Source organism: Malania oleifera, chromosome 7 (genome assembly GCF_029873635.1).
Source record: "Malania oleifera isolate guangnan ecotype guangnan chromosome 7, ASM2987363v1, whole genome shotgun sequence".
NCBI classification, from domain to species: Eukaryota; Viridiplantae; Streptophyta; class Magnoliopsida; order Santalales; family Ximeniaceae; genus Malania; species Malania oleifera.
The window spans coordinates 52,117,765-52,261,943 of NC_080423.1; the positions used below are offsets into that span (position 1 = coordinate 52,117,765).

The 144,179-nt window shown below is 37.4% G+C and overlaps 2 protein-coding genes across 2 annotated transcripts; both read left to right on the forward strand.

The window, feature by feature from the left end:
* Positions 1–46,176: 46,176 nt before the first annotated feature.
* LOC131159803 (protein LSD1) lies at positions 46,177–89,473 on the forward strand. The gene is made up of 7 exons (XM_058114975.1): positions 46,177–46,414; positions 50,317–50,430; positions 74,004–74,114; positions 75,132–75,244; positions 88,768–88,848; positions 88,937–88,990; positions 89,090–89,473. Exons 2-7 carry the CDS (start codon positions 50,319–50,321, stop codon positions 89,129–89,131), a joined length of 513 nt encoding a protein of 170 aa, XP_057970958.1. The 5' UTR covers positions 46,177–46,414; positions 50,317–50,318; the 3' UTR covers positions 89,132–89,473.
* A 10,503-nt stretch (positions 89,474–99,976) lies between these two features.
* Positions 99,977–104,455, forward strand: LOC131160035 (CASP-like protein 1B1). The gene is made up of 3 exons (XM_058115323.1): positions 99,977–100,363; positions 101,017–101,140; positions 103,962–104,455. The coding sequence occupies exons 1-3, from the start codon at positions 100,128–100,130 to the stop codon at positions 104,208–104,210; spliced, it is 609 nt and encodes a 202-aa protein (XP_057971306.1). The 5' UTR covers positions 99,977–100,127; the 3' UTR covers positions 104,211–104,455.
* The last annotated feature ends 39,724 nt before the right edge of the window (positions 104,456–144,179 follow it).

Sequence of the window (144,179 nt, forward strand, 5' to 3'; positions counted from 1 at the left end):
ATAACGAGATCCGACAACGAAAAAGGAACCCGTTATCATTCTACATTCAGAATTGAATGATAGACCTCGACCCATTGTTTACGACAAACAAGAACCTTGGTATATATGACCTCACCCCGTTGCTTATTGAGAAACAAGAACCTCGGTATAAGGAAGATGCCACAAACAGTGGTGGAAAAACCGTTTGATAAGTGGTTGGTGAATGCCATAGGAAATCCCGATAAGTTCGTATAGTTCTTTAAAGAATCGCAGAGAAAATACTCTCACAATTTACTGAATAATGATCTAACTCTTTTCATTGCTTAGACACCTATTTGAAAGGCTGGCCATTACAAGGAAATTCCTAAAATAGTTAACCTAATTAGGGCTAAAATATAATAAAGAAATAACTCTTACTTGCCTAAAAGAAAGAAGACAATCAGCCTTTTAATTGGCTGATCACATGCCTAAAATAGAAAGGAAAGTGGGGAGCTTTAAATGGCTATGTTATTGGCGATACATGCCCATAAAAGTCAAAACAAATAAAAGGAAAATAAATGGCATGCAGGCCTTACAATTAGATCCAAAAAGGAGTATTCTTTAATATGCCAATTTAAGCTTAGCCTTGGCCAGATTCTTCTAGAACTTGAATCATGTTGATGAATCTTTGTTGCTCACATGGGTCATGCTCAATGGGCTTCCATGAATTTTCTTGAGTCCATGCCTCTTGAATCAGTTCATTGAGTATAGCTTTAAACTTCCTTGTTCGTGCTCTCGTAATCGGCCCAATTGGGAGTTGAACTAGTTCCTTTGAAGTTGTGCTATGATTTGCATAATTCTTCTCCTCTTGAAAAAGATTTGCCCTCAAATCATCACCTACATCAAAAGGACTCAGATCAGTAACATTAAAAGTAACACTTACATTGTACTCACCAAGTAAATCTATCTTGTAAACGTTGTCATTGATGTGCTCTAGGACTTGGAAAGGTCCATCTCCTATTGGAAGCAATTTGGAACATTTTGTGCTGGAAATCTCTCTTTTCTCATATGCAGCCAAACGTATTCTCCAGGTTCAAAGAGTAGCTTATGATGCCCCTTATTGGCTTGTTTTGCATACTGCTCTGTTCTTTGCTCAATGTTGAGTTGTGCTTTCTCATGAATTTGCTACAAAGTCAGCTTTCTCCTAGCCATCTAAATTAACATGCTCAGTCAAAGGTAAAGGAGATAAATCCAATGGAGTTAAAGGATTAAAATCCATACACATTTCAAAGGGTGAAAAATTAGTAGCAAAATGAACAAATCTGTTAGAAGCAAACTCAACATGTGGTAAACATTCTTCCCATGTTTTGATGTTCTTTTTAATGATTGCCCTCAATAAAGTAAACAAGGTCCTATTCACTACTTCAGTTTGACCATCAATTTGTGGATGACAAGTAGTAGAAAACAATAGCTTAGTACCTAGCTTACACCACAAAGTCTTCCGAAAATAGCTTAAAAACTTAGCATCTCTATCTGAAACAATTGTTCTAGGCATGCCATGTAATCTCACAATCTCTCTAAAGAACAAATCAGCAACATGCGAGACATCATCCGTTTTGTGACATGAAATAAAGTGTGTCATCTTAGAAAATCTATCCACAACCACAAAAATTAAATCTCTCCCACATTTAGTCCAAGGCAATCCTAACACAAATTCCATTGAAATATCAACCCAAGGCTCACTAGGAATTGGTAAAGGGGTATACAAACCGTTAGACCTCACTCTGGATTTGGCTTGCCTACATGTGACACATCTACCATAAATTCACTCAACATCTCTTTTCATGTGAGGCCAATAGAAGTGTTCCATCAAAACAGCTAAAGTCTTTGCAACTCCAAAATATCCCATTAATCCCCCACCATGAGATTCTTGCACTAACAACTCCCTCGAGGAACAATTACGTACGCATAACTTATTCTCTTGAAACAGGAATCCATTAAGCCTAAAGAACTTACCACAAGCAGTTTTCTCACAAACCCGGTATACCTCACAAAATTCATGGTCATCAGCGTACAAGTTTTTAATGTGCTCAAAACTAAGCAATTTTGCATCAAGTGTGGACAGTAATGCATACCTGCGAGAAAGTGCATTGGTGACCACATTCTCCTTACCTTGCTTATACTGGATGACATATGGAAACGTCTCAATGAACTCCACCAAACATCCATGCCTTTTGTTTTTCTTGTGTTGGCCCTTGAAGTGTTTCAAGGACCCATGATCGGTGTGAATCGAAAATTCCTTAGGCCATAGGTAGTGTTGCCACGTCTCTAAAGCTTGAACCAATGCATACAACGCCTTATCATAAGTTGGGTAGTTTAAGGCTACCCCGCTTAGTTTCTCGCTAAAGTAAGCAATTGGTCGTCTTTCCTGCATAAGAACTGCACCTATACCAATACCTGAAGCATCGCATTCAATCTCAAACTTTTTCAAAAAGTTAGGTAAAGACAATAAGGGGGCATTGGTCAGCTTCTCTTTGATTAATTGGAACGACTTCTCTTGTTCTTCCCTATCTAAATCCAACATTCTTCTTTATCACTTCAGTAAGTGGTGCGGCTATGCTACTAAAGTCCTTCACGACCCGCTAGTAAAAACAAGCAAGTCCACGAAAACTATGAACATTACCTACACTTGTGGGACTCGGACACTCTTGGATTCCACGTACCTTCTCTTCATCAACATGTATACCTTGTGCACTAGCAACAAATCCCATAAATATAAGCTTATCAGTGTAAAAAGTATACTTCTTCAGATTAGCAAACAACTTTTCTTTCTTAAGCACATCTAAAACGGATTTCAAATGTACTACATGATCGTCCACGTTTTTGCTATAAATGAGTATATCATCAAAGTAGACAACAAAAAATCTGCCTATAAATGCACGCAAAACATGATTCATAAGTCTCATAAAGGTGCTCGGAGTATTAGTCAATCCAAAAGGCATGACTAACCATTCATACAAACCATACTTTGTTTTTAAAGGCAGTTTTCCATTCATCTCCTTCTTTTATTCCAATCTGATGATAACCACTCTTTAAATCAATCTAGAAAATACACAAGAACCATGCAGCCCCTCTAGCATATCATCTAAGCAAGGAATAGGATGACGATACTTTACCGTTATGTTGTTGATGGCTCGGCAATCAACGCACATTCTGCACGTCCCATCTTTCTTAGTTACAAATAAAACTAGAACGGTGCATGGAATCATGCTCTCTTCACATGCCCTTTTCTCCAACAACTCACTTACCTGCGGTTGAAGCTCCTTTGTCTCCTCGAGATTGCTCCTATAGGCTGGCCGGTTTGGAATTGTTGCACCGGGAACAAAATCAATTTCATGTTCAATCCCTCGGATTGGAGGTAACCCATGTGGTGTTTCCTTGGGAAAGACATCCTTATACTCCTACAAAAGAGAAACAATAGAACTAAGCAAACCAAGTTCAAGTTCGTTAGTGTTTGCATATGCCTCTTTGTACAAAAGTACAATCATCGGTTGATTTGAAAACATTGCTTGCTTAATTTCACTCACTTTTGCATAGAAATTCTTTTGTTTTTTCTTTGATTTTCTCTCAATGGCCAAATTTTTATTTTCTTTTTCTCTCTTATTTTTCTCAGCCTCTCTCTGATTTTCACTCTTTTTCTTTTGTTCACTCTCTTTCTTTTGATCACTCTCTTTTTGTAATATCACTTGATCCTCATATACTTGCTGCAGTGTCAATGGTACAAGACTAATTGATCGTTGATTAAGTACAATGGATTATTTTTTCATAAAACCATCATGCTTCACAAGCCTATCAAACTACCATGGATGCCCTAGCAATAAGTGTCCCACTTGCATCGGTACTACATCACACAACACTTCATCTTGGTATTTATCGATTCGAAATGTAACTAACACCTTCTTGTTCACCCTTATCTCACTACTATCATTTAACCATTGCAACTTGTACGGTCTAGCGTGCTTCAACACGGGTAGTCCTAATTTTTCCACCATAATTGTGTTTGCAACATTAGTACAACTACCACCGTCAATAGTCACACTACATACCTTGTCTTTGAGGTAGCACCTAGTGTGAAAGATGTTCTCCCGTTGCACTTCATCAATTCCTTTTGTTTGCAAGCTCAATGCTCTCCTTGCCACTCATGTCAATGCATTAGGGGCTAAATATTCCTCCTCGAAAACGTCCTCCAATGGTGCTATGTCATCGGTGTTAGAATCTTCATTGTCGATCACATTTTCACCATTGTCTTGCAACACCATGACCTTCTTGTTTGGACATTGACTTGCTATGTGTCCCCTGGCTTGACATTTAAAATATTTAATGTCATGATTCCTAGAGGTAGAAGTGTCAGTTTTACCTTGAGGAACGTGGCAGGTGTTCGCGGACTTGGGCTCGGATTTGGACATTTGTGACTTATCTGCCTGCTTGGTATAACTTGATTTCCAAGAAGTAGAACTGAAGTTATGGGCTACACGTGACCCACCCCCCCTTCTTGAGTTGTTGCTCCACTTTGATGGCCATGTGCACCATATCTTTCAACTCCACATAATGTTGCATCTCTATGTTATCTTGGATTTCCCGGTTTAATCCAAATAAAAACCAAGCCATTGTAGCCTCTCGATCCTGCTCTACATTAGCCCGGATCATAGCAATCTCCATCTCCTTGTAGTAATCCTCTATGCTCCGGCTTCCCTGTCTAAGACCTTGTAGCTTTTTGTACAACTCTAGGTAGTAGTAACTTGAAACGAACCGCTTTCTTATCACTGTTCTCATCTCCTCCCATGTCTCTATTGGTCATTCTCTATTTCGTCTCCTGTTTATAACAAGCATATCCCACCAAGTAATAACATAGTCAGAAAATTCAATCACAACTAATTTTACCTTCTTTGTTTCGAAATAGTTGTGGCAGTCAAATACAAAATCTGTCTTATTCTCCCACTTAATGTATGCTTCAGGGTCGGATCTACCTTGAAATGATGGAATCTTCATCTTAATATGACCTAAGTTATTATATTCCTGGTTCCTAGCTTCTTTAAACTGCCCTCCATGTCTCTTATTACTAACAACAGAATCCCAATCATCTTCTTCATCAAATCCAGCCCCGTAAGGCTCTTCATCTTCAACCCTCACTTCCCTTAGTTGAACTCGTTCCCTTCTAGGCACATTAGGGGTGTTTTGTGGCTGCTTCTCACTTGTACTCTCCATCTGATCTATCCGTTCGTGAACCTACTCGAGTTCCAACTTCATCACACACCTCATCTCACTCATCATGGCCTCCATAAACACTTTCGGATTAGCCAATTCCGTAGTATCTTCAACAATGCTCTTAGCATTGTTATGAGACATGTTTGTTGTAGAGAAAAGTTAGAAAGAAAAAGGACCTCACAATTCTCTCCTTTCATTTTTAAACTAAAGAATGTGAATCACTCTACACTCGTGTTTCACTCAAAAAAAAAAAAAAAACATGGCTTTCAACCCTCTAATGTTCTTACCACTCTTGCATTTTTTCACTCGATAATTCTCTTCCAATTCTTTTGAAACTAAACAATACTTCAAAATTTCTAGCAACAATTCACCAAGAACTCATCAAGGAATTTCAGGTTTTAAAAGTAAGAATATAAGGAACACGCTAATTAGATTCTCAAAAGCATAAATTAGCAAAACTTTCACGAAAAAAAATATTTGATTTTGGGGTAAGGTGATTTGGGCTTATTGGAACCCAAAATGAATGAAAACAAACAATTTTTTTTTTTTTGTTCTTCTTTTTTCCTTCTCTTTTTTTTTTTTTTTTTTTTTATGATCAGCAACTAGGCTTTTGATAATAATGATAGAATAAGATTTTGAAATAAACAAAATACGAGCGGAATGAGGTAAAGGAAATTTGGTGAAACTAGGGCATGTGAACCAAATTTGGAAACTACAAGAACATAAAATAAAGAAACAAAAGAAAGGTTTTTTAAAGAGACAAGCACACCTAAACTAGAACTTGTGCTCTCATACAAAATGATGCGAATCCCACCAAAATAACGAGATCCGACAACGAAAAAGGAACCCAAGATCGTTCTACATTTAGAATTGAATGATAGACCTCAACTCGTTGTTTACGACAAACAAGAACCTTGATATATATGACCTCAACCCGTTGTTTATTGCGAAATAAGAACCTCGGTATAAGGAAGACGCCACAAACGGTTGTGGAAAAATCATTTGATAAGTCATTGGTGAACGCCACGGGAAATCCCGATAAGTTCGTATAGTACTTCAAAGAAACGCAGAGAAAATACTTTCACAATTTACTGAATAATGATCTAACTCTTTTCATTGCTTAGATGCTTATTTAAAAGGTTGGTCATTACAAGGAAAATTCCTAAAATAGTTAACCTAATTAGGGCTAAAATATGGTAAAGAAATAACTCTTACTTGCCTAAAAGAAAGAAGACAATCAGCCTTTTAATTGGCTAATCACATGCCTAAAATAGAAAAGGAAAGTGGGGAGTTTTAAATGGTTGTGTTATCAGCCATACACACCCATAAAATTCAAAACAAGTAAAAGGAAAATAAATGGCATGCAAGCCTTACAATCAGACCTAAAAAGGAGTATTCTTAAACATGCCAATTTAAGCTTAGCCTTGGCCAGATTCTTCTAGAACTTGAATCATGTTGATGAATCTTTGTTGCTTACGTGGTTCATGCTCAATGGGCCTCCATGAATTTTCTTGATTCCATGCCTTTTGAATCAATCCGTTGAGTATAGCTTTAAACTTTCTTGCTCGTGCTCTCGTAACCGACTTGATTGGGAGTTGAACTAGTTCCTTTGAAGTTGTGTTATGATTTGCATTAGAAGGTTCGATAAAGTTGCTACTAACCTGTCATTTTATTAGGTGCAGTTAGTTCACCTAATTACTACTCGTTGATTGGTCTCTAGACTAATCATAGGCCAAGGAATCAATAGTCTTGATATGCATTTACCAGAGTTGGGATTGGGAGTTCAGTTATGCGAGGGGAAGGTACTAGCACCCCCTAAACTGAATTGTCCCTAAACTGAATCTAATGATCTCTAATTAACTCTTTTAAAAAAAAAGTATTAAGACCTTAAAAGAAAATGTGAAATAAGGTGCAATTTGGGAATGTCTATTAAGACCTCCAAAGAAGAGGATCTTATTAGATACCTTCATTTAATCATTGGGATATATACACACAAAATATAATATTTACAGATATTCAAATGTGAAATTATTAAACAAATTCATCAAAATCAGGCAAAAAGTCTTTAATATTCCCAAAATTTTTAAAAAATATATTTCAAGAATTTTTTTTTTGAAATTTTTAGCATTTTTCTTGCAATTTTCTAGAATTTTCAAAGAAATTTTCTTTCATTTCATTTAGTTTTGGTATTTTATTTTTCTATTTTTTTTGTTATCCAAGAAAAAAATTACTCAAAGAATTTTTAATTATTTTTTTATTTTTAAAATAATTTTCCTACTTTTTTTAGGTTATTTACTATTTTTCCCAATTTTTAAATTTAAAAACAAGCTAACAATTCGGGATGGTTTAGATCGGTCAACTAGTCTAAACTGGGTCAACTCAGGTTGACTCGGGTTAAACAGGGTTGAACCAGTTGAGGAAGAGGACTATAACATTGCTACCAACAGTGGCAACATATAGCACAAGATATTTTTAATTTATTTTTATTTATTTTTATTTTTTTGAATTTATTGTAGTAGGGTGACATCAACATGACGCCACTTGCCACATACGTGACATAATGCGATGGGTTCTGGGAGTATGACACAGATCGATGACATGGCACCGATCCCCCCATCTAGACAAAACACACATTAGATAGCTAGGATCACGCCACGTCGCTCCCTAAATGCACGGTTTTGGTTATGCCACGTGTCTTCATCTGCATAGTGACATGTGTCCCACTATTTATTTTTAAAAAAAAAATTATATAAAAAACTTTTTCCTTTTCTTTTCTTTTCCTGAACCTTTTCTAACCTCTCTCTCTCTCTCTCTCTCTCTCTCTCTCTCTCTCTCTCTCTCTCTCTCTCTCTCTCTCTGTAGAGACCTGAACACGTAAAAATAAGAAAAAGGATAAAAAGGGGATTTTGTAGGCTTTGTCGATGAAGCCAAAGTTCTGGTCGACGAATGACCTTCAGTGCTTCATCGCCGAAATTAAGCGCCTCCTCAATGAAGAGATCTTGACCGATAGGAAAAATATCAGGCTTGGGTTCGTCGACGAGGGAGGAGGTTCGGCGATGAAAAACCTCCTATGGTTCGTTGACAAAGGACCAATTTGTCGACGTGTATGACTAGCTCAAAAGGCCTATAAATATCATTTTTCATTACTTAAGGGTTAAGAAACCCAAATTTCTCTCTCTCTCTCTCTCTCTCTCTAGAATCGGCAAGTTCACTCACTCTTTCTCTACCGTTCTTCACCGTTTGTCGCCCGTTTTGATGATCGAAAGTTACTACGAGGATCAGAGAGCTAGGATCTATAATTCTAGCAAATTAGATTTTTAGTTTGGTGATAAAGGTTGAGATTTGATTTTCAAGCGTTTCGAAATCAGGTAAGGGGATTATGTTTAATTCAGTATTTTATTGTTTTTAACCGGTGGATATGTTTATAGTGTGAGTATGTTTACATTTTCAGTTGTTCTTTCGAAAACTAATCATTCAAAAAGCTTGTTTTTTAACTTAGGATATACAAGATGATATTTTGAGTAGAAATGAACGGTGGAAAGTTCGATTTGGTCCTACAAACAAGTTATTCAGTATTTTTAGTGATTGCCAACAGGCTATGTTTTGGATATGGAAAATTGTTTGGCATATGAATATGAGTTTTAGAATGATGGAAACACCAGGATGGTTATGTTTGTGTAATACTGAACTGTTTGCGAAAATACCAGAATTGTTTTGAGAAATACAAGAACTTATGAGTGGGCTGAGGTCAAGTTTGTATTAAATGACCGAGGCCAAGTTTTATAAATAATAGAGTTATTTTAAGGCTGGAGTTTGTATTAAATGGTCGAATTGTAATAGAGGGGCCGAGGCCCAAGATTTGTACTTTATGAGAAGGCCGATGTAGTGACCCGAGAGAAATTAAGGTATTTTAAATAATAACAGGGAGGGAGAAAATAGAAATTTGAAAGGAAAAGAAAGAGGCAGCAGGCCTCGTTGACGAAGTTACAATTGGGCTCGTTGACAAGGGTACGTTTCGTCGATGAGAAAATACCGAGCAGGAGTTTGGGGAATTCTGAATTTCATCGACGAGGAGAGAGTTCGTCGACGAGTCTTCTTCATAACCTCATCGACGAGGTGATGTGTCTCATCGACGAAAGACAGTGTATAAGTAGTGATAAAATTCATTTTTAGCTGAAAACTTGCGCAAATCACTTCTCTCTCTCTCCTATACGCCCCTCCTACCTTCTCTCTATGATTTCGGGTTGAATTCTTACCAGATCGACGATCCGAAGCCACCACGATGCTCTTGGGAAAGTTCACTGCAAGTTTTCCGGAGCAGATTGTGGGTGGGGCTAGTTCAAAATCCATCCCAAATTCAGGGTAAGGCTTTCTACTCGGTATTTGGCTATTTGACAGTCGTAAAAAGCGTAGTACGCGTAGAAATACTGAACTTTAATTCTAGAAAATGTCATTTTCACGGTGTTGAACGGGGAACCCTACGGGTGCAGGAGTATTTCTCTTAGGGGCCTTTCAGGAATTAGGTAAGGAGATAAACTAAGTTAGTTATTTTGTGAAAATGTATGTATGTTATTACAGCATCTAATTTCAAGAAAATAAATATATATATTTTTATATAGTTTATATTTGGAAAATACTGTTGTAAATGATGGTATATTAAATATACAAAAAACCTAGTTCGTGTGGCATAAGTAGAAATTATAATGAAATACTGTTTTCTGAGAATGTGATAAAGATATGGATTTTTATAATGAAAAACCAGGGTATGGGCCAAGATTTTTATATGTTTTCCTGCGTACGAGTTAAGCTATGTGTATGATTTGCCAATGTTATGGGCTAAGCTATGGTTATGATTTTCCAGCGCATGAGCTGAGCTATGGATATGTTTGCTGGCATACGGGCCAAGCTATGTGTATAATTTGTCAGCGTTTGGGTCGAACTATGGATATGATTTGCTAGCGTACAGGCTGAGCTATGGATATATTTGCCAACGTACGGGCCAAGCTATGGATATGATTTACTAGCGTACGAGCTGAGCTATGGCAAAAATATGAAATACAGGCGTACGGGCCAATGATTTTCACTATATACTTATATATGCAAAATGATATGATCTAGTAATTAATGGTATGAAATATTCATATATCATAGTTTCATTATATGCTATATGTTATCAGAACCTAGTTGGCTTGGTTTAGGCTAGCACTTGCACGGTACTGATACTATGTGTTCATGATTTATCATGATATTTGTGTTAACGCTGCTGTACGGAGTGGCGTGAGGTTGGATGGTCGACGTGGTTTTAAGAAGTGTGAGCGCCCCTAGTGTACGGACCAGGTCTAGCAGACCCATCGGACTTATAGATTGTACTCTTGAGTTGGCTGTGGTCGGCCAACCATTGTCAGGTCCCGCCTTTAGGCCACACAACCCAGTCATGTGGGGGTAATACATGACAATAGTCAAGTAGCCTACCAGGATTGCTTTTGTATTATTATTATATGAGATGAGTTATGCTATGAGAATACAGTATGTTCTGTCATGTTATGATTATACATGTTTTTCCCAAAAATGTACATACAGTTTTACTAGTTATATTCATGAATATATATATATATATATATATATCACACAAATGCTCATGTTGCCACACACTAGTGTTAGTTTATTTCCCTTACTGAGAGGTGTCTCACCCTAAATTTCATAAACATTTCAAAAGCCTCTAATAGGAGAGCGAGTAAAAGCTCCACTGATATAGTACTATTGATCTGCCCTCTCTGAAGAATAAGTTTTGGTGGGGACGGTTGGATTTTTGTGGGAAATGTCCCTAGGTCTTTCTTTTTGGGATGTATATACTCATATACAGTGGATGTAGTAACTCTAGTATTGTGATGGTTGGTTTTGTATTTATGATATGATGATTTTATGTTTCCTGCTGCTTAGGTTTCCGCATTGTGTTACTGATATGTCCCTGGTACCCATGGGTCTAGGTAGACTATGATCTGCTGAGTTTTGTGATATTGGTTTTATTAAAAAAATATGAAAATTAAATAGGTCATTACAATTTGGTATCAGAGCCTAGGTTGTTAGGTTCTGTAGACTTTAGAATGTCGCGGAAACGATACCAGAGTATAGGAAAATGATTTAAGGTTTTGTTCTATAATCTAGAGGCAGGACTTCCGTAGTGGTTTCTATGTTTTTCCTAGGGTGACGATTTCAAAAAAATTGTAGTAAACTATTGACGGATTATGTTCCTAAAATGTAGGCCTGGGGTTAGAAATAAGTTGAGAGTGTAAAGATAAGAGGTTAAGTTAAGTGGGTAAATTTTAAAGATTGGATTACTAAGTTGCAATTGTTATTTTTTAGGATGGATCTAGGAGGAGGTAGTGCCCATGCGAGTGATAGTGATGGAGCAGGGCCATCAGGTGCAGGCGGGACTAACTCTGACACAGTATTACGTAGCGTGGCTCAGCATTATAGCTGAGACCGCTAGGAGCTCAAGGGAGTAGGGTGGTCCATCGGTTGGCCATGGGTGCACTATCGATAAGTTTACAAAGATGAATCCTTCGGCCTTTTTGGGAGGAGTTGATCCTACTGCCACTGAGAACTGGATACATGAGATTGAGAAAGTATTGGCCATGTTGTAGTGCACAGAAGAGCATAGGGTCATCTTCGCCACCTATAGACTAACAGGAGAGGCCAAGAGATGGTGGACTACTGTGAGGCTTTTGGAGCAGCAGAGGACTATACTGATAGCCATGACTTGGGATCGGTTTAGGGAATTGTTCTTTCATAGATATTTTCCAACTACTGTTAGGGAGGCTAAAGTGGAGGAGTTCTTAAGTCTGAAGTAGGGACAGTTAACAGTCCAGTAGTATGCGACGCATTTTATTGAGCTCTCTCACTTCACTCTGTATATTGTCCCTGATGAATTGAAGAAGGCGAGGCAGTTTGAGAGAGGCATGAGGCGGAGTATATTCAAGTAGGTGGTAGTGCTATGGATCTAGGATTTTGCTGAGTTTGTCGATAGAGCAGCCTTAGCAGAGATTGGTGAGTGTTTAGATGTAGAGGAGTGGGGATAGAGGAAGAGATCTATATCTTCGGGCCACCAGTAGGGTCTTAAACAGGGTCAGTGGAGGAGAGGAAACCATGGCAGAGGGCGGAGGCAGGAGACTGGTGGTTGCGAGGTTTACGAAGTGCAGGGTCCTCCAATCTGTCAGACTTGTGGTAGGAGACACTGGGGAGTGTATCGAGTGGGTGGTGTGGTCTGCTATCGCTATGGTAGACCGGGACATATGGTGCAATACTGCCCTACACCACCAGATGCAACTCTAGCTCCCAGACCATACTATGGAGGCTATCAGGCGCCACGTGGGGGCCAGTAGAGGAATACTGCTCCACCCAAAGTGTTTGCTCTAACATCGGGTGATGTTGAGACGGCGGACAACGTGGTGACGGGTATGGTTAGTATGCTTTCTTTTAAAGTTATTGCATTGTTTGATTCAGGTGCCACACACACATTCGTGTCTTCGAGGTGTGTTAAATTATGTGGGGCTGAAACACAATTACTGGATGCTGAATTATTAGTGTCTACACCGACTGGGTCAATAGTAAGGTGTAGTAGGGTACTCCAAGCTTGCCACCCGATCGTGAGGTAGATTTCCCTATTAATCTACTTCCAAGTACAGCGCCAATTTCTAAAGCACCTTACCGGATGGCGCTAGTGGAATTAGAAAAATTAAAGGATCAACTGCAAGATCTGCTTAATAAGGGCTTTATACAGCCTTGTGTATCTCTGTGGGGACCTCTAGTTCTATTTGTAAAGAAGAAATACGGGTCGATGAGGATGTGAATAAATTATAGAGAGATTAATAAAGTGACGATCAAGAACAAATATCCTCTACCCTATATAGATGATTTATTTAACCAGCTCCAAGGTACACGGGTGTATTCGAAGATTGATCTCAAATTCGATTATCATCAGGTAAAAGTGAAAGCAGAAGACATCTTAAAGATGGCCTTCAAGACCAGGTACGGGCATTATGAGTTCCTTGTTATTCCGTTTGGTTTTACGAATGCTCCTGCAATATTTATGGACTTGATAAACTGAGTCTTCCACCAATACCTAGACCAGTTTGTTGTTGTTTTTATTGATGATGTACTAGTTTATTTGAGGAGCTATGAGGAGCATGAGACACACTTGAGGCAGGTTCTGCAGACGCTTTGGGAAAAGAGGTTGTACGCTTAGTTCAGTAAATGTGACTTCTGGCTTGAGAAAGTTGTGTTTTTGGGGCATATTATATCTGGAGATGGTATTTCTATGGATACTATTAAGATCGAGGTGGTAGTGAATTGGGATAGACCAAGGAACGTCTAGGAGATTAGGAGTTTCTTAGGGCTAGCTGGGAATTACCGTCATTTTGTTGAGGGATTCTCAGCATTGTCAAGGCCTTTGACATGATTGACTAGGAAGAATGTCATATTTGAGTAGGACGACAGTTGTGAGTAAAGTTTCCAGGAATTGAAGCAGAGATTAGTCGCAGCACCAGTGTTGGTCATCCCGTGAGGGGGTGAGGGTTACGTCATTTACAGTGATGCGTCCTTGAAGGGACTTGGCTGTGTATTGATGCAGCATAGCGGGGTGGTGACGTATGCGTCCAGGTAGTTAAAAGAATATGAAAATAAATACCCTACCCATGATCTTGAGTTGGTTGCAGTTGTACACGAATTGAAGATTTGGAGGCATTACCTGTATGACGAGTGGTGTGAGATCTTTTCCGACCACAAGAGTTTGAAGTACTTTTTTCACTTAGAGGAAACTGAATATGAGGCAAAGAAGGTGGTTAGAGCTAATTAAGGATTTCGATTGTACCATCAACTATCACCTAGGAAAAGCAAACGTGGTAGCTAATGTGTTGAGTAGGAAATCATAGGAATCAGCGTTAGTGACTATGGAGATCCAGTATCTGATCATGATGGATCTGGATAGACTCGGCATTGAATTAGTTGAGAGTGTTTCTTAGGCTCACATTGCCAGTTTAGTAGTAACCTATCCTGCAGGAAAGAATTAAAACTGCTCAGAAAGAAGATCCAGAATTAGTAGAGGTGATGGACAGAGTGCAGAGTGGGCAGGGGGGGAATTCAATGTTGCATATGATGGAGCTTTGCGGTTCCATTCCAGATTATGTGTTCCTACCAATGTGGATATTAGGAGGACCATTCTAGAGGAGGCTCATAGATCTTTGTTTACAATTCATCCCGGTAGTACGAAGATGTACAGGGATATGCGAGAGTTGTACTGGTAGAGCGGTATGAAGAAAAAGATTGCTAAGTATGTAACATAGTGTTTGACGTGCCAGCAGGTAAAAGATGAGCACTAGAGGCCGGTAGGTCAGTTGCAGCCGTTATTTATCTCAGAGTGGAAGTGAGATCATATATCCATGGACTTCAAGTCAGGATTGCCGACGGCGTTACATGGCCAGAATGCTATCTGGGTGATTGTTGACTGTTTGACTAAGACTGCCCACTTTTACCTATCAAGATCAGCTACTACCTTAACCATTTGGCGAAGATTTACGTTCAGAAGATAGTTCATTCTCATGGGGTGCCAGTATTGATTGTGTCAGATCAAGACCAGCATTTTATGTCGCATTTCTAGAGGAGCTTGCAGGAAGATTTAAGGTCTCAGTTATCGTTTAGTACAGCATTCCATCCTCAGTTAGATGGGCAGACTAAGAGGACGATACAGATATTAAAGGACATGCTTCAAGCATGTGTATTGGATTTTGGGGGTAGTTGGACTCGGTTCATACCGCTGGTGGAATTCGCATATAATAACAGTTATCAGACTAGCATTGGCATGGCACCATTTGAAGCATTGTACGGCAAGAGATGTCGTTCTCCTTTATTTTGGGAAGAAGTAGGTGAGCGACAAGTTGTGGGACCAGAGCTTGTTTAGCAAATGGGTGATGAGGTTCGGCTTATCAAAGACAGAATCAGTGCAACTCAGAGCCTATAGAAAATTTACGCAAATAACCGCCACAGGGAATTGGAGTTTGATGTTGGTAATCATGTATTTCTGAAAGTAGCTTCGTTAAAAGGAGTTATGCGATTTGGGAAGAAGGGTAAACTTAGCCCTAGGTTTATCGATCCATTTGAGATTCTAGATAAAGTGGGGTCGGTGGCCTACAGGCTAACTTTGCCACCTATGTTATCCAGAATTCATGACATATTCCACGTTTCTATGTTGAGGAAGTACGTCCCATACCCTTCTCACATTATCAGTTATGTTGAATTAGAACTCAGTGATTCACTAGTGTATGAGGAGGTACCAGTACAGATTCTGGATAGGAAAGTGCAGGAGTTGCGTAATAAAAAAATTCCTTTGGTAAAAGTTTTATGGAGGAATCATGTGGTGGAAAAGACTTCTTGGGAGTCTGAGGAGTAGATGGAACAGAAGTATTCGCATTTATTCTAAGAGATTTGACAAGTAAAATGTAAGTAAATAAGTAATATTTCTTTTGCAGGTACATGTAAATTTTAGTTAGTAAGTAGCCTTTTAGTTTTGGGAGAATTTTATTTTGTTTATGTAATCTCCCAGGACTCAGAATGTAACAACGGTATTCCTCGGCCATAAGTGAGAGTAAGTAATAAAATAAGTAGACCATTTTGTTTTAAGGGATGATGAACCACATGAATAGAAAATTTCAAGGATGAAATTTTTATAAGGAGGGGAGAATGTAGTGACCCGGGAGAAATTATGGTATTTTAAATAAAAACAGGGAGGGAGAAAATAGAAATTTGAAAGGGAAATAAAGAGGCAACAGGCCTCGTCGACGAGTGCTTTGCGTTCGTCGATGAAGTTACAATTGGGCTCGTCGACGAGGGTACATTTCGTCGATGAGAAAATACCAAGCAGGGGTTTGAGGAATTTTGAATTTCACCAACAAGGAGAGAGTTTGTCGATGAGTCTTCTTCATAACCTCGTCGACGAGGTGACATGGCTCGTCGACGAAGGCCAGTGTATAAGTAGAGATAAAATTCATTTTTAGCTAAAAACCTGTGCAAATCACTTCTCTCTCTCTCTCCTCTACGCCCCTCCTACCTTCTCTCTATGATCTTGGGCTAGATTCTTGCTAGATCGACAATCCAAAGCCACGACAATGCTCCTGGGAAAGTTCTCTACAAGTCTGCCGAAGTGGATCGTTAGGGGGGCTAGTTCAAAATCCATCCCAGATTCAGGATAAGGCTTTTTACTCAATATTTGGCTATTTGACAGTTGTAGAAAGTGTAGTACGCGTAGAAATACTGAACTTTAATTCTGAGAAATGTTGTTTTCAGGGTGTTGAATGGGAAACCCTGCGAGTGCAGGAGTATTTCTCTTAGGGACTTTTCAGGAATTAGGTAAGGGGATAAACTAAGTTAGTTATTTTATGAAAATGTATGTATGTTATTATAGCATCTAATTTCAGGAAAATAAATATATATTTATATATAATTTATATTTGGGAAATACCACTTAAATGATGGTATGTTAAATATAAGAAAAACCTAATTCGTGTGGCATGAGTAGAAATTATAATAAAATACTGTTTTCTGGGAATGTGATAAAGATATGGATTTTTATAATGAAAAACCAACATACGGGCTGAGATTTTTATATGTTTGCCGGCGTATAGGCCGAGCTATGTGTATGATTTGCTGACATATGGGCCGAACTGTGGATATGATTTGCCAGCGTACGGGCTGAGCTATAGATATGTATTCCAGCGTACGGGCAGAGCTATGTGTATGATTTGCTGGCGTACGGGCCGAGCTATGGATATAATTTGCCAACGTACAGGCTGAGCTATGGATATGTTTGCCGGCATACAGGCCCATGATTTTAATGATATACTTATATATGTAAAATGATATGATCTGGTAATTAATGATGTGAAATATACATGTATCACAGTTTCATTATATGCTATATGTTATCAAAACCTGGTTGACTTGGTTTAGGCTAGTACTTACACGGTACCGATGCTATGTGTTCATGATTTATCATGATATTTGTGTTAATGCTACTTTACGAAGTGGCGTGAGGTTGGATGGTTGATGTGATTTTAAGAAATGTGAGGGCCTCTGGTGTACAGACCAGGTCTGGCAAACCCATCAAACTTATAAACTGTACTCTTGACTTGTCAGTGGTCGGCCAACCATTGTCAGGTCCCGCCTTCGAGCTACACAACCTAGTCATGTGGGGGTAATACATGACAATAGTCAACTAACCTACCAGGATTGTTTTTGTATTATTATTATATGAGATGAGTTATGCTATGAGACTACAGTATGTTCTATCATGTTATGCTTATACATGTTTTTCCCATAAATGTATATACATTTTTACTAGTTATGTTCATGAATACATACATACATACATATATATATATATATATATATATATATATATATCACACAAATGCTCATGTTGCCACATATTAGTGTTAGTTTATTTCCCTTACTGAGAGGTGTCTCACCCCTAATTTCATAAGCATTTCAAGAGCCCCTGATAGGAGAGTGAGTAAAGCTCCGCTGATATAGTAGTGTTGATCTGCCCTCTTTGAATGATAAGTTTTGGCGAGGACGGTTGGATTTTTGTGGGAAATGTCCCTAGGTCTTTATTTTGGGATGTATATACTTAAATATAGTAGATGTAGTAACTCTGGCATTGTGATGGTTGGTTTTGTATTTATGATATGATGATTTTATGTTTCCTGCTGCTTAGGCTTCCGCATTGTGTTACTCATATGTCCCTGGTACCCACGGGTCCAGGTGGACTATGATCTGCTAAGTTTTGTGATATTGGTTTTATTTAAAAAAATGTGGAAATTAAGCAGGTTGTTACAGTCGAGGCCCAAGATTTGTACTTTATGAAAGGGCATAGGTCCAAGTGGTGTTAATCAGTGAGTGGGCAGGTTTTATGAAATGAGTTTAAAGTACAGTTTTATTTACTTAAATTGCAAGATATGCTTTAGGAAACCTGTGAACCTAGTGTTGCAAGCACGGTACCGTTGCTAGAGAGAGTTTCACTTGTTGACCGAGTGCGCCCACATCTACGAGTGTGTGGTGTTGGGTGGTCCTAGCTGATTGACCAAGATTCAATCATACCGTAAGCGAGCTTACGGAAGCCTGGTGATGTATATAGCAGGGAGTTGACTTGGCTTGGGTTGATCCCTCTGGTTTTTGTCCAGCCTTCGGGCCGCACAACCCTGACCATGGGGGTTTATACATGGCGAGTAGTTCGAGGGTGTATCTTTTATGCATATATGTATATTTATGTAATGATGTAAATGTTTTCTAGTATTGATTTATGTTATGAGAAATGGGAAATGAGTATGCATACTATGTTCAGTAAGAGAGAGAGTTATGATTCTAATATACACTGAAAAGCATGCTGCCACACACTGTCATTAACTTAATCTTCCTTACTGAGAGGTGTCTCACCCCGTTGTACAACATATCTTTTCAGGGAATCCTAGAGATCGAATTTAGTGGGATCTAGAGGGTGGAGACTAGTTTAGTTACTTTTGTGAGTGTCTTCAAGAACTCATATATGAGTAGTTATTGTAGTATGCCTTCAGGCTTGTATTTATGGTCGTGTGGACCGAGTTTGTTGACTTATTAGATTGAGATGTAATCTGTGTATGGAAAAACCTGGATGTATGTTAATATTTAGACTCTAGTAATAGATGATGGAGAATGTTTTAATTATTCCGCTGCATATTTTATATCAGGAGATGGTATCAGGTACACAAATGTCACTAAAGTAGCACCCGAGCCCACGTGTCGGGTCAGGGCGTTACAAGTGGTATCAGAGCCTAGGTTTGCTAGGTTTTGCAGACTTTCATGGTCAGTATTAATTATTAGAGTATTGGTTAAGATAAGTTAAGAATGAGAAGGGTAACATAGGTCGGGTTTTAGTCTAGAGGCTTGGAAACGGAATTATGTTGACTGTCTTCTATGCTTTTCGTGGAATGACGATTTCAGGAAAATCATGGTAAATCCATTGATGGTTTTGGTTCTAGGTTGAAGGACTGGACTCGAAAGTATGTGCGACATGTTATCATATGTCTAGGGTCGGATATTTTGGATGTCTTGCAGTAGAAATGTACATGTGGGTCCTTTAAACTGCAAGCTTATGTGTTCTATCTGTTAGTCATTCTATATTTGTTTTAACCATGATAAATATCAAATTTCTAAATTGGGTCATATCCTATCTTCAGGATGGATTCTAAAGGAAAGGGAGTCATGACTGAAGGGGACAATCACGTGGATACCTCTAGCAATGATGATGTTGAGGCTTTGTCCATACTGTGTAGTAAGGCACGGTAGGCCAAGAGGGAGTCTCAGAGAGATTCCAAGGAACGGAGTTAGCCGATGGCTGATAGAGGTTGCACGTTCCAGCAGTTCTCACGGATGAATCCATTGGCATTCTTAGGAGGACCGAACCCGATTGTTGTAAAGGACTAGGTCCAAGAGATGGAAGCATTGTTGGAAGTGCTGGAGTGCACGAAGGAACAGAAGGTACACTTTGCTGCCTTCAAACTGGTGGGGGAGGCAAAGAGATGGTGGCGATCGGCAAAGCTGGTAGAGGAGTAGCATCCAGGGTACGTATCAGTTACTTGGAGTCGGTTTAGGGAGGTCTTCTTCAGTAGATACTTCCCCGTTTCCACTAGAGAGGTAAAGGCGGAGGAGTTCCTATGTCTGATACAAGAATCCATGGTCGTGCAACAGTATGCAGCTAGATTTGTGGAGCTATCCCGATTTGCTCCACATATAGTCCCAAATGATCCAAGGAAGTCTCAAATGTTCGATAGAGGACTGAGACACGCCATACGCACATAGGTGGTGGCGTTGATGGTCCAGGGCTTTACGAAGCTGGTGGAGAGAACCATGGCGGCTGAAACCAGTATACAGGAAGGAGAGAGAGAGAGAGAGAGAGAGAGAGAGAGAGAGAGAGAGAGAGAGAGAAAGAGAGAGAGAGGCAAGTCAAAAGAAAAGGTCTTTGACTTAGAGTTATCAGTCTAGCACCAGTCAGAACTCCAGGAAGCATCCTGGTAGTTCGTCAGGCTAGCGACAGGCGTCAGGACCACGAGCCACTCAGGGAAATTCTTAATGCCCTGTCTATCCTAAATGCAATAGGATGCACACATGAGATTGCAAGGTTGGATTTTTGGGTTGCTACTAGTGTGGTAGTACGAGACACCGGATACGTGATTGTTGCAAGGTACTGAACCACGCGCCTTCACGGCAACAGTATAGAGGAAGTAGTCAGGCGACTAGAGAAGGTCACTAAGGGGGCACCGCGCAGGCGCGGGTGTACTTGGGCTACACACTCATTTGTATCCCAGAGATTTTCTAGAGTATGTGGAGTTGAGACCCAGTTGTTAGGGATTGAGTTAGGAGTGGCTACATCGATGGGGTCAGTTATTGTGTGCAGTAAGGTGGTTAAAGACCATCCGATAGAGATTTAGGAGAGGAAGTTGCCTGTCAGTCTCATTGTTCTAGAGATGCAGGGATTTGATATTATCTTAGGGATGGACTGGTTAGCATCTAGCTATGCGAGCACAGAGTGCCAAAAGAAGAAGGTAGTGTTTAGACCTCTGGGGGAGGAAGAGTTTAAATTTGTAGGGTCATGTGTGCACTCTGCACCACAGATCCTCTCAGCGGTGCAAGCAAGGAAGTTACTTCTGGATGGCTGCCAGGGGTATTTGGCATGTGTGAAAGCAGTACCAAAGGAAAGACTGAAGCTGGCGGATATTCTAGGGATACGAGAGTTTCCCGATGTCTTTCCTGAGGAGTTACCAAGGTTGCCTTCATATTAGGAAGGGGAGTTCGCTATTGAGTTAGCACTAGGGATGACACCAATCTCTAAGGCACCATATAGAATGGCTCCAATAGAGCTAAAGCAGTTAAAGGAGCAATTACAAGAACTCTTAGATAACGATTTCATTAGACCAAGTGTATCACCCTGAGGAGCACCGGTGTTGTTTGAAAAGAAGAAGGATGGGTCAATGAGGATGTGCATCAACTATAGAGAGATAAACAAAGTAACTATAAAGAACAAATACTCGTTACCATGTATTGATGACCTATTTGACCAACTGAAGGGAACTTAGGTTTTCTCTAAGATCGATCAGCAATCCGGGTATCACCAACTGAAGGTGAGATCAGATGACGTATCGAAGATGGCCTTTTGAACCTGGTATGGCCATTATAAATTTTCGGCCTATAACATTCATGAACCTGATGAGTCGGGTATTGTACGAGTACTTGGATCGGTTTGTGGTAGTATTTATAGATGACATCCTGATCTATTCAAGGATTCCTGCAGAGTATGAGACTCATTTGAGGCTAGTACTTTAGGTACTTAGAGAGAAGAAGTTGTTTGCTAAATTCAGGAAATGCAAATTCTAGCTTGAGTAGGTTGCATTTTTGGGATATGTAGTGTCCAAAGAAGGAGTATCAGTAGACTCGGGCAAAGTAGAGGTAGTAGTAAACTGGGTGAGACCGGAGAACGTTCACGAGGTCAGAAGTTTCTTAGGTCTCTCAGGGTACTACTGTCATTTTATTGAGGGCTTTTCTAGGCTATCAAGTCCGTTGACACAGCTTACAAAAAAGAATAGTAAGTTTGTCTGGACTTGTGATTATGAGCAGAGCTTTTAGGAGTTGAAGCAACATCTGGTCATGACTCCAGTGTTGACCATTCCATCAGGGAATGGTAGTTATGTGATTTACAGTGACGCATCCTAAAAAAAACTCAGGTGTGTTTTGATGCAGTAGGGTAAAGTTATCGCTTATGCTTCTCGCCAACTCAAGGAGTAAAAGAAGAACTATCCTACGTATGATTTAGAAGTGGCAGCAGTGGTGTTTGCACTAAAGATTTGGCGACACTACCTTTATGGTGAAAAGTGTGAGATCTTTACCAACCATAAGAGCCTTAAATACTTCTTCACCCAGAAGGAGCTGAATATGAGGTAATGTGGATGGCTTGAGCTGATTAAGGACTATGACTGCACCATTAGTTACCATCCGAGAAAAGCTAATGTGGTGGCTGATGCTTTGAGTCAGAAGTCAGTGAGAATGTCGGTTTTTGCAGTTATCCTATAGCATCAGATCGTGATGGATCTGAAGAGATTGGGAGTAGAGTTGGTGGACGAAGATCCACAGGTGTTCATCTGCAGTTTAGTTGTTTAGCCAACCTTGTGAGAGAGAATCAAGACAACTCTAAAGGAAAACACAAAGCTGGTAGAGGTTAGGGAAGGAGTGCATAATGGATTGAAACTGGAATTCAATGTCTCTGCTGATAGGATGTTGAGATTCCATACCCGGATTTGTGTACCAAATGACGCTGATATTAAACTGGTCATTCTAGAGGAGGCTTATCACTCTCTCTATACTGTTCATCTAGGAAGTACAAATATGTATAGAGACTTGGGAGAATCATTCTGGTGGAGTAACCTGAAGACGGAAAATTTTAGATTTATGGAGCAATGCCTGACATGTCAACATGATAAGGCAGAACACCAGAGGCCAACAGGACCACTACAAACACTTGACATTCCCAAGTGGAAGTGGGAGCACATCTTGATAGATGTTGTATCGGGGTTACCTGCAGCGCTGTATAGGTAGAATGCCATCTGGGTTATAGTGGATCGACTAACAAAGACTGCACACTTCATTCCTATTAAAGTCAGCTATTCCATGGATAAGCTAGCAGAGTTATTTGTGCAGGAGTTAGTGCAGCTTCATGGCGTCCCTGTTTCTATAGTTTTATACCGAGACCCACTATTTACCTCTCGGTTCTAGAAGGGTTTGTAGGATGCCTTGGGATCGTAGCTCACTCTCAGCACCTTGTTCCACCCGTAGATGGATAGACAATCAGAGAGGACCATTCAGACCTTAGAAGATATGCTACGAGCTTATGTGCTAGACTTTGGGGATAGTTGGATTCGGAATCTATCACTCATGGAGTTTGCATATAATAACAGCTACCAGGCCAGTATAGAGATGGCACCATATGAGGCATTGTATGGTTGCCTGTGACAGCCCGAATAAAAATGGTATTTAAAATAATAAAGAAAAAGGGGGATATCAAAGGCCTCATCGACAAACACAAAGGATTCGTCGACGAAGGCATAAGAGGGCCTTGTTGACGAAGCCAAATTTCATTGACGAGAAAATACCGAGAGAGTTTTTTTGAGTAGACTAAATTTCGTCGATGAGGAGTGGATTTCGTCAACGAAATTATTGAAGGACTCGTCGATGAATGACATGGCTCATCGACGAATCCAGTCCCATAAATATCAAAAATCGAAGTTTTAACTTCTCAACTAGGCTAACTCTCTTCTCTCTCTCTCTCTCCCTCTCCCCTTTGGCTCTCTCTCTCTCTCTTTTTCTTCAATTTTGGGCTAAATTTATGCCAGATCGATAGTTTGAAGCCACCACAACGCACTTGGGGAAGTTCTCTCCAAATCTGCCAGAGCGGATCATTGTTGAAAGCAAGTTGGAAATCATCCCTGAGTTGAGGTAAGACTTTTTAAGCTAAATTTGGTCTTATGGTAGTTATAGGAAATGATGTACACGTGAAAATACTAAAGTTTAAAACTGGGAGTTTTTATTTTCAGGGTATTGATCAGGAAATCTTACGGGTGTTAGACTAGGATATTTTGGGGGGCTTTCTCAGTAGCTAGGTAAGGGAATAAACTAAAACAGTTATTTTTCATGCAAATTATTATTATTTATGAGTAAATTTATTTTTAGAAAAGCATATGTTATATCTGTATATTACGAAGGAATTACACATTTGGGAAAATACTGCTAATATGTTGAAATGAATATGTATGTATGAGATGTCAAAAACTATGATTTTAGAATACAATGTATGGTTTATACAACAAAGGTGGGGCATGAATATTATTTTATGTGGAAAAATATCATGATATGATAATGATATGAATAAACTATGTTTTGAGAAATTATGAAAGAATACAATACATTATGATGTTGAAAATACATGATAAATTGATTATTTTCATAATGATATACATATATGTATGATTTCGGCGCGAGGTCGTATTTATGTATGATTTCGGCGCAAGGCCGTATTTATGAAATGATTAGCACGAGGCCGTATTTATGAAACGATCAGCACGAGGCCGTATTTATGAAATGTTCGGCGCGAGGCCGTATTTATGAAATTATGAAAGATACTATATTATATGTTATCAGAACCTGGATGTTAGTTTAGTTTAGTTCAGGAGCACGGTACTGTAGCTTATAGATCAGATATCTATTATCAGATTGGTGCTAACCACCCCACGAGGGGGTGGGAGATGGATAGTTGATGTGGCTTTCAGTAGAGTGTGGACGTCCACCTGGCAATCCTAACCAGAGTGTGGCAGGCCCATCGTACTTACAGACATTTTTGACTCGGCAGTGGTCGGCCAGCCATTGTCAGGTCCCGCCTTTGGGCTGCACAACCCGTCATGGGGGTAATACATGACATCAACTAGCTATTCATCCTGGGTATGTTTTCAGTATTACCAGTTATAACAAATGTTTTATGTACGATATGATTTATTAGCAAATATGAAAGTATATGACGATCGAGTACGATATGATGAACATTTACAGAAATATGAAATGTATTGTATATGTATAATTGCCTTAAATGTTCATGTTGCCACACAACTGTATTTAGTTTATTTTCCCTTACTGAGAAGTGTCTCACCCCCAAACATTAAATGATTTTCAGGAAACCTAGAAGGACCGGCGCCTCAAGGCCACCGTTGAGTGGGTTTAGCTTCCCTACTAGAAGGGTAAGCGTTGACCTAGGATCAGGAGATTTTTGTTGTATGATCCTAGTGTTGTTTTGACTTTTTGGAGATTGTATATATGTACAGTATTTTGATGATGTAGTAAACTCTGGTATTATGTAATTAATGGTTTGATGGATGAAATTTATTTTTACTACTGCTTTTCCGCTGTGATTGACAGCTGTCCCCATTACGCACGGGTTCGGGTCAACCATTTTATTTATTATGCTTCGTTTTATATTAAGATTTTGAGGTCGTTACATTTTTTTATCATAGCCTAGGATACTAGCAACTGTAGACTCTAAAGTGCAGCAGTAATAATACCAGAGTATAGGATAAGGAGATTTGAGGTCTAGTTTTGTAGTTTACATGTAGGACTTCGGTGGTGGTTTGCGTGATTTTCCTAGGGTGACGATTTCAGGAAAATCATGGTAAACTATCATCGGGTTGGGTATCTAGGTTGCAGGATTGAGCCTTGAATTGAGATCAAGAGAGATGAATTAATTAGGAGAAAATTATTATATGAGTTGGATGATATGTATAGAGAAGGGGGTTTGAGTTAAGTTACTTATTTTTTCAGGATGGACCTTGGTGGCAATAGTGCCCATGCTAGTGGGAGTGAGGGTGTTGGACCCTCAGGCGCTGCGGGTAGTGATTCAAATGCCGTCTTACGCAACATGGCATAGCAGGTTATGGCAGAAATTGTCAGGAGTTCGAAGGAACACGGCTGTCCATCAACAAGCCACGGTAGTTCGATCGAAAGATTTATAAAGATGAGTCCTCCGACTTTCTTAGGAGGGACAGATCCTACAGTCGCTGAAAAATGGGTCCAGGAGATAGAGAAAATATTTGTAGTGCTGCAGTGTTCGGAGGAGCAGAAGGTGTTGTTTGCCACATATAAATTGACTGGAGAGGCCGAGAGATGGTGGTCGACGGTGAGATTATTAGAGCAGCAGAGGACTGTACCTATGGAGATGACGTGAGAGTGGTTTAAAGAAATATTCTTTGACAGGTATTTTCCAGCCTCGTCTAGGGAGGCTAGGATTGAGGAGTTCCTAAATTTGAAGCAGGGACAGCTGTCAGTACAACAGTACGCAGCAAGGTTCATCGAGCTATCTCGTTTCGCCCCGTACATCATTCCAGATGAGGCGAAGAAGGTACGGCAGTTTAAAAGAGGCTTGAGGAGAGAAATATACAAGCAGGTATCGATATTGAAGTTGCAGGATTTTCCTGAGCTAGTGGATAGAGCTAGTATAGCAGAGATTGGGGAGCGGTTGGAGGTTGAGGAGTAGAGACAGAAGAAGATATTTATACCTTCTGGTTCCCAGTAGGGGATTGGACGTGGTTCGTGGAATAGAAGTGGCTATTATAGAGACCAGAGATAGGAGACTGGGAATTGTGATTTCCAGGGTGTGTAGTCATCTCCAGCTTGCCCATCTTGCGGGAAGAGACACCTGGGGGAGTGTTGTGCTGGGCGAGGTGTCTGCTACAAGTGCAGGGAGTCAGGACATATGATGAGGGAGTGTCCGAAACAGATAAGTGCTGCTTCTGATCCTAGACTTGCACGAGGAGGTTACCAGGTGACACGAGGAGGCCAGCAGAGGAATATAGTCCCAACTAGGGTTTTCGCTTTGATGTCGAGTGATGCTAAGGCGGCCAGTGACGTGGTGACAGGTACTGTTAATATGTTTTCATTTAAAGTTATTGTACTTTTTGATTCTAGTGCCACACATTCGTTTGTGTCCTTGGGTGTGTTAAATTGTGTGGGGTTAAAACACAATCATTAGATGTTGAGTTATTAGTGGCTACATCGACCGGGTCAGCAATGAAATGTAGTAGGGTACTCCGTGGTTGTCCAGTTGATGTTCAAGGGAGAATTTTATCTACTGATTTGGTAGTGTTGGATGTGCACGAGTTTGATATCATCTTCGACATGGATTGGCTAGCAACTAATTCTACTACTATAGACTGTCGTGCAAGAGAAGTGATATTCAGACCTCTAAGGAAACCAAAATTCAGATTTACAGGGTCACGAGTGCAATCTTTACCTCAGATGGTCTCAGATGTTCAAGCGAGGGAACTGCTCCAAAGTGGCTGTCTAGGATTCGTGGCTTTTGTGAAGGAAATGTTAGAAAATGAATCGAAGCTTATTAATACACCTGTGGTGAAAGAATTTTCGGACGTATTCCCAGATGAATTACCAAGTTTGTCGTCTGATCGTGAAGTAGATTTTCCTATTGATCTACTTCCAGGTATAACATCGATCTCTAAAGCACTGTACTGAATGGCGCCAGCAGAGTTGGCAGAACTGAAAGATCAATTGTAGGATTTACTTGATAAGAGCTTCATACGACCTAGTGTATCTATGTGGGGAGCTCCAGTGCTATTTGTGAAAAAGAAGGACGGGTCTATGACGATGTGTATAGATTACAGAGAAATTAATAAAGTGACTATCAAGAACAAGTATCCTCTACCCCGTATCGATGATTTGTTTTACCAGCTCCAGGATACACGGGTGTATTCCAAGATCGATCTCAGGTCAGGCGACCATCAGGTAAAGGTGAGAGCAGAGGATGTATTGAAGACGGCTTTCAGGATCAGATATGGGCATTATGAGTTTCTTGTTATGCCATTTGGTCTGACGAATGCTCCTGCGATATTTATGAATTTGATGAATAGGATTTTTCATCCATATTTATATCAGTTTGTAGTTGTTTTTATTGATGATGTACTGATCTATTCGAGGAGCTATGAGGAGCACGAGATACATTTTAGGCAAGTCTTGCAAATGCTTATGGAGAAGAAGTTGTATGCAAAATTCAGTAAATGTGAATTCTAGCTCGAGAAAGTAGTGTTTTTAGGGCATGTTATCTCAAGAGATGGAATTTCTATAGATCCTAGTAAAATTGAGGCGGTTGTGAGTTGGGCTAGACCGAGGAACGTCCAAGAGATCAGAAGTTTCTTGGGGTTAGCTGGCTATTATCGTCGTTTTGTCGAGGGGTTCTCAACTTTATCAGGGCCTCTGACACGACTGACTAGGAAGAATGCTAGATTTGAATGGGACAACAACTGTAAGCAGAGTTTTCAAAAACTGAAGCAGAGGTTAGTCACGGCGCCTATATTGATCATCCCATCTGGGGGTGGGGGTTATACTATCTATAGTGATGCGTCCTTGAAATAACTTGGCTGCGTATTGATGCAGCATGGCAAGATGGTGGCATATGTGTCTAGACAGTTGAAAGAATACGAAAAGAACTACTCTACCCATGATCTTGAATTGGCTGCAGTTGTACATGCATTGAAAATCTAGACGCATTATCTGTACGGTGAGCAGTGCGAGATTTTCTCCGACCACAAGAGTTTAAAGTATTTCTTCACCTAGAAGGAGTTGAACATAAGACAGAGAAGGTGGTTAGAGTTGATTAAAGATTTTGATTGTACCATTAGTTACCACCCCAGGAAAGCAAATGTGGTAGCTGATGCATTGAGCAGAAAGACAGCGAGCCCAATATTAGCAGTTATGGAGATCCAGCATCTGATTATTATGGATCTAGAGAGACTCGACATTGAATTAATAGAGAGTAATACTCCAGTATATATCGCCAGCCTAGTGGTATAGCTTACTCTGCAGGAAAGAATTAAAGCTGCTCAGAAGGAAAATCTAGAGTTAGTAGAGGTGATGGACAGAGTGCAAAGTGGTCAGGGAGAGGAATTTTGTATTTCAGATGACGGAGCTTTACGATTTCATACCAGATTATGTGTTCCTTCTCATGCTGACATCAAGAAGACTATTTTAGATGAGGCTCACAGATCTTTGTATACGGTTCATCCCGGTAGTACGAAAATGTATATGGATTTGCAAAAGTTTTACTGGTGGAGTGGTATGAAGAGGGAGATTGCCGACTATGTAGCCCAGTACTTGACGTGCCAGCAGGTAAAAGCTGAGCATCAGAGGCCAGTGGGTCAGTTGCAACCGCTATTTATCCTAGAGTGGAAGTAGGATCATATATCCATAGACTTCATTTCAGGACTGCCATCGACATCACATGGCCAGAATGCGATTTGGGTGATAGTAGACCGGTTGACTAAGTCCGCCCATTTTCTCCTTATCAAAATTAGCTATCCCCTCAGCCGATTGGCAGAGATTTATGTCCAGGAGATAGTTTGATCTCATGGAGTGCCAATATCTATAGTGTCAGATTGAGACCCGCGATTCACGTCACGATTTTGGAGAAGCTTGTAGGAAGCTCTAGGGTCTCAGCTATCATTTAGCACGGCATTCCATCCTCATTCAAATGGGCAGACTAAGAGGACGATACAGATACTAGAAGATATGCTCCGAGCATGTGTTTTAGATTTTGGGGGTAGTTGGACTTAGTTCATGTCATTGGTAGAGTTTGTGTATAATAACAGTTACCAGTCCAGTATTGGCATGGCACCGTTAAAGGCTTTATACGGTAGGAGATGTCGATCTCCTTTGTATTGGGATGAGATGGGTGAGCGGCAAGTTGTTGGTTCAGAGATGGTGCAGAAAGCATATGACAAGGTTTAGCTTATTAGGGAAAGAATCAGTGTAGCTCAGAGCCAACAGAAAAGTTATGTTGATAATTGCCGCAGGAATTTGGAATTTGATACTGGTGATCATGTTTTTTCTGAAGATAGCTCCATTAAAAGGAGTTATGAGGTTTGGTAAGAAGGGTAAACTTAGCCCTAGGTTTATCGGTCCGTTTGAGATTTTAGAGAAAGTGGGACCGGTGGCTTACATGCTAGCTTTGCCACCTACACTATCCAGGATACACGATGTGTTCCACGTATCTATGTTGAGGAAATATGTCCAAGATCCTTCTCATATTATCAGCAATGGTGAGTTAGAGTTTAGTGACTCGCTAGTCTATGAGGAGGTACTAGTGCAGATTCTAGACCAAAAGGAACGGGAATTACGTAATAATAAAATTCCTCTGGTAAAAGTTCTATGGATGAATCATGCGATAGTAGAGGCTTCTTAGGACCTCGAGGAGCATATCAGACAGAAATACCCACAATTATTCTAAGAAGTCCATATGTAAATAAGGAATGTGAGTAAATATATAATGTTTCTTTTGCAGGTACATGTAATGTTTTAGGTAGTATAAGGTATTTTAGTTTTGGGGGAATTTTCTTTTCGTATATGTAATTTCCCAGGACTTGAGATGTAACCACGGTATTCCTCCGCCATAAGTGAGGGTAAGTAATAAAATAAGTAGACCATTTTCCCTAATAAGGAATGATGAATTATATGAATAGTAAATTTTGAGGACGAAATTTTATAAGGAGGGGAGAATGTGACAACCTGAATAAAAATGGTATTTAAAATAATAAAGAAAAATGGGTTATTAGAGGCCTCGTCGACGAACACAGGGGATTTGTCGACAAAGACATAAGAGGGCCTCGTCGATGAAGCTAAATTTTGTCGACGAGAAAATACCAAGAGAGTTTTTTTTAGCAGATTGAATTTCGTTGACGAGGAGTGGATTTCATCAACAAAATTATTGAAGGACTCATCGACGAATGATGTGGCTCGTCGATGAATCCAGTCCTATGAATATCAAAAATTCGAGTTTTAACTTCTCAACTAAGCTAACTCTCTTCTCTCTCTCTCCCTTTCGGATCTCTCTCTCTCTCTTTCTTCGATTTCGGGCTAAATTTACGCTAGATCGACAATTTGAAGCCACCACGACACACCTAGGGAAGTTCTCTCCAAATCTACCGGAGCGGATCGTTGGTGAAAACAAGTTGGAAATCATCCCTGAGTTGAGGTAAGGCTTTTTAAACCAAATTTGGTCTTATGGTAGTTATAGGAAATGATGTACACGTGAAAATACTGAAGTTTAAAACTGGGAGTTTTTATTTTCAGGGTATTGATTAGGAAATCCTATGAGTGTTAGACTAGGATATTTTGGGGGGCTTTCTCAGTAGCCAGGTAAGGGAATAAACTAAAGCAGTTATTTTTCATGCAAATTATTATTATTTATGAGTAGATTTATTTTTAGAAAAGCATATGTTATATCTGTATATTACGAAAGAATTACATATTTGGGAAAATACTGCTAATATGTTGAAATGAATATGTATGTATGAGATGTCAAAAACTATGATTTTAGAATACAATGTATGGTTTTATACAACAAATGTGTGGCATAAATATTATTTTACGTGGAAAAATATCATGATATGATAATGATATGAATGAAATATGTTTTGAGAAATTATGAAAAAATACAATAAATTATGATGTTGAAAATACATGATAAATTGATTATTTTCATAATGATATACATATATGTATGATTTCGGCGCGAGGCCGTATTTATGTATGATTTTGGCACGAGGCTGTACTTATGTATGATTTCGACACGAGGCAGTATTTATGAAACGATCGGCACGAGGCCGTATTTATGAAACAATTGGCATAAGGGTGTATTTATGAAATGTTCAGTGCGAGGCCATATTTATGAAATTATGAAAGATACTATATTATATGTTATCAGAACCCAGATGTTAGTTTAGTTTAGTTCAGGAGCACGATACCGTAGCTTATAAATCAGATATCTATGATCAAATTGGTGCTAACCACCCCACGAGGGGGTGGGAGATGGATAGTCGATGTGGCTTTCAGTAGAGTGTGGACGTCCACCTGGTAGTCCAGACTAGGATGTCGCGGGCCCATCGTACTTACAGACATTTTTGACTCGGCAGTGGTCGGCCAATCATTGTTGGGTCTCGCCTTCGAGCTGCACAACCCTTCATGGGGGGTAATAGATGATATCAACTAGCTATTCATTCTGGGTATGTTTTCAATATTAACAGTTATAACAGATATTTTATGTACGATATGATTTATGAGCAAATATGAAAGTATATGACTATCGAGTACGATATGATGAACGTTTACAGAAATATGAAATGTACTATATATGTATAATTACCTTAAATGTTCATGTTGTCACACAGCTGTATTTAGTTTATTTTCCCTTATTGAGAAGTGTCTCACCCTCAAACATTAAATGATTTTTAGGAAACCCAAAGGGACCGGCGGGTTAAGGCCGTCGTTAAGTAGGTTTAACTTCCCTACTATAAGAGTAAGCGTTGAACTAGGATCAGGAGATTTTTGTTGTATGATCCTAGTGTTATTTTGAATTTTTGAAGATTGTATATATGTACAGTATTTTGATGATGTATTAAACTTTGGTATTATGTAATTAATGGTTTGATGGATGAAATATATTTTTACTGCTGCTTAGGTTTCCGTTGTGATTGACAAGTGTCTCCATTGCCCACGAGTTCGGGTAGACCATTTTATTTATTGTGCTTCATTTTATATTAAGATTTTGAGGTTGTTACATTGCCGGTATCGATCTCCGTTACACTGGGATGTGGTAGGAGAGCGGTAGGTGTTGGGACCGGAACTGATCCAGCGGGACTCCATAAAGGTCGAGCTTATTAGAGAAAGGGTTAGAGCAGCTCAGAGTCGGAAGAAGAGTTATGCAGATACTAACCAACGAGAGTTAGAGTTTGATATTGGGGATAAGATATTCCTAAAGATTGCCCCGATGAGAGGGGTGATAAGGTTTGGGAAGAAAGGGAAGTTGAGCCTTTAGTACATCAGACCATTTGAGATCCTGGAGAGGATAGGTCTAGTTGCTTACTGGGTAGCGTTGCCCCAACACTATCCAAAGTTCATGACGTGTTTCACATATCCGTGCTGAGGAAATACATGCCAAACCCTTCGCACGTGCTCAGTTATGAACCTTTAGAGATCGAAGACACATTATCATATGAGGAGGTACTAGTTCATATTCTGGACCAAAAGGTACAGCAGTTGCATACTAAGGAGATACCCTTAGTGAAAGTACCGTGGCGAAACCACGCAGTAGAGGAGGCTTCTTAGGAGTTAGAAGCTAAGATACACCAGAAGTACCCACAGCTCTTTGGAGAGGGTTAGTTCCAGACAGGTAAGGTAGGTTGTGTGATTATTAGTTACTTTTATGTATTTGAGAGAGAGGTTAGTATAAGAGTGTGATGTAATGAGACTTTATGTTGTATCCACAGTATTCCTCCACCATAAGCGAGGGTATGTAATAAACTTGGGTTGGAGCTGCTATTTAGGTGGCTGCCAACTTTTTTATAGAGCTGAGTTGTAAGTTAAAGTACGTTCGGTATCAGTTAGCAAATTTCGAGGATGAAATTCTTATAAAGAGGGGAGATTGTAGAGACCCGAACCTATAAAAATAAGAAAAAGGATAAAAAGGGGATTTTGTAGGCTTTGTCGATGAAGCCAAAGTTCTCATCGACGAATGCGCTTCAGTGCTTCGTGTCCTATATTCAGTGCTTCGTTGACGAAGAGATCCTGACCGATAGGAAAAATATCAGGCCTGGGTTCGTCGATGAGGGAGGAGGTTCGGCGACAAACAACCTCCTATAGCTCGTCGATGAGGAACCAATTCATCGATGAGTATGACTGGATCAAAAGGCTTCTAATATCATTTCTCATTGCTTAAGGGTTAAGAAATCCAAATTTCTCTCTCTCTCTCTAGAACCGGCGAGTTCACTCTCTCTCTCTACCATTCTCCGCCGTTTGTCACCTATTTCAACGATCAAAAGTTACTGCGAGGATCAAGGAGCTAGGATCTACAGTTCTAGTGGATTATATTTTCGATTTGGTGATAAAGGTCGAGATTTGGTTTTCGAGCATTTCAGTTTCTACTTCGAAATCAGGTAAGGGAATTATGTTTAATGCAGTGTTTTATCATTTTTGATAGGTGGATATGTTTATGGTGTGAGTATGTTTATGTTTTCAATTGTTCTTCTGAAATTTAACTGTTCAAAAAGCTTGTTTTTAAACTTAGGATATACGAGATGATATTTTGAGTAGAAATGAACGGTGGAAAGTTCGGTTTGGTCCTACAAACCAGTTATTCAGTATTTTCCGTGATTGCCTACGGGATATGTTTTAGATATGGAAAATTGTGTGGCATGTGAATATGAGTTTTAGAATGATGGAAACACTAGGATGGATATGTTTTTGTAATACAGAACTGTTTGCGAAAATATTGGAAATGTTTTGAGAAATGCAAGAACTTATGAGAGGGCCGAAGTCGAGTTTGTATTAAATAACCGAGGTCGGGTTTTATAAATAATAGAGTTATTTTGAGGTTGGAGTTTGTATTAAACGACCAAATTGTAATAGAGGGGCCGAGGCCCGAGATTTGTACTTTATAAGAGGGCAGAGGCCTTAACTCACTCGAAAAATGATCAGCTCGGAAGCTATCCCAAGTATAGGAGTTACATCGTGTAATATTCAACCCAAAGGCTAGATCGTCTCCTCAGGGAATGTGTTTTAATCTCAAATGTTACGTTCGTCCAATCGAAAACAAAAATGTATTGAACTTAGTTCAGATTCGGGATTTTCAAGATTATTCAATTTCACTTTTAACGAATTAAATAACACGTAAATTGAAATCTTAAAACTAGCATGCATTTATTTAAAGAATACTAATGGAAACTCTAGACTGCTTGAGGAAACATTGAAACATGCATTAATTAAATATGGCAACCTAAAATATGGAATTAAAAAATACGTAATGGAAACTCAATCAAACACACACGTGCGCAATAAAAACTGGACCTTTAATTAAATCACGAACTTGAACCAAACGCAGCACAAAACTAAATACTAAAAACTAAATAACATGTAACTAAATACTAAGAACTAAATACTAAATACTAAATACATAATTAAATAAACTTCAAGTTCTTTCATAAAGCATAAATAAAAAAATAACATTTAACTAACATAAAAGAAGAAGAAAGAGATAAGAGGAGAGAGAGAGAGAGAGAGAGAGAGAGAGAGAGAGAGAGAGAGAAGAGTTGCAGAAGGCTGGAACAGGGGGCTGGTTTTCTGTCGCAGAGGCTGTGCAGAGGTGGCCGGAGGTGCTCTGTTGCAGGGTTTGGAGTTCTGCTGTGGTGGCCGAAGGCTGTTGCTATGGCTGAGAGTGGTGGTTCGGGTCTGGTGTGGAGTTGCTGAAGTGAGTTGCTGCTCTGCTAGATTTGCTCTCGGATGGTTGGATGGTAGGTTGGTGCTCATGGAGTTTTGCTCAGCTGGGGTTGCAACCGGAAGGAAGCTTGAGGGCTGGCTGAAGGTGTAGCTACTAGTTATGGAATTTGAAAGATTAAAAGAGAGGGAGAGGAACGAGAGACAGAGAGAAAGTTAGAGAAAAAGAGAACCTGATGGAGAAAAGATAACACTAGAGGAAGGAGACAATAACAGTAGGAAAGGGAAAGGGAAGGAGAAGAAGGGAAGAAGAAGAAGAAGAGAAGGAGCAAAGGAAGAAGGGAAAGGAAAAGAGAGAGCAAAGGGTATGGCTGGGGGCTCGTAACTGGCGTAGAGTGAATTTGAGGGAGAGAAGAGAAGAGAAGAACAAAAGAATAAAGGATAGAGAAGAGAGGAGTTTATGGAAGGAGAAGAGAAGGAGGGTGAAAGAGAGTAAAGGAGGAGGGAAGAAAAGTGGTGCGGGGCACAAGCAGTAGGGGAAGAGAAGAAAGGATTAAATAGGAGGAAGTGCAGAGGCTTGCCCTAGAGCCGGATCCAGATAAGTGACCCGATTCGGCTGCATGGGCGGGTCACATCATGATTTTAATATATATTTGTTCTTTTTTTTTTTAATTTTTATTTTTATTCTCTGCGAACATAGTCCATTTTGGCCTTTCTGGAGCCCGTTTCACTCAAAACATAGAATTTGTAGATAATTCTTTCCTCTTTCTCCAAAAATTTGAATCGTCTTGATCGGAGCTTAGGAGGAAAAGTTATGCATGATTTACAAACAGGTACTGGTTTTGGTTCCCGGGAGTTTTCCTGCAATAAAAAAATTGCCAAAAATTCGTAAATTATGCAATAAAACTCAAAAATAATAAATACAGCACTTTATTAAAATACTGGACATAATTAGACATTTAATTAAAAATAGAAGTCGTAAAGCCTGGATTAAAGTGCCTAATTATGCAATGTTGACGCGTAATCACACCCCTCAACTAACGTTTTACTAGTCTCTAGCAAATGACGTAAATGATTTTCAGGGGCGGTACCTACAACTACAAACTCCAGTGAACATGAAATTAGTGCACATGCGACACTACCATACGGTTTCACATACAAGAATATAACTGAATTTCACACAAGCTTGTTCATATTCAATGCACATACTCCGAAGCATGTCACTCATGCAAGTTTCATCATTTATATGTCGTTTAAGAACAGTATTCTCACATGAAGTTAACCGATGACATAATTCAGAGTTAAGCAGTCATATCAGTTCAAGTATAAACAAATAGACTCTCGAGGTGTGTGTGATGTGTGTGACTCAGTACACCTAGGATACCAGTGGACACCTATAGAATGGTCGCTTTGACTCGGCCTAACTGGTATACCCTCAAGAACACTCAAAGAAAATGGGTTCACTTATCATATGTGATTAAGAGTGTCGCAATCAAACATCCCACATATTAAAAGGAACAAACGCTAAGTATATGGAGTGGATTAGTCTAGAAAGGATCTAGCCTATCTATGAGGTGTCGGGTCCTTCACCCTAACATCTTCTCACCTACTTGTCATATCCAACTGAGACCACCCTAGATCAACTTATTCACAAACTTGTCATGAATACATTTGAGGCATTAACCGGTTGAAGAATCTTCATATGTGAAAAATATGTGTTGTGTCCTTGACTTTTTGTGATATGTATTTGGGCCAGCATTGACATTTCATTTCATGCGCATGTGTATTGCTTGTTATTTCATCTGCTCATTCTTCATTTTTTGTCTTTTCCTGATCAATTAGGACAATCTTAACACTTCTTTTATAATCATCATAGCATCAATGGGAATTGAGCTCAAATAGGGGTCCATGAACTAAGTCTATCTCTAAGGGTGGCTCAGCCTTCACATCTTAAGTAGGCTACAAGACCTAGGTTTCTATCTCCCCACTAGGTGTCACCTCTAGGCTAGCAAATCAAAGACAGAGACTAGTGTACAAGGAATCATCCAAAAAAAAGAGAATTAAGTTCCATGAACTCTGATTTGATATTAACACTCAAAAGGACGATACATAGCTCAAGGATATCTCATAAGGTGTCATAGTCGCCACGGGTGTTCTTTTAGTGCTCTCAGGAAACCCTAAGTGCAATGAATCACGTAAATGTGTTTATTTAGTCTCGTGAGATACATGTAGATACAAGAAATTATACAGCCAAATTAACACAAGTGTACTACCAATCAATTCTTCATGGAGTTACAAAATCATATAAAGAGAAACTACGCATGATTGACTCAAGTGTGTCATTCTTAAGTTATATACGAGTACGTGAAGGGTATGAGTCAGTGTTAAGCATGACATAATGCAATGCAATTCCTCAGTTCTCTTTCTTTCTTTCACTCTTTCTTTTTTTTTTTGTTTTTTTTGTTTTTTTTATTTTTTTTATAATATAAAACCCATATAAAACCCGGTACGTGTACGTGCACAGTGTTACATGTGAATGCTCACCCCCCCCCCCAACTAAAGTGGAACATTGTCCTAAATGTAAAAGCATAGGGAAAATAGAAAGGAATGTGCATGGGAAAAGTAAAGTGTATCTGAGTGACAGGGTAATGGAAAAGAAAGACTGAACTACGAGAAAATAGACCTAAAAACTAACTAAAAATAAAATAAGGTAAAATAAAAGGAAAAGAAGGGAAAGAAAAACATCACAATTGTCTGGCAGAGGCTCTGAGGGAATTTCATCTAGTAACCACAGGTCTATAAATTGCACCGGCGGTTCTCCAAATTTGAGCTGCCACAGTGGATCAGTCTTCATACCTACACGGAAATCAACCTCAAATGAATTAATACTCATTAAAATACCAAACAATATGTGTGCAGATCGACCCTCTTGTGTTGACAAGAAAGGGTCTTTATTCAACATCGTGTCTAAGAAATTTGCTTCTTTACGAACTAGTGTTCGAGAGAGAGTTATTGGAACAAGTACTTGTAGTTCTTTAGAAGCATTAACATTACAAGTTTTACCTGGTTCCTTGAAAATGAGATTCTCACCAGACTGGTCACCATCTTTATCGGGCGTACATATCATCTCACCACTACAAGGGTTTGCCTCCACATTGGGCTCTTTGACATTTGATTTAGGTCGGAGTGATGGTTCCACGGTTTCTGGGCTCTGAGAGTGAGGTACCATAGGTTGGTACTCCTCATTGGTATTAGTCTCCTTATTAACTAACTGCTCCGCTTCTGGGCTCATTTCCTCTAATTGCTCTTTGAATTCATCTATTTCAGTCGTAACTTCTAGTGCTGGGACAACTGGTTGCTCGAAGATGAGCATCTCAGATTGGGGAACTTCTTTCTCGCTTCTCGGAGTAATGACGGTCTCTGCTGTCTCAAAGAGAACATCGTGCATTTGTTGTTGTGGCTGCTAGTACTCTTGAGGACTAGGCTGAGGTTCCATGAGCAATTCTTCTTTTTCTAAGATGTCCAACTGTGTGCTTATCGCTTTAATGGTGTCCTGCAATTTATTTTGATGATCGACTTGAGTTTGCATGAACTGTTGGAGCATGTTCACCATCTATGTCATGCTATCCTCAAGAAATTCTGACGGTGTACAGCTCTGAGGAATCTGTTGTGGCTGATACTAAAGTGGAGGATTATCTGGATAGTATGTTGGCTCATATGCTTCTCTACCACTAATTGTGCTGATAGGGTGTGCAATCATAGGTGCCTGATTGTCTCATGTATTCCATTGTGGGACATTTTCAGCTAAGTAATCAAAAAATGATAATACCTGATCTGGATCCTCGCTGACGGGCTCTCCATTAGACATGGTATGGACAAAGTGCCTGCAATCAGGGATAAGAGCAGTATAAAAACAATAAGCTAACCTCCATGAGTCAAACCCGTGATGTGGATAAGTACTTAGCAGATCCTTGAATCGCTCCCAACAAGCCCTAAATGTCTCATCATCCTATTGCACAAAATTAAGAATCTGTTCCTACAAAAATTGAGTTTTCTATGAGGGACAAAATGCATGCAGAAATTCACACTCCATATTAGACCAATTAGTGATAGAGTGAGGTCTCAAGGACTGAAACCACATATGTTCCCTATCTTGCAAAGAAGCAGTAAATAAGTGCAGCCTAAGAGATTCATTAGTTCTAGCATGAGAGAAAAACATGTTGCAGGTTAACTCAAACTCTACTAGGTGCTGATAGGGGCACTCAGATTCTGTCCCGTAGAACTCGGGTAGCAATGACATCCTCTCGCGTTGCATCATGAAGTTAAGCTCGTCATTAGGCAAAACAGTGGAAAGAGGATGCAGTGGCATATTCAAGTTGCAAAAAGTCCATTATTGTACGTGGTGCAGGTGCAGCCATATTTGTGTTTTATTTTTTTCAAAACTCAATTTCTTTTTTTTTTCTTTTTTATAAAACTAATTAAAATGATGGGAAAAACACTAATTTGAGACTAAGACCAACATTCCCCGGCAACAGCGCCAAAAACTTGACTCACTCAAAAAATGAGCAGGTCGGAAGCTATCCCAAGTATAGGAGTTACGTCATGTAATATTCAATCCAAAGGCTAGATCGTCTCCTTAGGGAATGTGTTTTAATCTCAAATATTACGTTCGTCCAATCGAAAACAAAAATGTACTGAACTTTGTTCAGATTCGGGATTTTCAAGATTGTTCAATTTCACTTTTAACGAATTAAATAACACATAAATTGAAATCCTAAAACTAGCATGCATTGATTTAGAGAATACTAATGGAAACTCTAGACTGCTTAAGGAAACACTGAAACATGCATTAATTAAAGATGACAACCTAGAATATGGAATTAAAAAATACGGAATGGAAACTCAATCAAACACACACACGCGCAATAAAAACCGAACTTTTAATCAAATCACGAACTTGAACGAAACGCAGCACAAAACTAAATACTAAAAACTAAATAACATGTAACTAAATACTAAGAACTAAATACTAAATACATAATTAAATAAACTTCAAGTTCTTCCATAAAGCATAAATAAAAAAATAACATTTAACTAACATAAAAGAAGAAGAAAGAGATAAGAGGAGAGAGAGAGAGAGAGAGAGAGAGAGAGAGAGAGAGAGAGAGAGAGAGAGAGAAGAGTTGCAAAAGGCTGGAATAGGGGGCTGGTTTTTTGCCGCAGAGGCTGTGCAGAGGTGGCCGGAGGTGCTCTATTGCAGGGTCTGGAGTTCTATTGTGGTGGCCGAAGGCTGTTGTTATGGCCGAGAGTGGTGGCTCGGGTCTGGTGTGGAGTTGCTGAAGTGAGTTGCTCCTCTGCTAGAGTTGCTCTCAGATGGTTGGATGGTAGGTTGGTGCTCATGGAGTTTTGCTCGACTGGGGTTGCAACCGGAAGGAGGCTTGAGGGCTGGTCGAAGGTGTAGCTACTGGTTATGGAATTTGAAAGATTGAAAGAGAGGGAGGGGAACGAGAGACAGAGAGAAAGTTAGAGAAAAAGAGAACCTGATGGAGAAAAGATAACACTAGAGGAAGGAGACAATAGCTGTAGGAAAGGAAAAGGGAAAGAGAAGAAAAGGAGAAGAAGAAGAGAAGGAGCAAAGGAAGAAGGGAAGGGAAATGAGAGAGCAAAGGGTACATCTGGGGGCTCGTGACTGGCGTAGAGTGAATCTGAGGGAGAGAAGAGAAGAACAGAAGAGCAGGGGATAGAGAAGAGAGGAGTTTAGGGAAGGAGAAGAGAAGGAGAGTGAAAGAGAGTAAATGAGGAGGGAAGAAGAGTGGTGCGGGGCACACACAATAGGGGAAGAGAAGAAGGGATTAAATAAGAAGAAGTGCAGAGGCTTGCCCTAGACCCGGATCCAGATAAGTGACCCGACCCGACTGCATGGGCGGGTCACATCATGATTTTAATATATATATATATATATATTTAATTTTTGTTCTCTGCGAATGCAGTCCATTTTGTCCTTCCTGAAGCCCGTTTTACTTGAAACTCAAAACATAGAAGTTGTAGATAATCCTTTCCTTTTTCTCTAGAAATTTGAATCATCTTGATTGGAGCTCAGACGGAAAAGTTATACATGATTTATGAACAGGTGCCGATTTTGGTTCCCAAGAGTTTTCCTGCAACAAAAAAATTACCAAAAATTCATAAATTATGCAATAAAACTCAAAAATAATAAATATGGCATGTTATTAAAATATTGGACATAATTAGACATTTAATTAAAAATAGAAGCCGTAAAACCTAGATTAAAGTGCCTAATTATGCAATTTTGATGCGTAATCAGGCCTAAGTGGTTCTAAACGGCGAGTGGCCGGGTTTTATGAAATGAGTTTTAAAGTACAATTTTATTTTCTTAAATTGCACGATATGCTTTAGGAAACTTGTGAACCCAGTGTTGCGAGCGCGGTACCATTGCTTGAGAGAGTTTCACTAGTTGATCACGTGTGCCCACATCTACGAGCGTGTGGTGTTGGGTGGTACTAGCCGATTGACCGAGATGCAATCGGACCGTAAACGAGCTTACGAAAGCCCGCTGATGTATATAGCAGGGAGTTGACTTGGCTTGGGTTGATCCCCTAGGTTTTTGTCCAGCCTTCGGGCCTCACAACCCTAGCCACGGGGGTTTGTACATGACGAGTAGTTCCAAGGTGTATCTTTTATGCATATCTGTATATTTATGTCATGATGTAAATGTTTTCTAGTATTGATTTATGTTATAAGAAATAAGAAATGAGTATGCATACTATGTTCAGTAAAAGAGAGAGGTATGATTCTAATATACACTAAAAAGCTTGCTGCCACACACTGTCATTAACTTAATCTTCCTTACTGAGAGGTGTCTCACCTCGTTTTCAAGGAATCCTAGAGATCGAATTTAGTGGGATCTAGAGGGTGGAGACTAGTTTACTTACTTTTGTGAGTGTCTTCAAGAACTCAAATATGAGTAGTTATTGTAGTATGCCTTTGGGCTTGTATTTATGGTTGTGTGGACCGAGTTTGTTGACTTATTAGATTGAGATGTAATATGTGTATGGAAAGACCTGGATGTATGTTAATATTTAAACTCTGGTAACAGATGGTGGAGAATGTTTTAATTATTGCGCTACATATTTATATGTGGAGATGGTATCGAGTACACAGACGTCACTAAAGTAACACGCGGGCCCATGTGTCGGGTCAAGGCATTATACACACACACAATCTCTCTCTCTCTCTCCTCCCTCAGCTTTCTACCTCTCACAAATCTCTCTCTCACTCTCTTTCTCGTTCTCCCTCTCGGCTCTCTATTTCTCTATTTCACTCTCTCCCTCATGCAGATCTCTCTCTTTTCAATATATTCTCTTTCTCATGCCCACCCTCTCAGGCGATTGGTAAACCCCTTTTCCCTCTGACTATTTCATTTTTCATTTTTACTCATTCTATTTTCTTATTTCTCATCTCCTATTTCACTTTTCTTAATCTCATTTTGCAAATCTAGACTTCGAAAAAGGAAATGGCAAAGAGCAGCTCTTTGTCCACCGATCTCTAATCCCAAGTAAATTTTCTCTTATATATATATATATATATTTTTTTTTTTCTTTGATTTTTTAAATTTTCTTTGAAATTTTTCTTGCCAATTTTCTCAGGATCCAAACAAGTTTAGGGGTTCAGGTTAGATTTTGGGTAGGTTGAGTTAGTAAATAGGTCTTGGGCTTTTGTCAACTGGGTTGTATGGTTTGGGCCGGTTGGGCTAAGCTAGGCTTAGGCTAGGTTGGGTTTGAATGGGCTGACCTTAGTTTAGGCTTTAGGCTTTGATGATTAGTTTGCAGAGAGTTGGGCTTGGACTTAATGAAATGAGGCTCGACCAATTGGGTCGAACCTAATGGACTCAATTTGGAAGCGAGCTTGATTTGTTTGGGCGAAGCTCAATTTGGGGCTTTGATTAAAGTTCAATTGAGGATTTGGGCTCTAAATTTGTTGGAGCCCAATTAGGGCTTTAGGTCTTTTAAGTCTAAATGGGTTTGGGTCAATGAGTCAACAAATCCAGGTCAAGGTTGACCTGGGTCCTAGGTCTTTGGGTCATTTGACTTGGACTCGAGTCGGATCAAGGGGTATTCAGATCTAAATTTCAATTTAGATTTTCAAGTTTTTTTGTAAAACTTTTCGAATCTAGGTCAACACTAGGGTCTGTTCATTCAAAATTCATAAAATTTAATTTGAATTTTATCTTTTGAAAATTACTGATTCTTTTAAATTTTGAATTCACTGAATCTCTCTAAACTCATTCTCAATTTATTCATGAAAAGTTTAATCATAAAATCAAAATTTAAAGAAAAGGACACCAACCTGTTTTATTTCTCTGTTTCTGAATCCTCCAATCTGCTAGCTAGTTTTGCCTAAACTCTCCTTGGTCTCCATTGCCAAGCTCATTTTCAATTTTTGCAAGTCGAGGCCTTCGATCTGAATTCCTTCTTTGATCATTCAATCTCAATTATTCTTCCTTTCCTCACCTTTCAGTATTCAACTTTCTCTCAAAAGCATTTCTTAATAACCAACTCCTCTCCAAATTTCCTTCAATTTTTTTTAGTGAGCACTTCCTTCTCCCAGTTGTCCCCCAATAACTCTCGGATTCTCCCTATTTATAATCTAAGAAGAGAACCTTCATTTAAATTTGATTAGCCAATTTATTTTTAATTTACTCAGTCAAACTTCAAAAGTAATTTGTTAATTGAATTGATTAATCAATTCGTAATTGCTCAATCAAATTTAAAAGACAACTAATTTTTCTTCAGATTTCCAAATTGAAATTCTTTTCTGTATGTGTGTAGATGCAAGCATGGAGAAGCTGACCCATTGAACTTCTGCAATTTTTTCAATTTGTTTTTTTTTTTTTTCAAAATTTCTATTTTTCTCCTCTCTTTTTTTTCTTCCAATTTTCTATGTATTTATTTTTTACTTTTCCACGTATTTTAATTTTTTTCATGTATTTTCCCATTATTAATGAATTTGTACACACCTATGTATAAATTCAAAATTGAATCAGGAAAAGACCTAAATATGAATTGAAATTAAACCTAAAAATCCAAATTATGTTATATAAGCTCCAGACAAAATATGTTGTCTATAGGGATGATTTCAATTTTCTCTATTATGTGCATCAGTTTATGATGATCAAGCTCAAGGAAGCATCATGGTTGCATTAAAACAAGAGACAACACTTGTTCTCAAGTGAAATAATTGGACCCAAGAAATTAAACATATAATTTTTTTTTATATATTGAATTAATTTAAGAGGTTATGAAAAATGACTTGATCATTATTTTAGACTAATTTGTAGCTAGACTATATTCTAAACCAATTTGTAGCTAGCTAATATAGCATCCAAGAGGTTGCATGAAGGATCGTTTATGGACTATTGGGATGATTTTAATTTTCTCTATTATGTGCATCCGTTTGTGACAAGCTCATAGGAAGCATCATGAGTGTATTAAAACAAGAGACAACACTCGTTCTCAAGTGATATAATTCGATCCAAGAAATTACATATTTAATTTATTCTTACATATTGTATTTTTTATTTTTTTATGCTTTGTATTGTAGTCTTTATAGTATAGTTGTTTTCAATTGTCCTGCCCTTGTAGCATATGCATGTTACTAGCTCCTTATTATTCTTGTGTTTGTTGTTGTTGTTATTATTTTTTATATTTAGAAATTTTTTATTTTTTACTATAATAATAAAATATTTTATTGTTATTGTTATTATTATTATTGTTATCATTGTCATTTTTGTTGTTATTATTATTATCCCTACTATTATAAACGGGATTCCCCTTTAGGTATTTTTTTAAAATATCAAATTTATTTTAATAACTACCCATAATTATCCTCAAATATTCCTATAACTACACATAATTATCTCAAAATGTCCTTATATATATATATATATTAAAAAAAATATTATGATAAATAAAAATAAAAAATTTAAAATTATTTAGTCTTGGCTATAAATTTTAAAAATAAAAGTTGTGAAGCACTGCGTAGTGATGCCCATGATTAGTTTCTTATTACTTTCATAATAATAATTAGTATATTTATTGTTTATTATTATTATTATTGTTGTTGTTGTTGTTGTTATTTATAATAATTTGTAATGTTATTCTTGCCATTTTTATTATTATTATTATTGTTATTATTATTATTATTAGTTGTGGAAGAGTCCATAGATAATTAACTTGTGTTTTTTAGAAAATATTATTTAATTAGGATTATGCTTGTTCTTCTTCTTTTTTTTTTCTCTCTTTTTTTTTTTAAAAGAAGTCAAGAATGGAATTGTGGTTCTTATTTGTTAGGGAAAAAAATTTCAATTGTATGGAAAAATTAACATTTTGGCTAGAATGTGATTTCATGCTTATTTTTATAAGCTAAATATGAAACTGTTAATCGAAGTTGAATTTTTTTTCTTTTAGTTTTAATTCTACAAACAAAACTGGGATGAATTTAGAGATTAAAATTGAGTGAAAGGGAATGGTTACAAAATATTAAATTTGAAAAGTATGAGATAATAAATTTTGAATTAATAAAATTATTAAATAGATAAGATGGTCCACTAAAAATGTGAAGTAATATAGCATGTTAACATTACTAAATATTTCAGTAATAATTTTTACCATTTTTTAATGTAGATTTTAAATTCTTTTAGATGAAATTTATCATAAAATTTTATTAGACTTACGAATATCTATAATTCTAGGAGGGTAGATAAATATTATATTTGTAAAAATAAAATTAAAATATATTTTTATAATTCTTCTCTAATACCATAAAGGGGACTCCTTCGTGTATTTTTTTTTCAAAAATTTTAATATAACTATCAATAATTATTACAAAATACTTCATTAACTACCTACAGTTGTTCTAAAGTACGTTTACAATTATGTCAAATTTATTTTTACAATTATTTATAATTATCTTAAAATATCGTTTTAATTATTTATAAATATCTTAAAATGTCTATATATTATTTAATTTTTTTGTTTTTTTATTTATAATTTTTTAAAAAATTTTAAAAATAGAGACACAGTGGTCATGGTTAACACGTAATTTCGACGACAAGGGGGTTTCATGGAAAAATTTAAAATTCATACGTTGACGGGGTCATGAAGACACAGGTAGCAATTGGCGAACAATAGAACAAGCACACGGGACCTGTCAAAACGGAGGAAGAAGAAGGAGAAGAAGCAGAAGGAGAAGGAAAAAGAATTAACATCATTCAAAAGTGCAGGTAAGGATAGCATCAACAATATAGTTATTAGTTCGTCTCTTTCCCACTTCGTTCTAGGGTTTTGTCTTCGATTCGAAATTGTTCCATCGATATTCTATATCTGGTCAATTTCGACGATCCTCGATTTGTTTCGTAATTTTTCTAAATTTCAATATTCGATCATGTTTTAATTCCCGAAATCCGGATATTCTATGGCCCCTCTTTCGTAAGGATATGCTCTGAAACAGACGTTGGAGGTCATCGGCATGGGCGTTTGCGATCTCTGCCGTTTGTGTTCAGTGAATCTGGTATTATAATGAAGGATGCAATGGTTGGCAATTATCCTATCTAACTTGCTGTTTGCGCTTGTGAATGAGGCCAATTTGAATTCTTGTCATTGTAACTGTGAAAATTTGATGTAGTGTAATGTGTGAGAATTAATCTTTTTGAATTTTAGTCCTTGGTTTTTTGTGGTTGGCTTCTCTGGGTATTGGTTATACTATTTATAATAGCCAATGTTTTGAAAGGCTCAATCAAGGGTTGCCTTGAGGCTCACCTCAAGGCAAGGCATGCAAGGCCGGCTCTTGACAGTATGGGGCTCTAGGCGAATAATTTACTCAAGAACCCTTAATATTTTGTTTAATTTTTATTTTTATTTAAAATTAATTTTTCTAACTTTTTAAAATGCAAAATCACTAATTAAAGTTTTATATTCAAGATTTTCAAGTATTAGCTAGTTGTTGGTTATTTAATTTTTGGCCAAATAACTTACAACAAAAACAAAATACTCTATCTAAATCTTTAGAATATATAAGCCATTTTCTATCATGTTTCTCTCCATTTGATAATTTTCGAATATAATATATATTTGAAAGATGTCTTGAATTTTCATCTTTTGGAAAAATTAAATCATTATCTCTAATAGGACATTTTTCAATTAGTAAATTTCATAATTTGGTATCTATATTTTTCCAATATTTTGGATCATAAATATTATCATCATTATTTATTTATTTTCTTCTATATTGTTAAAATGTCTTTCAAAAGAAATATCATTAGTGAGCATTTCCTGTATATTAATGTTATCTTTATCACTATAATTATTATTATTATTATTATTATTAGATTCTAATTTCATCTCTGGAATTGATTGCTCATTTTTTGGAGGATTTTCATCTTACTCATTTATATTTTGCTTAAAACTAAAAACAAATTTATCAAGAGCTCCCTTTTGAGATGACACTAAATCTTCTATTTTTTTTTTCTTTCCTCGTTTTTCATATCCGGAGTCATATTTTCTCGTTGACATAATTAAATTTCAAAATTAACACAAACTATAAATTGATAAATTATGTAAACAAATAAAAATAAATTTAATAAATATATAGAAATAGTAGATTGAAACAATATAACCTGATTATTATTATTATTGCAAATCGATCGGCGAACAAGACTTTAGAGATATCGGATTCTTACCAAATATAACGCTATAATCTCAAAGCTTCCAAAATCTAAGAAAAAATAGAAAAAAGAGTGAAAATAATAGAAAAATAATATACAAACGTTGAAATAAAAATTAGAGTTGATGAAAATTACATAGAATCGGAGGCCCGAAAATGATGAACACAATAGTTGGAGCAAAAATCAAAGAGAAACCAAGAGATGAGAGTGTGAGAGATGAAAAAAAATTTTTAGAGAGACTAAGAGAGAGAGATGGAAGTAATAGATAATTTGAAATACAATAAAGTTGTTAGTTGGGAAATATAAGACTTGAAAAAAAAGAATTAAATTGTATTTATTTTATATTTTAAAATATAATTTTATTATTTATTAATTAGTTGGGAAGTCAATTATGGGAATAGAACATAATAAATAATATTAATATTATTTAATTAAAAAATATTTTGGAACTCAAAAATAATATTATTATATTAAAAAAAATTGAGGGGCCCCAAAAATTTGGGGGCCCTAGGCGCCTGCCTCAATTGCCTAAAGGCAGGGCCGCCCCTGAAGGCATGCCTCAAACGCCTTGAGGCTCAATGCAAAATGCCAAATCCCAAAAAGTCTAATGCATTACACACTAAGGTTTATGCATTAGTACAAAAGGCCTGTCTTTTGCGCCTTTTTAGTTGAAGCTTGTGCATTTTGGGTATGTGATCTGGAGTTGGACATAGCTAGAAAATTTTAATTCTATGTATATATCAATGTTTTAAAAGGTGAAGGCGTAAGGCGAGGCGTAAGCCTCAAGTCGTTGAAGCGTAAGCATTTTGGGACTGTAATTTTTAAAATAGTTAAAAAATAAAATAAATTTATATATAGTATAAAAATGAGAAAAAATTTAGAATAATGGAGAAAAAAAATAAGAACATAATTCTTAAGTATCATATAGGCCAATATTAGCTAACAAACTCAAACAATGCATGTTAAAAATAAATATGAGCCATAACATTACAAAAAGAAGAGAAAAAGCCAAATTAAAGCATCACAATGTCTCATCATCCAACATTCTAAAATCTAAGAATCTAAATCTGAAACTGAAGATCTTAGTTAAAGCTAAATCCAAGCCGTAGCAGGAACTTAAAACTGAAAATTGAAATCTGAAACAAAGACTTCAGACTGAGATGAAATCTTGAAGTAGAGAGGTTGTAAAGGGTCGTTGCAGAGAGACGAGAGTTTTGAAGGAGTCGTTGAAGGCATATCAAAGCTTGGAAGGGATCCTTGACTCGTTGGAGAGGTGGGAATCTTGGAGGAATCGTCGTAAGCAATCGTGGAGTCATCAGAGTGGGACGAGAAGCTTGGAGGTATTGTTGGAAGCAGTCGTTGAGTCATCGGAGAGGGACAAGGAGTTGGAGGAATTGTTGGAGCTACGGAAGCTTCATTGAGTCATCGGAGAGGGAGCTGGAGGAATCGTCTACGGAAGCTTCGTCGAGAGAGGGAGGAAGAAGCTTCATTGAGGGGGTTTAGACGATACGTTCTGCGCTGGTTTGTTTTTTTTTTTTTTTTTTTAATGTTTTAAATCAGGCCATACAAAAATGTGTACGCCTTCCAATTTGAGGCGTAAAATGCGAGTTTTTTTTTCCCGAGGTGTACGCATTTTAGGCATTACACCTTAGGGCGTTTTAAGCTCAAAACACCTCAAGGCGTGCCTTACGAACGCCTTTTAAAACACTGATATATATAAAGAAATGTCATAATACGAGTTGATTTCTAAAACTCTTGAACCTCAACATTTCCAAAATAATTGAGAGTTCTATCTTAGATCATGAAAATAATTTGAACTTTGTAATGTTATAACTATCTTTTGTCATGATGTAATAAATTGAAGTTAGTAATTTTTGAATGTCCGACAAATGGTTTGCAAATTATATATGATTTTTTTTTTAAAAACTTTTGTAGTTGAGATTTCTTATTTTTTTCTTTATTTGTAGAATATATGTAATTTGTTTACATATTTTTATCTAAAAAAAAAAAAATCTCGAAAGGCTTACGCCCCAATGCCTTAAGGCTTATGCCTTGCCTTGTAAGGGTTAGAATGCCTTATGCTTTCACCTTTTAAAACACTGATAATAGCTAAGCTTGAGGAAGTGTTTTTTTAATTGGCTGTCCATGAGAATTCTTTGCTGTATAATTATTCATGGAAACTTCCCTAGAATCAAGTTGCTATGATACGTATAAATTCATGGTTTGGACAGACAAAGGTATTGTCTAGTCATTTCTTTTTCCTGTTCAGAAAATGTGATATTGATGCTATCATAATTTCAGTCCATGTTTTACAAATACTTATTGTGGAGATTGGATAATGTGGTTTTGAAGCTATCATAATCTCAGCACAAGTTTTTATGTGGAAATCTATAAATATCTCGCATGATTTTTCAATTAGTTTCTTGGATAAGCCTTAATAAATTGGCTTCATGACCTTGCAGATATGCAGAGCCAGCTTGTGTGTAGTGGTTGCAGGAATGTTCTTCTATATCCCAGAGGAGCAACAAATGTGTGTTGTGCATTATGTAATTCAGTTACTCCAGTTCCACCTCCTGGTATTTTTCATTGTTCTTTCCTTGTCATTATGTGAAATTTAAAAAAAAACATCGAATATCTTAGGTAGACATTTATTGCTTTTGCATATATTTTTACGGGGAACCTCTGGGAAGCATGTGACTGAATGGAGTCGAATGTGTGAAATATCCAATGAGTAGCTAGTTAATTAGTTCAGCTAAGCAAGACTATTAATGGTCAAACGTTGTTCCATTTACATGTTAAGATTTGGGCTTGACTTGGACTCCTACTTGTGAGCAAGACAAAGAAGAATTTCTGTGGTGGTCTTAGTGGTCCATATTGGAATAAATTTTTAAGTTTCTGTTTGTGCTTATAGATTAATTATCTTGATAATCTCTAGTGATGTACATAAATGTACATAAGGCCCCATTTATTTGCGCTTAATTGTCTATAAATAAATGTGGGCTCTTAATGATCTAGAATTGAGTGAACTAGCCTTGTAAAGGATGTTGAATTACCTCTAACAAAACTAGATGATGGAGGATGAGAAGTAGGTATTTGGATGGGTCATTTAGACCCAGTTTAGAGGCCTATGTCGAAGAATAGGGTCAATGGTGTATTGGGTACTAAACCCAAATGTGCTTAGTTAATTAGTTGTGTATTTTGTTTGTTTAGTTTGTTCGTAGTAGGATTAGGTATTTTGGGGGCTTGTTTGTAATATTTGTGTAATTTAGGAGTTTGTTTGTTATTTTATCTAGTTAATATTCACGTAATTCCCCCTTGTTTCTCGTCTCTCCTCTCTTCCTTCTTCATTCTTCTTCCTCTTCTTCCCTTCTCCTCTCCTACGTTCTCTCATAGCTATAGATCCTTGATGCTGTCTTGCATCACTAGAGATCCATGTTTATTCAGAGGCTCTATTGGACATTTTTGTGCTAAAAAAAATGTTATTCCACAATACTCCACACATTTCTCTGCATATCCCAAATTCTATCTTGCATATTGAGTGGTTCGTTCATGGTTTTAAATAATGGCTGCAACTGTTATGTAACGCTCTTACGTAACGGTTTTTGAGTTAGTGACACTGTTACACACCACAAAATCGGTGGGAAGAAAAATCACAGTTGTAGTGCCCGTTTCGGACCGTGACTGTTATGTAAAGACTGCTACGACTGTTACTTAACCGCTACAGGCAACGGTACAGGACCGTTGCACATAAAAATTTATTTTATTTTGTACTTTTTCTTCTTACTTTTTCCCTATCTTTCATAAATCATTGTCAATATACCATGTGGTGAGAGAGGGAAAAGATTATAATGAAAATGTCAATGATACAAAATATACTATTTCTTTAAATGCTCATAAGAGATGCATTAATTAACAATTTGAAAATACTAACTAGTTGGAAAAATATTTTATTTTGATAATATTAGTAATGTGATATTTGTGTTCTATATTTTTCAACTTCAACCTTCTTTCTTTTCTAGCTATTTTATATTTGTATTATTTGTATGTTCTATGTGCCTGCTAGATTAATGGAGTGTATAATGTATTTTGTTTTATTAATTAATTTAGCACACATAAGAATTTATCACAAATAAGAACAATGAGAAGTATAAATACGTGCACACGTAATTTTTCTATCAATGGTGGTTTAAAACAAATGTAAACTTGTTGCCCTTACCAAATAACTTAGTTCCTCGAACTAAAGGATCCAAAATACACCAAAACACCTTCTAAGAAGGGCTAAAAGCTTAAAAACATGCAAGTACGCTAATATGCACAAGGTTGCGCGTGCTTCAAAAAAATTCACGGCCGTTACACCCGCTTCCTGTTATGTAACATCCATTACTCTCGCTTCCTGTTACACCAGTCACCGATATATTACGCTACCCGCTACCGCGATTTAAAACCATGAGTTAGTTACCAAACTACTAAAATAATTCAACATTCACATTGAGAGACTATTCCAGTTATATTAAGAAACTGCTTTTCGTGCTTAGTTTTATCAAACGACGCCAAAGTATAGTGTGCTTTGGCATGAAGATATATTTTGAAATTATACTTAGGTTGCAAGAGGTCTATCTCCTTTTCTAGTGCACAAATGTGCCTTCTTTTCAACAAATTCAATTTAAGAGGTATGTACCTCGTTAAAAAAAAGTATCAATTAAAATGAACAATGACAAAGAACTGCTTTGTGTAACAAGTTGAAGGTGCCTTTTTTTAGGGAGGACATAAGTTTCCATTAGAAAGCAAGGGTGAAATGGGTTAAGGAAGGGGATGTCAATTCTAGTGTTTTTTTTCCCCATATAGTGGCAAGTGGAAGAAGGAAATGCCTTATTAAAAGTTGGAGTCTGATTGCCTAGTCAGGCTAGCTTAAGTGGTAAGGCTGAACTTGTGACTGTGGTGACCTTAAGGTCACGGGTTTGATTCCCTTTTGAGACATTATGTTGGTGAATTACCAAGGGTGCGTCAATAGGTGGGCGGCAACATTTCACCCCCTCGGGTTTGGTGCCGCACCATTGTGTCCAATGTGGCACGATGGTGGCTAGAGTCCCCAAGTTATCAAAAAAAAAAAAAAAAAAAAAACGTTGGAGTCTAATTCAAGGTTTATTGGGGGGGGGGGGGGGGGGAATACTCTGATAGGGTTTTGATTGGAGTCCAATTGAGGCGAGTGCGGCCCAATTGCTTGAGAGACATTTCATGGCTGAAGGAATAAAGAAAATAGTGTTTAAGATGAGCAAGGACAAATCTCTTAGGCTGGATGGGTTCATGATGGCTTTTTTCTAGGAAAATTGGGATGTTGGAGGATGTATCAAGATTCTTTGAGAAGTTCCATAGAAATAGGGTGGTAGGCAATCATGTGAACTCCACCTTCCTAACTTTAGTCCTATAAAATGGAGAGATCATTGAGTGAGGGACTTTGGACTTACTAGTCTTTACAAGGTTCTCTCCAAGGTTGTAGCTAAAAGACTTTGAGAGGTCTTAGGGCTACAATAACTGTGGCGCAATCAACATTATTATTTTTAGATAATAGAACAATTATATTAAAATAACATTATTACAATGAAATGAAAATAAGAAATCCCCAATTAAAAGCACAAAAAGAAGAAAGGTATAACTAACAATTACATCAAAGCTGCTTTCTAATCCCTTTGAATGTTAAATATAAAAGACCCCCAAAAACCCCAAAAGAATGAGCCCAGAAAGAAGCAAGAAAAATAACTTTCTCCCAAAGCAATCTTGAAGATGTCTTTTGATTTTAAAACTCTAGCATTCCTTTCCAGCCAAAGAGACTACAAAATTGTAAAAATAGAGTAGTCCAAAAATGTCCATTCTCTCTCCTTCCCAAAGCCCCAAAACTTCACTTTCAAAAAATCTTGAATTGTAGCTAGAGCCACCCAAACCTCACTAGAGTATGAGAACAAATTATTCCATGTGTATCTTGCTACCTTACAATGAATGAACAAATGACTAATAATCTCATTAGAGTCATTGCACATCATACAAATATATGGGCTAGGGGCTTTGTAGGGCCTCCTTAATTGTAGCATATTATTTGTATTGATCTTGTTAAGAGTTGAGGCCTAAATGAAAGCCTAGACTTTAAAAGTAATCTTTGATTTCCGAACAGCTTTATGTAAGAGGAAAGAGTGGAGATTTGTGGTTTTTATGAGATTGGAAAAGAAAGACTTTGAAGAGAAAGACCCTGAAGCGCCCCCAATCGACGTTGTTTAGAGTTGTGCTTGTGGCTAACAAGGTAGTGGACGATGTGAGGAGGAGGGAGCTTTTATTCAAGATGGATTTCGAGAAAGCTTATGATATGTTTAATTGGGGCTTCTTGGATAAGGTAATGATGTAGGACCAGAAGCAGATATTTGGATGGATTGTTTCTACCCAATTTGGAGGCCTACGTCGAAGAATAGGGTCAATGGTTTTTGGGATCCTAAACCCAAATGTGCTTAGTTAGTTAGCTGTTTAATTATATGTGTTTAGTTTTCTTGTATTAGGATTATGTATGTTGGGGGGGCTTGTTTATAGTATTTGCGTATTTTAGGGGTATGTTTATAAATTAATGTAGTTTTAGGGGTATATGTGTAATTTCATGTGTTAGAGGCTTTCTCATAGATAGTGTGTGAAAGCATTGTTGTATGCAATTTTTGTTGAATTTGAATTAAATTGAATGCGTGATTCCCTCTTGTATCTCCTCTCTAATCTCATCCCCTTCAATTTCTTCTCGTCTATCCCATGGTTGCAGATCCTTGATGCTGCCCCTGCATTTGGTATCAGAGCTCAACCATGATCTCCATTCTTCTGTTTCAATTCCCCCATTTTCCCCTTTCACTCTTCTTCTTCCCCCTCTTCTTCTCTTCTTCTTTTTCTCATCTGTTTTGTAACTTCACCCCTCCCTCTCTTCTTCTTATCTCCTCTGTTCAGGAACTTCTCTCTCCCAATCTTCTCTGCTTTTGTTTTGATTCCCATCTCTGTTCAGCTGTGCTGCTTCTTTTTTCTTTTTCTTCTTCCCTTCTTTTCTTTCTGTTTCTCTCTCTCTCTCTCCCTCTCTCTCTGTGATTCTAAATCCCAATCCTAGATTTCACCCCCTTCAACTATCTTCTCTTCCCTGAAATTTCAGTGAAAAAAAAAAACCTGAAACAGTTCTGAAAATTTTCAAAATTCTAGTCGTGCCCCTCATTCTTCATACAAATCTTTCCTGTAAAATTTTGGAACACCTCCAGTGCCATTATAAAAGGAATCGCCCGAAACCCATTCCACTAAAGTTTTGTTGCTTTTCGACTGTTGGATGGCCCCACCTGGCAGCCAAACATCTCTAGCTGTCGGCCTCTCAAAATCCCTAGCTTCCTGCCCTTTTCTCATCAAACTGCCAACACCAGTGCAATCCCCATCCCTTGATCCCCTTTCGCCACAAGTTTCATCACTAGAGGATCCTTGCTGGCGGTGCATGTGCCCCATGCGCCGGTGACTACGAGTGAGAATCTGCCAGACTTTTCTCTTGCTTCCACATTCATGAGAAAATGCTGCAGCCATGATATTTTGAGTTTTCTCTGCAATGTTCTGACCTGCAGGGAGATATTTTGATTTGTGGACATGATATTTTGCGAGCAAGCGTGATAAATTTGATGTGAAAGGGTAGAAATTTCCTTGCCAACATCAAGAATCAGACCTAATTGCTGCCTTTTGCTGCCATTTGTTAGTTGTTTATGAGTGTTTGTTTTACTTGATGCCTGTTCTTAAGAAATTGAGAGTGATGCTTGTGGTGCATGAATAATTGAGGATTGTTAGCAAATTGTTTAAGAACCCTTGTGATATACAATTGCATGACAGTGACCAATGTTGAATGGTGTGTAAAGGTGGAATTGTTATATGGTTGGGTACAAAACATGGAAATGCCTTGGAGACTATTACCAATGCTTTGAATAGGCTAACTACCGAAGTTGTGGCCTTAGGTAAAAGGTCCATGGATTTTCCTGTAGAACAGGATGGTGGAATAGCTGCTGTCCCTCATGCTTTTGAGTTGTGTGATGGCCAAAATAATCATTTGAATAAGGGAATTAAACTAGAAGTCTCAAATCTTAATAGTGATGATTCTCCCAATGAATTTGATGATTGGATGTATTCTTTGGAATACTATTTCCAATGGTATGAGATGAATGAGGCTACAAAGTTGTGCTTGGCTGAATCAAAATTGAAGGGAACTGCTCGAATTTGGTTGATTGAACAACATAAGATCTTTAGGAGGAGGAAATTTGGTGAGATTACAATGTTACAACGTGGGATGAGTTGAATTGAGCCATGCAAGAGCAATTTGTGCCTCTCAATTATCAACAGCGTGTTCATCTCCAACTCTTTTATTTGAAGCAAGAAAAAAAGACCGTGATGTAGTACATTAGTAGAAAGAGGATGTGATGATAGCTTTGTACTGAAAGGGTTGAAGCCAGCCATGACCTCCAAGCTTGCTGCATGTCGTCTAATCACAGCTGGGGATGTTGTACAGATTGCCACTCAGATGGAGTAGGATTAGCAAGGCAATCCTCCTAGAGCTACATTAGCCCTTTGATTTGAGAAGAGTACTGGAGTTGTAAGAGAGAAGACAATTGAGCAATTGGGTAAAGGAATTTAGACCAATACCCCTTGGAAGACTCTTGACCATTCTGGAACAACTTCTAAGAGTTAATCATCACTTAAATGCTTTATATGTCAAGATTTTGGCCATTGAGCTGCAGACTGTCCTAACCAAGTCATGGCTTACGGAAAACGAAGATGAAGATGAAGATGAAGATGAAGATGAAGATGATGATGCCACTCAAGTAGTCAAAGCTGAAACAGAAATCCTAAGTGACTTAGATGATGATGGCAATGTGAAAATCTGTTTTGTGCTTTGACATATGCTCTCTTCTCACAAGGTTGAAGAAAAAAAAGATGGGAGGCGGACCAACATCTTTCAAACTTGTGTGATTTGCCAAAAGCAGCTTTGTACTTTGGCTATTGATCCTGGTAGTTGCACAAATGTAGTTTCTGAAGAAGCTGTAAAGACATTAAATTTGGAAGTTGGGCCTCATCCCAAGCGATACAAAATTGCTTGGGTGATTAATACCAACTTGAAGGTCCATGATTGTTGTTTACTTACCTTCAAGATTGGTTCATTGTGGAGGTAATGCAATGTGATATCCTTTCTCTCAAAATTTTTTTGATAGCAAAAGAAGAATATCATTAATAGATTAATAATGTAAAGCTAGGAGGGTAAGACAAATATCCTTAACAAAGTCTGGAAAAATCCAGAAAAAAAAAAGAAACAATTAAAAAAAAAACTAAAAAGACCAAAACAACCAGTGCAAACTAACAAAATCCAACACATAACGCCAATTGCGCTGAATATTAGAAAAGTTCACCCCTTTAAAAATTTTTCCTGCCCCACACACCAAAGAGAAGCCAAATAATGCATCTTTCCCAAACCAGCAACTGTTACAACTTCTTCCTTGAAAAGATATGCGCATTACGCTCCATCCACAGCCCCCAAAATACAGCAAAGAAAGCACATTTCCAGAGTGCTGCCCTTTCCTTTTCATGTCAAAACCAACAAAAGAAACTTTCAAAAAGTCGTCCACTGCTTCTGAACTCGTGAACATTCGCCTCGATAGCCAAATAACTTATTACATTCCAAGCATAATCACAATGTATAGACATATCTGATGTAGATTTTGAACAATTAAAACAAAAAACACAGATATTTGGAGAGAGTGCCTTCAAAGGTATCTTGAATTGTAGCAAGTTATTGGCATTAACTCTATCAAGCATAACCAACCAAATAAAAGCCTTATTTTAGAGAGGACTGTGGCCTTCCAAATGGATTTATAAAGAGGAAAACAGGAATTAGATCTAATTAGAAAGTCACAAAAAGATTGTCAAGAATAAACCCCCGAATTATCCGAAGACCAAGACTGCTATCCTCCTCCAAAGAAAAACTGTAGTTATTCAGCAAGGCTAACAAAGAGGATAGCTCTATCTACCCCCTGTTATTCAGCGACCTACATAAACAAAAATCCCATGAGGATAAATGACCACTTGGATCAACAAAAAAGGAGGAAATGGAACCATTTTGCTCTATGCTCAAGCGAAAGAGGTGAGGAAAAGAGGTGGAAAAATTGACAAAACTAAATTCCCCAACCAAGGATCTTTCCAAAAGCGGATGTTACAATCCCTTTCCACCAAGAATTTCATATGGGGAATGAAATGGGGATAAATCTAAGATATAGGTTTCCACGACTCTTTGAAGAACATCTAAATCTCAAGTTAGTATCCCACCCATTCTCGTCTAAACCATACCTTTTACAACTTTATGCTACGAGGAAGAAATTCTCTAGTGCAAATTGCCAAAGCCATTTAGCGAGTCCTTCCTCTCAAAATTTGTCATCCTTTTGGGCCGTCCATAGTTGTTTGATAGGAGGGTTAAGCATGATGGATATGAGAATTCTTATTCCTTTTCCATTGACAGCAGGAAATATATGTTGATGCCATCTTGAGCTCTCCCACTCGCCAACTTGAAGCGTATCGCTGATTCCTTTCTTATGAAACAAGATGATTCTATTTATGGCGGTGGACTCCTTGGTACTTCCCCAACTTGATGGAGTTGGGTTCTTTTCGAAAGGAGGGAATTGATTTAGGACGAGAAGTGGGTATTTGGATGGATCATTTTGACCCAATTTGGAGGCCTATGTCGAAGAATAGGGTCAATGGTTTGTTGAGTCCTAAACCCAAATGTGCTTAGTTAATTATGTGTATTCATTTTTCTTGTATTAGGATTATGTATGTTGAGGGCTTGTTTGAAATATTTGTGTATTTTTGGTGTGTATGTTTGTAAATTAATGTAGTTTTAGGGGTATATGTGTAATTTCATGTGTTAGAGGCTTTCTTATAACAGTGTATGAAAGCCATGTTGTAGGCAGTTGCTGATGAATTTTAACTGAATTGAATGTGTGATTTCCCCTTGTATCTCCTCTCTCCTCTCATCCCCTTTCCTCTCTTCAGTTTCTTCTTCTCTCCTATGGCTGCAGACCCGTGGTGCTGCCCCTGCATCAAGTAATGTGAAGGAAAAGGTTCGTGGAGGCATGGTGAAAATGGATCAAATTTTGCTTGAGCTTGACCAATTTGTTAGTCATTGCCAATGGTTAAGCTAAAGAGTGATTTAGAGCTTTTGGGGGGCCTAAGCAAGGGGATCGTGTGTATCTTTTTTTTGTATACTAGAGGACACCTTGAATAGGACAGTGATGCGGGCTTAGGATTTATGGGTGATTTATAGCCCTTTGTATGGTGAGGGAGAAAGTGGAGCATTCTCACCTCTAGTTTGCAGATGATACCATGTCTTTTATTTCCTAGGATAGTGTTAATAAATTTTGTAGGGCAATTAAGCTGCTCTAAAAATTTGAGGAAATCTCTAGATTAAAGATCAACTTGCCCAAGATTGTGGTGTTAGAAAGCTTTCAAACCTTGGAGGGTTGTGCCTCCTTTGAGTGGCTACTTTCGTATCTTTCTATCCCTCTTGCGGGCAATACAAACTCCTTGGCCTTTTGGGACTCGGCGATTGAGAGGGCAGATAGAAGGTTGGAGGTTTGGAAGATGGTGTATTTACCTCTCGAGGGTTGCTTATTAGTGCTTCACTCTTCAACATCCCTATCCATTTTGTTTCTCTCTTTAGAGTGCCTTTAAAGGTGACCAAGGCACTTTAGAAGCTAATACGTGATTTTCTTTGGTATGGTCTATGGGAGAGCAAGAGGGATGATCTAGATAGTCGAGAGGTTGTTAGAAAACACTAATTGGGGGATAGGGGCTTTGTAACAAACTTTACGAAAACATCTCCTTGATTGGTAAATGGTCGTGGAGGTTTTATTTGGAAGTGAACTCCCTGCGGCACAAGGTGATTAGAAGTAAATATTGGCTCCATCGAAATGGGTGTAAGACTAGAGAAAGTGGTATTTTCTCTCTTGCTTGCCCCTAGAAGTTTGTGTCATAGGATATATATTCTTTCCTTTCACCTATATCAAAGGGAGTGATGGGAACAAAGTTTGTTTTATGGGGAGGATATTTGGTTGGGCAAGGTTTTTTTGGAGGTGCATTGATTGTTCAAATTTTCTTTTCTTCACAATGCACTTATCACTTCATCCTTTTACTTCCCCCCCGGGGGGTGGGGGGGGGGGGGGTTTACCCTTCCGTAGGATTTCCATATTTTCAAGTATCTCAACAAAAGAGAGGTTGAAGAGCTTACCACATTGCTTTCCATATTGGACTATTTCATTCATTCTAGTAGGGAGGATGGGAGACTTGGGAGGTTGATTCCTTCAGTTCTCTAAATCTTTTTTCTCCCATCTCCTAAACACACCCTTTCCTCCCTTAATCCTTTCCCTCGGAGGCAATCATTTGGAAGGTTGAGGTTCCCTACCTTCATCTAGAATGTGTCTTTGGATAGACTTAATATGCATGAAATATTACAATGAGAAGGCTCATCATGCTTGATATGTGAGCCCTGATATGTGCTTGATGTGTGGTGAATCCAATGAAACAAATGTCCGCCTGTTTCTTCATTGTAAGGTGCCATCGTACCTTTGGAATGCTATCTTCGTATCTTGGAGAAGGGGTGGTGCCTCAAATGTGAGAGATCTCTTGAAGTAAATTGCTGGGGTTTTGGTTCTAGCAAAAATGGACATAGTCAATACAACAGGACACTTCATTTGTATTATTTGGCTTGAGAGAAACGTGAAAACTTTTAGGGGGTGCTCATCTAACCCGCATTCATTATCAGATAGAGTGGCATTCTTGGCATCGTTTTGGGTCTCACTCTCTTGGCTTCTTTTGTGGATTAATGCTATCTAATCTCCAAAAGGATTGGAGGGCAGATTTTTCGTAATATTTTTAGTATGAACATTGTTCATTGTTCTATGTGGATATTTTGTCCACTGACTTCTTGTACTTATATGGTTATTAATAAAATTTTTCTCTTATCCAGAAAATAATAATATGCAATTCATACATATGTCTGTTGTGTTATGTCAAATAGTCATGTGCCAGTGTTACTTTTACTTTTTTCTCTTGGACATTCCACATTATGTGAACCTACATTTTTAAAATTTTAAAATCCATGAGTTGACACCAACTTCAATCCCAAAATTTTCACATTAATTTAAAAATCCATGTGTGGAGGAGAGTGTGAGGGAGAAAGAGCTTTAACTTGAGATTAAAATAGGTTATAAAGAAGTGGTGATATTTTTGGATTTGTGAAATATAACTAGGGTCTTTTTCCTCACTTAATAATTTATTTGGTGATTTCTCCAAGCTGAGAATCTGAGTACCCACCTTTTAAAATGGGAATAGGAATGTCAGTGTTGAAGAGCTTTGTGGATATATGCATCATTCTTGGGAATGGGATTCCTAACTATAAAAAGTGAAACCTGGGGGTACCTGGAAACAATGAGGTTCTTGGTTGGATCTGCAAACCAAACGCCAAATTACTGATGCTGCAGAACTTTACTTCCATCTCAAGGCTTCGGGAGTTCTCTTGTATTTAGTTTGTTTTGAGGAAAAGAAATGTTTTTGTGGCTTGATTATATTGCTTATGTTTGACAGCCACACTTGTGATCCACTGAATGAATGATTGCAAAATCTAGACCTTTCCTTTCTTCATCCTAAATTATTACAATATGAATGAGGAAATTTAACTTAAAAAATTCTAGTTGTCACTTGTCCATGGTAGCAAGACCTCTTTCAATTTATGAGCTGCATAATTTGATGCTAACTGTGATTACCCATGCATCATGCTGCTCTATACCATTAAAATGTTGCTTCTCAGCTTCGATTGTGTTCTTATCTTAGATCCTTTATCAATTTCAGGGCTGTGATTGTTAAGAGTGTTTTTTTTTTACATGATAAATATAATCTAGGAATTCAGATTAATGATCGTATACTTAGCATTTTTGCATTTTGATGAACATAGCACAAGAATCTAAGTTAACTAATACATATTTCCCTTGGCACGCATTTAAGTGTCGAGATTTGAATGGCCAGTCGGATTGCAAATTTGACATCCTACAACTGAAAGACAAACGTAGTGGGTTTTATGGCATGATTGCATATTCCTTTCTTTTTTGGTTTTTGTTTTTGACTAGTTATAATTTACGGCAAAAGACTGCTTGATGTTTGCCAAAAAGACACAAACTTCGCTTGAGGTTTCAAAAATCCCTTAGACCCCTCCTGAGGTTTGGCAAGTTTCAAAAGTCCCTTGGACCTCCTCTAACATTTTATTTTTGGGACACTTATACCCCTCATTGGGCATGTCTCTTTTCTAAATATTTGAGGGAAGTCATTGTCTTTTTGGCAGAATATAGGGGAGGTCCGCTTTCTTTTTGCCAAATCTCATGAGAGGTTCTTGAAATTTTTGAGACCCTGGGGAGGGCAGCGTTTTGTGAAAAATCTTGGGGGAGGATGGTGTCTTTTAATTTATATTTTGTGGCAAAGTCTTGCCTTAGTGAGGGTAGAAATCAAGGAGATTATTGCCCATTTGAGCGAAAAAGATTTGTGAAGTAACTAACAGAGTAATGAAAGTGGTCTTGGGAGCAATGGATAGGGATGAGGATTGGAAGGTTGAATTTGACAATTCTAAGAAGTTGGCCAGGCATTTTGTTAGGGATGAGGGCATCTCGATAATAGGGGAATGGTCAATAATGATAGAAAGCAGCTAATGATTTCCTCTAACAGTTCTATGACAGATTTACAGTGGGATTAGAATTCCTTGATCCAGTAGAGATGTTTTGTAATTTGTTGTTTTCCTTTTTTTTTTTGTTTTCGTTTCTTCTCCTTTCCTGTATTCTAGGAGGATATCTTATTCTCCCTGTTTTCTTTTTCCTTCTGTTATACTATTATTCTCCTTCTCTAGTAAATTTCTTTTTTATTTAAAAAAATAGTGGTGGGAAGTGAGTTCGAGCTTCGAGGATATAATAGAACCAAAATTCTCTAGATGCTTGAACTAGGAGAGAGAGCATTCCATGTTTGTTAATATTGGACTCTACATGGGATCTGCAGAAGGGTTGGCAGGCTTGGATTGAAGATCATAAGATTCTACTAATGATATAAGATATTAAAAGTTATTTTATTTGTTTTTTTTCATAAATTATAATAAAATAAACCTGAAAAATTGTTTAGTAATTGCTCAATACTAGGAAAATAACAAGTAGCTTATATGGTAGACCCATCACATAACAAGGAGATAAGTGTTCAAATCATTTCTAAACCAAACATAATTTTTAATTGTCACGCCCCGAACCCTGAAATGGGACCCAGGGGTGAATTAAGTAACCTAACCTTTCTCTGTATCAATATAAAACATACATGATACCATATACAAGAGGGTCCGACCTCGTGGGGTAATGGATGCCCTATATACATACATACACATGTTCATACTCATCAACATAAGCAGCGGAAAACGAACTTTCTTTACATCAAACTGTACCATACCAGAGTCTATACCATACAAGGTTAAACATACCTACAAATACTATACATACCACGGGTGTCTACAAAATCCATCAGGACAACTCGGTTACAAAATTCGTACTTATCAGGTACTAATAGTAGCTAAACACACCCCCGCTTTCGGATGCTAGGATGCTAGTTTCGGCTACCCAAAGGACCTGAAAAACATTTGTATATATTCGGGGTGAGACACCTCAGTAAGGGAGAAAACAAGTTATATCAGTGTGTGGCATACTAGTGTCATTTTCATACTTTATAACACATACATACAATACAGTTTGAAACAATACGTACAGTTTCAAAACAAGTTCCATACATTTCCATACAATTCCATACAGTTCCATTATTTTCACAAAACCATTCCAGTTTATACGATACTCAAATACATACATACATACATACATATGGTCAGTGTCGTCACACTACTCACAACTGCACAAGTCACCTAGTCTCACAGCGGTTACGTTCCAACACATTAAACTACGAAGGTTTCCGACTCAGGCCCAATAGTGAATCAATTGCTACATATGCAACTACACAAGGTCACCTGGTCTAACCCCGATTACGTTACCATGTGTAAACTACGCTGCGTCAACCTAGGCCCACTGTGGTCCGTTGTTACATTCGGTGACCAGCCGAATCATACTGGTGATATTTCATACCCTGGATATAGAGCCGGCCACTCTTGGTGATATTTCGCACCCCGGATATAGAGTCGGCCACTCTTGCCCACGGTAGTTAACCGTTACAGGGCACGGCGTACGGTAGTTAGCCACCCCTAGCTGTTACGGCGTACGGTAGTTAGCCGCCCCTAGCCGTTTCGGCGTACGATAGTTAGCCGCCCCTAGCCGATTTTCACAAAACCTGGAATCACTTTGGAACTCACGTCCCTATACATTTCAGCGTACGGTAATAAGCCGCCACATAGCTGTTTTCACAAATACCTGGAACATTTACATACATGCACACATACCACACTTATTTGGTTTACGACAAATCATATCGTTTACAATTTCAAGTATACAGTTTATGTAAATATGGATTACGGTCACCTCAATAATACAGTTGAAATAACAAAAACGGTTTTCCAATCAAATAAGAGATGATACTCGAAATCCCCAATTTTCCCGAAAACTATAACCCAAAAATCCCGTGTTTTTATCCGATAGATTTCCTCAAATAAGTAGTCAAAACATACATACGATCGTAGCCTACAGGCTTACTGATCCCGATTTCAAAAAATGAACTGATATAAACAGAATCCCCTTACCTCAACCCGAAACCAAACGACAAACTCTACGGCCCTCAAAACTACGAACCGAGATTCCGAAATCTACAAACCACAATACTAAATATGCTTATAATCCATACTACTACACATATACCGAATCAGAAATGAAAACCGAGCCTTACCTCGATTTTGTCCCGGAACTTGAAAATCTCCGAAACGAGATTCCGATCCACAGAAGTTGTAATCGTGGTAACCTCGGATTTCCGATCCTATCAACGACCGGCGAGGAAATCTAGAGAGAGAGAGAGAGAGAGAGTAGAGAGAGAGAAGAGAAACTTAATGAAGAAGAAAAGTAATTTTCCTTTTATGCCACCTTTGACCCGCCCGGTTTTCGTCGACGAAAAGTGCCTTCGTCGACAAAAAGTTAAGAATTTCGTCGCGGATGTCGGCAGCCTCGTCGACGAAGTTTGATATTCAAAATTTTCCAGACTTCTCGACTTCTCTTCGTCGACGAACCTCTGAATTTCGTCGACGAAAAGTCTACTGCCTTCGTCGATGAAAACTGGCTTCATTGACGAAATCTGCAGAAATCCATTTTATATTTTTTCGGGTTCTTACATTAATAATTATAGATAGAAAAGAAAAGAAAACATAATTTTTAACTGATACTAGTCAACAAAAAAACATCTAAAATATAAAAAAATAGGAGAAAAAACAAAAAAAGCCAGACTGTCAAGCTAGCTCATTAACATTACTGTCAACATTTAAGCCATTATATTTGGTTCATCAATGCCACTAGTGATTTCATTAGACACATCATTAAAATCAGCATCGGCATCATTGTTATTATCATCAAATTCATTGGTATATTAAAAAGTTCTTTTATTTTTTTTCATCAATTTAAATAATATAAACCTGAAAAAATTGTCTAGTAATAGCTCTATACTATGAAAATTACATGTAGCTTATATGATAGATACCTCATGTAACAAAGAGATAAGTGTTCAAAGCATTTCTAAATCAAACATAGTTTTTAAGTAATTATATATAGAAAGAAAAGAAAAATGTAATTTTTTTTAACTCAAACTAGTCAACAACAACAAAAAAAAAAAAAACATCTAAAATATAAAAAAATAGTTGGGAAAAAAACGAAGGCCAGACTATCAAGCTAGCTCATTAACGTTACTGTCAACATTTTAGCATGGGTAATGTTTTGAAATATTATATCTCTATATCTGCTTTATGTTTTTCAGTTTTTGGTAATATTTTCTCAGATTAAGTTCTTTCTTAAAGCTCCAAGAGCTTTTATAAATTTGGAATGTGAGCTATGCACCCACTCATGCATGTTAAACTCATTCTATATATTTAAAATTGCCAGAAGCATGCTCTACGCATTCAGCGTAGCCTAAAATTTTTTGTATTCAGAATATCTAAAAAGAATAATTAATTAAATAAGCATATTTAACAGCTTATTGCTGTCAAAATGAAAAAAAATCTAGCTTAGTGATAGAGCTCAATTAGGCCTTGTGTGTAATGATTGATCTCAAGCATGATTGTTGTCGTTTTGATCTGTAAAAGCTATGCTACTCATATCATCTACCTGAATATGCAGAATTAGTAGAATAATCGGTTAAGTAATTGCCTCTGCTTCTGGTGGACAACCAGACTTAAATAATCTCAAAAAGTTGATAGACCTAAGCACAGGTGTTGTTATTTACTTAAATTTATAATTTGGAAATTTTAAAAGTGTAAAAAATAAAAAAAATATTTAATAAAATTTTGTAAAATAATAAGACAGTTTTGCATTTTTTTTCATATGCACAGGGGGCATTGATAAGAAATGTAAAATTTAATGGGTATTGATACTTATCTCTTTGCACTACATTCCAAAAAAACATGATACTCTTTCAAAGGGGGTGATATGAACAAATCATTTTTTTCTGCAATGCCAGCATTGTTTTTTTCCGGAGATTTACTTGGGCTTGGTTCAACTTTCTTGGTTATGCCTGAAGTCATCTTGCTCTTCCATGGCTGTAACTCCAGAGGGAGTGTATGAACACTCTTAAGGGTTAGGAATTCAGACCCACTTTGGGTTTTTTGAAGCATTTGGATAGAAAGGGACAGGAGGGATTTCAAAGGAAAAGAAATGTATGTGCAGAAGATTGAAGAACACACTTATTCACACTTCATTTTTTGGAGTTCCGGAATTCTTACCCCAGACCTCAGTTCTTGGATATAATTTTTTTAATGACTGTTTTCTATAATTTTCTTTGGTTAAACTTGAATTGGCATTCTCATAGTGCCTTTTGAATCATTTCATATTTCAGAATTTTTTTTTTCAAATATATAAAGAATCTGTTTGCACTTTGCAAGCATGTGCCCTTTTCTTTCCAAAACTAAATGCTTACATATCAAAATAAAAATGAATATTTGGTGGATTTATGTGGCTTCTCGCACATGCATATCTACTTTTTTCAAAAAAGCAGAAATTTCATAAATTACAAGTAGGAACGATTGATTTTGGAGATTCATGGATCCATTCTTATGAAAACATAATGAATTACAGGTTCTTTTCTTTCCAAAAAGGGTTGACAAAATCAAAATAGTCATGAATGATTAACGAATGTGGCCGTTTATCTTTCAGAAAATTTCAGATTAAAATATTCTTAAATATAAAGTGAGTTCATGGAGTAAAGAAGAGACGTAGGAGACTGCCACTTAGGAAAGAGAAAGATAATTCTTAATAAGTGCATAAGAAATGAGTTCTGGAGCTTTTTAACTTGGTCGGAAGACTTCTGCTGTTCCCTTCAGTTATTGTGTGAAAAGTGGTGGAACCAGGTCCATTTTAGGGGATGTGCAAGTTGTGTGTTTGCTAGAAAATTAAGGAGGCTTAAATGAGACATCCAAGAATGGAATCAAGACCGTTTTCGGGGATGTTGAGTCTGAAGAAAGAATTGCAGCCTAATGCGATCTCTATTCTTGATCTCAAAGGAAGAAGATGAGGGGCTGCCCAGAGAAGATTATAATACAAGAAACTGAAATAAAAATGGACCTTCATTTAGGCAGGAGGAAATGTGCTGAGGCAGAAAGCTAGAGCCTCCTGGTTGAAAGGAGGCAGGAACACAATTTCTTCACGGAATGACTAACATACATAAGAGATACCACTTCCTTGATAAAGTGGAAATTCATTGGTAGATTTTTAACGAGGAAGCATAAATTAAGAACATCTTTTGCAATTTTTATGAAAACCTTTACGTAGACCTGAATGTTAAAAGACCTATTTTTAGAGGCAATGGTCTTCAATGAAGTTAATACAGAGCTTTGTAGAGTCCTTTCTGTGATGCAGAGGTTTTGGTCATCCTTAAAAATTGTAATGGGGTCAAATCCCCTGGCCTGGATGGTTTGATTGTGGTTTTTGGAAAACAAACTGGGATGTGTTTAAATGAAAAATGATGAAGGTACTCGATGATTTTTATAATCTGGGTGAAGTTTAGACAGCCTCAACAAAACTTTTGTTGCTTTGATTTCTAAAAGGTGTACGATATCAAAGACTTCCGGCCAACAGATTTTGTTGGGAGCGTATACAAGCTCATCCCCAAGGTGTTAGCCTCTACTTAAAAAAGGTGAGAGGTGATGTAGTTGGACCATATCAGAATTCTTTTGTGGAGGGGTAGCAAATTATAGGTGCCACCTTAGTGGTAAATGAGGTGGTTGGTTCTTACATCAACAGGGAAGGAAGTGGGTGACCTGCAAACTCCTTATGGAAAAGGCTTTGAATCTCTGTTTGTGGAGACCTTTATGTTTTTATGTCATGGATAGAATGGGTTATTGAGAACAGTGGCATATATGGATTAAAAAGATATCTCATTCCCTCAAGCTTTTCAATTATCATCAATGTTTCCTCCATTGAGTTCTTTAAATCCTCCAATCACCTTGGAGAAGGGAATCCGCTGTCCTCTTTTGTTTGTCTTGGTCATGGAGAACCTCAGCAGAATGTTGACCTATGTTCCTGATTTTGGCCTTGTTGATAACTTTAAAGTTGGACAAAAAGGCAATAAGGAGAAAATCTCTAACCTTTATATTCTACTCTTAAGATCTAAAATTGAGGGATTTCTCTTTGTTTGGAATATGTGATACCTTGGGAATAATTTAGGGTTGTTTTGTTGAGTTATTTTGTGGGTTTTATTTTGATATTTAATCGTTTTGGGGTTATTTCATAATTTTGATAGTTCTATATTTATGATTTTTTATTGCCTATAAATATTGGCATATGATCTAAGAATAATTAGCTTTTGGTGATTAATTGAGTTTTGTGTTTCTTGCTCTCATGACTGTCGCTTTCCCTCTCTCCATCATGTTTGATTCTCGCATTTTTCTCATGTCTCTTCTTCCTTATTGTTTCTTCTTCTCCTTGTTTTCTCTTTCTATTCTTTTATCTCAGTTTTTCTCACTTCTCTGCTGTTTTCTTTTGTCTAATCCTTTAACTTTTCTATCTATTCTCTTTCTCTGTAGCCATTGGGGGTGTAATTGGTTCACTGTGGTTTAGCTTGAGGCTAAATCAAAAACTGAACCAAAAAATCAGTTTATCAAAATAAAAAACTGACATTGAACTGAAAGCATCAGTTTCTCTGATTCACAGTTTTTTGGTTATCTGGTTTGGTCCTGCTTTTGAACAGGAAATTGATAAGGTCTATAATTACTGAAGGTGGTAAAATATTTTTTAATTTCAGCTGAGCCCTTTAGCATGGCTTAGAAAGAGGAATGCAGGTAGGTACGCAAAAGCAAGCAGGCATAAGATGAAGAATTATAATTTAATTTTAATGAAGCCCATTGAGGCAAGCAGGCCCGCAGGCTGGGACAAAGAGGAGACACCTGGGGCAATAGCTTTTATAAGCAATTTGGGGCTGACGTTTTCTTGTGTTTTTTCAATGTGAGATGACTTCTCCCAATCAATCAAGCATGCAGTCTGTAGCTCGCACTGACTCTCCCCCACTTTAACTCTCAATTCCCATTTCCCACATTAGAAGATGGACGTCTTCCTAGGCCTCCCTTCTTTCTATATAAGCCCCCTTCCCCTACGTGTTCAATTGACCAACACGTCATTTGTCCATGAAGCAATAGGTAATTTAAAGACTTAAATAAAACATTGTCTAATGACATTATGCCGGTGAATTACCAGGGGTGCGTCAATGGGCGGGCGGCTTTCACCCCCTGGCTTTGATGCTGCACCATAGTGTCCAAAGCGGCACGATGGTGGCTGTCCCTGGGTTATTAAAAAATATATATATTTATATATATATATATATATAAAAGTTATTAATTAATAAGAATATATATATATATATTTTTTTCAGTTTGGTTTTATGAAAAAACTGAAACTGAATCCTCGAAAACCTATTTTACAAATATTTAGAAACTGTGACTGAAACCAAAAACCAAAAGACCAAACTATAGTTTAATATGGTTCGGTTTTGGTGCAGTTTTCGGTATTTAAGTAAATTTTGTACACCCCTAGTAGCTGTCCTACATCAATTGGTGCAAGAGCCGGCCGTGAGTCCCTCTTTTGCTACTATAGTAGACATTATTCCAACCCATCTCCATCCCATATGTCACAAGCCGAACACCTCACACCGTGTGAAGGGTCATTTGGCACTAGTTGTAGCACACCAGCTTAACTAGTTAGCCGAAAATAAACTGCGGGATCACCACATGAACAAGTTCACAACAATACAAATTATGTAGAAGCAATAAGTAAGCATGAGTCAAGTGGTAAACTGTAAAGCAACGCATCATGTGTTTAACGAAGGAGGCAAGTAGGCTAAATATGTTTATAATTGCTAGTGAGTTAAAAAATGATTAATGAACGCACACCCCTAATGAGCTTTATAGGCTAATCTCATAGCAAACATCAATACTATCATGGAGTCGATACTCTCCCCTTCTAACTAAGGCATTACTTTGCCCAAAGATTGAAACCTAAACTAGTATTTACACGATGGTTTGCCACCCAATGTGCACATGGCCAACATCCTCATGACTCAATGCTAAGTACTCTTCATCTTTGTCCATAAATAGTTGCATGTCTTTTGCTGACATCAAGATGATTTATTATTCATCTTTGAGGCCCTTTTACTTCACTAATAACTCATGTTGTTGTTGCCTTGATGACATGTACTCTTCAAGAATTTCTTTAACTTCCAATTTATTGGGTTGCGAGGTCCTCAGTGGTGCACTGGTTCATTGTATTGGGATTAAGCTTTTAGTGTCGGCGATGAATGGCTTGAGGTTCATCCAAGTTGATTCAACTTGTAAGAGGCCTTTTCGGCCTTGGCCTAGATAGGATTGTTGCAAAGTAGTCTTGTTTCTCGATATTCTTGATTGCATAGTGACTTAATCTGTTATGGATGGAGCTTAATAAGATTGAGTCTCCTCACATTGAGCTGCAACATTCGTCTACCAAGGTGCTCACTTCATTCGCTTGGAATTTTCTCTAGGTATGTTTGGGCAATCTTTGCATTCTATCTCCATTCTTTGGTGAAGATGTATGCTCTTGAACTCTTTCCTACATCCATTGGTTAGGCTTGTTGATTATTGGTCTTTTTGGCTGTTGAAATAGAACTGAGATACATCGAGTAGTTGCACCTAATTCTTTTTATTGGCAGTGAGGAAATGACGCAAGTACTCCCTTAGTAGCTAAATCTCTACCATCGAAATGCGGATGATAGCTTGAGGAGATGTTAACCTGTGAACCGATGATTATGAAAAGTTATGAATAGAAGTTCTGGTATATGTCTTTGGGAACACCATAATACTTTGAAGAACAATTTTGCTATCTTTTCTGTTGAGTGGTACATTAGCTTCAAAAACTTGTCTATAACTACAAGTATATGCCCCATTTCTGGACTTTGGTAGGTTGTTTATGAATTCAAGTGACACACTCTCTCATGGTCTCATTAGCACTTGAAAAGGCTCCAACACCCATGCGTGTTCATTCCATTTTGTCTGGTTGGCACTGAGAAAGGTTTAGGTATGCTCAATCACCTTATTTTGCATTTGTCACTAATATTACCTTTGCTTCAACAATGCCAAAGTCTAGTGCCATCCTAGGTGTCTTGCCCATATGATGTCATGACCTTCTTGCAACTTTTTCTTCCTTAGGTCACTTGCTCGAGAAACAATAGGCAGTTACTATGCATCGACAGTAAACCATTTTTTGACCACAATAGGCGTGCTTTGCACTTTTCTACCAACTTCATGAGGTTTTGAATGGATCTTTGACAAGGTTCTCCTTAATGCACTTTGCATTGTTGTGGTATTGCTATCAAGTGTGTTAGGGTCGCAAGCTTGACTTTATTGCACAACACATATGTGACTTGGTTCAATTGGCCTGCCTTGTGCTTGAAGAAGTCAAACTTTGCTAGGAATTCTTGCCAAGGAGAGATAAGGCTGTGAAGAAATGGGTAATAAAGGTTGTCTTCATCACAAACTTAGAGATCCAAGTAGGCTACCACACTTAAAGACAATGGATCATTACAAACATCTCCTTCTCACGAGTTGTGTGCTTTTGTTCAACTTCACTAAGATTATGATTCATATGCAATACCTCTTCTATTAAGACTCCACAAGGGCATAATCGGTTGCATCTGTCTATACTTTGAAGGGCTTCATGTGTGTGAAAGAGTAAGTATCAGATAGTCCAGATCCTTCATTATGGCTTCCTTCAACTTGTCAAAGACTTCCTGGAAAGCTTGCGTTCAATTCCATCCATGACCTTTTTTTAACAATTTAGTTATTAAGACATTCCTCCTTGAGTACCCTCAATGAATTTTTGGTAATAGTAGGCTAGTTAGAGAAAGGAATGTAGCTCCTTGACTGTTGTTGGGACCTTCCAATCTTGAAAAACTCTATTCTCTATATTGATCTGAATATGACCTTGTTCAATCACATGACCTAGCAACTTAATACTCTTTTGAGCGGAAGAGCATTTCTTCTTCTTCACATATAGGCCATTTTCCTTTAGCCTATTGAACCTATCGAACTTGTTGAACACATTCCCTATATGCTCCTGATGCAAGTAAAACTATAGATAACAATGTTGCCAAGGTATATCATGACAAGCTTGTTGAGGTAGTCGTGAAAACACTTGATCCATCAAATTTGGCGCAGACATCACTAGAAATTCATAAGCCTTATACCATGTCAAACAAGTAGTCTTCAACTCACTAGCTCGTGCTGTCGTAGACAAGTCAAGTATGATAAAGTACTTGGTATGACTTAGTTGATAAATCAACAATTATTGGAATGGGATGCTTGTTGTGCACAGTAATTCTGTTAAGCATGTGGTAGTCCACACACGTCTGTATGCTCTCATCATGTTTCCTCTGAAACAATACCAGTACTCTGAACAGTACTTTGGAAGGTCATACTTAACTCTCTTCCTATAACTCATCAAGTTGTTTTTGTTATTCTGTTAATTCTTGAAGCGCCATCAGTAATGGCCCCTTGGTAACAACTTGGTCTTATGCTTTACACTTCGTTGTTGGGGCAAGTTATTTGATAGATTGTTTGACATTACAACTTGAGAATCCTTCAATAACATCTTGGATGGCAGTGCACACCAGCTTTTGTCTTATGTCTTCATCCACCACCAATGAAGTGAGATATGTTGGTTCACACCTTCTCAATCTCTTGTCCGATTGCATTGTAGAGAGGAACTTCTCATCGTATCCTTTCTTCATCGTAGCTTGAACCATGCAAGGGTGATCACCAATTAAGCAAAGGGAACCACTCAACTTCAGTGGAACCACCATAGTCTCTTAATTCTACTCCAAATATTACTTGAAAATTGTCCATTTTTGCATGTCTTGCCTGCTGACCATGCTTCATAGCTACTCCTATTGTAGATTGGGTTGTGGAGTTAACCGTTTCTGTATCCTTAGTCCTTATCCAGCTTCAAGTTGAGTCTCTGCTCCTCACATTGTGAGACAAAATTGTGAGTAGCCTTCATATCCACAATAGCATGGGTGCTCTTCCTATTGATCCATTGATCCTCAAACATTAACTTTTAGGTTGGGAAATTGTGGGTTCTTTCATCTGCCTATCCAACATGTTGAGTAATTGCATTGCACCCATCGTCGGTGTCTGCTGCTACTCTTCCTCATCCAGTCCTTGTGACCCCTCCAAAATGGATGCTTGCAAGGGCATTGAGAAATGACTCGTGAGGGCAAATATTGGCAGTATACATATTAACATTAGCTTCTAGTCAATGAGCATATATTAACAGAGTCCAGTGTTTTTTTTTTAGTGTTTTAGTGCTTGTTTTCGTAATTTAGTCCAATGCATCTGCAGGATCAGATATGTCTCAACTTATATGTGGACATTGCCGTACATATCTAATGTATGCTCGAGGGGCAACAAGTGTCAGATGCTCTTGCTGTCACACGGTGAACCTTACACCAGGTATGGTATTTGCCTTTTTGTTTGCATATTGCGAGACTATTAGTCCCTGTATTATGCCATGAGCAAGTCGTGATTTGCAACGTACACTTTATCCTATCTGCTGTATATTTAAGTTAGCAAAGTGAAGAATCATGTGTGCTGACTGTACTGCACGATGAAATAGTTTGTTGCGGGGATCCCTTTTGCCAACAAGCATTATTTCCAAATTTTCCCTTTTTTGGTTGAACTGTATCTGAACATCATGACGTATTTTCTTCATTAAAGAAAGAAAGTGGACAAATGACTAATGTGGTAGTACTGAAAACTTACCAAAAAACCAAAATAAGTTCCAAAACTGAACGGAATTTATGTTTAGTTATTTCTCTTATTCTTTTCTTTTCTCTTATTAATATTATTTTTTTTTTAATCTTTTGGTATTGGTTTTGCTTGCTGACTTTAAAAATTTCGATCTTTTAAATGCCTATTTTGATGGCTATATTCTGAGCTTGAACAAGAAGTATTCTTTACCATGGCCATGCATGCGTAGGATTCTTTTTTAGTTACTTTTATTGTTTAAAATTTAAGGGTGAAACGGGCAATTACCAATCTGTCTATTGGCCAATAAAGCTCTTTATCCGCTTTGTTTTTCATAAATAAACCTTAGTTTATTTCTTTATTATCAGCATCTTTATTTAATCTTAGAAAGAGTTGTGCTTTCTCAAAGCAAATATTAAAACTCTGCCTTAGGTGCCACTGCAAAAGTTTTTAGGAATATAGATGCAGCCTATATCTGAATTTTCTTTGTTTTTTATTGGTTCCATATTTATGCACTAGGACGAGAATTAATACAGCAAATACTTCGTTATCTTTCTTGAAATCTCTACATGCACCTTCACAGGCATATTGTCATCTCTCTAGTATCACTACTTTGTTGGGTTGCAAATTGCATCACAATATGGTTAAGTTATTCGTACTTTTTTTGTATTCTATTGTTTTGACTAGCTTGTTGCTCCTTTTTTCCTGGTTATTCCTGAAAAGCACCCAACCAGTTTGCTCACATTAACTGTGGGAGCTGCCGGACAACACTTGTGTATCCATATGGAGCTCCATCAGTAAAATGTGCAGTGTGTCACTACATTACGAATGTTGGTGTAAGTATACTTAACTTTGCTTAATCTCTTAATTGAGGGAATTATATTTTAATATTAATTTGATTCTAATATAGTCCAGAATTTTTAAACACCTTACATTTTGCTTTTGAAAATCTTTTACTCACTGCATTGGGAGACCTTGGCTCCTGATTTTATGAATTTCTCTTCTTTGTCCACACTTTGGAAAATTGAGGAGATTTCTCTGTGATTGTCTAATCATGGCATTCATCTCTTTCATCCATTGTATACGTTATGCATTCACATATCAAAGTTTAGCTTGTAATTGCTGATACATGCATTGCAATATATAATGGGTGAACATAACTCTTGGTTTACTTGAGCTGCAGCTTGAATTGGACAACAGATTTATATGACTGGTGTCTTGTGATGATGTTGCTTTATGCTCTCAACATGTTTGATAGTCTTATGATCTATTTATTTAAATGATTGAGTGAGAATATGAACCTCCAGTTTAGATTGATCTTGGCTGGACACAGGAATGCTTCTAGATTTTGGTAAATCTGGATTCGATAATGCACGTGTATCATTGTGCGGAGGGATTTCTTTTTGATGATATAGATATAGTTTCCTCTAATCTCCTGCGAGAAGAATGGTTAGGAAGCTTTTTGTTTCCATAAAGGGTCTTTTGTGGAATTTGAGCAATTAGAATGTTGGCTGGAGCTCTATATCTTGACCAATCAAGATGATAAATTAACACAATGGTCGCCAAAGACTGCTAAAATGTTTAGGTTGTTAATCAATCGGATACTGTTGGTGTCACGGCTATCTGAATCTTGGCAATACAGATAATTGTGGGGCATGTGATCCAGTCTCCTACTCTTCTAAGTCTATGATTGCGTATGAATGGATTTTAGAGTTTTGTATCCACTTCAACTTGAGTTCTAAAACATATTTCTAGGCTTGACTGTAGACTGGCCATACTGTATTCTTCTTTTTTTATTTATTTTTATTTATTTATTAGTTTTTATTTGCAAAGGAAAAGGACTGTCAAAGCGAGTCCTATGAACTTGAATATTGGTCACAAGTGTCACCAAATGTTACTGTGATTGGTAATTTGTTTGTTTGTTTGGTTGGCTTTCTTGTTATTTTTGTTTTTTGGTGTTATTATAGGGAACTTAATGTGTTAGATCTCAATTAAAGTGTCAAGTTCAATACTAGTTCATGGATAGAGCAAAAGCTAAAACAACATTGCTTGGAGTTTATGGTGCAGCCTTCATTACCATAAACTCCATTATAATTTCTTCTTCTATGAAAAGGTTTTATAATGGAGTTGGTGTGGCCTAAACCCTTGCATGTGGAAGGTACTCCCAACTATCTTCAAAGATCTGCGTCACTAAAAAGCCTGTCAGAGCTTCTCCAAGCTGTTTGCTTTTGTATGATTGTGATGCAACAGTACTTGCTATACAATTGTTTTCTTGATATAGTTCGTATATACATTCATTCATGCATTATTAATAGTCAAATACCTCGACTTGTGCTGATTTGAGAAGGGGGAATGGGGGGCTTGAGCTGGGGTGAATTTTGCTCATGTGCCTGTATTTTATTTCTATTTTTTTTAGTCAACCCTCTTATGCTTAACATTTACATCAAGGAAAATAAAAGTAGTAGTTTTTTTTGGGTATGAGAAAATTCATTGAGGGACAAAATTTGAGAAATGAAAACTAGAGGATTAAGTATCTTCCGTCAACAAAGTGATAAATACATAAGAAAGAAAGAACAAACAGAAACAACATTGAGGCGACAATGCCTGCCAATCTTGCTGAAGAAGAAGAAGAAGAATCCCATCCTAAGAATAAAGTTAAAGGCCTTCGTCTAAACTTGCATTCATTCCATTCCAATCAAATGCCCCTAAAGGCAACAAAGATAGCATCTTCCATAAACAATTAGCGTCTTTACTCCCACCAAACCCTTTGAAAAAAGTAAGTAAAAAAACATCTATGGGATCCTTACAAACCTAGACCTAGATTTGTTAGTGGATGAAAGAGCAGAGGAGAGAGAACTGTAGGCCATAGGAGAGAGTCATAGCTCCCTCTCTAGACCTGACATATATAATTAAAATATGCTCTTATGATATGAATAGCCCCAGACAATAAAAACATACTCTAAATATATTTACTGCCACATTAACACTCTCTCTCAAGTCAACATTGTTAGATATCTGTCAGATCTTTGTTTCACGTCAAGTATGGAGTGTGGGTTGAGAGACCTTCATCTGGAGACAGCTTTGTTTTCTTGCTTAGTAGGAGGGGAGCTAGTCATTTGGATAGATTTGTTTTCTATTTGTGAGTAGGAGGATGAATTTCCTAATCTTACGCAAGAGGTGCTGTCTAGACCTTTTTTCAATCTTTTTTCCTATCTTGTTAGAGTCTAGCAATGTTTAGTTGGGTCTAATCCTGGTTGTTTTGATAAATTGTGTATAGATCACCATTCCTTTCATTCCTGGTTAGAGAGCCTTAGACAGAGCCTTCTCTAAAGTTAGGAGGGTTTTAGGTTTATGTAAAAAACCTAAAGAGTTTGAAAGAGGGGTTGAAAAAGTGGAATAGAAAAGTCGTTTGGTGATTTCAGGGTCCAGAATGCTAATATTCTCAGGGGATAATGATATATTATTAGATAGGCAAGAGGAAGTAGGGAAGTGGTCAGATGATCAGGCTGTGAAGTATGTTTCTTTATAGTTGAGCTTGAGGATATGTTGCTTAAAGAAGTGTAGAGCTGGAGGGGGAAAACTAAATTTAAATGTGTGAGGGATATCAATTACTAGTCAATATTTTCCTAGATTGGCTGGTGGTAACATGGGACAGGACCTCGTTAGAGAATTGGAATCTATGGAAGTGGAGGTAATTAAAGGTGCTAGGTTGATTGAGGAGGAGGTTACTGAGTTCTTTTTCACTGAGATTCATTCATGGAAGAGTTTTTCTGTGATGGGGTTATTTGGAAAAATCTTAATTATACTTTTATCATTTTTTCATCTTGTTCTCCTTTTTTCTTTTTCTTCTTTTTGTAGTACCATTCTTCGCCTTCCCTAATGAATTTCTTAGTTTATAAAATTTTTTTTAGTCCCTAAGAAGAGTTAATAAGGTGTTGGATTTTCTTCCTATCAGCTTAGTAAGCGTTATTTAATAGATTATTACTGAGGTTCTTGCACATAGGCTGAGTTCAGTGTTAAGTGATACTATTTCTCAGTCTGGTTGCAGGTTGACAGATTTTATAGTAGCTAGTAAGATGGTGGAGGATGTTTGTTGTGGGAAAAGGGGAGGGGATTATTTTTAAGTTTGATTAAAAAGGCATGCCATCAGGCTAGTTGGAAATTTCTACCAAAGGGGTTTGGTGAGAGGTAGCGATTGTGGATGGGGGTGTGTCTACAATGCATCTTTCAGTGATTATTAATGGGAACCTAAGTCTTGGATTAGGTATTTGAGGGGTGTGAGGCAAAGGGATCTGCTGTCTGTTCGTATTTGTTGTTGTGGTGGATGCTTTGAGTAGATTGATGGATAGGACAGCGTGTAGGGGGTTGTGAGGGGTATTGGGGTGGCAGTTAATGGATGGTTGTCTCATTTACAGTTTGGTGATAATAATGTCAAGACAAAGAGTCTGTTAAAATACCATAGATCTTTAGGCTTTTGGGATTTTGTTGTGACTTAGGTGGCTAGGTGTTTGGATGGGTGGAAAGGTGCTTTATCCTCTTCAGTTGGTCATATCACCCTAATTCATGCATGTTTCTCTAGTATCCCTTTGTTTCTATTTATCTTTGTTTAGAATCCTTGTTGGGGGTGGCTAAGAAGATGAGAACGTTTTCAAGGATTTTCTTTGGTTGGTGGGAGGAGAGGAGAGGGATCATTTGGTTAGTTGGGAGGTGGTTTGTAGGTGTGAAGAGGGGTGGATTGAGTCTTGGAAAGTTAGTGTCTGAAAACATGGCTCTTTTGGGTAAATGATTTGGGGGTTTCCCTTAGAGGTGAGCTCCTTATGCCAGAGTTATCTCAGAAGTAAATTTGGCATGCAGAATGGCTGGGATGCTAGTTTGGGTACTAGATGTTCATATGAGAGCCCTTGGAGACTCTTCACAAGTTACCATTTATTCATATCTTGCTCTATAAACATAATTTGGGTGAGGGGTCTCATTTCGTTTTTTGGAGGATATCCGATCAGGGTATTCTGCCTTATCTATTATGTTTCCTCATATTCATCATCTTTTCCTGCGTCATAATGCTGTTATTTCTTCCTTTTTGATTTCTAGTTGTAATATTCATGCATGGGATTTTCATATTTGAAGAAATCTTAATGATAGGAAGGTTCTAGCTCTCTTCTTTGCCTTCTCTGGTTTAAGATTGTCAACTTTAAAACAGGAGGGGGATGTTCAGGTTTGGGGTTTGGATTATTCAAGTTATTTCACTTGTAAACCTGATGCAGAACAGAAAAGAGGAATTGAGCAATGATGTAGAAAAGCAATCAGAATTTCTGCCAATAAATTGGAAGTGAAACCTAGGAAACGAGAGGGGGAAGAGGAGGAAGGAGATACAATGAGGGAGTGACATCTTCACTTTCAATTCAAATTCATCAAAAAGTAACTTCCACATGGCTTTTACACTCTATTTATAAGAAAGCCCAATTTACAAGTAATTGCACATAAAGCCTTAAAGATGCAATGGGGAGGTCACATGTTCACTTTCAATTCAAATTCATCAAGAAACTAACTTCCACATGGATTTTATTCTCTATTTATAAGAAAGCTCCATTTACAAGAAATTGCACATAAACCCTTAAAGATGCATGATATTACAATAGAATTCCTAAATAGTCATGTAGATACTACAAAACAACCCCCAAATACACATAAGCCCTTTACAAATAAGCTAAACACATTTGGGTTTAAGAAACAACAATTGGTTGGTGGCTTTTAATAGAATTAATGCCAACAATCTGTTGCAGAGTAGGTCTTCCAAGTTCCAAGGCATTATCCCCAGTTTGGAGACTTCTTCTCATCTATCCTACACTATTCTTTTACTTGGGGCTTATTGAGCATGTTATTTGGCATGTCTGGAGAAGATTGGCTTGTCTGGAGATTTTGGAAGATCATTTGGGTATCTCTTTTAGAGGTTTTAGGAGTAAGGAGTTGAGTTGTTTTTGGAATTTTGTGGTGTTTGCTGTTCAGTGGGGGATATGATTCGAACAGAATGTGCGTATTTTTACTGGAAAGGGGTTTAATGTTTCTTTACTGTGGGACTAGATGCAGCATATGGTCTTGGTTGTTCTTTCTCTTTTTTTAGTTTTTTCTGTATTGTTGAAGGATTTTTTATCCTTCCAACTGTACACTCTTTCTTCATCTAATAACATCTTTCTCTTTTAATATATAAAATAATAATATCATTTCAATCATATGTATTATCCCCTTCCCCAGTGTGGTGGCATGCTTTGCCGTAAAGTATTATTCATTTAGGCACAATGCTTGCATGCATGGCATCTGAAAATCTGAGAAGATTTCTGAGTTGTCAAATTAGGGCACTCTTGCTTGTGTATGTTGCCTTTGTTGTGCAGTTAGTTATACTCACACTGGATTATTTTCTATTTTTAATTTGATAGCCCATTGTTAGATACTGCAATTGGAAATGGTTCTATTATGTAGTTCTTATTTTTGATATTCACGAAGTACAAAAAAAAGGAATGAATCATCACTAAAACTGATTTAATTGGTTCCCTGGCAATTGTAATCACCGCAGTGGACATTTCAGTTGAAAGAGCAAATAAACAAGTTAAAAGCTCTGGCAAGGTTATTTCTCATAAGATGGGGAATTGAGAGAGGTTGTTCAGTGACATAAAATATTTGATTTTATATTTCTGAATATAATCACTAGATGTGTAGCTGAACCCAGTTCAACAAGGTAAAATTTCCTTAAGCAATCACGACTCTGGCTCATGTGATCAATGCACTTCTCACTCTCCCCCTTACTCTTGTCAATTTGGCTCGAGGATATATATGTAATTATTTGGGTCTTCCTTGCATGTGAGCAAGTGTCTAGGGTAATTTTGCTCACTATAATCGTAGCCATATTATTATTGTTGTCATCACTGCTGCTGCTGCTGCTGTTATTGCTATTATTTATTCTTTTAAAAGTAAGCTAATCCTTGTGAGTTATTTGGGTGCATTTTGTGCGTCACTAAGCCTTACTGAATTCCATTTGAATCCAAATTAGGTGTGGAATTCATCATACATTTTGTTATGAAAGGTCTCATTCAAATTTCTTTCTCCTCTCTCTCACACACTCTCTCTCTCTCTCTTCTCTTCTTAATCTTCTTTATTATCTTCTCTACTACTATAATCTTTATTAAATCAAGCAGTCAGTATCTGCTCTATTCATTTCTTTCACCTATGAATATCTTCAAACATTTAAACCTTATTACCTTAATGTATTTTTCCTGCATTGTGGCTGAGTCATTGAGTGTTCTTAGAAGTATTCCTCCAAACTATCAAAAATTTTTCTCTTCTCCTAGGTTTATTCATGGACTTGACCATGAGTTGGTTTTCACTTTTCAATGAGTATTTCTATTTGCTTCTTGTGCACTCAGATGGAAAAATTCAATTTCTACATTAACAAAACTAATTGGTTAGTCATATTTATTCTTCAGTCAAATTTTTGAGTCCACTTTTCATGTCTTTGATGTTTGAAGAAGAAGAATTGGTGTCAAGGGCTTAGGGGTGTGATCTTAGCATTACAATCCTTAAAAATTGTTGAATCCATTGCTGTCAAAATGATGGATTTGAATCATGAAATGGAATCTAAATTTTGTGAGTTATGAATAGAGAATCAAATTGAATCATAAGATTCAGCACAAACTCTAAAAATCTGCTGAGCAACGTACACGTGTGTGCATGCACACATTCTTTCTCTCTCTCTCTCTCTCTCTCTCTCTCGCACACACACTCTCTCTCTCTCACACACACTCACACAGAGATAGAAAACATACCTCAAAAATAAAATTATTGATGAAAATAAAATGATGATGTTCCCTAATACACATAAGCACACATCTATCATCTATGCATGCATAGAAACCATATGATCAAAAAAGTGATTGTAGCTCATCTTTGAAATGTCATGTCATTAAAATGTCTCCATATTGAAAGACTTCTAGCTTGAAAATAAATTATTCCTGAGGAGACTCATCAAATATAGAATGTGCTTGTTACACTCTTTAGAAAAAGTTTGGTCTGTTTGGTATCATTTTTGTCCATTTCCTTTTTTTTTTTTGTTGCATTACAGTGAAGAAACCGGTGGTTACGCCTTCATCTACGTTGCTAGTTTTCTATTTCTTTGTCATTTTGCTCTATTGGTGCAATACTTTAATATTCAAATTTCATTTTGTGGATTAAAACATTCTATACACAACTATTGATAAAAAAAAATAAAAATTAAAATGATTGAATGAAAAAAATGTTCATAGAACTTTTCAAATTTTTAAAAAAAAAAAAAAAAAAAAAGACATCAAAATATATTTTACCTTTTTCAATTGTTATGTACAATAAGATTGTTCTTAGCACTAAAAAGTGAGTTTAAAAATACAGTAACTAACAGATTTATGATTGCTTTCTATTTTTTAATTATTATTTGATTTAAGTACAAAAATGAACATGCATTCAATTGGGTTTTTCATTTGCTTTAGTTTTAGAAATATTAACCAAATATGTTGCTCATTTTTTAATTTTTTAATTGCTGTTTCTAGTTTTGAGGTTTTCATATTTGATTTTTGTTCCCATAAGTTCTTTAAAGAGAAGAAAAGAATTTTGTCATCATAAAAAAAAGAGAATTACATTCATTTGCATAATTTTTGATAGTGATCCCAAACAGCTTCTAAATGTAGAAGGATTTTGTTTATTTGATTCTACTTTATAGAGCTCCTTGGAAAAGGTTTTAAGGCTTTTTTGCATGAAAAAATAGTGATTTTTTTTTTGTTGGATTTTTAAATAGTTTGGGTTTGATTGGTGACTAGTTAGGTTTGTTGGGTTGGTTTAGATAACAACAAAAAAACCAAGCCTTAGTCCCACTAAGTGGGGTCGAATATATGAATTATTTTCCGCCAATTTATACGATCATGTACCATTTCTTTTGATAGATTCAAGGATATTAAATCTTTACTCACTATCTCCTCCCAAGTTATTTTAGGTCTGCCCCTACCCCTTCTACTGCCCCCCACAGTAACTAAGTCACTTTTCCTCACAGGTGCACTATAAGGCCTACGTTGCAAGTGTTCATACTATCTGAGTCGTCCCTCCCTTATCTTATCTTCTATAGGAGCTACACTTAACTTACCACGAATATGTTTATTCCTTAATTTATATTTCAGTGTTATACCACTCATCCATCTAAGCATTCTCATCTTGGTAACTTTTACTTTTTGGATATTATGTTTCTTCGTCACCCAACATTCCGATCCATATAGCATAGCTGGTCTTATAGCTGTCCTATAAAACTTCCCTTTCAATTTTAAGGGCATTCTACGATCACATAGCACACTTGAAGCACTTCTCCATTTTGCCCAATCTGCTTTAATTCTATGTATTACATCATCTTCAATTTCTCATTCAGCTTGCATAATAGATTCAAAGTATCGAAATCTACAAGTGCTATTTATTTCTTCATCATCAAGTTTAACTTTGTCTCCAATATTCCCCTAATCATTACTAAAATTACATTTCATATATTCTGTTTTATTTCTAGTTGTCCTAAAGTCTCTAGATTCCAAAGCTTCTCCCCATAATTTTAACGCAGCCTCTACTTTGTCCATAGTTTCGTCAATTAATACAATATCATTTGCAAACAACATACACCATGGAACCTCCTTTTGAATACTCTTAGTCAATTGGTCCATCACTAAAGCAAAAAGATAAGGACTCAAAGCAGATCCTTGATGTATACCTATGGTAATTGGAAATTCTCTAGTTTCTCCATCTATAGTCCTTACACTAGTCATTACTCCATCATACATATCCTTATTGATATCGGTATACCTACGACATACACCCTTTTTTTCTTAAATCCCACCATAGAACTTCCCTAGGTATCCTATTATTTGCATTCTCATGGTCAATAAATATCATATGCAAGTCCCTCTTCTTTTCCCTAAACTTTTCCATTAATTTTTTTAAAAGATAAATAGCTTCTGTGGTAGATCTTTCAGGCATAAAACCAAATTGATTTTCTGAGATCTTTGTTTCTAACCTTAATCTTTGTTCAACTACCCTTTCCCATAGTTTCATCGTATGACTCATAAGTTTAATTCTACGATAGTTATTACAATTTTGAATATCTCCTTTACTTTTTGTATATAGGTATTAAAGTGCTTTTCCTCCATTCATCTACCATTTTCTTAGTTTTTACAATTGTATTAAATAAATTAGTTAACCATATAATTCCGTTATCACCCAAGCATTTCCAAACTTCAATTGGGATGTTATCTGGTCCCATAGCTTTCCCATTTTTCATCTTTTTTAGTGTAAACTTAATTTTGTTAACTCTAATTTTGCGAATAAATCTTATATTTTTAGTCTTTTCCTCACTTGGCAATTCTAAGTTTAAGCCTTCTATTTGGTTTTTGTTAAACAACTTACTAAAGTAACTTCGCCATCTTTCTTTAATATCTTTGTCCTTAACCAAGACAATATCATCCTCACTTTTTATGCATTTTACATTTCCTAAGTTTTTACTCTTCCTTTCTCTAGCTTTAGCAATTTTAAATATATCTCTTTCCCCTTCTTTTGTACCTAATCTATCATACAAACTATTAAATGATCTATATTTAGCTTCACTAACGGCCCTTTTTGCATCTTTTCTTACCTCCTTATATTTTTCAAAGTTATCTCTGTTTCTACATTTTTGCCATGTTTTATACCAAATTCTTTTTGTCTTTATGATTTTTTGTACATCTTTATCTCACCACCAACTCTCTTTGCTATTCGAGAATCGTCCCCTTGATTCACCTAAAATATCTTTTACTATCTTTTTAATAGAGCTCGCTAATCTATTCCAAAGAGTATTTGTATCTATCCCATCCTCTAAGGTCCAATCCCCATCTTTGATCATTTTATCTATAAATTTTATTATATTTTCTCCTTTTAGGTTCCACCATCTAGTTCTCTCCTACACTGGTTTATTTTATCATTTTTCTTCCATTTTTTAATATATATATATATATATATATATATATATATATATATATCTAACACTAAGACTCTATGTTGTGTGGTTAGGCTTTCACCTAGAATAACTTTACAATCCTTGCATGATAAACGATCTACCCTTCTAGTTAAAAAAAAATCTATTTGACTTATATTTTGTCATTTTTAAAGGTTATTAAGTGTTCTTTCTTCTTAAAGCAAGTATTCATTATACTAAAATCATATGACATAGCAAAGTCTAAGATCATCTCCCCAGACTCATTTTTGTTTCCATATCCATATCCTCTATGTATTATTTCATAATTTTTATTATCTCTTTCAACGTGTCCATTCAGATCTCCTCCTATAAATATTTTCTCAGTCCTTGGTATGCCTTGTATAATAATACTTTCCATATCTTCCCAAAATTGTCTCTTAAGATTTTCTGCTAAGCCAACTTGGGTTGGTTTAAATGTGCATGTTTATCAATTCACTAATTGTAAGATTCAGCAATCTTGAGATTCATTGTCAATTTGTGCATATTTCTATTTGCCTACTACATTCAAATCAAATTCCACAATTTGACAACTATGGTTGAATCATTAAGCAAAACCAAAGCAACAGTTTTGTTAACTATATGTTCCAGAAATTAATTTGTACTTTTGAGTACTTGGGGAAGAAAAGTACATTGATTTTTCATTTTTGATGTCCTTGTTCAGAGTTGTTGTGCAGTGTTTGCCTCTAGAGATGCATGATTGGGAAAGATCATGCAAAGTTTGGAGAGTGTAGAGCAGGGATCTTGAATAAGGGTAGGCGAGGTAGAGAAGTGTACACGTAATGGGAGAGAAGTAGAGTGGGGCCAAGAAAAAGATTGAGCAATCCTTGGGAGCTCAAGTAATGGAGTAAGATAATGCAAAGTGGGTGACAAGGAGTAAGTATGGGTGATGGAAGAATTAATATGGTGGGGAATGAGGTAAGGGTGAGATGGCTTCCTTGTTCTAGATAGAGAACATGGGTAAAGATCGAGGACAGTTACCCACCCATGGATGACAAAGCAGGGGTATTTATGGTGGTGGTGGGATGACCATACATAATAGGGTATGCTTGTTTCATTGCATAGCTCAGGACACAATTGGATATTCTTTCTTAGCTTGCGTTGAGAACAAGAGAATGAAGAATAGGATTAGACTAGGACATGAAACTTATCCTTTTTATGTGGGATAGAGCTGGCCGGTCCCTGCCCTGCCTCCCCCAACCAGCTAACTTCCACACTTCCATGATAGGCATCTCCTGCACACATACACATATAAAAGGAAAAGGGAAAAATTTCCCATCATGCATTTGCAATCTTTTCATGGAATAGCAGAGAGTCGTTGCAGCTAACTCAAGAGGGTTTTTTCTTCTCCAATCAATTCCTCCATCGTTAGCCAACGTATGTTCATCTTCAACAGTTTGGAAACTTCTCCAGCTAGGCAACTCTGTGATTTTGTCCAGATTAGTTCTTTGAAGGCCCAACTGATATATGTCTGATATTTCAGCAACAGAATGCAATGGATGCAGAGGCCTCTTGCAGTATCTTGTGTTTAATTATTGGAAAAGATGATGAGAATAGAGTTCTCCCTCTATATTTTGGGTAATTTAAACTGCATTCAATTATTAATAATTAGTGGAAGAAGACTGATGATTGAATGTTTGAAGAAGTTGAATTGAATCCTCTGTAGCATTGTGATCAAATATTCATTTTTGTTCCAAATCTTGGGATCTTTGAAGAAAAGCTTGTACTGATCTGCAACGTTAATTTTACAACCATTAATTTTTATTTTAACTATGGATAAACTCATATCATACAAAACATTTTGTTTGGCATTTGTTTCAACAAGTTTGATATGAAGACAAATTTGAAAATTTGCAGCAAGTTTATTTTAGTCTTTTGAATGATTAGCATGTACTACTGTTTTAATAGGTGTTAACGAGGCTTGCCTAAGGTGCACTTCAGGGTGAGGTGAATGAAAAATTCCACAAGGCATAGTTATAAATCCAGAAATCAAAGCGTTTGCCATTTGGTATTAGGCGCCCCTCAAGATTAAAAATGCGCATTTTTACACATAAAAGGTGTATGCTTTATGGGAAGAGGGGGCATGGATTTATTTTAATAAAAAACGTAATATCACTTGTGAGCTGCTTCAGATTTTTGACAACACTTCAGATCTTTGACCAGCTTCAGTTCATCTCCAGGTCCTCATACTCCAGCAGGCTCTGCCTTCTTAGTTGACCCTTTAACGACCTTGTTCAGATCTATGACACTTCTTCTTAGGCGATCTCTTCCCATGTCAAGAACCTGCTCGTGATCTTCTTCAAATCTTTACACACTGGTGGTCTCTCCCTTTAGCAACCTACCTCTCATTTTGGTGAGCCGCAATGACTGAAGGATGATCTTCTCTCATAGAGAGAGGTGGAGATGAGGCTTTGCTTTCCCTTAAGAATCAAGCATTCAAGAGTCTGGTCTGGTAAGAAATGTAAGGGATCTATATTTTTGTATTTTTGATGACACGAGACCTTTTTTAACCAAGAAAGACAGCCCTAGGAGAGTACAAATACCCATTGGATGAGCGCATGGCGGTGGCCTTTAATGCATGGGCAAGGAGCGATGGGTTCTAAAATTAAATATCGATGATCCAAAGGGGTCACCAAATGGTCTATGTGCTCGATGCACAATTTTAAGACCCTTGTTTCCATTCCAGCATAGTGTTCGTGTTATAATGTGCATGCTCTGAAGAGATCTGTGTGTAAAATATAATTCATCCAAGGTATAGGATAGAGCTCTGGAGTACTTAGAGCCTAAGAGGCTTTTGTTAGCTAATGCCCAAGGGACACTGGTTAAGGTGTTGCTTCAGGGAACATGTTGCATTTCATTAATTGGTTTGATCATGAATGCCCATGATTCCTAATTTTAATTATGAAGAATGTTTCTTAGTACTCTTATGTTAAAACGACTGTTCAGGGTGTGTAAGGGATTTCCAAGTTGTGCCCACGTCTCATTTACAAGTAACATAAAAATAACATAGACCTGCACAAACATCTAATATCAAAATTTCATTTATGTTGTAACCTTCTTTTCTCCAGTACTGTCTACAGACGACTCCAACATTACTATTTTACATGTAGAAGGGAAGCTAGGTCAGTAGTCACAAATCAACAAAACCAAACACATCGCAATATATCTACACATCTGAAGTGTTATAGTGCTAATACATTTTTTTCGTGACTTTTTTTTGGCATCCTCTGCCACTGATTTCTTATGTTTTAGCTGGTGATTGGGTTAAGGTACTAATATTGCTATGGCATTGTTTAAATGCAGGTGGGTAATGCGAGGGTCTCAATCCCTGTGCATAGACCTAATGGGACAGCTATATCTGCATCAATGCCTTCAACTTCAACAGTATGTTTTGAATTTTCTTTTTTTCTCTTTTGCATAGTTTTTACACAAACTTAACTTTTTCTGGGACTGCCATTTGTATCTGCTACAGAGCCAAACTGTTGTTGTGGAGAATCCTATGTCGGTTGATGAAAGTGGTAAATTGGTAAGTCTTTCTGACCATGTTCTTCCTTTTTGGGTTATCAAACAATTTCATACTTCAAGCTATACAAATAAATGTCCTTACATGACTCTGGCTTCACAGGTAAGCAATGTTGTTGTTGGGGTTACAACAGACAAAAAATGATCTAATATTATAATGAAGCCTTGTTAGCTGGTCCCTGCTTTGATTTACGATGAAGGAATCGCGGTGTTATTTGGGCAAGGTGGAGTTCAAATATTATTCTAAATCAGCTGGAAAGATTATGTGGAGATGTATATTAATATGGTGACGGTTCAAGTTCTCATTTTGAATCACATAATGTGTTTTTAGAGGGAGTTAATGTGTGATTTGTATTGAGGTGGAAAATGTGTTTCCTCCTGGCATGTCTTGTATACCAAAATTGAACCATTGTTTGTCGAAATGGTATGTCTTTTGCCCATAACATTCTTTTGTTGACAGCGGACAATAAATTTGTAAATTCTCCAATATTTTATGTTGTGATCTTTAAGGGACAACACTGGGTTTGTCAGCCGAAGTGCAGCAACACCTGTTGTGTTGTAATGTAAATATGTTGGAGAAATTGAGTCTTACACTTTGGTTTTGGGTAGTTGCATGTTTGGTGGCTAAGTTGATATATACTAAACATGAGAGCTACCACTTGATCCTACCTAATGTTTGGTACGGTGAAATGGAACGAAATGCAAGTGAAATAAAGTGAAAAATTATATGAAAGTATGAAGATTAATTTTGTTTCTTTCCATTCTATTCTTGCATATTATTAAAACACACTCAGTCGACAGAAGGTAATCCAAAACTTGATGACAACATTCAATCCTGAGCACCCTATCCCCTGAAAACCAAATGAGCTGGAATCCAGGAGAACATGTGCATGTTGAGAAAAGTTTGAAATAGGAGCATGTAGCCGAAAAAATTGCTACTATAGACATGAAGAAATTATCTAAACTGTTACAAAGGGGAAAATGAAAGAAATGTCTTTCCTAAATAAGATTAGGGTGAAATTGTTGCCTATTATGAACCCTATAGACCACCTTAAGACATTTTGTGCGTCACACATTAGGTCTGGATGCATTTTCTCATTCCATTAGTTCCATACTTAGTTCATGGGTCATTTTTTTGAAATCAGTGCATGAGGAAGAGATCCCTCATGTACTATTTTATTGCTCACCTTATTGAATGTTAAATGACATAATGTGTCACGCATTTGCAATAACCCTTAAAAAAATTGTTTTGGATTTGGTAATTGAGGCTTGAGCTTGGATGCATTTCCTCATTCCATTAGTTCCCTATTTAGTTCCTGGGTCATTTTTTTAGAAATCATGAGGAAGAGATCCCTTAATCAAATTCTTAGAGACACCGTTTGCCTTGGTGTATTCCTGGGAGGGGGGGGGGGTGAATTGGGTATTTAAAGTTTATAGCATAGGTCTATTAATTTTAACAACAGTATTACTCAACCTAGGGTCTGTCTATGCAATTATAAACCCAATCATTCGTAATATTAAAATACAAACATTCATGTGCTGGAATTTGAAATGCGGAAATTAAAAGCACGCACAAGAAATATTATCGGGGTTCGGTCAACTGTGTTTACGTCCTTGCCTCTAACTCATAAGTTCGAGGATTCCACTAATGCTTACTTAACGGGTGAAGCGGCACCGATTATAACAAGATCAATTAGCACAGGGTTGACCTCAACTTTTACAAATTCTTCTTGCGGGGCAGAGAAGACCTTAACAATCTTTACGGGCTAGATTACCGTCCCCTCGGGCCACGCCTAGAATACAACCGAATTACAATACAAACTGTATACAATATAATATTTCTCCGATAAGCAGATATGTATCAATATAGATCAATCAAATGCACATTAACTATATAGGTAAATGTAAGCCCAGTGATGTGAATATATGTGCAAATAACACTCAACAAGGTATGATCACAATAATGTTCAAGAGTGTTCTAAATAAGTTGTATTCTTGAAACAAGTTATATCAAATCTCAATAATGAATCAAAGTTTCAAAGATGCTGCAACAATCTTTAAATTAACTCAAAAATATTTTCTTCAATGAAATATGCTCAAGAGTTGTTTGAAAGAATAATATAGCTTGTTAAAAATATTTTACACCATAAAATCAAGTTATATGAATATTTGCAATGACAATGTAAAGATCCTTAAGCTAATGAGTTTTTCCCAACATTAGATTTATTAAATAAAAATCTATGGGAAAACTTTTTCTTGACTCCCCAAAAACAATGATAATTAATCAAGAAAAACAATGGGAGTATAAACAACCTCTAATAAACACTAGCCCACTCAATAAGCTCTTACAATGCTAATATGTATCAAGGGAATAAGTATTTGAGAGTATTTTGGACAATATGAGTTTTTGAAAAGAGAGGATTTTCCATTAATGATTTTTTTTTGTTAATCCCCTCTTAATTTTGCAAATGAACCCCTATATATAGAGAATGACAAAATTATAACCGTTGGGGGACACACATGGCATTTTTAAATTTGTTAAAAATGTTTAGCAAAATTAACCCTGTTTAACTATTTTTAATTTCAGTAAAAATTAATTTAATCCGCATGATTTGGGTGCTTGACTCAAGGTTCGGTTGCCCAAAAAGACTCAACCAAAAATGTACTTTTTCAAAGTTCGGGTGCCCGAGTCTGGGATCGGTTGGCTAAACAAAAGATAGAATGTTTCTGTCCGTAGCTTGGGTGCCTGAAGCTAAGTTCGGTAGCCTGAACTTGCCAATTCGGTTGCCCAAGGCATACTTGAACGTAATGTTTAGGCGCCTGGGTGGTGAAAAGGTGTTAGGTCAAGGATTTGGTCGCCCGTGGATGATGCGGTCAAATATGTTCGGTCGCCCGAATCCAAGTCAACATGTTGACTTGTCCACGGTTCGAGCGCCTAAGGCATTTTGAACGCCACAAGTTTGGTCGCTTGACCTTTCTCAAGATTTTCAATTAATTCCTTTGATTATGCAAGTGATATAAGGACTATTTGTGCTTTTGTGTAGGAACCTAGGGTCTTTCTAGGGTCTATGAGGACACCGAAAAAATTCGGCGTCGGTCAAAGGTCGATTGAAAGGTGTCCTAAGGTCATTTGGTCCCTATGGTCAAACTACGATCTTGTTGAGCTTACATTTACTTACATGCATGACATGTAGAGATTATTACAGTCCTTATATCCTAATTACTATTATAAACCCATATTACATAAAATGAATTACAACATGAAACCAATCTTCAGGGTCTTCATGTTTTGCTTTCATGTGCCATTACTTGATCTGTTAAAATGAACCTGCACATACACTTGAAAGCCATCAAATACCTGAGTATTTGTCATTATCAAAACTGGGTGTGACCTATAAGGTCAACATTCTCTCCCTTTTTGATGATGACAAATACATCGCGCAAAAAAATGGGTATAACCTTAGAAGGCTTCCCTTAACAATATGCACAATATATATATCAATGCAAATAAATTTTCATTTAAGTTCAATTCAACCCAATTTTTGCCCTCTCTTATGCATCTCCCCCTTTTGGCAACAAAAAAAAGGGTCATGAAACTAATAACCTTAGGCATTGGGTATATAACATTAGTACACAAGAGAAGTTTGGGAATTTTAAAAATTTCGGCAGCATGCTGTTTGAAAATAAGACATTTTTCAAAAATTCTTGTATAAAAAGGACTTGTTTTGAGTTTTAAGATCGATCTAACGGTTTATCCACAACTACTCAACTCAAATAGTTCCAGTATGATGAAGATATAAAAAATAAATAAAATTATTATCATGCAATAGATATGAGAATTGTGCATTGCAAAACATAACCAATTTCATAAAGTTCAAGCCAACAAAAGATACCAATTGTTATATTGATTGTTAGACTTTGAAATTATTAGAAAACTCCCCCCTTTTTAAGATAGCATTTTGGGTATGAACAGTTTTATAACCAAAGAATATGTCATTTAAGCACATAAGCAAGAAAACAAGATATGTCGCATGTAAAATCATTTTCCTGCCAAAAACAAAAATATGTAATATAAATAGATAAATATATATCTCCCTTATGATTTTAAACAAATGCATAAGAGCAGTGCTTGCTTAAAAAAAAACTTTAATTCGAAGATCAAGCAAGCAAATTTTTCTGGTCATCATTTAAACACAAAACAACTTTATAACCAGAAAAATTTCAACCATATGTAACTTAAAGATAGACAATTTAAAGTGTAAGATCATATGGTAAACTTTGAAATAGTTTGTGGCAAAACCATATATTTCTGCTTTAGGATTTTCAATGAGATTAATACATTTAAGCACATGCCACAATACAACTTAAAGCACATCTAAACTTAAAAATGGGCGAGCACAACAAGATTGTGATTTTTGCTTAAGGTCCCCCCCCCCCCTATGAATTTGAATACTAGCTTAGATAAAATGAACAACTTATACTATTTAAAGATTTAATTCATTAAGCATGCCAAGCAGTATAAGCAATCAATCCAAATTTTTAAAATTAACTATACTAAGTATTTGTCAATTACATATTATCTCTTGATTAGTATAGTTGTCCCTATAGATCATAGATGCATTAGAGAGCATATATTGAGGCGTGCAATAGTGTTCATAACCCAAGAATATTCCATATCAAATCATAAGCCTTTAAGCATTGGATATAATTTTTAGGATATTCTCAAGAACCTCGATATTTAGTAGACGAAAGTGATGCATATGGATTATTTATGCGCTTCCTATAGGGATGAATCTGAGCCTTTCTAAACGGTTGATGATTATGCTAGGATGAATTTTAATTATCTATTTGGTTTCACTCATCCTTTCAAAAATGTTTTAGTATTAATTTTATCATAATCATCTTTAGCACAAGGTTTTATTTTAGAAAAATTCCCGTCAAAATTTTGGCTACATGCCATCTGTAAATCGGACATTTTCCCATAAAACTTGTACCTAATAGGTTCAATTAAGTAATTTATAATTAAGTTTAAGGCACATGAGAACCTATATCCACTACCAGCATGCAATTCTCATCAATTGCATCCGCTATGCAGGAGGCATTCTAGACTACGCATGCAATCGGGTAGAAAGCAACAATTCATAAAATATAATCTGTTGACCGGTTGAATGTCTAGAGGGGGGGGGGGGTGAATAGGCTTTCTTCATGGATGTGCTAACTTTCTACAACTAAAAAAATCTTACCAAGAGCAAGTGTATAAAGTTGCAGTGTAAAGATGCAGGAAATCACAATAATAATAAATGAGATATGAGAGAAGAGAAGCTGAACACAAAGATATTTACGTGGTTCGGCACCCTGCCTACGTCCACGCCTTGACACCAACTCAAGGATTCCCAAAATCCACTATAATCCTCCTTCCGGCGGAGAAGCCAATACACAGCAGCTTACAAAGAGCTTTCAACAAGGTGCTCACTTAGAGACACCCAATAATAGCTCACAAAGAGCCTTTCTTTACAAGAAGTGGATGAGAAATAAATGTAAACTTGAATACTCCCTTTGAGCTAATTACAAAAATAAAATCCTTACTCAATGTCCTCTTGTCAATGGAGTAGAAGCAAGAATAAGAGCAGCAAGAAGAGGGCAAGTGAGTGTATGAGCAAACCCTAGAAATAACAATACCAATGAATGATCTTCTTACAATATCAACTTTCTTAGATCAGGAATAAATGTTATTTACTCCTATTTAAACACCAAATGGGCGAGAGGAATACTGGAGAGCTATTGGGCATTTATGAATATGAGACAAGGGTCAAATTAGCCGTTCTGCAGCAATTAATGTTTGCTGCTGCCCGACGTTCATTGACGAAGTTCGCCGTTGGGCATTTATGAATATGAGACAAGAGTCAAACTAGCTATTTTGCAGCAATTAATGTTTGCTGCTACCTGACCTTCGTCAACGAAGCTTGAACTTCGTTGACGAGCTCTTTAGTAAATTCGTTGATGAAGCCCTGTGTTCATCAACGAGTTGTTGGTTCTGAATTCAGGTACCTCTCGGTATATTTTTTTCGACGAGAACCCTGTGTTCATTGACTAGTTATTCCGTACATTCGTCGACGACGCCCTGTGTTCGTTGACGAGTTATGGCTCTGAATTCAGATGGCTCTCGATATATTTTCATCGATAAGAACCCTGTGTTCATCGATGAAGTTTGTGTTACACTTGTCGACGAAGCCCTGTGTTCATCGAAGAGTTCCTTCTTCTTATGATTTGTTCTTTTAAGTACAAAGAAGGTCCTTGTCCGTTTGGGGGTTCTTTCACACTTTTTAATAACTTTATTTTGTTGTGTGTGTGTGATACGCCCATTTCTTGCTCTTAGTTTTGAGTTTTACTCTATATACAAGATATTTACAAGATGGTCTCTCTCTCATTCTCACATTCATCCTTCAGATGACTTTGTATATTGTGTATCGTCCATGAATGCGTTGAGAGGCTTGTGCTTTTGGTCATGGTATGAGTTGCTTTGATTGTTTGTTGGTTTAGATGCCATTCTGTATAACTGAAACATGACTTAGAGAGAAACGTTAGTAGCCTTAAGAACTGCTAATGGGTTGTTGTCATCAAAATACGGTAGGAATGAAAGACCCTTAACAACTTGGTCTAACATAATCTATCCATCATAGAATATAAATGGTAGAGAGTAGAGGATAGATATGAGTTTAGTGCAATGCTGTAATTCATAAAGGCATATGGGCATGGGTATTATAAGATAATGAGAGCATTTAATTTTTATAGTCAAGAAAGAGTAATGCTCCCCCTGAGTTATGCTCACAACCAAATCATGCCTTTTCTATTTTTCAAATTCTTTAGCCAAACATTTTAATATTTTTAGTGATTATATCTTGGCAGTAGATGCATAGGCTTTAAAGGACCCAAGGTGTCACAATAAATATTCCTTCAATGAATAAAGCCTATAACTGCCTCTTTTCTTACGATTTACAACACGTGAGAGGCCTAAGTTCAAATGGCTTGTCTTTCTCATCGTTCATGCATAGGTTTCTCAATTATTGCATTTTCATATATGTTGAAACCAATAGCAATCATATTAGCCATTTAACTTAATTGTCAAAGCTGATGTTCTAAAGGATTACATTTAATGTTTGAGAGCTTATGAAAGGAATTTTGGATTAATACTCTTGAAAAATTAAAATTTATGTTATGTTCAAAGAGTATTCATTATGAATGGACATGATTTGAGATATTTGCATAGAAGAGGATATGTCCAAACAATTTAGATAAAGAACAACTAGAAGAGCATGAATTTTGGAACACTGCTCTTTGGTGATTAGAAAGTATCCTTTAGGTATGATGATACAGAGGAGTAAGGATACAAACCATGGAATAGGATGAAAACTTTACCGAATGTGATTGTGGTTGGTAAAGATTCCCTGTGGAGGATACGATGAACCAAAATTAGAAGATTTATAATTTAAGCTCAAAGGGCTTTTTTTTTTTTTTTTTTATTTAACAGTGAAACTTGAATCCCCTAGTAGATGCCTCTAGTTTTGATCAAGAGAAAAGATGTCTTTTAGTAAGCACCAAAAATATTTGGAATTTATGATCAATAGTTCTTCAAGCCTAGAATGATGACTAACCATTTTATTAGGCATTTAAGGCTTTCAAGATGAGTTTAGGACAAGATGTTTAAATAGAAGAATTTATTTCCTAAAACTCAAACTTGTGTAATGGACAGAGTATGCTTAACTTTAGATATTCATATTTAAGCGTGAGTTAAGCAATTTGAATTATTTACCACACAAATAATACTTTGTCCATTTGGAAGTGGATTTCATTCAATTATGCTAAAGCCAATGTTTTCATATTTTATCCAATCATCATGATATTTATTCACTAAGTGATTAGATTGGATATTTTTCATGACTTTTCGAATTGGCTAAAATTTCAAAGAATTTTAAGTGCGCACCGCTTCCCGAGCCTATAGTCATCACCCCCTAAACCTAATCCTAAGATCTAAGGAAGAATTAACTAATTTGATAATTTTAATTTAAATCCATTTTTCCTTAGGTCCTACGGAGTTTGCTTTGCGGACTATCCATTTCATTTCTTTTCCTAAGCCTCAGGCACTTCTGGATGGACAAGTGGATAGAGTGTGCCATTTAATTTTATGACAAAAGCAAGTTTTAAATTTTCGTGACGAGCCATGCTTACTAATCTTGTGTTTGCGAGATGAGGCATGAAAATTTGTATGGGATTTATCAAATGATTTTGAACCCTTTTTGAAATATTTTTCTTTTTAAGTCCTGAGGGTTTATCATCTTTAATTTCTTCCTCCTGGCATATTATTTTCAATATTTTCTTCATGCTTTTCTTCTCTAAGGTGGCATGATAATATTTTAATTCCTCTAATTGTCTAGCCAACCTTTTGTTTTGAATTTTTAGAAATGTTTTATGGTAAGACATTCCAACTAGAGACTTATGAATTTTAAATGAATCATTTTCTAGTTTTTTGTTCAATGGCATGCTTTCATAATAAAACTCATAGCATGATTCAATACAAGATTTTCATTTATTTCATGATTTTGGGGATTACCTTTGCACTCATTGCTGTAGTATCCATACTTGTGGCAGTTGTAGTACTTAACGTTTCTCTTATCTATGTTCGGACGGTTCTAGTATCCCCCTCCTTTTCCTTGTCCTCTGTCTCGTGGGACATAGTTTGTTGATTGCGTCCTTCTCTAGTGGGACCTCTTCCGCCTCTGCCATCTCCTTTGGAATCAAAATTTCCATAATTTCTTCCACGAGATCCTCGGCCTCGTCCATTTCCTTGCTGTGACGTCCTCTCTTTGTCGTATCTATCTGTAGTGAGGGACAACTTTTTTTGGAGGGCTTGCTCTAGTGCTTTATCATCACTCCTTTCGTTGACTTTTTGCTCATGGGCTTGGAGTGAGCCCACAAGTTCTTCTACGGATATGGTTTCTAAATCTTTTGTTTCTTCCATGGTCACCTATATAATCATATTTTGGATCCAGAGATCGAAAAATTTTCTCACAAATTCTCCCGTCATTGAGAGTCTCTCCATTTCTTCTCAATTGATTTGATACTACCATAACTCGTGTATAATAGTCAGCAATAGATTCAATAGATTTCATTTTAAAAGATTCGAAATCACCTCACAATGTTTGAAGACGAATCTTCTTTACTTTGTCTACACCTTTGTGTGTTCGCTAGAGAGAGTTCCAAACTTCTTTGGATGTCTTGGCGGAGGCGATGATTTCAAATGTGGCTTCATCAAGGTCTTGGTAGATTATGGACTTCGCCTTGCAATCCTTTTTTCGATCGGCTTGCAAGTTCGTTCTTTGAGCATCGAACATAGCTGAATCGACTAGTTGTCATAATTTTCCAGGGTCAACTTTGAAATGACCGCTTGGGCAGCACCATTCGCCATTAAATTTAATATATAAAAACAGAGAGATGGGTTTGGCAAATCTGATGCCACCAATGTGTTCAAAAGGTCGAAAAACCTTAGGAATCGGTTTTAGGTTGCAAAGAATCGGTCAAAAAATCACTGAACTGGCCAAAAAATTCTAGACCAGTTTTTTTTTAATTAAAAAAAAATGGTTTGACTTAACGGGCAAAAGATGGCGTTAGTTGTTACCGTTTGAGCCATGTGGTGGCTTCTCAGCATGCCGCGTGTCGGCAACTGGACGCGAGTCGGAAGGCGGGTCGGATTGTGCTTGCAAGGCTGGAGCCGGGTTGCTGGGTTGGGTAGTTGGACGCGGGTTGCTGAGCTAGGTCTCGGATCGGGTAGCCGAGTTAGATCTCACCAGCCGGGCGAGGAAGAAGCTTGTGGGGAGCGTGGAGTGCGTGAAGTCGGCGGTTGGAATCCTCGTCAGCGCGTGCAGTACATGGGGAGGATGCTGACTTCACTAGATTCGCATGTGAGCGTGTGTGGAGTCTTCTAGAGTTCATTTGAGATGCAATTTTCACCGTTGGAATCGTCTCGATGCGAATTTCACAATGGTAGGCTCAATTTTGGATTTTGAGCAATTTCAAATCTGGGAGAAAATTGAATTTCGACTCTGTTCGACTCTATTTGACGAATTCTGGCATACTTGGACGCTCTGATACCACTGATGGGTGGAGGGGACACTCAATCACTAGTTGTGACTGAGACTCAGTGAGTATTTGCACTCAACTGAAAAAAAAATTAATTCAATATGAAAATAAATACAGAGGGTTCAAAAACAACTCTCTCTCTCTCTCTCTCTCTCGCTCACTAGTTATTCACCCTCTCAACACACATACTACATTGCACACACACACATATCTATTTATAACTGATTCTAAATCAAAATAATCAATGATTGTGGCTGGTTGGTGAGGTTGGTGGCCGCCGATTAACAAAAGTGGCTAGTCGGCAGCTGTCGTCCACTGTCAAGTTTACTCTTCAACATGAAGCACCTATACTACGCATGAAAAGTCGAACACACACACACACACACACACACCCTATTAATTAAAGGAACACAGGTTAATTCACAATTAGCATTCTTTGCTCTTTTTTTTTTTTTTAAATACCCTCGTGTATATATATATAGTTTTAAAATTTCGCTTAATGGATAATCATATAAATATAAAACTTTCTCACGATTACAATAGTTACCCGTGATTACAAATTATAATTATCCAGAACTCTCCTTAATTTTTTAACACACGCTACAATTACTATTCATGCCGATTATTATCACAAACCGAGAAGCACATGCAATGTGTGCGCGCTGGTTATTAGTATGTGGTATATGTGTTGAATATAGTTTAAACAAGGAGAGCAGAAGGCTAGAATTTCCCCAACCACCAATACCAAGACGTGCCAGTAGTGGCTGGATGGTTATACCAACCACAAACTACATGTAGACTGCAGTAGCTTATTAGACTCAACATTTAATGTTGGTGATCAGTTCTCCATCTCTCTGTCGTCCCTTCGTCTACCACTTCCGTCAAGTCTATAATAACCCACTCTCCTTCCCCAGTATACTGTCACTCACTCTCTTATCTTATTCTCTCTCTCTCTCTCTCTCTCTCTCTCTCTCTCTCTCTCTCTCTCTCTCTCTCTCTCTCTCCCCATGGCTGAAGCAGGTGGAGAAAAGCAAGAGGTTGAGAGGAAAAGATCAGTGGCAGTATTGAAGAATTCGATGGTTCTGATAGTGTTACTGAGGCTGCTTGCATTTTTGGCCACCGCAACCGCAACAGTTGTGATGGCTCTCAATAAAGAAACCAAAACCTTCGTGGTGGCCACTGTAGGAAATTCCCCTATAACAGCCACTATCACCGCCAAGTTTCAAGACACCCCAGCAAATGTGTAAGCTGCTTCAATTCCATGCATGCATGCATGTCATTCTCTTATATATGCTCTGCATTTGAGGATTCTAGGAAATGTGAATTGAGAAGGAGTCATTGACACGCCCATTTGAGGATTTTCAAGAACTTAATTTCAAGAATTAAATTAAATATTCTTTTGCATTAATATTTGTCTTAGATTCTAGAATTTAGACATCCCATTTGAGTTTATGTGGGTTTGAATAATAAAATGAAGTATAATATTGTATCCGGTGTTGTCATTTCACAAATTCAAATCCCATGCATGATCCTCATGCTCTTAAATACAACCCTATCTTATTTTTCGATAATTTGGATCTTCAAGCATGTGATTCTCTAAATCAAATGCTTTGTAAGATCATGTGCATATGTGAAAACTGTTTTTTTTTTTTTTTTTTTTTAAATTTTTAAAATTAAGAGATAAAACATTATTTTTCATCTTAAAAAAAATATTATATAAGAAAACTTGAATGCATGTTAAAATATTTTCTTTTTATTTTTGAAGATAAGGTAATATATTTTTATTTCTTTGAATGAATAGAAATGAGATATGAAACGAGCCTTTTTGTGTTTGAATAGAAAGCTTTCTTAGTTACATACATATAACTTACGGAGAAGCTATATGCTTATGCTCAGGTATTTTGTGATAGCAAATGGTATGGCCAGTTTCCATAACTTGTTGATGTTAGGGGTGCACTTTTACGGGTACAAGCTAGATTATAGAGGAATTCGTTTCGTGGCGATTGCCATTTTAGACATGGTATGTGCTCTAATTTAAATTTTGTTCAATATTAGTAAATTTTTATCCCAAATTGTACTAAATGTAATGTTGCAATTGGAGCTATTGGGGGATATATATATATATATATATATATATATATATATATATATATGTGTGTGTGTGTGTGTGTGTGTGTGTGTGTGTGTGTTTATTTATTTTGTTAGTTGACAGTAGCAAAATATGTACAACAAATACTACTTAATTCTCTCATTCTATCAACTATAAACTAGAAATCTACCTTTTTTGTCAAATTAATAAGCTTATCTTAGCTTGAATTTAGTTACAATATGAAGGGAAAAGTTTAGAAAGTAAGTCTATAAGTCTTACAATCTCGTGAAAGTAATGATCTTTCAAATGAGATTATTTATTGCTTTGTTGGGGAATGAAATGAATCATTTTAGAGGACCTACTAACATCTTTTTATAGAAATCACAATATTGTGAGTGGAGCGTACAAGCTAATTATATCTTGCTTATAGCTCTTTGTTCTATGATAAATTAGAAAACAATTAATACAATCTATGACATCTCCATTCATTTAAGATTAAAAGAAATTTTCGTGAGCATGCTAAAGTAAACTTAGATTCTATCTAAATGAATATGCTGAAGTGTCTAGCAAGACCTTCATGAACTTAAATAAAGCCTCTCCTAGAGAACATTATAGAATAAATAATTTCTTTTAAAAAGGAGCTATTTTGCTAAAAGAAATTCTTTAATAGAGTATACCTTAGTCAAAGCATTAACTACTTGATTGAACTTCTAATTAAATTGATGTTTCACAGTGAAAGAATATGGATGAAGAAACTAAACTCATTGCACATAATTAATTTTTAGCTTGTATTGACCATTAGAGTTCTTTAAATTGAAACTAAAATAAAACAATCATGGATGTTGAACTCCTAATGAACAAAATGAAGCCCCTTAATAATTAGAAGACTAGATTAAGTCACGATGCCCTCAAACTCCTTGTTGGGAGCTTATGATAGTTAACTATATATGGCATTTGTCTCCAAAACAAGATCAAGAAAAGTTAGAAAAATGGGTTATTCTCTAAGGACCTCATGAAGTTGAGCCTTCTAGGGTGATTCCCTCTAGCTGATCTACCATAGTTGAAGGCCTCCAAGTGCCCTTCATTGTGGTTCAAAGGAGCTGAAAGGGATCTTGAAGGAGAAAGGAAAGAAACAAAAGGAAAACCCCATTTCCTATGTCAAATAAAGGAATAGAAAGTGGCCTCCTTGGTCACATAAGTAAAATAAAGCAATTAATCAGGAAAAAATTCTTACAAATGAGTAATATTCAAATAGAAGAAGGACATGAATTAAACTTGCACAAAACACAAATAACTTGAACTTTTAGCGATAAAAACAAAACAAGAAAAGTAGGAAGGACATATATTTTGTCAAAAATGCATGGTGGAAGCAGAATAATGCTTAAATGACACAAAAAAAAAAAATGAGCAATAATAGAAGTCAAAGAGAGAAACGTTGTGCACATCAGATGCTCTTGAGAATACACATGAAAGCAAAGTACGAAATGAATAGTTTCTCATCGTTAAATACCTTAAATGAGTGGCAAATTAAATCAAAATCACTGATTAGGAGAAAGATTTTTTTTTTGTTTGCCCTTCACTCACATTCTTGATCTAGGTGTCGAACTACCTTGTTACACATAGAGATGATGCAATGCTTTGAAAAACACGTCACACAAAGAATTTAATTACTTAAGATTTCCATCTATTGACCTAAATATACTCCAGAGGTTTTAAACTTTTAAGATATGTAGAAGCAAGAGATAATACATGAAATATAATTTTATCTATTTTATTAAAAATATTAAAGAAAGTATCAAACACACTATGCTATAGAAAGTTTTAGAGCTAGTAATATGCAAGTTGAATGAGAAATTTATAGAGGACACACCATATGGAGTTGAAGCAACTTTGATTAAAATAAAGTGTTTTAAGTGTATTGTGCAATTGTAGAGTATCATATGTGGTAATCTAGGTATAATGCTTTTGGAAGGTAAGATAAGTTGAGAAGAGAATTTAAGACTATTTAGGCACTTGTAACACCCGCTAGTCAATAGCGTACAAGTGAGGTGAGGCAAGTTTAGTTGTTAATTGCTATAAGAGGGGGAGGGTTAGACCTATATTAAATTGGACTAAAAGAGAATTCTTATAACCAACCCCACATAAAGAGTCTAAAAAGCTTGCTTCTTCTTTGTATATATTTATAATTGGCTCGACCTACACGTATTTGTTCAAAGTATTTTTTCGAAGTCTATGACTACTCAACAATCTTATTTAGTATTTGACCCAATGTAATATTCTTAAACGTCCATAATGTCAGTAGCTACTCGTAATAGTGGATTACTGGAGGACATAGTAGCGAGGTAGGATATGGTTGGCCATAGGGGTTGAGACTCAACTTGATAAAATATATATATATCACTAAAAAACTAGAAAGTCCAAACCATTTCTCATTTTGATTCAATTTTTATTTTAATTGTCCATTTTAAAAATCAATTTTAGTTTCAATTTTAATAGTAAACTAAGCATAAAACAAATTAAAAATTTATTATTCTACCCTCTCGTATTTACTTTTTATAGGAACATTTCAACCGTTAGAGTTGAAACTTTTATGCTAAAAGTTAAATATTTTAATCTTTGAAGGGTTAGGAAAATATGTTGGTGTGTTTTTTATAAAGTAAGTAATAAATAATGTTCTATTAATTAGATTCATTCGGAATGAAACTGTGAATTACTAAATGATGCTTAATTTGCATGAGTCGAAAATATATAGACGACAGTGGCATTGATATCGGGCGGGACAAGTGCGGCAGCCTTCATGGCAGAGGTGGGGAAGAATGGGAATTCACACGCAAGGTGGGACAAGATCTGCGACAAATTCGAAAGCTTCTGCAACCGCGCCAGCGGCGCCCTGCTCGCCTCCTTCATCGGGACTGCTCTGTTGATTACAATCACCGTCATTTCCATCATCACGGTGCATAAGCAAAAGTCCTCCTCAGTCAATTACCTTGCCGTCCCTTGATCCCTCTCGTGTGTGCGCCGCCTTCATAACATAATGTGTATTCTCTCAAGTTTATGTGTGGATTTGCATTAATGCGATTGAACGTTGACTGTTGAGAAAGGGTTTGGCTTGTGTTTTCTTCAGCTTGTAAGGCGCAGCGAGAAGTTTTATTCATCGCGGGTTAAGACTCCATTCACTATACCGATGGAGTTGGTTATTACTGATAAAAAGATTTTCGATCCTCACGATGATTTGTTGACAGAAAACTCGTCGATGTCTTTTAAATGATTCATTGTTTTAATTGCGAGGGAACAAATAATTACCTACGGTTTATGATAAAATAGGGAAGAAAATATTAAATAATTACGAACAATTAATATAGGACTTACCATAGAAATTAGTAATGGTGGAAAGCAAATGATAGTTATGGTTTTTGACGTATTTATTGATGAAATAATGGCGAGGACAGTAGCGTCTAATTCTCAACAATTAAAAACATTGTTAATGCATATTTTTAGTAAGGGAGAACAAAAATTTAAGGCCAATACTGGTGTAATTTTAATAATATTGCATTCGAGGTTTTCTGTGGCACACTTTACTATATTTATTTTTACAATAAACTATTTTCTCTATTAGTAAACAAATAAATGCATAATTTAAATATTAAAAAAAAATATATTCAACACTATAAAAGTCATCATTCATAATGAATGGATTATTTGTCCAGTAATACCTAATTACAAATACAACTCATAATAATTATCATCAATAAATTCGATTTAGCGTAGCAAAATTTGTCTTACTCATATTCCACATTCTCTTTTCGAGCACTAGAGTCAGTTAAATGATTATACTTACAATCATTTGTATAAAGTAAATTGTCCAAAAAAAAAAAAAGAAGTTTAAAAATGCAAGGAATTGAAACATTATTAACTAATGCTCTAGTTGCGAGTTTGAATTTCAAATTTTATATTTGAAATGGTGTGGATTTAGACATAATGCAGTAAAGAATTAGATTAAATTTTATTAAATTAACACAAATTCAAATTCAAGTCTAGAAATACATGCTTTCAAACACTGGTTAATAGTATTTAAAATTAGTGATACATGCATATTAGGAAAATCTATGAACATGTGCAGTCTTCCTCTCTAGATACACTCACTCTACTAGGAGTATAATCACTTAGAGGTTCTATTATAATTAATCTATTTGCCTCTTATCGTACAAATTCTGTACCATCTAGATATTCTAACTTTGACAAATTCTGAACTTATTTCTTTAAGGCTTTTACTTCTTCAGTATCCATTAAAGTCCAATTCCAAGGATTCTTTATTTAAACATTTCTCTGAATTGGTGCTGCCTTTTCTGCCAAAATTTTAATCAATTTTCTAATGTAATTCAATACTCATAGAAAGCATTGACACTGTCTTCTATCTTTGAATTCATTAGGAAATTCACATAACCTTTTTGCTATATGTGACTAAAGTTCCTCTTCGCTTCCTCGAATTTTTAAACCTAAAAATTCAATCTGAGGTTGCATCCATATGGTTTTCGTTTCTGAAAGAACCATTCCTTCTTTTTTAAACACTTGTGCCACCTGCTTCAAATGTTCTAAGTAGTCCTTAGTATTTTTACTAAATACCAGAATATCATCATCAATGTATACTGTAACAAATCTAGTTATTCCTTCAAAAGCATTATCCATCCTTCTTTGGAAAATTCCTGGGGCATTCTTAAATCTGAATGGCATAACTAGCCACTTAAAAAGCCCAATCGGCATAGTGAAGGCTGTAAGAGCTACTGTTATTTCTTTGACCTTTATCTGCCAATATCCTGATTTGAGATCGAATTTTGAATAAACTGAGGGTTTCTCCCTTCTTATTCTATTTCTAAGAGACTCCTGATTAGGTAAATTATACCCATTATCTCTTGTTTCCTTATTTAGATCTCTATAATCAATTACCATTCTGGCTTTTCCACATACTTGTTCAGCATGATTTGTTACCATAAATGCAGCACTCCTGTGCTCACTTTTACTGTGCTTGATAAGTCCCAAATTTAATAATTCTAAAATTTGTTTCTCAAATTCCCTTATCATTTCATTTGGATAACTAATCCCTTTACTTTTGACAATTGTATTGGGATTTTTGAGTACAATATCAGCTTCTGGCATGACTTTCTACCATAATGCTTACGGATTCTCCAGCCAGTTATCTGAAAGTAGCTTCTTGATTTCTTCAAGTTTACTTTCTTCTTCTCACTGATTTACCTTTAGAATACTTCCTGATACCAGTTCCTTCCAATTATCAAGTTTCTATTGATAATTAGATATTCCTTCCTCGACTATCATATAATTCTTTATAATAGTTGCAGTGACCTAGGGAAATTAAGGTATTTTAATAATAAAAGAGGGAGGAAAATGAGAATTGAAAAAGGGGGTGACAGCAGGCCTCGTCGACGAATGCTTCGAGTTCGTTGACGAAGTGGTTTTTTGGGCTCGACGACGAGGGCGCGTTTTGTTGACGAAAAAAATACTGTGAGGCTATTTTCCCATCTCTGAATTTCGTCGACGAGAAACAAATGTTCGTTGACAAACTTCTTTTGTGACCTCGTCGATGAGGTGATGTGGCTCGTCGACGAAGACCAGAGTATAAATAACTTTAAACTTGGATTTTAGTGCAGAAACTTGCAAACCTCACTTTCTCTCACTACATTTTCGTCCTCCACCCCTTCTCTCTAAGTTTTTGGGCAGGATTCTCGCCGGTTCGACGATCTGAGGCTACCATGGCACTCCTGGAAGAGTTCTCTTCAAATCTACTGGAGTGGATCATTGGTGGGGCTACCTTGAATTCCAACCTAGATTTGGGGTAAGACTTTTTTCATTCAGTATTTGAATTTTCTGTAGTTGTAAAAAATGTAGTAGTTGAAGAAATACTGAATTTATGTTCTGGGAGATGTTTTTTCAGTGTGTTGAACGGGGAACCCTGCGGGTGCAGGACTAGTTGTCGTAGGGGCTTTCCAAAAGTTAAGTAACGGGATAAACTAAGTTAGTTGTTTTTATGAAAATATATGTATAATTTTACAACATTTAATTTCAAGAATATATATATATATATATATATTAGCATTATGTTTGGGAAATTACTGCTGTAATGATGATATGTTTTAAATATGTGTAATACCCATTTTGTGTGACATGAGTAGAATTTATTATGAATTACTGTTTTTTGGGAAAATGTTAAATGATACAAAGTTTTACTATGATATACCGGCATACGAGCCGAGAGTTTTTATATGGTATATCGGCGTACGGGCCGAGGATGTTCTCACATGATTTGTCAGCGTACAGGCCAAGCCTTTTATATGATATGCCAGCGTACGGGCTGAACCTTTTATTTGATATGTGATACGGCGTACGGGTTGTGATTATTAAAATACGAAATGCCGGCGTAAGGGCCGAAGATTTTCATATTATGCTATGAAATGTGATATGATGATATTGATTTGAAAATTATTATTATGGAATAGAAATGTATCATAATTTGAAATATGTTATATGTTATCAGAACCTAGTTGGCTTGGTTTAGCCTTACACGAGCACGGTATCATAGCTATGTGATCATGATCATTATGATGTTAGTGTTACTGCTGTCGTACGAGGTAGCGGGAGGATGGATAGTCGATGTGGTTTATTGAAGTGTTGGCACCCCTGGTGTATAGACCAGGTCTTGTAGACCCATCGTACTTACAGACTTTTGCTTTTGACTTGACAGTGGTCGGCTAGCCATTGTTAAGTCTCGCATTCGGGCCAACAACCCAGTTATGTGGCGGTAAGACATGACACCAGCCAGCTAACCTTCCATGGTTGTTTTTGTATTATTATCATATGAGATGAATTATGTTTATGAAAATACAGTATGTTCTATGAAGATATGATTATATATGTTTTCCCATATATGATACAGACCATTTCACCAAATATGTTTATGTATGGTTTTATGAATAACATGGAAATAGTCATGATACCACACACTGGTATTAGTTTATTTTCCCTTACTAAGAGGTGTCTTACCCCAAATTATATGAACATTTCAGAAGCCCTAGATAGAAGAGCGGATAAAGCTCCGCAACGTTAGAGTACATTAGTCCTACCCCATCTGAAAGGTAAGTCTTTTGCTAGGGTCAGATGGATTTTTGGGTGATGACCCTAGGACTAGTTTTGATTGTTTTGGGATGTATACGATGGATGTAGTAAACTCTGGTATTGTATTGAATGGTAATATGAGGTGTGTAGCTGAAGTGAAATACATATTAGCCGGGAGCTGTTGTGCTCAAACCTTGTATATGAAACAACAATTAAGGGACTTAAAAATACAATACCAAACAATCCCTATAAAGTGTGAAAATACAAGCGCTATAGATATTTCAAAGAATCCAGTATCACATTCAAGAACTAAACATATTAATATACGTCATCATTTTTTAAGAGATAATGTTGATAAGAAAGAAATAGCTCTTGAATTTGTTAACACTCACGATCAATTAGCTAATATATTCATAAAACCATTAGCTGAAGATCAATTTGTATTTATCCAATGGGAATAAGGAATGTTACGTGTAAGAGAGGTTAACTATGAGAGAATTGAATTTTTCTTCAGGGAAGATGACTTCCAGACACCAGGAAGGTGCCTGATAGGCTACTGTCTATCTAGAAAGACAGTGGGCAAATGACTGTCAACTTGGTGACAGACGACTATCTTGCGGTGGTTCATGTTCTTTTAACATAAAAACACTCTTTTTAAAACCTCCAGACCCTTGTCCATTCAACTCCCCTTCTCTAAAGCAACTCCTCTTCATTCTCTTCGAAGTTCCTCCGCTCCAAAACCTCCTCTCAACGTCAATCCATCACAACCCTAATTCCTTCACACCTAGGGTTTCATGAATTTCAGCTTCATCAAAATGCCACGTACCAAAACAGTTGGGAAAAAGGACAAAACATCCTCTTCTTCTTCAAAAGCTGCAAGCAACAAAGAAATAGAGAAATGGTTGGTCTCATCTCATGCAAAAACGTTGTATCAAAATCACATCTCTACAATCGATCTAATGTTTTGTAAGGTATTAGATGTTACTTTCTTAAAAGAAAACTTCCCTGAAATTCTTGAGTTGCTCAAAAATATAGGATGGGATAAGTTCATTCTTCACCAAGTTAAGGGACACTATCCTGACCAGATTAAACTTTTCTACTCATACTTGGTGAAGAAAGATGTTGGATTTGACACTGAAGCATTTGGCCAAAAGATAACACTTACTCCACACTCATTATAGAAAATACTTCGTATCAAACATGTGGATTTTGAGTGCAATCCAATAGAAAAATAGTGGACTATGGAGCAGGGTTTTTCATGACAAGAATTTTTGCCTTTTGTGATGAACGATCAACCCGTTTATTTTGGCAATCCTCCATAATAAAAATAGCTAAATCTGCAAGCAAAAATTCTCCACAAGATCATTGCTTATAATATAATTCCAAGATCAGGATGTTTTGATCACATCTCCTTCTTTGATTGTTTCGTTATGTGGTGCATATTAAAAGGAAAGAAATTGGATTTAGCTGGTCTTGTACTCAAATGGATGGTTGTGAAGCTTGAATTTCCTAGAATTGGGCTTCCATATGGTGGCATTCTTTCCTTTGTATTTGCTCATTTTCAAGTCATCACTCCATCTTCAAAACTGGTGAAGCGAACCCATTACAACCTATTCTCCTCCACTACTTTAAAGAAGATGGGTTACAAAAAGTACACTGAAGGATGGATGTTTAGGGGTAATAGACCAGCACGACCAGCACCAGAAGAAAGGAATCCAGCTCCTCAAGAAGCTGATACGCCTCCTTGGTTTCTCCCTTTTTATCAGCACTATTCTAGGTTCAGTTCTGAAATGAGGGATAATTTTGCTTCTCTTCAAGACAAGATAACAAATATTGATGATAAATATACTTTACTAGATAAACATCTTCAAAACATTGAGCAATGCGTCACACAAAATGACACTGATTCATATAAAGAGAGTAATGAGAATGCTGATGAAGACTCTTAGGCCAAATTGGAAGAAGGCTCACAGTAATCCAAATGAAAAGGAACTACTGAAGATAGTGACATAGCCTTTGATACTTGACTAGAGACTTTTGATGTTTATACTTTTGATATTTTGTATGCTACACATGCTTAATTTCTGGATGTATTAGGACTTTTTGTTGATGTCAAAAGGGGGAGTATATGCGTGAGCAAAGTTTATGAGTCTATGTATGTTTGATGTACTGAGTTTTATGAATTATGAATTTTATGTATGTATATGTATGCATGAATATGCTTCAATGATAAATCTGAAACTTTCACCCTTCTAAAATTATGTCTTAAGGCGATTATTTTAAGTTTATACTTATTGACAGGGGGAGCATTAATTTTATTTTATATCTTTGCTCTTTCTTTGTCATCATCAAAAAGGGGGAGATTGTTGGCCTAGTTAGGCTTACAAATTTTTGGTTTTGATGATAACAAAGTAAAGTTATATAATGTGTTTTCAAGTGATATTATTTCAGGAAAAGATGATTTGCTCAAATTTCACATACCCTAACATGAAAGCTTACAAGGATCAAGGAACAAGAAAAGTCACACATGAATACCAGAGATCCATAATGAAAGCTCGTAAGAGTTTGACAGATTAAAGAGCAACATCAAAAGGACTCAAAGCAAAGAAGTGTCAAATGTGTTTATAGAACAAGCTTTGTAAGTACTTCAAAGTTGATTCAAATATGAATTTTCATTTTGAAGCTCATTAAGGCAAAGACGCACTTATAAATATGAAGTTTTAAAATCTTGGAACATGTTTTTCAAAGTTAAAACAAGTTAAAATTTGAAGGTTAATTCAACAAAAGAGAGAGAAATAAAAAATGACTTGAACAGAGAAACAGTTAGCTGACAGATGACTGTCTGTATAAGGACAAACGACTGACAAGTTAAACAACCTAAAATAAGAAGAATAGAAGCCTTCCAGATGACTATCAACCAGCTGACAGACGACTGCCAGTGTCAAGTGAGACGCCTATATGTGTTTTTCTAGCCGACTGCCATCATTCTGTGTGTTTTGAAAAACTGATTTGTTTAGTTATAGACGACTGCCACCATGAGGACAGCCGATTTCCATCTTTCAATTTGAAAAAAAAAATAGGTATGATATACATGGACAGTTGACTGCCAGTGACTACACGGTCATCTAGCTTGCGACAGATTTTAAAATTTCCAACGGGTATATTTTTGAAATTTAAATTATTTGAAACCCAAACTAATTTACAACTTGGACCCTACTCCAAGTAAACTTGGGGAACAAGCAAAAAGTCTTTGTACATCTATAAATACCCTCAAGGTTTATTAATTTAGACACCAAGAAATCAATTCGGCTATCCTACTCTCTCAAAGCTTATTGAAATTCTGAAAATTTTCTATTGCTCTCATCGCTCATGAAAATCTCTAAAGTCTTGTTGAGTTTCTCACTATGATTGTGCATCGATTGTTGATTCTTTCATCTATTGAAAGATACTTATGGTGATAAATCTTTAGAGCTTCATATTGAATTTTCATATTATGAATTTATTGAAGTACATAGTTTTTCAATTTGTATTAATCAGCTCTTTGAGGAGCAAGTTCTTGTACGCCTTGTTTTATATCTTTGTAATAGATTGATTGACGGTTCGAGTGCTAAATCGTTGGACCAAACAAGGGGATATTGTTTGGAGAAGGTGGGCTCTGGCCTTACCTAAGGAGTGTTGTAATTGGTATTGTTCCACTTGGTAAAGGAACGGTGATAGTGAATCCTTTGGTGATTTTGCCAAGGGCGTGGATGTAGGTTGTGTTGAAGCCGAACCTCGTAAAACCTTGTGTTCTTTTTTCTCTTCCCTATTCTTTATTTTTTTTAGCAAAAGTTACAATATGTGTGGTTGCTTTAAAATTAAAATATTCTGAGTGTTTGGTTGTTAAATAAACCAGAAGGTAATTTGTTTTGGTTTGATCAACATTGATTACGGAAACCGAAAGGGACTATGTTGGTTGATCTTCCTTAACTTATTATACTGAAAGTTTATTTAAAAGTTGAACATTGAGAAGAAGTGTAATTGTGATACATGGCTTATACAAGTTTAGTAAATTTTCATATTGATACAGGACTTATACAAGTTCAGCAAATTTTCATATTGATACAGAACTATTATTACAAGAATTGAGCGGTTGATAATTTTACTTTGATTGTGATTACTCTGAATTAATTTTGATTGTATTTGAGCATTGATTATTGTTATAACACAAAAGGTATTAAAAAGGAGGAATAAAATATTTTTATCCCAATTCACCCCCCTTTTAGGAAAGCTATTCCATTTTCAACAATTTTTGAGCAAGGATATGAACCAATGAGAGGATGGATCTTTACCTGATGTGATCATGGTATGGTAAAGATTTCCTATGGAGGATATAAACCAAAACTAGTGGATGCCTCTAGTTTTGATCAAGAAAAAAAATGTCTTTTAATACGCACTAGAAATATTTAGATTTTATGATCAATAGTGCTTTAAGCCTAGAATGATGACTAAACCTTTTATTAGGCAATTTAGAATTTCAAGATGAGTTTAGGACAAGATTTTTAACTTCATTTCCTTCAACTCAAAACTTACGCAATGGATAGAGTATGCTTAACTTTAGATATTCATATTTAAGCGTGAGTTAAACAATTTGAAATTTAAATACAAGGCAAACATGCCATGTCCATTTGGAAGTAGATTTTTATTCAAGCAGCCAATAATTTCAAATTTCAACTAAGGAATATATGCATTAATTTCAGATTGGTTATTTTTCCCGAATTTCTGAATTGGCTTGATTTTTCAAAATATTTAGTATGTAAGATTTTAAATAGTGGACAAATACTAAGATTTTACATTTTCAGCCCAAACCACTTCCTAAGCCTTTAGTCAACACTACCCCCTATGACTAATCCTAGATGCTAAGGAAGAATTATGTGATCATGTAATTCCTATTTGAGTAAATTCTTCCTTGAGTTTCAAGGGGTTTGCTTTCTTGACAACCCATACCATTTTTCTATCTTTGATTTTTGATGGGTTTGGACTAGGTGGTACTTTGACTCTCTACAATTGTTTGGGTTTCACACCTTTTCTTTTAAATGGGCAATCAAAATTTGTGTGCCCCTTCTTTTTACATAAGATGCTTGTGATGTGAGTGTATGAACTGGAGGAGGCACTAGCATAGTGTTTCGATTCTTTTACAAAGTACCCCATGTATAGGTTCTTTCTTTTCTTATTTTCAATCCCATTATAACTTATACCTTCCTTATCTAAGGTCATCTTTTGTGCACCTAACATTTTATCAAAGTTTTCCTTGCCTCTGGTGAATGTGTAGATGATCTTAGATTGGTCTTCTATTTTCTTCTCTAGATCTTGAATTTTTGAGTTTTTCAATTCTTTGCAAACATTCTGAAGTTTCATAAGTTCTTTAGACATTGTTTGCTTTATTTTCAAGATCAAAGATATGAAGATCCTTTTCATTTTCAATTATAAGTTGGGATCTTATGTCTTTAAGCTCCTTTTGTAGCACAACATTCTTGTTTTCCAAATTCTTGATTTTCAAATCCTTTTCTTTATTAACAAGAATTTGTGATTCAAGTTCTTTCAATGATGCCTCATTCTTTTTTTTTTTCAAAACATTGTAGCGTTCAAGTGTTTTAACAAGAGACTTATGAGTTCTAATATATTCAACTTGCAGTTCCTCATAAGTAGGCATGCTTTCACTATCAGTACTATCATATGATTCAGTATCAGATGCATCATTCAATTCATCACATGAATCATTACCAAATTTATCTACTAAAGTAGAAGGAATAGAGATAACCTCATTATCTATTAAAGCAAAAAAAAATTGGATACCTCCCTCAAGTTCAGTGGAGCTCGAGTCGCAAGGAGAGATGGCCTCCTTTTGCGTGGATGCACCATATCTCCTCTCAAGTTCATCCCAGATCTCCTTAGCATTACTACAGGCCATAACCTCACATAAAACATTAGAATCTAAAGCATGCAATAAGGTATTCTTGGCATCTAAATTTACCTATACTAAGTTCCTATCATGGTCATTCATTTCACACTCATATTTAGGAACATCAGTACACCCAATAGATTTCATAGGCACACAATCACCCTAATCAATGACTTTCCAAAATTTCCAATTCAAGGCTTTCACATACACAGTTGTTCTGAATTTCCATACAACATAGTTATTACCACGAAATACAGGTGGCTCTGTGATCAATCTTCCCTCGCATGAAGGGGATGTACTAACACGAGCCATCATGATCTTTTACTAAATGACGTCTAAGTCTAAGTTACGAGGCTCTGATACCAATTGTTAGCTTTGGTGCAACCCCAAGAGGGGGGTGAATTGGGTATTTAAAATTTATCACCTAGGTTAACTGGTTTTATCAATAGTGTAATACATCTTAGGGTCAGTCTACACAATATACAAATAAACATACATGTGCATTAAAGGTAAAGTGCGGAAATGTAAAGAATACGCATGATATGTTATTGGGGTTCAGCCAACTGTGCCTACATCCCTGCCTTGGCCACACCAGCATAAGGATTACCACTATAATGCTTACTTAAATGGATGGAGCGGCACCTATACAGACTAGGTCAATTCAAGGGGCTAACCTCAACCAACATGCCTTAATAGGATGGCACACCTAGCTTTCCTAATTGGGTTTAGGCCAATCCGGGACTATTCCACAGGGCTAGTCTCCCTCTTCAGGCCTACTCCTGGAATACAACTAATGTGTATAAAATGTATACACAGAAATATGCTTCTAGACAGACAGATATGTGCACCAACACAGCTCAATCAATATGGCAAACATGAATGATATGAAAATATGCTCAGTGCTCTAATGTGTGCTGAATACTCAATCAAGTATGATAATCAGTCCAGATCTAGAGTGTATATTCAAGCAAGATTTGAAACACAGTATGTGAATAACAAAAAATCAGACCAGGGTTTCAAATATGCTAAGCAAGTTAAATAAAATAAACTCAATAGGATATTTCAATATACAAAGCACAATGGAGTTGTTTGAAAGACTAGCTTTTTGAAAAGGATTTTTGCACACCAAAATCTAGGTTTAGGTATCTTGCAATGACAATGCAAGAACCACAACCCTCAAAGTCTTTCCACACTAGATTTATCAAATGAAATCGGTGGAAAAACTTTAATGTTAAACTCTCAAAGAAAATCAATCAAGCAATAATACAAATGAGAGTTCTAGTTAAAGAGATTGAGCACAATAGCCTTAGAGATACTCACAATACTTTAAAAGATCAAGAATGAGGAGTATGTGAGTGTTTGGAAGTAGTATTGACAGTAAAATGATTTTTGGATTTGAGAGAATTTTGGCCTTAATGATCTTCTAATTATTCCAAATGAGGGGGTATTTATAGACTTCCCCAAAAATATAACTGTAAGGATATATGTGAAATAATTAGAAAAGTTTTAATGTTATTTAATTAAATTAACCCCATTTTAAAAAGTTAATCACGGTAAAATTTAAGGAGCAACCCGAGAGCACCGATCAACTAGGGCAAGTTCGGTCGACCCAAGTTCTAGAGGTTTGGTCGACCAAAAGTAAAATGAATTGTGAGTTTGATCGATCAGACTTGTAAATCCGAAGCCTTTTTGTAAGATTCGGTCGACCGGGACTAAAATGAACTAACTCGTTCGGTCGACCGAACTTGCAAGTCCAAGGGCGATTTTTCCTTCTTGTGAGGTTCGGTCGACTGAGGATATTTGAACTACCTTGGTCGATCGACCAGACCGTTGAGTTCCCACACGTGGGAACTCGGTCGACCAGAGCATTGTAATGCAATTTGGGCTCGGTCAATCAGGTGGTCAAAATGTTGAGTCCTAGGGAGTTTCGTCGACCGGGGTCAATGAACTATGTAAGTTCGGTCAACCGGGCTATGATCAACTTGTTGACTTAGCACCGATTTGGTCGACCGAGTGATATTGAACTGGAAGCTTCGGTCGATCGAACATGTATGTTTTGTGCATTTTAGTTTCATTTTAAGCATTCAATCACTCATTTCAAATGATCATTCATATACGTGCAAGAGTGAGTGTCCTAGGGTCATTTTAGACCTTTTTGAGTGCACCGAAAAAATTTGGTGTCGGTTGACCTATTCCCTAAGGTCTTTCTATGGTCTGTGTAGGTACCTAAAGTCCAACTAGGGTCGATTTGAGCATACCTACCTACCATGCATGATGCAAATTATTACAAGCCATAGGAGTGTACAATGCATAATTAATTTACATCCCAAAATGAAAAAATGAAATAATGAATACAAATACATAGCACAATTCTTCATTCTTTGGCATGAACACTGCACGCCATCATGGCATGTCTTTTAGTTTGAAAGCACGCACAAGGTGAACCTACATACAAGTCTTAGTACAACCATCAGTACCAAGAGTGTTTGTCATAATCAAAACTGGGTGTGACCAATCAGGTCAATAGGATATATATATATTAATTCAAAAAGGGGGAAATATTTAAAAAGGAAGAATTCTTTTAAGCAAAATGAAAATTATTTTTGAAAGAGGGACTGCCATTTTTAAGCTAAGACTTCTTTTAAAACAATTAAATATTTTTTCTTACCTTAACCCTTTTACGGATGCCAAAAGGGTGAGAGGGAGAGCAAAATGATAATATTTCTGAGCTATATATTGCATGCCACATGTATGTGCTTTATTGTCAAAAGTAAAATGTATATTGTTTGAGATGTCTTCTTTTTTAAATATGCTTGATCTATATTGTTTATTTTCAAATTATGCATATTCTTAGGGGGAGCTTTTTCAGGCTGAACCCCATTTTTCTTTGGTGTGTTTTTCATCCTCAAAAAGGGAGAGATTGTTGACTTTTTGAGTCCGATCCCTATTTTGATGCTGACAAGGTACGGATCTAATGTGTGTATCGAGTTCTTAAAAAAGTTTATATCTTATATCATACAAATGAAAGTGAAGTGGAAGCTAGAAAGGACTCAAAATAGACATAATCCTTGCAGATTCCTTGAAGAGTTAAGAGCAAAAGAAGAAGAAGAAGAAGAATAAGAAGGCATAATCTGTTCCTTTTGTAAATGCATTTTGTTTTCAATCTTTGGTTTTGTAATAATGGTCTGTAATATTTGCATCTTATGCATGATATATATTTATGCTAAAAGTGGACATAGAGTGTCCAATAGGAACACGACCCTTAGACTTGAATGCCATATGCTTTTTCACCATGGTTGAAATAGCACAGAGACCAAATAGTACATAAATACCATTTTTTAGTGGACTCAAGTGACCGAACTCTTGGCATTATAAATGACTCGGTCGACCAAATAGGTTAAAAGTCAACATGTTGACTTAGTCTCAACCGACGGAACATGGTATGAACACGTTGTCCATGGTTGTCCGAACCTTATATTTGACCTCCTCCACCTTACTCAACCACCTAAATTAATAGTTCAAATTAACCTCGATTGAGTGAGTTCAAGACTCAGCAAACCAAACCACACACCGGGCGACCGAAGCCATGTAGCTTTAGAAAATCGTTTGGCTCAACCGACCGGTTATGTCCACAGTTGACCAAACTGGAAAATTGCTTGTAAGCTATTATGAGTGTTCGGGCGACCAACCTTATGCATCGGGTGACCGAACATCTCGTGTTGGCAAAATTTTACCATGGATAAGAAGGGTTAATTTTAATTAGACCCTATTAATCTTTCTCCAAAAGACCTCCATGTCCCCAATGGTTATATTTTTTGCAAAAATCTATATATACCTCTTCATTTGCTAAGATTAGCAAGCAATTAGAATATTTTGATTAGAAAAAACCCTTTGAAATTTTTATACTGCTATTGCTTATATTTTTTCAATCTTTTAAAACATACTACTGATTCTCCTTACTTACTCTTTTGAAAAATCATTTTGAGGAGAATCATTGTTTATACTCCTTGCTTGCAAATTAATTGCAACTAGAGAATGAGTTTGATTTCTTATTGATTGTGCATGTTTTCATACATCCATTTTTTAAGCTTACACTCTCATTGCATTTGCTTGCTTGATATTATTTTATTTAGAGTAAGCAAGAGTTTTCCCTTGTGATTTAATTCATAAATTTCTTTTGGGAAAACTTTCTTGAGTAAGTGAGTCTTTGCATACTTATTGCAAGATTCAAGAGCTTGCCTTGTGATTTTAGTAAAATATTTTTGACAAGTAAGAAATCCAAATATCTCTTGTTCTTGATATTTGAAAATCTTTTTTGAGATATTTTCTTGTGTGTGTAAGATCTTTAAGACTACATTGTAATTGACATATTCATCTTGACTCAAAGATCCCTACTTTAACGCTCTCACATAATGATTGCCTTATTTTCATTACATTGAGAGCAGGCTTATAAACTTCATTGACCTTATAAATTCCTATCATACTAAAGTGCAATTAATTGTATTAGTACATATCTACTTAGTGTAAGAAGCATTTGTATTGTACACAAATATTTGATTATCTGTTGTATTCCTAACGGGTGGTCGGAAGAGAGAGACTAGCCCTGTGAATAGTCCCGAATTGCTTATATTCAGTTGGGAGAGCACCGAACTGTTTCGGACCAGTTAGGAGAACTAGGTGTACCAGCTTGTAAGGTGTTGTAAACGATGTCGCTCCACCCATAAGCAGTCAACTAGTGGAATCCTCGTACTTGTAAGCTTGAGGTGGGGATGTAGGCTGTACTGGCCGAACCCCGATATCATATCGTGTGTTCCTTTATTTTTCACAGTTTTAATTTTTGTACATGTATGTTATCATTTGTTGTCTTGATTATTTTACATACATACTTTGAATGATTAAGAAATACTGAGTCGACTATGACTATTTTATTTATCTGCTCAGTTTATTGTGTTAGGTAATTGGCATATCTTTTGAAAGACCCTAGGTTGTGATATAATTCTTGTGGATTTGAACTTAACCTAGGAAAATTTTTAAAATTCCAATTCACCCCCCTCTTGGGAATAATCCAAAGTCAACACCAATATTCATGAGCCAGAAACAGATGTTAGTTTTGAAAATGCAAGTCGGGAAGTGGAAGTAGAGGAAGACAAAACAATGTTCCTCACCCTATGAATTCAAATGCTATGAAGAAGTGTTTTAAAAATCTCAAATGAATTCAGCAAAATATCTATGTTGTTACGAGAATTTCATGTTAGTTCATTTCTCTTGTTTTGATCAAATGCAATATGGCCATCCTTGGTGAACCAGATTTCCCAAAAAAAAAACAACCAAACATTGATTTATCATTTGTTAACCAAGTTGAGCTTGAATGTTAAACCAATTTTTTTAAAAAAGACAGTTTACTAGAAATTTAACCTGGGTTTGGGTCTCCTGGTGTTTGATAAGTCATTTGAGGCAATGAATTACCCGAAGAATGGAAAAACCTTTTTTTACTACCCAAAAATCAAAGAAAAATCTCTTGCTAGCCATTTTGAGCCTAAAATATTCAATTCTTGATTAACTCCTCAAAAGATCACACCCCATACTGGAGCAGTTTTGAAACAATCAGTCTTAAGCAAAGTTCTAGATGAAAATAATGCTAACAGCTCCTCATAAAAAGGAAAAGCAAAAGTACAGAAAAAAAAAGAAAAAGAAAAGGAAAGAATGATGACAAGAAAGAGACGCGCTTCATATGTGATCTTTGTCCAATGACTACCCTTCAAAATTTTAACAAAATTTGAGCCTTATTATACCCTTTTCTTCTTTGACCGATAACCTAGCCTACATTACTGTTCAAATCAAATTCCTGACCAGATTGGTACATATTGTTGTCTCAAATGAATTTTCAACCTCAATGTCAAGTCTAATATATGTAATGACCTGATGATGAGAAAGGTACGTAGGAAGTTTGTTCAAAGGACAAGTTCGGTCAATATTTTGCAAAATGCCTCACCACAAACTGGGACAAAAAATGTTATTATGGGATGGGATTTTTGAGTCATAGTTTCCCTTTTCTTCTGAAAACCTATATCTCTATGCATGTCCTAAGTCTGAAAGACCATTTTGAGATCAAAACATGGGTTGAACTTGACTAAACTAGGGGCAACAGTTAAACAAGAGATTTCCAGTGGTTCCATAGTAGAACCAAACAGAAGAAAAGAAGTGCCCCTCGATAAAACTATGGTAGTCAATGAAAAGAGAAATTCAGCCATTCAGTCTGATAAATTAACATCATTGTTAGCTTTTGAATAATGGTATAAAATTTTTCTTTTGAAATAGCATGTGAACATGGTAAAGCATCCATTTTGTGCATATGACCTTTGGGTTTAGAAAATTGATGTCCTAAATGCATGATCATTCATAAAAAAAAAATAAAAAATAAAAAATAAACCCACCCTTCATCCTTCAAAAGCTCCAAAAGATGATTGGATAGTCAAAGAGGTATCTCGCAAGGCTCACCGATATACTTTTCTATAAAGAAGGCCCTTATTAAGAAATTGCAAGATGGATAGGATCAGTCATAGAAGAAGTTAACTGGGGTAGATTTCATGTTGAGTTTCAGGAGATCCAATTCAGGGACATTCATATCGATTTGGAATTCGAAAACATGGCCAAGATCAGAGATTGGGTTTCTAATTACAAGCGCTTTGGAAAAAGAAAGTCCATGCATCATCATACATTTCATGCATTGCATAAAAAAAATAAAATAAAAATGCATACACATCATATTAAGCAACATGTACGCTTCCATGCATTCTAGCATCACAAATAGCAACATTCATACACCATATAGCATCATTCACTCATATTTGTTTTGTTAGGTTTTTGTACATTTCTTTGCATCCTTGTCCAAGCAATCCTTGACTTGCTATTCCTAAAATTGGGGAAATTGGCCTTCAGCTCCCAATCGTGTTGTTTACTTTGAAACTAGGGCAGTAGCCCTCAAGTCCAAGTTGGGTTCTTTACTTTGAAACTGGGATAGTGGCCCCCAGGTCCCATTTGTGTGGTCTACTTTGAAACTAGGGCAACTAAACCAATACCAAATTGGTCCATTGACTCTAAAACTAGGGCAACTGACTGAGATCCAAATTGAGTCATCTACAATCTTCCAGAGGCTCTCGAGATCCTACACCAGGTACAAGTCATCCTCAAGACACTCTACTACTCAAGATTCTACACCTTAGCTATCTCATCCCAATTCATAGTTTTCGCAATACTTTCCCTCAAATTTAAAAAAGTAGTCATTTTCCAAGACTCTTGGGATCCTACATTCAAGTAGTCCTTTCCCAAACGCTCTCAGGATTCTACACTTGAGTAGTCATCTTCTAGAGACTTTTGGGATTCTACACTTAAGTAGTTCTCTTCCTGACTCTCGGGATCCTACACCCGAGTTGTCATATGGTTCTCAGAATTTTACACTTGAGTAACCTTACTCCTAACTCTTAAGATCCTACACTCGAGCAGTCATATGGCTTTTAGGATCCTACACCTGAATAGTCATCTTCCAAACTCTTGGGATCCTACACCCGAGTTGTTATCTAGTACTCAGGATTCTACCCTTTAGTAGCCCTCTACCTAACTCTTGGGATCCTACACTCAAGCAGTCATATGGCTTTTAGGATCCTACACCTGAATAGTCATCTTCATGGCTTTCAAGATTCTACACTTGAGTAGCCCTTTTCTAACTCTTGGGATCCTACACCCGAGTTGTCATCTGTCTTTCGGGATCCTACACTCGAATAGTCATCATCTTGGCTTTTGAGATCCTACACTCGAGCACTCATCCAGCTCTTAGTGTCCTACACCTGAGTAGTCATCTCCCTAGCTCTCGGGATCCTACACTCGAGCAGTCATCTAGCTTTCTGGATCCTACACTCAAATAGTCACCATCAAGACTCTTGGGATCCCTCACTCAAGTAGTCATCTTCCTGGCTCTCGGGATCCTACACTCAAGTAGTCACCTAGCTTTTGGGATCCTACACTCGAATAGTCATCTTTAAGACTCTTGGGATCCAACACTCATGTAGTCCTCTTCTTGGCTCTCGGGATCCTACACTCGAGCAGTCACCTGAATTTCAGGATCCTACACTCGAATAGTCATCTTCCTAGCTCTCGGGATCCTACACTCGAGTAGTCATCTGGCTTTTGGGACCCTACATCTTTCTAGCTCTTGGGATCCTACACTCGAGTAGTCATCTGGCTTTTGGGATCCTACACTGGAATAGTTATCTTTAAGACTCTTGGGATGCTACACTCAAGTAGTCCTCTTCTTGGCTCTCGAAATCCTACATTCAAGCAGTCACGTGACTTTCAGGATCCTACACTCAAATAGTCATCTTTTTGGCTCTCAGGATTCAGCACTTAAGTAGTTATCTTCTTGGATCTCGAGATCCTACACTCAAGTAGTCATCTGAATATTGAAATCCTACACTAGAATAGTCATATTTCTGGCTCCCACGATTCTACACTTGAGTAATCATCCTCTTGGCTCTTGAGATCCTACACTCAAGCAGTCATCTGGATTTTGGGATCCTACGCTCGAATAGTCATCTTTCTGGCTCTCGAAATTCTACACTTGAGTGGTCATCTTCTTAGCTCTCGGGATCCTACACTTGAGCAGTCATCTGGATTTTAGGATCCGACACTCGAATAGTTGTCTTTCTAGCTCTCAGGATTCTGCACTTGAGTAGTCATCTTCCTGGCTCTTGAGAACCTACACTTGAGCAGTCATTTGACTTTCGAGATTCTACACTCGAATATTCATATTTGGCTCTCAGGATTCCACACTTGAGTAGTCATCTTCTTGTCTCTTAGTATCCTACACTCGAGCAGTCATTTGGCTTTCAGAATCCTATGCTCGAATAGTCATCGTTTTGGCTCTCAAGATTCTACACTTGAGTAGTCATCTTCCTAACTATTGGGATCCTACACTCGAGCAGTCATTTGGATTTTTGGATCCTACACTCGAATAGTCATCTTTCTGGCTCTCAAGATTCTATACTTGAGTAATTCTCGTCCTAACTTTCGGGATCCTACACTCGAATAGTCATTTTTTTGGCTTTCATGATTCTACACTTGAGCAGTCATCTTCCTGGCTCTCGGGGTCCTACACTCAAGCAGTCACTTGGCTTTCAGGGTCCTACACTCAAACATTCATCTTTCTAGCTCTTAGGATTCTACACTTAAGTAGTCATCTTCTTGACTCTCGGGATCCTACACTCGAGCAATCATTTGGTTTTCATGATCGTACACTCAAGTAGTCATCTTCATGGCTTTCGAGATCGTACACCCAAGCATTCATCTGGATTTTGTGATCCTACACTCAAGTAGTCCTCTTCTAAAGGCTCTTAGGATCCTTCACTCGAGTAGTCATCTTCCCAAGGCTCTTGGGATCCTTCCCAAGTAGCCGTCTTCTAGCTCTCGGGATTCTACACATGAATAGTCAAATTCTCGAGATCCTACACCTGTGCATTCATCTTCAAATCAATAGTCATCTAGCTCTTGGAATCCTACACTCGAGCAATTATCTGGCTTTTGGGATCCTACACTCGAATAGTCATATTTCTTGCTTCCAGGATTCTACACTTGAGAAGTCATTTTTAGACTCTCAAGATCCTACACTCGAGTAGCGATCTAGCTTTCAAGATCCTACACTCGAACATTCATCTTTCTGGCTCTTAGTATTCTACACTTGAGTAGTCATCTCCATGGCTCTCAGGATCCTACACTAAAGGAGTCATCTGGCTTTTGGGATCCTACACTCAAATAGTCATCTTCTTGGCTTTCAAGATTCTACACCCGAGTAGTCAAATGCTCAGGATCCTACACCCGAACATTCATGTTCAAATCAACAATCATCTAGCTCTTAGGATCCTAAACCCATGCATTCATCTTTGATTCATCAATAATCTAGCTCTCGAGATCCTAGACCCGAGTAGTCGTCTTCCAAAGCCTCTCAAGATTTGGCACTTGAATGGTCATCCCTAGCAGAGTAGCTATTTTTCCAAAGACTCAGGGTCCTACACCTAAGTAGTCATTTTCCATAGGCTCTCGGGATCTTACACCCAGTACAAGTTACCCCCATTGGTACTATCACTCAAGTTATCACACCAACGCAAGTCATCTTTAACCCTTCACGGGTCCGTCCAAGTCAACCCTTTGCTAGACATTTTTGTCTCTTTTGTTATATTTGGCCCAATCCAAAATTTGCGTCTTTTATCTTTATAGATTTTTTTTTGAAAGATAACTTTTCTTCATCTTAAACAACAAACTTATAAAGAGGGACGGCTGTAGACACCCCATTTTTTCCGGGCTAAATATGACAAATGTTGTTGTTGTTGTTGTTGTTGTTATTATTATTATTATTATTATTATTATTATTATTATTATTATTATTATTATTATTATTATTATTATTGTTGTTGTTGTTGTTGTTGTTGTTGTTAGCTTTGGTGCAATCCCAAGAGGGGGGGTGAATTGGGTATTTAAAAATTATCGCTTAGGTTGATCGATTGAACAACATAATTACACAACCTAGGGTCTATCTATGCAATCAATAAAAAAACACACACGTGCAGTAAAGTAAAGTGTGGAAAAAATAAACGATACATGTGATATGTTATCGAGGTTCAGCCAAAGTGCCTACGTCCCCGCCTTGGCTACACTAGCACAAGGATTCCATTATGGCTCATTTAAACGGGTGGAGTGGCACCTAATACAACACGCCTTACCAAGGTGGCACACCTAGCTTTCCTAACCGGGTCTAAGCCAGTCTGAGGCTATTCCATAGGGCTAGTCTCCCTCTTTAGGGCCACGCTTGGAATACAACAAATGATGTGAAATTTTTGTACATGAAAATGGGCTTCTTCACAAGTAGATATGTACACCAATATAGCTCAAGCAATAACACAAGCAAGTATGATATGTAAATATGCTCAGTGCTCTAATGTGTGCTAAACACTCAGTCAAGTATTGATCAAGAGTGTATATCAAAATAATATTTGAAACAAAATTTTTTAATGTTACAATATCAAATTAGGGTTTCAAACATGCTAGCTAAGTGATTCATAATCTCAATGTTCTAAGCACAATGCAAGTTTGAATGCAAGCTTTTAAAAATGATTTTTTCACACAAAAATATAGGCTTAGGTACCTTGCAATGGCAATGCAAGAACCACAAACCACTAAGTCTTCCCACACAAGATTTATCAAATGAAATCTGTGGAAGAACTTAATGCTACACTCTCAAATAAAATCAATCAAATAATATAGCAAATAAGAGTTTGAGCTAGTGAGATTAAACACAAGCACTTTAAAAATACTCACAACACTTGAAAGATCAAGAAGAATGAAGTGTACAATTGTTTGGGAGTAGTATAGGCTGAAAAGGGATTTTTGATTTTAAGAGAATTTTGACCTTAATCAATTTTCTAATGCTTGCTAATTATTGTAAATGAACATGTATACATAGGCAAGGGCTGATTTATAACCGTTGGGGACCCAATGGGAATTATTAGAAATTTTTAATGAAAGATTAGAAAAATTAACCCAGTTTACCCCATTTTAACTCGATTAAAATTAATTCAACCCAAGAGTTTCGGGTGCCCGGTCCAAGATTTGGGTGTCTGAACAAACTCAATGCAAAATAGGTATTTTTGAGGTTCGGTTTCTTGAAATATGCTTCGGTTAGCCGAACAGAGGCGATTCCCCAAAAAGACTGCAATTCGGGTGCTTAGAGAACAATTTGGTTAACCGAACTCACAATTTTGGTCGACCGAGGCCAAAATGAACACAAAGGTTCGAGCGCCCGATTTGGTGAAAAGTACTCTAACACTGTAGTGAGCTAGAGAAATTATAGTATTTAAATAATGAAGAGGGAGAATACCTATCATGCATGATGCAAATTATTACAAGCGATAGGAGTGTACAGTCCATAATAATATTACATCCCAGAATGAAGAAGATGAATAGAAAATACAAATTACAATACAAATTTCTTCATTCTTCTGCTTGATCATGGCACACCATCTTGATATGTCTTTCAGTTCGAGTACACGCGTAAGGTAAACCTGCATGCAAGACTTAGTACAACCATCAGTACCAAGAATATTTGTCATACTGGGTGTGACCTATCAAGTCAACTATTATTATTATTATTATTATTATTATTATTATTATTATTATTATTATTATTATTACATCAAAATATATATAAAAAAGAGAAATACAAAAAAAATATAAAAAAGATGAATATGTATTATGTATGTATGTATATATATATAACCAAAAAAAAAAAAAAAACCCAATGGCTTACCAACAAGGCATCAAAGCCAGCAGGAATACCGCACCAAGCTTCCTATAAATGGCCTCACTTGCACTCTCAGACGGGCATTCAATCACTCGCACACCATTCAACTCTCTCTCTCTCTCTATCTCTCTCTCTCTCTATCTCACTCACACCTGCATCACCACCAACGCCAACAACCATTCATGGCTTTCTCCGCTCCCTGCTCTCTACACTCCACCTTCCACTCTCTCCATTCTCTTCCCTCTCACTCTCACTTTCACCCTTTTTCTCTCCTCACACACACGACCTTGTGGAGACCTCGACTACTCACCTCCATCTCCCTCACGTCCATTCACCTCTTCACTCTCTTTACTTCCCAAAGCACGACTGTGAGCACACCACTCCACCCTCATTCACGGCCTCAAGGTTTTCTTGCTTCAGCCATCGTCACATCCTATCATATAGCTTGCATCGTGGTATCCTCATGCACTTCAAATCTCATATCTCGCCACAAGTCCTCCTTCTCTTCCTTTTCTACGTCACTATCTTCGGCATCCCCATCTCCGACGAACCACCACACCCAATGTTTCTTTTCCTTCACTTGGCTTGCCCAACGCCACGACACAAGCCTCACTCCACCACCATTTGGTTATCCCTCTTTGCACCGTCAGTTGGAGTTCCTATTTCTTCATGGCAGTGATTGTTGCGGACTCCAAACTCCCTCCCTACACTGATTCAGCACCTTTTTCGATAAGCACGACACCGATTTCAATCCCTTGTAATGTTGGCACTGTCTCTGCAACCCTAGTATCATCTCTGCAACTCAGGCATATCACCAACCCTTTTGCTCTCACCGATCTCTCTCTCTCTCTCTCTCCTTGAAATATTTTGTTTCCATGCCCATACCAGGAGATTGATGAGATTTAAATTCTACTTCTCCTAAGTGTTACATGACAACCTCTCCTTCCTCCCCATATCAGCAGGAGGATGCGAATGGTTTTGCTTCATTGTGCTTTCGTTTCTCTCTTTAAGTCTTTACGTTTCTATAATGGCTGTGTTTTAGTGCTTCACCATGCTTGTCACTTGATTTTCTCTTCCTAGTTTTTACTTCCTTTTTTTGGGGTTATATTTTTTTTTAGTCAATTCATAGTGTTTCCCAAATTTGTTTTTTTTTTTTTTTTCAAGATTTGCAAGATACTAAATTTAAAACTATTCAAGATCATTGAAACCCAATGTTTGTTCTTTGTTATGAATTTTTAGTCATGGGCTAATTTGTTCTATTGGTGGCACTATTTCCCTGAACAGTGGTTGGAGCGTAGATGGTGGCACTGTTGATGTGCAGTATTTTGATTTTTAAAAATTGAATTTCAAATTGTCTTGATGTTTCCACTATTGGTCTTTGACTGAATGTAATTGTGGAATTTGGTTCCTACTTCTGGAGTGGGTGATTTTATTGTTTTGATTTTGCAGCTATTGGTTTGCACATCACTCATAGATTTGGAGATGGCTCTCGGGGCCAACCCATTTGAATTTCAATGCTTGGTGTCACGAGCTAAGCTTGTTTAGGGCATTATGCTTGCTTGTGACCACTTATCTTGTGTTCTTGGGATGGGTTTCCATCATGTAAATACTAGTGTAGGGTTATTTTCTACTGGTAGTGTCTTTGTATGCCAAATAAGGCAGTAAGACTCCTCGATCACTTTGATGTTTCATAGTGCCAGGATGATAATTACATAAAAACCTCTTTAGAGGAGGGTGAGTGTTCATCGGTCATTATAAAACTCACTAATTTTTGTCAACGTGTTTAGCCTTCTTGCCTCCCTCGCTAAGCACACAATGTCAACGGAGCTATTGTTAATGAATGACGTTTGCTTCAATGTTTACTGCTTGCTTGCCACGACTTTCATGAATTGATTACTGTTTCCACTGCTATTTGAATGAATGCTAATGAAAGTGTTTTGTGGATGAATGTTGGTAAACAATAGGTTGGCTAGTTAAGCAAGAGTGCTTTAGCTAGCGCCGCACGACCTTTCACAAGGGTGTGAAAGTAGCCGGACCATGACACTTGGTATTAGAGCCCAATCTTGAGTTGCTACGTGAATTCGATTGCCTTTGTTGTTGGATTTGGAAAGCTTTGGTAAGTAACCATGGCACCAAACAATGCTAATAGGATCGGCATGCCGGAAGCACAGGTTGTGGCAACAACCAACATTGTGGCTACGGAGATGGCCCAGATGAGAGAACTTGATGATGAAGTGAGGGGATCACAAAAACATCAAGTAGGTTTGATAGGCGACAAGTTAGAGGACTTTCACCATACAGTTGAAACTTTGCAGTCGCAGATGGCCGATCTGGATGCAAAGGTAAATCTTATGGTTCTTTCTATGAGGAGCTCCAACACTCCGGGAGTTAGCAAGACCAAGGTACCTGAACCTAGGATGTATGGGGGTGCCTGGGATGCCAAGGAGTTAGAGAACTTCTTGTTTGATGTGGAGCAGTACTTTCGCATTGTGAGGATGACCTCATAACATGTAAAGGTGAATATTGCGATCATGTACTTGGTTGGTGATGCCAAACTATGGTGGCGTACCAAGTATAGAGAAATTGAAAATGGAAGTTGTGTAATCGATAGTTAGGTAGACTTGAAAAGATAGCTCAAGGGCCAATTATTTCCTGAAAATGTTGAGTATAATTCAAGGAGAAAACTAAGAGATCTCAAGCATACGGGGTTGATAAGGGAATATGTGAAACAATTTTTTGCTTTAATGTTGGATATTCGAGATATGTCGGAGAAGGAGAAGTTGTTCTATTTTGTAGAGGGGATGAAACCACGGGCATGAACTGAACTTCATAGGCAAAGGGTTCAAGACTTGTAAATTGCACAAGCTACTGCAGAATGCTTGACTAACTACGATGGTGATGATACCGATTCATCCAAATGGTTTGGAAAAGAGGGAAACAGTGGAAAGTCTTTCAAGAAAGGCAAACCCAAGAGTGGGGGAGCCGAATCTAAATTATCAACCTTGAAGGAAGCTTCGTCGTCTCAAAGGTTCAACACACCCAATGGAAAGGGGAAGAGTAAAATTTCATGTCACTTGTGTGGTGGATCTCACAGAGTGAGTGAATGTCAACACAAGAGATTACTCAATGCCTTATAAGGTTCTAATTTGCGAAAAAGGGTTGGAAAGCGAGGAGGAAGAGGATCATGCCTCGAGGGTGGGTTTAGTGCGGCTGGTGAGCACATTGGAAAAGTGGGCTTAAACATCGAAAGTTACATGATCAAAAGGGTTAATGTTTGTGGACTTGAGGATAAATGGGAAAAGTACCCGCGCTATGGTGGATACGGGGCTACTCATAATTTTGTTTCACAGCTGGAAGCATGGAGACTCAACTTATCCTTAGAGAAGGATACAAGACACATGGAAGCAGTTAACTCTGTAGCCCAGTCTACTCTGGGAGTAGCCAAGCAAGTGGCTGTAAAGCTTGGACAGTGGGAAGGTCATGCAAATTTCACAGCAGTGCCATGTCGGATTGCACCTCGAGAGACAATAGAGTTCGGAAAACAACTTGATGAATTGGAAGCGGGATGCGTTCGCCCTTCTAAAACACCATTGGGAGCATCAGTGTTGTTTTAGAGGAAACATGAAGAGCATTTATGAAAGGTGTTCGATAGGCTGAAGGGAAACAGTCTGTATGTGAAGAAAGAGAAGTGCTCTTTTGTTCAGCAGAGCAACAAATTCCTTGGTCATGTGTTTGAACAAGGTTGTATCCGGAGGGGTATGGAGAAGGTAAGGATGATTCAAGAATGGAAGATCCCCACGACAGTGAAGGAGTTGCATTCCTTTCTTAGCCTAACTATATTTTGCAGGAAATTCGTTGAGGGGTATTCGCGGAGAATGACTCCAATGACAGGACTACTGGTGAGGTATTGTTGGCCGCACACACGGGATGATGTGGTTGATTATACAAAAATTTGTCTCACTTGCCAACAAGACAAGGGGGAGTGGAAGACGTATGGTACTTTCATGGCTGCACCAAAGTACTGTTCAGCAGAGGAGACGACCTAATTGTTCCCCGTGACTATTGAGAGATATTGGGGTGTTCCCCAAGTTATTATATGTGACCGAGACTTAATGTTCACTGACAACTTCTTGATAGTATTTTTCAGGATATTCAGGTCATATATTGACATCTCTTCGAGTCCTCACCGACAGACATATAGACATATGAAGAGATTCATAGAGTTGCTAGATGAGTACTTGCGCCATTTTGTCAACGACAACCAGAAGAATGACGTGCAACTACTTGATGTGGCTCCGTTATGTGGCAATGCCCGAAGGAGCTCAACAACCCACGAGAGCACTTTTGAGTTTGTTACAGGCCAGCTGCCTCTGTTGTAACGCCCCGAACCCGTAGGTGGGTCCCAGGTGTGAATTTGAGTAACCTAACCTGTCTCTGTATCAATTTAAACGTACATGATACAATACAAATAGAGGGTCTGACCCCGTGGGGTGAACGAATGCCCACATACATACATACAAACAACTATACTCATCCATAATACGTAGCGGAATACGGTCTTTTATACATAAACAGTATCATACCAGAGTCTATACAAGTTAGGATATACATCCCCATAATACAAAACATACCCCAGGTGTCTACAAAACTATCTCGACAACCTGGATACCAAAACTCGTACCTAATAGGTACTAGCAGTAGCTACGACACCCTTGCTCCCAGATGCTAGGAAGCTACTTACAGCTACCTGAAGGACCTAAAAACATTGCACGTACATTCGGGGTGAGACACCTCTTAGTAAGGAAGAAAGCAGGTTATATCAGTGTGTGGCATACCAGTGTTATTTTACATACTTCATAACACTATAAAAGATACGATACAATTCAAAACATTTCCATATAGTTTCATACAGTTCCAGTATTTTCACAAAAATCATTCCAGTACATATGATACCCAAAACATACGGTAAGTGTCGTCACACTAGTTCGCAACTACACAAGGTCACCTAGACTCACAGCGATTACATTGCTACATACGCAATTACGCTGCGACGACTGAGGCCCACAGTGATTACATTGCTCCATACGCAACTACACAAGGTCACCTAGTCTCACATCGATTACATTGCTACATGCGCAACTACGATGCAACGACTTAGGCCCATAGTGATTACATTGCTGCATACGCAGTTACACAAGGTCACCTAGTCTCACATTGATTACATTGCTACATACGCAACTACGATGTGACGACTCAGGCCCACAGTGATTACATTGCTACATACGGTGTAGAACACACCCTTCGGTGACCAGCCGGAACATACTGGTGATATTTCATACCCCGAATATAGAGCCGGCTACTCTCGCCCATGGTAGTTAACCGATACATGGCTGTTTTACAAATCCCTCGAATCATTTTGGAACTCACGTTCCTATACATTTCAGCATACGATATTAAGCCGACACATAGCTATTTTACAAATACCTGGAACAAATACATACAACCATACATACCACACTTATTTGGTTTACGGAAAATCATATCATTTACAAATTCAAGTATACAGTTTATGCAAATATGGATTACGTTCACCTCAATAATACAGTTTCAACGTAACTAACCATTTTCCAAACCAAGTAGAGATGATACCCGAAATCCCCAATTTTCCCGAAAACTGTAACCTGAAAATCCTGCATTTTTACCCAATAGATTTCCCCAAATAAGTTGCCAAAACATACATATGATGGTAGCCTACAAGCTTACTAATCCTGATTTCGAAAATAAACTGATATAAACAGAATCCTTTTACCTTAACCTGAATTCCAGCTACGAACTCTACGATCCCCAAAACTATGAACCAAGGCTCCAAAAACTACAAACCATAGTACAATACATGCTTACAATCTGTACTACTACACATATACTGAATTAGAAACGAAAAATGAGCCTTACCTCGATTTCAGCCCAAAACCAGAAATCGCTCGAAACGAGATTCCGATCTGCTAGAAACATAGAGAATCCTTCACTGATCCTTGCAGTAACATTGGATTTACAAACCGAGCAACGATCGACAAAGAAAACTAGAGAGAGAGAGAGAGTGTTGGCAGAGTTCTAGAGAGAGAGAGAGAGTTTAGGGAAACTTAGTCCCAAAGCAACCCAAAATCTCATTTATAGCACCTTTGACCTGAGTGGGTTCGTCGACGAATTGGGGTCCTTGTAGACGAATTCTTCACTAATCTCGTCGACGAGCCAGATATTTCAATTTTCCTGAACCTCTCGGCATTTACTCATCGACGAGCTTCTGAATTTCATCGATGAGAAGCCTTCAGCCTTCGTCAACGAATTATGGCCTCGTCGACGAAGTCTGTGAAATTCCATTTTTACCCCTCTTTTACATAATTAACCCCTATATCATGGTTTGGGTTCTTACAACCTCCCCTTCTTACAAAAATTTGATCCTTAAAATTTGCAATCTCTCGTTACACACATTCATACTACTACATACATACATACTCTAAGGTGAAACGGCGGCCATTCATATGCAGCCCCTCTACGATACATACATGCTCTATAGAAAATGGAGGCCATTTATACGCAACCCCATCACGATACATATATACATACTCTAGAGAATACGGTGACCATTTATATGCAGCCCCATCACAATACATACAAACATACTCTAGAGAATATGGCGGCCATTTATACGTAGCCCCATTACGATACATACATACATACTCTAGAGAATACGACGGCCATTTATACGCAGCCCCATTACGATACATACATACATTCCCTCACTTATGGCAGAGGAATACCGTGGTCACATACATACACGGTCTCGGGAGCTTACAATGCAACATGACTCTCCTAGAGACTAACAACCAAATACAATACGATAACAGAGGATTACATGCATACATACATACTCATACCACCCTGCTATCCAATTAGTACTCAGAACAACTACGGATACTTTCGGCGTATTTCCATTTCTAGTTCCCAAAAAGTTTCCTCAACCTCGTGGTTTTGCCACAATACCTTCACCAACGGTATTTCTTTGGTACGAAACTTTTGAACTTTACGGTCAAGAACCTGAATAGGTATTTCCTCATACGCTAAAGTATCCTCGATTTCCAACTCATCATAACTGATGACATAAGATGGATCCAACACGTACCTTCTCAGCATGGTTATGTGAAACACATCATGGACCCTCAAGAGTGCTGGGGGTAGTGCAACTCTGTAGGCTACCAGACCCACTCGCTCAATAACCTCGAATGGCCCGATATACCTCGGGCTCAACTTGCCCTTCCTTCCAAATCTCATTACTCCCTTCATTGGAGCGATTCTAAGGAATACTTTTCCCCCTACCTCGAACTCCAACTCACGGCGGCAAACATCCGCGTAACTCTTCTGCCAACTTTGAGCTGATCTAATCCTCTCCCGGAGCAAACCTACCTTCTCAGATGCCTGCTGCACGAGTTCAGGTCCTAAGACTTGACGTTCACCGACCTCATCCCAATACAAAGGAGATCGACACCTCCGATCATACAAAGCCTTGAATGGTACCATCCCTATACTAGCCTGGAAGCTATTGTTACAGGCAAACTCCACTAGTGGTAGAAAATGAATGCAACTACCACCGAAGAAGTCCAATACACAAGCCCATAACATATCCTCTAAGGTCTATATTGTCCTCTCCGATTGCCCATCAGTCTGGGGGTGGAATGCTGTACTGAAAGTAAGCTTCGTCCCCAATGCTTCCTGCAAGCTCTTCTAAAATTGAGAAGTAAACCTCGGGTCTCGATCTGAAACAATGGACACTAGTACGCCATGCATTCTCACTATCTCATGCACATATAGGTTCGCTAGTCTACTCAAAGGGCAGCTAACCTTCGTCGGTACAAAGTGAGCAGATTTCGTCAACCTATCCACAATAACCCAAATAGAGTTCTTCCCGTGAAGCACTGTTGGTAATCCGCTAACAAAGTCCATGGAAATGTGCTCCCATTTCCACACCGGAATAGGAAAAGGCTGCAGCGGCCCTGCCAGCCTTTGATGTTCAGCTTTCACCTGCTGACACATCAGAAACTGCTCCATAAACCGGACAATATCCCTCTTTATACCACTTCACCAAAAGGACTTGCGCAAATCTCGATACATTTTCGTACTACCCGAATGTACCTTATACAAAGAATGATGCGCTTCCTATAGAATCGTCCTTCTAATCTCATTGTCATTTGGAACACACAGTCTGGTCCCAAACCTTAACACACCTTGGTTAGAGATGTTAAAATCCACAGCCAAACCCTGTTGCACTTTCTTCACAATCTCAGCTAACTTCGCATCATTAGCCTGTGCGGCTTTAATACGCTCGAACAAGGTCGGTTGGACCACCAAGCTAGCAATGAAAGCGTGATGATCACCAAACACCAATTCCATGCCAAGGCTTTCTAGATCCCGCCTGACATGATGTTGAGCTACAACTGTAGATACTGCTGTATGTTCTGACTTCCGACTCAACGCATCTGTTACCATATTAGCTTTTCCCGAGTGATAACTGATCATGCAATCGTAATCCTTAATCAACTCTAGCCATTGCCTCTACCTTATATTTAGCTCCTTCTGCGTGAAAAAGTACCTAAGACTTTTGTGGTCAGTGAAAATCTCACACTGAACACCATACGGGTAGTGTCGCTAGATCTTCAAGGCGCAAACAATAGCAGCTAACTCTAGGTCATGCGTAGGGTAATTCTTCTCATACTCCTTAAGTTGCCGAGAAGCATAAGCTACCACCTTACCCTGTTGCATAAGCACACATCCCAAACCCTTCAAAGACACGTCACTATAAATCATAAAACCCCTATCCTCCGAAGGAATGGTCAATATTGGAGCAGTAACCAGCTGGTGCTTCAACTCGAGAAAGCACTGCTCGCAATCACTAGTCCAATCAAACTTTACTCCTTTCTTAGTCAATCATGTTAGAGGTCTATAAAATTTAGAAAATCCCTCCACGAACCGACGATAGTAACCCGCCAGTCCCAGAAAACTCCGAACCTCCTGCACACTCTTCGGTCTCGCCCAATCGACCACAACTTTAATCTTGCTAGGATCAATGGACATACCGCCCTTAGAAACCACATGGCCTAAGAATGCGACCTGATTCAACCAGAACTCACACTTCTTCAGCTTAGCATACAACTTCTTCTCCCGCAGAATCTGTAACACCAACCTCAAATGTTCCACGTGCTCTTCCATATTCCTTGACTATACTAGAATGTCATCAATAAATACCACTATGAATCGATCTAGGTACTCATGGAAAACCCTATTCATCATATCCATGAACACCGCTGGAGCATTCGTCAACCCAAATGGCATGACCAATAACTCATAGTGGCCATATCTGGTTTGGAAAGCCATCTTCACTACATCCTCCACTCTAACCCTCACCTGTTGATATCCTGACCGCAAGTTGATCTTTGAAAAGACCCGTGTGCCCTGTAACTGGTCAAAAAGATCATCTATACTAGGCAAAGGGTAACGATTCTTCACCGTCACTTTATTGATCTCACGGTAGTCAATGCACATACGCATCGACCCATCCTTCTTCTTCACAAATAATACTGGAGCTCCCTAGGGTGAACACTCAGTCCAATGAAACCCCTGTCCAGTAATTCCTGCAACTGCTCCTTCCACTCCCGAAGTTCTGTTGGAGCCATCTGGTACAGAGCTTTAGAGATCGGTGCCTTACCTGGCAGCAACTCTATCACAAACTCCACCCCACGACCTCGAGGTAAACTAGGTAAATCATCTGGGAACACATCTGAGAATTCGCTAACTACCCGAATGTCCTCTAGCCCCAACTCATTCCGCGTCAGTTCTCGCATAGAAGCTAGGTACCCCTGACTTCCATCCAAAAGTAGCCTCCTCGCCTGTAGTAACGACATAATCTGTGGCGCTAAACGCACACACGATCCTATGAATTTGTACTCTCATTCCTCAGGAGGTCTGAAAACTACCGCCTTCCTACAACAGTCAATCACCACATAGCTGGAGAACAACCAATCCATTCCTAGTATGATGTCGAAACCCGACATGTCGTATACTACAAGATTTTTCGGTAACAGTCTCTCCTAAATCACAACTGGGTGGCTTCCTAACATCTTACTACAAATCGTTACACTCCCGATCGGCGTAGTCAGAGACAACATCTCATTCATCACACAGGTTTTCGCCTTACACAACTTCACAAAACTAGCAGATATGAACGAATGGGTTGCCCCTGAATCAAATAAAACAACAGCTCTATTCGAAAGCAATAACATATACTTGTCACCACATTCCCAGCGTGTTCCACATCTGCTAGAGTAAGTGAATATACCCTCGCCGGAGCCGTGGTCGCCTGGTGGTTCCCCTGAGGCATCTGATTACTCCCACGATTTTGACCCTGCGTAGGCATAATCCTCCTCTGCTCCTGATAGCTCTTGGCCATGTGGCCCGACTTGCCACAGTTATAGAGGACACCCCATAATGGCTGACATTCGCCATCGTGCCATTTACGACACTTGGAGCACGGTGCGGAGGATAGATCCCCCTGATAACTCGGCCGCTCGGTGTTCCTCCGATAACCAGAGCTGTAGTTGTTCTTCTTCTTCCATTGACCCTACTAAGGACCACTCTGAGGACCGGAAGATACTAGCCTCTTCCCCTAATCCTGTACTACCTCATCTCCCCGAAGGTCGGTCTCAACTATGGAGGCTTTATCCACCAGAATAGAGAACTCACGGATCTACAGCATCCCTACAAGGCGGCAGATATCTTTCCTCAGACCCCTCTAGAACCTTTGAGACTTCTCACGCTCATTCAGAACCAAGTATGGCGCAAATAAAGACAACTCAATAAATCTGGCAGCATACTTTTGCACTGTCAACGTTCCTTGTGTCAAGCTCGAAAATTCATCGGCCTTCACAGCCTGAGTGGAGACCAAAAAGTATCTCTCGAAAAACACCTCCTTGAAGTGGCCCCGTGTTGTACTAGATGGACCAGCTCTTTGCCTCTCCAGCAGGCTCACCGCCGTCCACCATCACCCTGCCTCCCCAGTTAGCTAGAAGGTAGCGTACAAGACCTTCTGCTTCTCAGTGCAATGGAGGACTTCCAAAATCCTCTCGGTCTTCTCGACCCAGTCCTCTACCACTATCGGATCAAGTCCTCTTGTAAATGTTGAAGGGTGCATGCATGTGAACCTCTCGATGGTGCACCCCGCATCAGTAGGAGAGCTCTCGCATCTTCTAACACTCCGCCTAATCTCTCGGATCACCTATCTTGCCAAACCACGAGACATAGAAGGAGACTCATCACTTGTCGTCTCATCGGAGCCACTCTCAAAATTATTATCCTTGGGCTCCATTTTGAAAACAAAATAGGAATCGGTTAGAATTCCTACATCGTACGTAGTTAACACAATCATATACCTAATCTTGTCAACTATTACTCTCTTAGGTCTGAGCCTGTCCCGTCACACCAACACGAAAGTCGTCAATGGTCTGCCCTACCTTTACTGGAATCGTCATCCCAGGAAAAACACGGAATATCGCCAACAAATCCCAATCTAGCAACAGAACAACCCTCGACCAACACTACCCATTTCCTACATCCTATACTCTAGTATGTACATATCAATACTCCAAACCAAGCCTACAAGACCTAACAACCTAGTTTGCTCTGATACCAAGCTATCACGCCCCGAACCCGCAGGTGGGTCCCAAGTGTGAATTTGAATAACCTAACCTGTCTCTGTATCAATTTAAACGTACATGATACAATACAAATAGAGGGTCCGACCCTGTGGGGTGAACGAATGCCCACATACATTCATACAAATAGCCATACTCATCCATAATACGCAGCGAAATAAGGTCTTTTATACATAAACAATATCATACCAGACTCTATACAAGCTAGGATATACATCCCCATAATACAAAACATACCCCACGTGTCTACAAAACTATCCCGACAACCTGGATACCAAAACTCGTACCTAATAGGTACTAGCAGTAGCTACGAAACCCTTGCTCCCAGATGCTAGGATGCTACTTATGACTATCTGAAGGACCTAAAAAACATTGTACGTACATTCGGGGTGAGACACCTCTTAGTAAGGAAGAAAATAGGTTATATCAGTGTGTGGCATACCAGTGTTATTTTACATAATTCATAACACTATAAAAGATACGATACAGTTTGAAACATTTCCATACAGTTTCATACAGTTCTAGTATTTTCACAAAAACCATTCCAGTACATACGATACCCAAAATATACGGTCAGTGTCGTCACATTAGTTCGCAACTACACAAGGTCACCTCGTATCACAGCGATTACATTGCTACATACGCAACTACGCTGCGACGACCGAGGCCCACAGTGAATACATTGTTCCATACGCAACTACACAAGGTCACCTAGTCTCACATCGATATTATTGCTACATACGCAACTACAATGCGACGACTCAGGCCCACAGTGATTACATTGCTACATACGGTGTAGAACACACCCTTCGGTGACCAGCTGAAACATACTGGTGATATTTCACACCTCAGATATAGAGCTGGCTACTCTAGCCCACGGTAGTTAACCGATACATGGCTGTTTTACAAATCTCTGGAATCAATTTGGAACTCATGTTCCTATACATTTCAGCGTACAGTAATAAGTCGCCACATAGTTGTTTTACAAATACCTGGAACAAATACATACAACCATACATACCACACTTATTTGGTTTACGACAAATCATATCGTTTAAAAATTCAAGTATAAAGTTTATGCAAATATGGTTTATGGTCACCTCAATAATACAGTTTCAACGTAACTAACCATTTTCCAAACCAAGTAGAGATAATACCCAAAATCCCTAATTTTCCCGAAAATTGTAACCCAAAAATCCCGCATTTTTACCCGATAGATTTCCCCAAATAAGTTTCCAAAACATACATACGATCGTAGCCTACAAGCTTACCGATCCTAATTTCAAAAATAAACTAATATAAACAGAATCCCCTTACCTTAACTCGAATTCCAGCTACGAACTCTACGGTCCCCAAAACTACAAACCAAGCCTCCAAACCTACAAACCACAGTACAATACATGCTTACAATCCGTACTACTACACATATACTGAATCAGAAACGAAAATCGAGCCTTACCTCGATTTTAGCCCGAAACCCGAAATCGCTCGAAACGAGATTCTGATCCACTAGAGACGTAAAGAATCCTTCACTAACCCTCGAAGTAACATTGGATTTACAAATTGGGCAATGATTGGAAAAGAAAACTAGAGAGAGAGAGAGTGTAGGGAGAGTTCTAGAGAAAGAGAGAGAGAGAGAGAGAGAGAGAGAGAGAGAGAGAGAGAGAGAGAGAGAGAGAGAGAGAGAGTTTAGGTAAACTTAATCCCAAAGTAACCCAAAATCTCATTTATAGCACCTTTGAACTAAGTGGATTCGTCGAGGAATTGGGGTCCTCATCGACGAATTCTGCACTAGACTCGTCGATGAGTCGGTGACCTCGTCAACGAGCCAGATATTTCAATTTTCCTGAACTTCTCGGCATTCACTTGTCGACGAGATTCTGAATTTCGTCAATGAGAAGCCTTCAGCCTTCGTCAATGAATTAGGGCCTCGTTGATGAAGTATGTGAAATTCCATTTTTACCCCTCTTTTACATAATTAACCCCTATATCATGGTTCTGGTTCTTACATCTGTTATCTCACACAGTGGGTGAGCCATATAGAAAAAAGAGTCCTAGGGTGTACATATTCACCAGAGAATGGAGACAGAATGCAGAGTTTACCCGAGCATTTCAGGAGAAAGCTTCTAAGCATATGAAGAAGTGGGTAGATCAGGGGAGAAAACCGCAGTTTCATGTCAGCTGCCTGAAGCCATTCAATGCCAACACCAATGACCTAAGCAGTAGTTAGTCCAACAGAGCAGAGTTGAAGATAGTGCAACCTGACAGACATGAAGTTGAAGAGATCCTTGCAGACATAAAGTTCATATCCTCAACAAAGAAATAACTATAGTTCCTAGTGGAGTGGAAATGCATTGATAATAAAGAAATCAGCTGGATTTCTATGGAAGATATGCAACCAATCGTGGACAAAGTTCAAGTGTACCTACCGCCAAAGTCTACGAGGACGTCGACCACATAAGTGTGGGAAAATGTCATGAGCTAAGCTTGTTCAGGGCATTATGCTTGGCTGTGACCACTCATCTTATGTGCTTGGGATGGGTTTCCATCATGTAAACACTAGTGTAGGGTTGTTTTCTACTAGTAGTGTCTTTGTATGCCAAATAAGGCTGTATGACTCCTTAGTCACTTTGATGTTTCCTAGTGCCAGGATGATAATTACATAAAAACCTCTTTATGGGAGGGTGAGTGTTCATCAGTCATTACAAAACTCACTAGCTTTTGTCAACGTGTTTAGCCTACTTACCTCCCTTGCTAAGCACACAATGTCAATGGAGGTGTTGTTAATGAATTACATTTGCTTCAATGTTTACTGCTTGCTTGCCACGACTTTCAAGAATTGATTACTGTTTCCGATGCTATTTGAATGAATGCTAATGAAAGTGTTTCTTGGATGAATGTTGGTAAATAATAGGCTGGCTAGTTAAGCAAGAGTGCTTTAGCTAGCACCGCACGACCCTTCACAAGGGTGTGAAAATGGTCGAACCGTGACACTTGGCTTTGTGTTTTGACTGGCAGTGCAGTTATCATATTTTCCAACCCCACTTTGCAATTTAAAAATATAAATTTGGTTATGGAGATGGTGTCGGTTCATGAAGTTCAATTTGAGTTGAGTGCAGATAGGCACTACAGTAAAGAGTATTTGCTTGATTTCCATGTTGCCTCCAGTTTATTGAAGCTAATGTGATGGCAATAGTTGGGTTTGATGTAGCCATGTTGATCATGATTAATTTGATCGTGTTGCTGTTCTGAGTGGCTATTAAGTTGGAATCTGTGTTAACGCACATTGTTAGCACACACTGTTGCACTCATTGTTAACCCACATTTACACACTCTATTAACACACGTTTACACACCGTTAACACATAGCCGCGAACACTTTCGTGGCTAGCCTGGTAAACCAGTTTCAAACTAGTTTTCATATTTTCTTTATTTATTTATTTTTGAATTTTATTATTTATTTAAAAATCTAGGAAAATGTGGAAAAATCACCAAAAAATTCAAAAAAATCAAAGAAAAATAAGAAATTTTTTTTTGAGGTCTAGAAATTGTTTTTGCAAAATTTTCATCCCAAACAAGTTCAAAAACCTCCCACAATTTTGAAAAAAAAAAATGTCCTTTAATACTTAGAATATATCATAAGATTTCCAAAATTTGAGAGTTTATTTTTGTTAAGTATTTTCTCAATTTTTCATTCCTTATGATCTCAAAAAAAGAAAAAAAAAAGAAAAAAAAATAGCATGATCTTTTTAAGCTTCACATGTCCTAGTTATGAGGGAATGTGTATATTATGTAAATATTTGCGTGGTTTAGTATTTTGCATGTGTATGTGCATTTTTTGCAATTTTTTAGAAGGAGTAATTTAAAAGGCTACTAAATTTAATTTGAGGGATAATTTTCAATTAATTAAGTACTGTTCGAAGAACAAACATGCAGAGGTTGCAAATACCTCCCCCTTATGTAACTGAACTCGTGATCCTTACTTTGGTATATGCAGACCAATTCTACCCTTAATTGGATAGTAATTACGTGTTCTAACCACACTCCAAAAGGTTAGTGGCGATTCCATCATCCATTTTTCATGAAAATTAAAACCATTTTTTCATTCGCCCACCCCGGGGAAAAATCGCTCCGCGGAAACGTCGTGACACAGGGCTGAGCCATAACCAATTCTCTTTTTGAGGTGGAGACACCTCAGCTTAATTACTTGGATGAGCTAAACTGTGCACACTTTACACGATGGTGCAAATCCTAACTGTTGACTTTATAAGTCATATCCCGTTTTGATCATGACAAATACAAGGTATGCCACTTATGCACCTAGTACTTGAAAAGGTAGTTCTCTTAGATGGCATGAAGTAGAGGTACTATCAAAAGCCATGAGGAGCCAAAATATTACTTTTGGCATGGCTTCATGACGAGCAAAGAATGAAGACATATTCATTTCTATTCTAAATGCATTTAACTTTTGGTTTTGTAATAATGCATTCATGCATTATGGGAATGTCAGCTAAATGAAGACCTTAGATTGACCGGTAAGTTCCCAAATATGTCATGAAAAATCCCCTAAGCTAAAATGCCTTACTCATACAAATAGGGATAAACTTATAAGGTCAAAATATAAGGCATGTCTTATTTCTTCAAAGGCCTCGGTTGACCGAACTATCAGCGTCATAAATGCCTTAGTCGACCAACCCTAATAGCTGGGCTAAATATGAAACCTCAGCCTACAAACCCTAAAATGAACATATCATTCTCGGTCGACCGACCATTAGCTTTCACCATTTCAGCATACTCAGCCGACCAACCAAATGACCTAAGAATAGTCTTGGTCGACCGAACCTACAAAGGTTTAGAAATCACCCATGGCTCAGCTGACCGGCCTTTTTATCAGTCAACTGAACCACTCAGGTTCGCATGGTTTTATGCACGGTCAACCGATAGACCCATTGGTTAGTCAACCGACCACTTTGGGTTGCCAGAATTTTTATGTGCTAAACACACTTATTTTTTTATTAAACATTTCTAAAAATTACCGACCGTGTCCCTGACGGTCATAATCCTTGGGGAGTCTATATATACCCAATTCATAAGTTGGATTAGCATCAAGATTAGAAAATATTTTCTCTCAAATTTCATTGTACTATTTCTTGCTCTTTCACTCACATTCAAGCATATATTTCCAAATCTCTTTCACATATTTTTGTTTCCATATTCATTTAAGAAAGAGAGCATAAAACTCACCTTCTTCATTTGCATATTTATTGCAACTTGAAGCTAGGTTAAGAGTTCATTATTGTGAGCATTTCAAGTTTTAATCCAAAGTTTGAACTCTCTCATTTTTGTGTTGTTAAATATTATTTCTTTTGAGAGTTAGCTTGAATTCTTCCCATTGTATTTTACTCATAAATATTTATTAGGAAAAACTCTATATTTTCTTGTGAAGCTCAACATTCTCTTTGCAAGATTCAAAGGCTTGCATTTTGATATTAATAAACTTGTTTTTGCAAGCTTAAACCCTAGTATCTACTGTGCTTGATATTTGAGAAATACTGTTGAGATATTTGCTTAGGGTTTCAAAGACTCATTGATAACACATATTGTTAAGATATTATCTTGAAATCAAAGATCTGACTCTCACACATTTATATACACATATTTATGAGGATTGACATATTATTTACCAAAATCTCATTGAGCTTAAACTCCTATCATTTGTGAGTGTATTTGTGCTTATTGGTGTACATCATCTGCTTATTTTAGAAGCTTGTTATTTGTACTTATAATCTTTGAATATTG

Bases quoted from the DNA above. Each gene is read 5' to 3' on its own strand.
- LOC131159803 (XM_058114975.1), top strand. From the start codon at position 50,319: ATGCAGAGCCAGCTTGTGTGTAGTGGTTGCAGGAATGTTCTTCTATAT. The intron at 50,431-74,003 runs GTATTTTTCATT...ATGCATCTGCAG, and splicing joins TACTCCAGTTCCACCTCCTG to GATCAGATATGTCTCAACTT. The intron at 88,991-89,089 runs GTAAGTCTTTCT...CTGGCTTCACAG, and splicing joins TTGATGAAAGTGGTAAATTG to GTAAGCAATGTTGTTGTTGG.
- LOC131160035 (XM_058115323.1), top strand. From the start codon at position 100,128: ATGGCTGAAGCAGGTGGAGAAAAGCAAGAGGTTGAGAGGAAAAGATCA. The intron at 100,364-101,016 runs GTAAGCTGCTTC...GCTTATGCTCAG, and splicing joins CAAGACACCCCAGCAAATGT to GTATTTTGTGATAGCAAATG. The intron at 101,141-103,961 runs GTATGTGCTCTA...GAAAATATATAG, and splicing joins CGATTGCCATTTTAGACATG to ACGACAGTGGCATTGATATC.